This window comes from Odocoileus virginianus, unplaced genomic scaffold (assembly GCF_023699985.2).
Source record: "Odocoileus virginianus isolate 20LAN1187 ecotype Illinois unplaced genomic scaffold, Ovbor_1.2 Unplaced_Contig_20, whole genome shotgun sequence".
Classification (NCBI taxonomy): Eukaryota; Metazoa; Chordata; class Mammalia; order Artiodactyla; family Cervidae; genus Odocoileus; species Odocoileus virginianus.
Window position 1 is genome coordinate 676,969 of NW_027224337.1, and position 144,179 is coordinate 821,147.

At 39.9% G+C, this 144,179-nt stretch overlaps 8 protein-coding genes and 4 pseudogenes across 8 annotated transcripts; 4 read left to right on the forward strand and 8 right to left on the reverse strand.

Moving 5' to 3' along the window:
- Window positions 1-423: 423 nt before the first annotated feature.
- LOC110148577 (olfactory receptor 56A3) lies at window positions 424-1,365 on the forward strand. The gene has a single exon (XM_020910624.2). The coding sequence runs from the start codon at window positions 424-426 to the stop codon at window positions 1,363-1,365; it is 942 nt and encodes a 313-aa protein (XP_020766283.2).
- A 3,214-nt stretch (window positions 1,366-4,579) lies between these two features.
- On the reverse strand, window positions 4,580-7,110 carry LOC110148576 (olfactory receptor 56A4-like). Its single transcript, XM_020910623.2, has 3 exons — window positions 6,999-7,110; window positions 6,268-6,541; window positions 4,580-5,285 (listed from the first exon to the last, which is right to left on the reverse strand). The coding sequence occupies exons 2-3, from the start codon at window positions 6,514-6,516 to the stop codon at window positions 4,590-4,592; spliced, it is 945 nt and encodes a 314-aa protein (XP_020766282.2). The 5' UTR covers window positions 6,517-6,541; window positions 6,999-7,110; the 3' UTR covers window positions 4,580-4,589.
- A 6,622-nt stretch (window positions 7,111-13,732) lies between these two features.
- LOC110148579 (olfactory receptor 56A4) lies at window positions 13,733-14,674 on the reverse strand. The gene has a single exon (XM_020910626.2). It carries the CDS (start codon window positions 14,672-14,674, stop codon window positions 13,733-13,735), a length of 942 nt encoding a protein of 313 aa, XP_020766285.2.
- Window positions 14,675-20,858: 6,184 nt separating this feature from the next.
- Window positions 20,859-21,812, reverse strand: LOC110148578 (olfactory receptor 56A4). The gene has a single exon (XM_020910625.2). The coding sequence runs from the start codon at window positions 21,798-21,800 to the stop codon at window positions 20,859-20,861; it is 942 nt and encodes a 313-aa protein (XP_020766284.2). The 5' UTR covers window positions 21,801-21,812.
- An 18,306-nt stretch (window positions 21,813-40,118) lies between these two features.
- On the reverse strand, window positions 40,119-41,045 carry LOC110148585 (olfactory receptor 56A1-like; annotated as a pseudogene).
- Window positions 41,046-59,158: 18,113 nt separating this feature from the next.
- On the reverse strand, window positions 59,159-60,103 carry LOC110148586 (olfactory receptor 56A1). Its single transcript, XM_020910633.2, has one exon. The coding sequence runs from the start codon at window positions 60,101-60,103 to the stop codon at window positions 59,159-59,161; it is 945 nt and encodes a 314-aa protein (XP_020766292.2).
- A 10,623-nt stretch (window positions 60,104-70,726) lies between these two features.
- On the reverse strand, window positions 70,727-71,680 carry LOC110148587 (olfactory receptor 52L1). The gene has a single exon (XM_020910635.2). The coding sequence runs from the start codon at window positions 71,678-71,680 to the stop codon at window positions 70,727-70,729; it is 954 nt and encodes a 317-aa protein (XP_020766294.2).
- A 17,286-nt stretch (window positions 71,681-88,966) lies between these two features.
- Window positions 88,967-89,964, reverse strand: LOC110144706 (olfactory receptor 52L1-like). Its single transcript, XM_020904690.2, is given in 2 exon segments — window positions 88,967-89,920; window positions 89,923-89,964. Coding segments are annotated over 2 exon segments (996 nt in total).
- A 6,479-nt stretch (window positions 89,965-96,443) lies between these two features.
- On the reverse strand, window positions 96,444-97,397 carry LOC110144782 (olfactory receptor 52E4-like; annotated as a pseudogene).
- An 8,075-nt stretch (window positions 97,398-105,472) lies between these two features.
- LOC110144705 (synaptobrevin homolog YKT6-like) lies at window positions 105,473-106,857 on the forward strand (annotated as a pseudogene).
- Window positions 106,858-114,220: 7,363 nt separating this feature from the next.
- Window positions 114,221-116,645, forward strand: LOC110144704 (olfactory receptor 56B4-like; annotated as a pseudogene).
- A 16,811-nt stretch (window positions 116,646-133,456) lies between these two features.
- Window positions 133,457-134,422, forward strand: OR56B4 (olfactory receptor family 56 subfamily B member 4). Its single transcript, XM_020904699.2, has one exon. It carries the CDS (start codon window positions 133,457-133,459, stop codon window positions 134,420-134,422), a length of 966 nt encoding a protein of 321 aa, XP_020760358.2.
- Window positions 134,423-144,179: the final 9,757 nt, after the last annotated feature.

Here is a 144,179-nt window from a genome sequence, read left to right on the forward strand (position 1 = left end):
ACACTGGACGGTGTATGGTATGAATGTAGGAGACATTATCTGGTCAGTTGGGCAAAGAGATTCAGAGATGGAATCACTAAAGACCTCCACACTGCTAAAATCAGAGGACCTGTTCTGTAACAATCCTCAGTTGCAAGAAAACATCTTACAGCTAACTGTTCCTAACTCATTCTACTTTATAAGATGTTTTCATTGAAAAAATAAAATTATTTCATAAGTGAGGAGACACAAAAATTGCAGAAGACTGAAATGAATTTATTTCCTGTGTGCAACGTGAAAAATCCTCATTTAAAGCAAAATAATCTGCTAGAAACCGTAAGTTTGCTCCTGAACTTTTCTCCCAGCGTTAGTACAATCAGAGGCTAATTTTGATCCTAACTTTTTAGATCATAAAAGGAAGTCTGTAGAAACAAAATCCACAAGATGACATCTCACAGAAATGGCTCCACTGGGGTTTCAGACTTCCTCCTGAACTGTTTTGTCAAGTCCCCCACCTGGCAGCTCTGGCTGTCCCTGCCCCTCAGTCTCCTCTTCCTCCTGGCCATGGGGGCCAACGCCACCCTCCTGATCACCATCCGGCTGGAGGCCTCTCTGCACGAACCCATGTACTATCTGCTCAGCCTCCTCTCCCTGCTGGACATGGTGCTCTGCCTCACCGTCATCCCCAAGGTTCTGGCCATATTCTGGTTTGATCTCAGGTCCATCAGCTTTGTCGCCTGTTTCGTTCAGATGTATATCATGAATTGCTTTCTTGCCATGGAGTCCTGCACATTCATGGTTATGGCCTACGACCGCTATGTAGCCATCTGCCATCCACTGAGATACCCATCCATCATCACTAACCGATTTATAGCCAAGGTGGCCATTTTTGTCTTGGCCAGAAATGCACTTCTAACTATGTCTGTTCCCATCCTCTCTGCTCGACTCCATTATTGTGGGAGAAATGTCATTGAGAACTGCATCTGTGCCAATATGTCTGTCTCCAGACTCTCCTGTGATGATGTCACTATCAATCGTCTCCTCCAATTTGCTGGAGGCTGGACTCTGCTGGGGTCTGACCTCATCCTCATCTTCCTCTCCTACACCCTCATACTAAGGGCTGTTCTGAGATTCAAGTCAGAAGGAGCTGTTGTAAAGGCCTTAAGCACGTGTGGCTCCCACTTCATCCTGATCCTCTTCTTCAGCACCATCCTCCTGGTCTTTGTCCTCACTCACGTGGCAAAGAAGAAGGTGTCCCCTGATGTGCCCGTCTTGCTCAATGTCCTCCATCATGTCATCCCTGCAGCCCTCAACCCTATTGTCTATGGGGTGCGAACCCAGGAGATCAAGCAAGGAATCCAGAGGTTACTGAAGAAAGGATGGTAATTAGGACAACTGGATCTCTGTATTCCTAAACTAGGATGGCTAATAAATCAGTTGATGGGAAATTTGGTTGAAATCCACAGCTCACAGACTCAAGTTCAAGCAGAGAATAAATTTAATTCTGAAACAGTTTTCTTGACTTTATTCACTTTTTCAAACTTCAATGCTTCCCCCCAAAAGTCTGGCATTTCTGGGACTTTTAAATTTTTTTTTTTCAAATCTTTGCTATTGTTGTATCTAAAATGTAAGAACTCTGGAGGATGAATTCTATAGTGGAGAAATAAATCCCAATTAACATTAAACTTGCTATTTCAGTACATGTAATCTTATTTATTTTTTAAATGTATTCATTTTAATTGGAGGATAACTACAATATTGTGATAGCTGTTGCCATACATCAATATGTATCGGCCATAGGTATACACGTGTCCCCTCCACCCTGAAACCCCTCCCACATCCCTCCCCACCCACCCCTCTAGGTTGTCACAGAGCACTGGCTCTGGGTGCCTGCTTCATGTACATGTAATTTTTAATATGTAATTGTGGATATAAATATCCTTGCATGTAGCATATTATTATTACTGTTTTTGTTCTTATAGCTCAGCTGCATAATGTAATTGTGAAGAGTTCACATTACTTTAAATGTCAGTCCTGAATGATGAAAAGTAGCTGGACTCCATAAATAAATCTCTCTCACTTACCTCTAGCTAGGCCAATAAATTTCTTCTCCACCTACTCTTTATCAAGCAAAGTTGTGTCTTATTATCAGGTCCAACTCTTGAAAGGAAAGATCTCTTGCAAGAATTGTTCACATTTTGAAGAAATGGAATTTACTAGGTTTAGGAGAAGGGGTTATCACATAAAGGTTCTTCCTCAATGTCTTCACACCATTGTCTGCACTTCAAGCTTAACCTCTGAAATTCACAATGACTCAGTTTGTGATATGTATTTAGGGTACATACATATTTAGGCTCTGTTTTAGGATACTAATATATCACCATATCATAAGTTGTTCCAGTAACGACACTGAAATATACTAGGCTCATTATTAATTGAAGAAATATTTTCTAATTAACTGCTACTTTGTTACAGCCCAAGGGTACAAAGATGCACAGGACAAATTTGCCATCATAGAGGAACTCATATGCTGTTCAAATGAAATTAAAGCAATCTGGATCCTATAATGTTGAGGGAATGTTGTCTTTTACATAGAAGGAAATAGAAAGAAAGGATTAGCTTTATGCATATCAGACATGCCCAAATCCTGCGGTGACAGCCCTGAGCCTGAAGATAAGCTGTAAATGAATCCAGGAAATTGTTATTCCTAATTAGTTTTTATTGGTGAATAATAAGGATTATTAACATCAGGATAAGCAATGGTTGTTCATGTTTAAAGACAATTATAATAAAGGTAACATGTATTTTTATCTCATTTAAATCTTGCTTAACAGATTTTCATAATCTTATACATCAGTATTTGAAATTGGCTGATTTTAATTTTTTAAAAACATTTTAAAGAATGTGTAAGAGAAATAGAATGTTTTATAATCTAATATTTGGGAAAAACACAAATAGGAAATGTGATCCTTTGAACCTTAGAACAAATATCCAGGTAATGTTAAAATGAAGGCTATATTGGCAATTTTAACATTACTAATAATTAGAAAGTCTTCCCCTATACTGCTATATGTATCAAATGTATATCTTAGAGCATCAGTCCCTAACCTTTTTGGCACCAGGAATTGGTTTTGTGGAAGACAATTTTTCCATGGACTAAGGGATGGGGGATGGTTTCAGAATGCTTTAGGCACATTATATTTATCGTGCACTTTATTTCTATTATTATTATATCAGCTCCACCTCAGATCATCAGACATTAGATCCCAGAGGTTGGGGACTCCTGTCTTAGAGGACATGCCAACTGACACTGGAGATTGATCTAAGTATATATTTCAGAATGTTTCCAGGACATGACAGTGACCATACACACCAAATTTTGAGACCAGTTGTTCCTTTATCTATATATTCAGTACCTGAAATATTGTCAAATATATCAGGATCTAGGATTTGAGGATAGGGTCATGAGCAAAAGAGACTTAAATCTAAGTATATTTAAAGGGAAATTAAAGAAATGAATAAATAAATTCAGAAAATGGCAAGTGCTATAAAGAAAAAAGGTAATACAACGTGTTAGCATGATCTAAGAGAAGTATGCTACTTTGGATGTAATTATTAAGGAAGTACTCCCTGTATAGGTGGTTTTTGAATTGAGATTATGAATGTTGAAAAGTTCATCATTTGAACATAAGGAGAATACTGTTCCAGTCAGTTGGAGCAATGAGTACAGAGTACTAAACAAAGAAAAAGCAGAAGTCTAAGAAGTAGGGGAAGTCCTAGGGAGGGATACAGCCATGGGGAGGATAAGGCAGAGATGACAGGGAAGATGTGATCACAAATAGCAGAACTTCTGGTTCCAAACAAACAAAGGAAGATTGGCTATGAGAAGGTGACTATCATTGTAGGCCTGTCAGAATATACTGGAAATCTTTTCAAAGGTAGAGTCATTTGGAGGAATTTGGTATGGAAATAGAGTTCAGTGTTTAAAGCTAAACTTCTGATAGCATATGTTAAAAAAAAAAGCTCTGCCATTGATGCAATTCTGCTTTTTTATTGTTCTTGCAAAAAAACTTTGGTGTAACCCTTTATTCCTCTCAATCTTTTACAACCTCCTTATAAACTCTCAGTAAATCTTGTAACCCATAACTTCAATTTTCACTCACCACCTTAGTTCAAATCATTATCATTTCCCACCTGGATTATTGAAGTAAAGTCCTCATTGTTTTTTCCAGTCCTACCCATACTCCTCATGTTCTATTTGAAGCACTGTCCCATCCCTGCTCTGGTAATTACATGTGAAGGCATTTGGAATGAAAAGACTGAGTAGTATGTGGAAGGCACTAAATACTTATTTAATGAATAAGTAATTGAGATATCAATGGCAAGGGGTCAGAATGAAGAAAATAGTGGATACCAAAACATATTCAATGAGGGTTTCAGGAGAGGGTTACTGACAGTAAATATTGTGATAGTGGTTGAGGAAGGTTTAAATAAAAGATGAGGGTAGCAGCATGGATGTTACATGGTGTTCCTTGTGGTATTCAGTTGAAACCACACAATTCACTGACACACTCAAATTTCCATAATCTCTAATCTTTGACTCACATCTCTCAGCACTGGTACTTGAATAGTTTGATAATCCCTTGCTTGATTTCCTGGGTTCGTACTCCATAAACAATGGGGTTCAGGGCTGGTGGGATGAGATGGTGCAAGACATTGAGAAGAATGGGTACCTCTGGGGACACTTTTTTCCCTGCCTTATTTGTGAAGATGAAGACTAGCAGCAATGTATAGAAGAAAAGTATAAGAATGAGATGGGAACCACAAGTACTCAAGGCCTTGGTGGTTGCACCTCCTGACTGCAAATGCACAACAGCACTCAAGATGAAACAGTAGGATAGCAAGATAAGGACCAGATCAGAACCCAACAGGCACCAAACACTCACAAATTGGTAGAGCTTATTCAGGTAAATATCTCCACAGGAGAGCTTTGCTACAGAAATGTTGGCACAGATACAGTTTTCCACTACATTGCTGGCACAGTAATTGAGTTTCGCAGCCAGAATTGGTGTAGGCAGAGTGGCCAGCAAATTGCGAAGGATGATGAAGATGGCCGCATTGATGACAAACTGTTCCGTGATTATGGATGAGTAGCGCAGTGGGTGGCAGATGGCCACGTAGCAGTCATAAGCCATGACCAGAAAGGTGGAGGATTCCATGGGAAGGAATGTATTCATGATGAACATCTGCAGGAAGCAGCCCATAGAGGTGATGGGCTTCATGTCGAACCAGAAGATGAGCAGGACCTGCCAGAAATATTATTTTCAAAAGCGGTGCATTCACTCCCACCCTAGGGTACCTAACCCTTGGATAATCCTTTGATGACTTCAACCACTCATATCCCCAAACCACAATGTCATAATCCTAACGGGGACAGTGTCCTAATTTCAAATATCTTCTATGTGCATCCCAACTTCCAGAGCCCGATTTATACACTTTTAAACTATAGATCACACCCTTTTGCTTAAAAACATTTGTTTCTAGTCTGTCTTCTCTTGATCTCTAGAGTTCTTACCCAAACTTCATATGGACACATCAGCTCGTCTAAATGTATCACAAGGACATCAAATCCAATAAGCCCAATACTTATATTTGAACACCCTCCAACTTCACCTTATACATAAGAAACATCTTCCAATTATACCTCCTACCTCAGTATATGACATAAATATACATCTAGTTACATTTTTAAAGTTTTTTTTTAATGTTGATCAGTTTTAAAAAGCTTTATTGAACAATAAATATTGTTACAATATTGCTTCTGTTTTATGTTTTGGTTTCTTGGCCATGAGGCATGTGGGATCTTAGCTCCCCTAACAGGGATCGAACCCACACGACCAGCACTGGAAGATGAAGTCTTAAGCACTGGACTGTCAGGGAAGTTCTTTGTTATGTTTTACAAAGAAAAGTCTTGAGCCCTTGAATATAAAGGTGGAGTGATTCAGAGTCAAGGAGAATCTCCTTAGAAGTAAACAGAAAGTCAAAACTTGAAATATCACTGACTCAGACATTGAGAGACAGCTTCTCAGTTTGAAAAAATAATGTGAAACCTTAAAAATCATAGGCACTGAGAATGAGATGAGACATATCTGGAAGCTGTGATGGACCTAGTATGATACTGTTGGCAACTCATTGAAAATTTTACAGGAGTATTTACATCTGCAAAGCAAGGTAGTGTTTAGAGAAAGATGATTGAATACCCAGGAGTAAATCCAGGGAGGGTCTGACCTTAGGGATGACTGTGAGGCAGAGGATGACATCCAACACAGAAAGGATGGCAAGCAGGTAGTACATGGGCTCATGCAGAGATGCCTCCTGCCAGATGGCAAGTAATAACAGAAAGTTGGCCCCAAGAGCCAAAACTAGGAGAGGAGCCAGGACTAGAGACAGCCAGTGCTGGGTATCCTGCATTCCTGGAAAGCAGATCATCAGGAATTCGGTCACCTGGGTCCCTGTGTGGTTGAGAGATAACACCATGGCTGGCAGATAAGCCTGTAACTGACTGAAAGAAAAGAGATATGAATTCAGTTTGACTGTTACATTAGTAATCCCCTGACAGATTTATCTGCCTTCATTCTAGGCCATCAAGTTTCTCCACAGTTCTATTGACCCAAAATCTGTCTAAAATTTAAATGGATAAAATCACTCTTTGTCAAACCATTTTCCTTAGCATTCGTAACTTTATGAAGCAAGAATAACTCCCTTCACATGAGTATGTTCCAGCTCCACTCACATAGACACAGCCCCTTATAGAGCACGCTTTGTTTTGTCTCACCTCCGTGTTTCCGCATGTGTCATACCCTTCTCCTAGAATTAACTCTCTTGCCCTCAAATAAATAGCTTCTCTTTGTCCCATTCTATCTGTGCCATGAGTTACATGTCTTAGAAATTTTAGAAAAAATGTTTTTTCTTGTTACTCTTTTTACATACATACATACATAATTAATTAATTTACATACATAAATAAATGCTTCTTCTACTTCTTCTCCTTGTTCTCTGTGACCCTTAAACATCCTGAGCTCAAAGCATTAATAAAACTTTCTCATATTCCTTCACATTTCCTATTTGTCTTCCAAAAAACTCTTGTGTTCCATCTGCCAGCAGTGGAATCTTATCTCTTTATTATAGCACAAAGAAAAATTCCACATATCTGGTAACACAATAAGCACTCAATAAGTACTATTCAGATAGGAGACTGATAGACTGTTGAAAGTATCATAACACCTTGCACTCATTTAACTCATTAATACTCTCTCCACATCTTGCTCCACCATTAACTGCTGGCACTGTTGCTTAACACTCACTAAAACTTTGAACAAAACAAAATGGGTAAATATTTTAGTGCTGAGAGGAAAAAGAGAACAATAAATACAAGAAACAGCTGTGCAGTGTCTTATCTGCATGAGTCTTTGGTAAGTAACTGCTTAAAACAAACAAATCATTTATCATTTCCTGAAAAAAGAAGAAAAATTAAAGAAATGAGGTTCTAAGACAAGGGAAGAACTGAGGAATACTTAAGCATGCCCAAGAATAAAAGTTCACAGACAGAAGGGTCAGTTCCTTTTGAGTATCTTCTTAACCATCCAGGATCCTGGTGGTAAAGTGGTTGCCAGGTTGTTCTGTGCTCTCTCATGAAGCAACAGATGGATTTCAGAGCACACACACAAAAATTCTCCCTATCGAGGTTTGGAAATGTTTCTTTTTCTTGACCCTGTAGTATGGGTATCACATCAGGACTCTCTTTTATCTAGACCAGCATTTCCTCAATACTAGTGTGTGTCAGAATCACCTGGAGAGTTTGTTGACGCACAGGTTGCCTAACGCACAGAGGATAGTGTGCAGTGTTACCAACTTTGTAGGTCCGTCTGCAGGAAAGCTCTGCTCAGCTTTAAACATCAAACTGATTGTATTTTTTTTTATTAATTTATTTATTTTAATTGGAGGCTAATTACTTTACAATATTGTGGTGGTTTTTGCCATACACTGACATGAATCAGCCATGAGTGTACATGTGTCCCCCATCCTGAACCCCCTCCCACCTCCCTCCCCATCCCACCCCTCAGGCTTGTCCCAGTGCACAGATTTGAGTGCCCTGTTTCATGCATCAAACTTGGACTGGTGATATATTTCACATATGGTAATATACATGTTTCAATTCTATTCTCTCAAATCATCCCACCCTCGCCTTCTCCCACAGAGTCCAAAGATCTGTTCTATACATCTGTGTCTCTTTTGCTGTCTTGCATATAGGATCATCACTACCATCTTTCAAAATTCCATATATGTGCATTAATATACTGAACTGGTGTTTTACTTTCTGACTTATTTCACTCTGATTAATAGGCTCTAGTTTCATCCACCTCATTAGAACTGATTCAAATGAGTTCTTTTTAATAACTGAGTAATATTCCATTGTGTATATATACCACACTTGCTTATCCATTCTTCTGCCGATGGACATCTAGGGTGCTTCCATGTCTTAGCTATTGTAATCAGTGCTGTGTTGAATATTGGCATACATGTGTCTCTTTCAATTCTGGTTTCCTTGGTGAGTATGCTCAGCAGTGGGATTGATGGGTCGTATGGCAGTTCTATTTCCAGTTTTTTTAGGAATCGCCACACTGTTCTCCATAGTGGCTGTACTAGTTTGCATTCCCACCAACAGTGTAAGAGGGTTTCCTTTTCTCCACACCCTCTCCAGCATTTATTGCTTGTAGACTTTTTGATAGCAGCTATTCTAACTGGCTTGAGATGTTACCTCATTGTGGTTTTGATTTGCGTTTCTCTGATAACGAGTGATGTTGAGAAACTTTTCATGTGTTTGTTAGTCATTTGTATGTCTTCTTTGGAGAAACGTCTGTTTAGTTCTTTGGCTCATTTTTTGATTGGATTGTTTATTTTTCTGGTATTGAGTTGCTTGTATATTTTTGAGATTAATTCTTTGTCAGTTGCTTCATTTGCTATTATTTTCTCCCATTCTGAAGGCTGCCTTTTCACCTTGCTTATAGTTTCCTTCATTGTGCAAAAGTTTTTAAGTTTCATTAGGTCCCATTTGTTTATTTTTGCTTTTATTTCCACTACTCTGGGAGGTGGGTCATAGAGGATCCTGCTGTGATTTATGTCAGAGAGTGTTTTGCCTATGTTTTCCTCTAGGAGTTTTATGGTTTCTGGTCTTATGTTTAGATCTTTAATCCATTTTGAGTTTATTTTTGTGTTTGTTGCTAGAAAGTGTTCTAGTTTCAGTCTTTTACAAGTGGTTGACCAGTTTTCCCAGCACCACTTGTCAATGAGATTATCTTTTCTCCATTGTATATTCTTGCCTCCTTTATCAAAGATAAGGTGTCCATAGGTGCATGGGTTTATCTCTGGGTTTTCTATTTTGTTCCATTGATCTATATTTCTGTCTTTGTGCCAGTACCATACTGTCTTGATGACTGTAGCTTTGTAGCATAGCCTGAAGTCAGGCAGGTTGATTCCTCCAGTTCCATTCTTCTTTCTCAAGATTGCTTTGGTTATTCAAGGTTTTTTGTGTTTTCATACAAATTGTGAAATTATTTGTTCTAGTTCTGTGACAAATACTGTTGGCAGCTTGATAGGGATTGCTTTGAATCTATGGATTGCTTTGGATAATATACTCATTTTCACTATATTGTTTCTTCCAATCAATGAACATGGTATATTTCTCCATCTATTTGTGTCATCTTTTATTTCTTTCATCAGTGTTTTATAGTTTTATATATATAGGTATTTTGTTTCTTTAGGTAGATTTATCCCTAAGGACAGGAAATTAGCAAGGAAACACAAACTTTAAATGATACAACAGACCAGTTAGACCTAATTGATATCTATCTTTTTTCTTCATGGCAGTCGGCACAAATTCAGACACTTACAATATGCCTCTAATAATTCAAGAAGGTCTACTCTCTAGTCAGACTCCCAGTCCAAACTTATGTGAGCTCAGCTGACCCACACTCTAATGTGCTCATGCTCTTCTGATATTGGTGATCTTCAGGGTCTTCACATACTAACATCTGCAGCTATAATAACATTCTCTGAAGTAAACAGTAAGTAAAGTTGGGGACCAAACTCAAAGTGTCACTTATGCTTAGCTTTCCAATGTACTGTTCCCAAAAATACTTACAGAGAAAGTCTGTGCCAAATAATAGTAACAGCTTGACAATTTCAGACAATGTGTGACTCCTCCACTTGGCCTCCTACTCTGGCTTTGCCCAGATGAAGATGCTGTGTCTATAACAGTCACTGTTGTGCAGCTGGAAACATGAGGATTTGGTTTAAGAATCCTGCTTCCTTGGGTTTCTGCCTCCCTGAAGACACACACACACTTCCAGTTTAAAAAAAGAGAATTTTGCATTTAAACTCAGATGAAATGAGAAATCAGTGACCAACTTACATTTTCTCTTGAGATGTCTGAGAGTTACATAAACTGAGATATTATTGGCAATGGAAAGAAGCATCAATCAGAGACTTGGAGGATATATTTAAGAGATCCTTTAAAAAGACAAATGTCATTAAATAAGAAATGACTTCCTCTTACATATTAGCTACATTCTAGAAAAACTTTTTTTAAATGAGTACTTTATGATGATTTATTTTATTTTACTATTGAGTGAAAGTGTTAGTGGCTCAGTCATGTCTGACTCTTTGCAACCCCATGGACTGTATAGCCTGCCAGGCTCTTCTGTCCATGTAATTCTCCAGGCAAGAATACTGGAGTGGGTAGCCACGTCCTCTTCCAGGAAATCTTCCCACCCCAGAGACCTAACCCAGGTCTCCTGCATTGAAAGCATATTGTTTACCATCTGAGCCATGAGGGAAACCATTAATTTTTAGTAATTAAATTTTAGAAATATCTTTTTTAATTTATTTATTTTTTAATTGAAGAATAATTGCTTTACAGAATTTTGTTTTTTTCTGTCAAACCTCAACATGAATCAGCCATAGATATACATATATCTCCTCCCTCTTGAACCTAGAAATATCTTTGCACAGGAAAAAATATGTCACTTAAGTGAAAACAAATATATGGATATATAGAAACTTTCTATTCTCTAATTTCAAAAAATTTCACCCAAAAAATGAAACAGCAATAGCAAGGTAGGGATAAATAATTGTAGGGATGTGTAGTGAATCTGTAAGCACACATAGAAGGACATATTCTGAAAGTAATGAGCTGGGAGCAACTGGAATAGTGGTCATATAGGAGAGCACTTGAGAAGTTTTGTAACTGGGTTAGAATTAGTTTTTGGAATTGTGAAACAGAGAAGAGAGAGCAGATTAAAGCTATTGCTTTGATGGAAAACAATACCATAGAAGTAAATTATTTAATAATTTTTTTTAAGAATGACTAACTTCATCATGGGCTTCCCAGGTGGCTCAGTGGTAAAAGAACCCCCCTGCCAATTCAGGAAACACAGCAAATGTAGGTTTGATCCCTGGGTGGGAATCATCCCCTGGTGTAGGAAATGGCAACCCACTCCAGTATTCTTGCCTATAAAATTCCAGAGTTGCAATGAGTTGGACATGACTGAGCCACTGAGCACACAGCTTCATCATAGACCAGCTATACTAGAGGATATCTTCAAATGATTCATAAAATAACATATACTGCTGCTGCTGCTGCTGCTAAGTCGCTTCAGTAGTGTCTGACTCTGTGCGACCCCATAGATGGCAGCCCACCAGGCTCCCCATGTCCCTGGGATTCTCCAGGCAAGAACACTGGAGTGGGTTGCCATTTCCTTCTCCAATGCATGCATGCATGCTAAGTCACTTCAGTCGTGTCCGACTCTGTGCGACCCTATGGACAGCAGCCCACCAGGCTCTCTTGTTCACAGGATTCTCCAGGCAAGAATAGTAGAGTGCCCAAAAAGGGGTGTGGTCACAAAAAGGAGCAAACACTGACAAAATCTGAGCCTCCACTATTTTTAGGGTGATCGTGGAAGGAATTACAAAGAGTAAAATCCACTTATCTTTATTCAATTAACCCACTAATTTGTAAGTCTGAATTCTATGGGAAGACAAGGTAGCACCAGGACAGGATATAATAATTGACACAACAGGGCTGAAGGCAGAATGAGAAAGTCAATTTAACTGAATATCTAAGATAAGCAGGAGAAAATGGGACTGCACATAGTACCTGAAATATGATAGAAAAGTCAGGTAGGACAAGGTGAAGTCAGAAGTTGACAAAGTATATCTGAAAAAAGGATACTCATTTTCACTTAAAATGTGCCCATACACACACACACACACACACACACACACACAAGTCATTGCTAATTTTTTTAAAATTCATTAAAAAGAAGAAAAGAACTATGAGACATTCGTATTCCAGAGAAGTGACATTAGATAAGTAACGAGATCTGGCAGAGCTAAGGGAGACAGCCCTATTCACTCAACTATAAGAATCAAAGTTTTGGATCCAACTTCTACATCACCACAAGAGATACATCCATGTCACAAAACCAGTTTGAACTGTGTCAGGTGGAACTAAGAGATTTAACATATAGCAAAGTATTAAGCAGTTAAAGAAACTGAGAGCCATTGAAAATGATAACAATAACATTTATTTCTCTTTTTTCTTATAACTGACATACAATATTATATTAATTTTAGGTATACAACATAGTGATTTGTTATTTTTACACATTACAAAATGATCACCATGGTAAGTCTAGGTATCATCTGTCACCATGCAGAGTTATTACAATATTATTGGCTATATCTCCTACACTGTGCATTACATTTATTTTATAGATGAAACTTTTTATTTCTCAATCCCCTTTATCTATCTCACCTGTTCCTACCCTCACACACATGCCCATGTGCGCACACACACACACACACACACACACACACACTGTGCATCCCCTCTGACTATAACCAAAAATCAGGTGTTGACAAGGATGTAGAGAAAAGGGAACTCTTGCGCACTATTGGTGGGAATGTAAATTGCTGCAGCTACAATGTACAAAAGTTAACAAGTCCCTCTCAAAAAAACTAAAAATAAAACTACCATGATCCAGAAATTCCACTTCTGGGTACTTATCCAAAGAAAAGGAAGACACTAATTCAGAAAGATACATGCACCCTTATATACATTACAGCATTATTTACAATAGCCCAGATATGGAAGCAGCCTGAGTATCCATCTATACATAAATGGATAAAGAAAATGTGGTTATGTATAAAAAGCTATTATTCAGGCATTTTTTAAGAGAATAAAATTTTGCCATTTGCAACAAGTATAGACCTAGAGGACATGCTAAGTGAAAAAAGTCAGACAGAGAAGGGACAAATACTATATGATTTCACTTATACGTGAAATCTAAAAAGCAAGACCAACAAACAAAACGTATCAGAAGCAAACTCACAGAAACAGTTTTTCTTTATTTGAAAAATAATATCACTCTAGTTAAGCTCTTGTAACTATGACTTGACAAGTCCTTCTAACATAGATAAGGCTAGGGGAAGCATCCAGGTAACTTCAGAATGCAAAAGACTAAGTTTCCAGTAAGTGAAATAGAAAGTAGGAACCAAGTTACAGATATTTTCATAATCAACTCTAACACTGGAGAAAGTAAAATCCAAATTTATTCCTGCAGTTATACCTCAGGAAAATCATTGCCAGTTAGCAATTTCTGTTCTCAACGTTAGGCCTCTCGCATTTTACCTCTTATAACCTCCTGAGCAGTTTCTGGATTCCCTGCTTGATCTCCTTGGTTCTCACACCACAAACAATGGGGTTCAGAGCTGGGCGGATGAGGTGGTGCAGGATGTTGAGCAGGATGGGGACATCTGGAGGAATCCTCTCCCTGGCCAGGTTAGTGATGACCAGGACCAGCAGGACTGTGCTGAAGAAGAGGATGAGGATGAAGTGGGAACCACAGGTGCTCAGGGCCTTGGCAGCAGCTCCCTCAACCTTGATCTTTAGCACAGCTTTCAGGATCAAAGAGTAGGAGAGAATGATAAGGATGAGGTCAGAGCCCAGTAGGGTCCAGCCTGCCACAAACTGGTAAAGTCGATTGAACGTGATGTCATCACAGGAGAGTTTGGACACAGAGAGGTTAGTGCAGATGCAGTTCTTGATGATGTTCTCCGCACAGTATCTCAGTCGGGAGGAAAGTATGGGGATAGGCATAGTAAGAAGGCCATTTCGGGCCACAACGAAGATGGCAGCCCTAGCTACAAATTGATCAGTGATGATGGAGGGGTATCGTAGTGGGTGGCAGATGGCCACATAGCGGTCATAGGCCATGACCATGAATGTGCAGGACTCCATGGTCAGGAAACTATTCATGATGAACATCTGGAAGAAGCAGTCTGAGAAACTGATGGCTTTATTGTCAAACCAGAAGATGGCCAGCACCTTGGGGATGACGGTGAGGCAGAGCACCATGTCCAGCAGGGAGAGCAGGCTGAGAAGGTAGTACATGGGCTCGTGCAGAGAGGCCTCCAGCCGGATGGTGATCAGGAGGGTGGCATTGGCCCCCATGGCCAGGACGAAGAGGAGACTGAGGGGCAGGGACAGCCAGTGCTGCCAGCTCTGGTAGTTAGGGAAGCAGATGAGGAGGAACTCGGAAACTGGAGCAGTGGTGTAGTTGCTGGGTAATCCCATGTAATGTATCCTGATCACAGCTGACCCTTTGGAAAACCTGAAAGACAAGAGTAAACCCATTCCGACAACATGACTACCTATGGGAAAGTAACTTATTTTCCAAAGAACCACTGAAAAATGATAATAGTCGAGTATTTTACAAGTAGAAGCACATCACTTTTAAAATATAAATTCATTTATTCTATTAAAATTCTACAAATAGAATGACAGTAAAATGACCATATTTCTGCTTTAGCTTGAATAATTCCCATTTATACCCCTTCTCACTGTTAACAGTTTCCCAACTTTTGAATCTCAAATCTAAATTTATAGCTGAAGCTCTTAGCCACTAAAATTTCTGCCTCTATTTACAAAAACACTTACATAGGCCTTGATGCTGGATCAGCATAGGCCCCACGTGAATGCCTATTCTTGTCCTTCCAGCAAGAGAGGACAATACAGACAAAGCAGAAACCAGGCCTATGTGCCTCACCAGGAAATAACAGACTTTAGAATCATGACTATCATTTTACAGAAAACAGCACCTTAGAGAGTTCTAAAAAGAAAAATTTTGCAATAAGAATGTATGGAGAAGTCTCCTAATGCAAGCAGTTGAGAGAAGAAAAAGAAATTTGAGGCATCAATGTATGTGCATGCTAAGTACTTTCAGTTGTGTTTGACTCTTCGCGACCCCATGACTGTTTCCAGTCTCCTCTGTCCAAGGGATTCTCCAGGCAAGGATACTGGAGTGGGTTGCCATGCCCACCTCCAGGGGATTTCCACAACCCAAGGATGGACCCAGGTCTTCTGTGGCTCCTGCATTGCAGGTGGATTCTTCACTGCTGAGCCACCAGGGAAGCCCCTTAGAGTCAACAGTTTGGGTTTAAAGGTACTATTATAGGAGTGAGTGATAGCAGCACCTGCTGTATTTATCTGGCCACTCATGGATTCCCCATCATTCACAAACACAGATAAACAGATTCCCATGTGTTCCTGGCCTGGTAGACTATAACCAGTTATGAATAAATCTAAGATACTTATGAGATCACCTTATAAATGGTTGTCATACTAAAACTTAGAACATTGGTTGATGGGCCCCAGTGACATTTTGTTGTTGTTTTGCTTGTTTGTTTGGCTGTACCACACAGCACGCAGGTGTCCAGGGATGTAATTATGTAATTCTCTGTCCAGGGATGCAAGCTGCACCCCCTACAGTAAACACAGAGTCTTAACCATTGAACGGCCAGGGAAGTCCCTGTTTTTAATACTCTGAGGAATCCCAAATTCAGCCAATTTTTATCAACAATGGCAGTGGTCCTAATGAGTTTTGGACTCTCCTAGAATCAACTTTCTTCTCCTTTCTGAAAAAGTAGAAGCCTGTTCCTCCAAACTAAGAAGTAAGTGTGAATATCTGAAGGCAAATTTCAAAAAGTTGGAAGAAACAAATTTGCTCTTCTGTTTTGCCTCCTATGTTATCACTTTCCAGACCACCTATAGCAGCACTTCTAATAGAAATACAATGTGGGCCACGTGCATAATTTTAAATTTCTAGTAGCCAGCTTGAAAATTTTAAAGGAAACATGTGAGGTTAATTTTAAAAATATGTTATTTTACTCAAAATATCCAAAATATTATTGCTTTAAAATGTAATCAAGATAAAAAACTGTTAAAGAACTGTTTTACATTCTTTGTTTTTTGTATGAAATCTTTAAAATTAAGTGTGCATTTTACACTCACAGCACATCTCAAGTCTGACTGAGCACTGGCTACTGGATTGGACATCAATGTCTAGAGTTTGGGGAAAACTGAATGTTTCTCTCTCTCTCCTTTTTTTTTTTTTTTTTTTGCTTGAACTATGTGTTTGTTCTTGGTGTTGGTCACATGGCATTTACAGTTCCTGGATTATATATGGGAACTCCTTTCATTTGGTTCTATTTCTGGGTCAGCTCAAAATTGTAGTTTTTACTTTCTTTTTCAGTACACCCCATCAAGTTTCCTTTAGAGATTTCCTAGCAAAGTGATCCTTCAGCTTCACGATGGGAATACTTCCTTTAGGACAGAGATAATCCACACCTCCAGACCTCCCACCTTAGATAAAACAGACATATCAGAGACTAGGGCTTCCCAGCAACCCTCACCTCCCTGACTCAGACTAGATATCCACTTCTTCCCATCCTCCCTAAACCAGTGATGTTATTTCGTTTTTTTAGAATCAATGTCACTACTCAATAAAGAATGCCAAAATGTCCAGATATCTCAAAATCTGGTCCTTAGGAACACCATTCTTTCACATAAAATATATTTGGAAGCTGCAACTAGGTTTTGTTAACAAAGCATGGCAAAAGAGCTGAAGTTCAAAAGGTAGAATTGGAACTTTAAAACAGCTATAATTTCAGACATAAATCCAGATAAAAACTCTTTATTGTGTTCATCAGACCATACGAACTTACCTGTGGCCAGATTCCAATTACCTTAAGGAAATAAATAGATTTCTATAAACTCATCTGTTTTGTTTCCAGCTGGTTATTGTGTTCTTTTCCCTGGATCAGTGAACTTAAAATATTGACTCTGCACACAGTGTCAAGTCCTCTGGAGAGCATGAAGCTTTGAGCAATAGAAAAGCTCTTCTGTCCTAGCTAGAGAAGTAGGAAAAAGCACTGGGAGACACAGCAGGTTGAAACAGGAAGGCAAGGCAGGGGTAATCAAGGTAGCTGAGATTACTGGTACTTTCTCCTCTGGTGCTTCTAGAGCAATCTTCAGGAACAGGGGCTGAATTACAGTTGAAAATATAAACTCTTCCTCTCCAGTTGCCACAGGAGATAATGAACATATAAATTTAGTTCAAGAACATTTACTCAGATATCTCAGCTTTCCTAAATGGATAATACACAGCTTACACTAGAAACACTTTGCTCCCATTTGAAAGCTGTGATGCACCACATTTTGGGAAAGTGGTAGACTGATTATGCAGAACCAGACCTGCTTTAGTTCTGCTAGAAGAATTTCTTCTCTCTGTTTATATTGAATACTTGGAAGTTCTACATGCCTCGTCATTCTCATCTTAACGATTTTCCCAGCTACAAAGCAGACCTACCAGCTTGAGGAGACTGAACTGTGAGCTGTTGTTATTTATGACTGTTTGCTGCACCTTCTGGTCCAGCCCTCCAGAGGGTCCAGAGGCTATTTTTATCTCCATGAACTCTACTCTGTCCCTTCTTTCCCATAGCCCACAGTGGGGCTAAGACTATTTTAAACATCTCAACCTAGAGCATAGGCCCATTTCTTGTGAAGGGAAGGAGAGGAGGAGAAAAAGAAAGTGGCAAAGGAAGAATGGGGTAAAAGGAGGGGGAGAACATGGAGTGGAGTAAACACAAAAAACAAAATTCAATGTGGGAGTAATGACGAACAGGTAGAGAGTTGAACCAGGAAGACTTGTGGGGAAACTGGGGCAGTCTACATAAGGAGTATAAATGAAAAATAAATTTTCAAAAAAAAAAAACAAAAATAAATTTTCAAGACTGAGGACAGAGAGAAATTTATTTCAGATATTAAATGTACTCTTAGAAAAGTTACATTTAGATGAGGATTGAACTTTGTTGTCATTGTTCAGTCACTAAGTCATGTCTAACTCTTTGTGATCCTATGGACTGCAGCACACCAGGCTTCCCTATCTTTCACTGTCTCCCAGAGTTTGCTCAAACTCATGTCCATTGAGTTGGAATATTATCCATTAAAGAGGGTCATTTCCTTATAGTGAGTGCCTGCAAAATGGGCATGAAGTGTAATGTGCTATAAATGTATTACTTCCCCTTATTACCTACTGTGCAGTGACTTAAATGGAAGTAGGAAAGGACAAAGGAAGTATTTAGTATTAATAATAGGACAATAAGGGCGTTAAAATCTGACTCACTCACTGGGTGACTATAAGCTTCATCTGAATACATGCAGAAACAAAAAGGAAATGCCTTAGAAAGCTTCTGGGTACCAGCAAGAGGAGTGAGTGAGCTGGAGAGGATGCTGAGACACAATCTGTCTTTCCCACCTTACCTGAATTTCAGGACTATGCTTGCAACTGTGTATTTCAGATGACGGGGGATAGCTGGACAAGATACTACATCTCATACTTTGAACCTAACTCTATGTCTTCTGAAGGGAAACTTGGGTTGGATATCAGCTTCATCCCATCTGACAAAGCTAGTACTAACCATAAGTAAAGCTTGGGGGTAGAGATAACCCTTCTACACTTTATTCTTCCAACTTTGCCACCTCCTTCTGAACAGAAACGAGGATCCCAGGGGTTTCTGCTACTACCTAGTTAATGTGTTGTCAGCATGCCAGAACCAAAAATCCTCACTCAGGAAGAGTCTAAACTAGGGAGGATATTCAATTAAAGAAAGGAGAAATCATGACATACAGGATGGAGGCAGACAAAAGTGATAACAACAATAAATGATACCATCACTCTTTTCTACTGAGAACATTTCAGAAGCAAAGAATAACATCTTAACAGCTTTTCTCAGAGGAAGTACCAAGTCATAGATGGTTCTGAGAGAAGTTGCAAGAGCTATTCTTCCCTAAGAAGGAAAATTAGACTAAATTAAGGACTCCATGGGATCTGAGGAAAACATGATATATAGCATTGTGGGCTCTATTTATGTCTCAGGTTATTTTACAAGTAAACTGATATTTATACTCTTTTGTACTGCTCTGGGCAGGGCTTGCAGAGCTGGGCAGGGCTTGCAGAGCTACACTATGTAGCCATAAGTCAGTAAGATAACTTACTAAGATAGCTGCCTAGGTCTGATGAAAGCAGATTGCTTTTTCATGATTGGTGCATCAGAGCCTGTTTTGTTCCCTTGACTATACCAGATGGGAAAGTGGAGAGAATTGGGGCACCAAGTAACATTAGAAGCCAGAGAGCTTCAAAAGGTGTGAGTCCTGGAGTGGTACCATAGCCACTATCACCAGAGACTGTCTCTTGGAGTTCAAGAAGGCATGCTTGTAGGAAGCCTCATGGCATATTCAGGCTGAAATGAATATGAATATAGTATGCTCAATCCATAGTTTTAAGTGGCATTCAATATTTTGGGGCCCAGTGGTTTGAAACCTCATGTAAGTAAAATTTTCTCAAGAGAAAAACTAGTGGTAGAAATGACTGTAGGGACAGAGGAGCACTAAAATGGCACGGATATCTTCTACCCCAAGGTAAATGGCATATGTGATAATGATTTCCCTCTTATTCAGAATGCAGCAGGAAGCAGTGTGCTTAGGAAAATGGTAATAATTAACCACTCATTTAATGTCTAGATAATTTAATGTGTGTACATGCAAAGTGGGCTTCCCTGATGGCTCAGTGGTAAAGAATCCACCTGCAACGCAGGAGACACAGGTTCAATCCTGGTTTGGGAAGATCTCCTGGAGAAGGAAATGGCAACCCACTCCAGTATTCTTGCCTGGAAAATCCCATGGACAGAGGAGTCTGGCAAGCTACAGTCCATAGGGTTTCAAAGACTCAGATTTGACTTAGTGACTAAATGATGAAAATAACACACAAAATACTGAACAAAATGTTCATACTTACTCATTCTGCAAAATGATGGTTAAAAAAAAAATAAGGAGAAGTTACACAGATGGAAAATTTTATCAGGTCTGAAATGATCTGAGGAGCCGGAAGATGTCACCTCTGCCAGAGGTGCCAGAAAAGAATGTCAGAGATGCTCAGGGCTAAACACTTGACCCCGAGAACCAGAGTAATGTCTATAGTCCAGCGCAATAAACTCTTCACAATGCAGAAGTCATGTAGGGCTCTATCAGGCTGAAAGTGGAAAAAAGGAAGGCTTCTACATCCTTTGTAAATCAGGGGATAGGCAGATCTTTTTAAGGTTATCATATACATTCTGTGTCTTTAGTGGCCAAAAATTCCTAACGTAATCCTACGCCATTGACTAAGGCTTGCCATGCCTCTCATTTAAGGATTCTGCCAAGAAAAATTCCTCAAAATATCTAACAAAGAAAGGATTCCTTTGAAGCAACAGGAAACAAAGATTCATGGAGGAATGTTTTAATTCTTATCTAAAATATTAAGGCAAAGAAAAATCAGAACTCATTTCAGGATTAAACAGTGAAATTCCCTTTCCAGTATACAAATAATTCCTGACTTTTTTTTTTAACAATTCCAGGAGTTGGATCTGATTCTTTTTACCTCTTATAACCTCCTGAGCAGTTTCTGGATTCCCTGCTTGATCTCCTTGGTTCTCACACCATAAACAATGGGGTTCAGAGCTGGGGGGATGAGGTGGTGCAGGATGTTGAGCAGGATGGGGACATCTGGGGGAATCCTCTCCCTGGCCAGGTTAGTGATGACCAGGACCAGCAGGACTGTGCTGAAGAAGAGGATGAGGATGAAGTGGGAACCACAGGTGCTCAGGGCCTTGGCAGCAGCTCCCTCAGCCTTAATCCTTAGCACAGCTTTCAGGATAAAAGAGTAGGAGACAATGATAAGGATGAGGTCAGAGCCCAGTAGGGTCCAGCCTGCCACAAACTGGTAGAGTCGATTGAAGGTGATGTCATCACAGGAGAGTTTGGACACAGAGAGGTTAGTGCAGATGCAGTTCTTGATGATGTTCTCCGCACAGTATCTGAGTCTGGCAGAAAGAATTGGAACAGGGAGGAAAAAGAGGCCATTCCGGGCCACAGCGAAGATGGCAGCCCTAGCTACAAATTGATCAGTGATGATGGAGGGGTATCGTAGTGGGCGGCAGATAGCCACATAGCGGTCATAGGCCATGACCATGAATGTGCAGGACTCCATGGCAAGGAAGCAATTCATGATGAACATCTGGAGGAAGCAGGCAGAGAAGCTGATGGGCCTGAGGTCAAACCAGAAGATGGCCAGCACCTTGGGGATGACGGTGAGGCAGAGCACCATGTCCAGCAGGGAGAGCAGGCTGAGCAGGTAGTACATGGGCTCGTGCAGAGAGGCCTCCAGCCGGATGGTGATCAGGAGGGTGGCGTTGGCCCCCATGGCCAGGAGGAAGAGGAGACTGAGGGGCAGGGACAGCCAGTGCTGCCAGCTCTGGTAGTTAGGGAAGCAGATGAGGAGGAACTCGGAGACTGGGGGAGTAGAGTAGTTGCTGGGTGATATCATGTAATGTTTCCTGATCACACTGAAAATTCACAGTCCTTAAAATATAGGACAGAATATATTACCACAGGGAGTATTCATTCTAGATATGCTCTTAACCTATTCCAATGAAGTTTTCAAACCATCATCAATCATTGCTGACATTTAGCTGAACAAACTGTATGCTATATTATTCTGAATGTTTATATTCATTAACCCATATCATCCTTTTAAAAACACTTAAATATAATTAATATTGTTATTCTAACTTCGCATATAATGAAAGTGTACAGATAAAGGGGAGCAAGATAGTTTGATCAGAATTAAAGAGTTAGTATGTGAAGCCAGAACTGAGAACCAAGGAATCTGCTCTAGAGCTCTTTCACAATATCTAGCCTCAACAAGCACAGTTTAATTAAGGCTTTCCTTCCCTCAGAGTTTAGAAGGGACAGCTATACAGAGGGCTCTGTTCAGCTGACCGCATGGAAGTCTTAGAAAAGCCCAGACATTTCCATACAATGGGACAGGGACTGACTTCAGGATTCTTTATTTTCATAAGTTTAGAGGTAAGTATTCCTTGACCCCACCCAAGGAGAATATGTTCTTCCAAACTCAAAGAGGATTCCACTTCAAGGCATAATGTTTACCATTCTCTTACTGGATTATTTGCTGCTATTTCTCTTTGTGAAATTTGAAGAGTGCTTTCTTTGGCTTGATTCCTTTAGAAAAGACTGTGAATTTCCTATTCTAGTGACAGAGACAGTCAGTATTGAGGGATACCAGGTTACCAAAAGTAAAATAAAAAACCAGTTAGTGACCGAATTTTAGGCATATGAACTTCAATAGGAATTCATATACCTGGTTAGCAAAATTATCTGTGATTTCTTGTGGCCGGATCCAATGATCCCAGCATTTGGAATCTGTTCTGTAAACTCATCTGCTTTGATTCTATTTGTTTCTTGGATTGGGTACTGTCTTATCCCCTTCACTGCTAAACAGAGATTAGGGTGAATCAAGTACTAAGAAGGGTGACAACAATGGATGCAACAGCCAAAGAACAGGAAAGAGTCAGAGAATCATGGCAGGATGAAGGCAGGAGCCCAGGCGTTATATAATCAGCAGATTTGAGGTTCTTAATGATGTATACTATCTGTGTGTGTACTATCTAACAAGTCTCCTGTAGGAGGGTGAAGTGTGTGCAAGGAGGTATCAGACTCTTGCTGTCAGAGAAGAATTGGAAAAAGGACTTTCACTTTGAATGTCTCAGACTTCCCAAATGCAGATTTTTATCAAGATAACCCATATACACACACACAATTTCTACCCACTGTAGGGCTTTTAAGACAAACCAAGGGTTCTGGGATTAAAACAGCAATAGGGAAAATTATGTATCAACTCTGTCTTGTATTCTCATTTGTGATTAAAAAAATTACCCTATGTAAATAAGAGAAATAAGAAGAATAGTAAACATATCCACCTTTTCTGAAAAGGCTTCTCCTTTCCGATAATCTCAAGTTCTGAATCCTCAGAGTGGCTTGATCTATTTGAACAAATGAGAAAAGAGTCAGTACCTTCTCAGTACTCAGTCTTATTGTAAAGCATGCAAATGTATAACATGGATTAAGGAAAAACAGTTATCTTCTGAGAGCTTAATTAATAGAGGAAAATTAACCTACCAACACTTACAATACAGTATAGCTGTGGCTCTAGTAAAGATGATCTTACAAATAACTGGAAAGAGACCAAAGTACAGGTGAATGAAGCAATGTGTTATGCTTGAAAAATAGACCTTAGATGCAAATGAATTCCAATTCTGGCTTTTATGCTCATTGTACCACCCTGACAGCTACTTAAACACTTTGGTACCTAGTTTTCTCATTTATAAAATAGATGAATGATATTTAGCTTCACTGTTGTTGTGGGGACAGAAAGGATCAGTTCCTGAGATTCTTTTAGCCCAGGGATATGACAAGCTAAGAGCATCAGAATAGGAAACAAAAAGGGATAACATTCACCTGGGAAGAGGAGATAGGAGAGGAGTGTCAGGAAACAAAGTTTACAGGCATGATGGAACATACTCAGCCATTCATGGCCCACCTAGCTGTAGGCAGTCAGGTACATCCTAAGGAATCAACAGAGAATTTGATGCAGGGAATTGCCATGCTAAAGATGGGACAAAGGAGACTTGCACACAAGTCTTAGAGAGTCCTGAACAGTTCAAAGGAAAAGTGAGGAAGATTTGAACACGAGCATGTAGGTGGAGAAGAAAGGATGTATTAGAGGGGTGAGCAGGACTCTTAAATTTGATGTAAGAAAAGATGAGATGCAGGGAGACTAGAGTTAAGAACATCACCAAAAGTCACAGGAAATAAATGAAACTTTAAGTGACACAGGAAAGAAATGTCCCTTTCAGACCTCCAGTAACACTGATATATTATGGCAATATACTTTCAGCTCCATCTTCAGTTCAGGTTCAGTTCAGTTCAGTTGCTCAGTCATGTCCGACTCTTTGCGACCCCATGAATCACAGCACTCCAGGCCTCCCTGTCCATCACCAACTCCCGGAGTTTACTCAAACTCATGTCCATCGAGTTGGTGATGCCATCCAGCCATCTCATCCTCTGTCGTCCCCTTCTCCTCCTGCCCCCAATCCCTCCCAGCATCAGGGTCTTTTCCAATGAGTCAACTCTTCACATCAGGTGGCCAAAGTACTGGAGTTTCAGCTTCAGCATCAGTTCTTCCAATGAATACCCAGGACTGATCTCCTTTAGGATGGACTGGTTGGATCTCCTTGCAGTCCAAGGGACTCTCAAGAGTCTTATCCAACACCACAGTTCAAAAGCATCAATTCTTCAGCACTCAGCTTTCTTCACAGTTCAACTCTCACATCCATACATGACCACTGGAAAAACAACAGCCTTGACCAGATGGACATTTGTTGACAAAGTAATGTCTCTGCTTTTTAATATGCTATCTAGGTTGGTCATAACTTTCCTTCCAAGGAGTAAGCGTCTTTTAATTTCATGTCTTCAGTCACCATCTGCAGTGATTTCGGAGCCCCCCAAGATAAAGTCTGGCACTGCTTCCACAGTCTCCCCATCTATTGCCCATGAGGTGATGGGACCAGATGCCATGATCTTAGTTTTCTGAATGTTAAGCTTTAAGCCAACGTTTTCATTCTCCTCGTTCACTTTCATCAAGAGGCTTCTTAGTTCTTATTCACTTTCTGCCATATGGGTGGTGTCATCTGCATGTCTGAGGTTATTGATATTTCTCCTGGCAATCTTAATTCCAGCTTGTGCTTCTTCCAGCCCAGTGTTTCTCATGATGTACTCTGCATAGAAGTTAAATAAGCAGGGTGACAATACACAGCCTTGACGTACTCCTTTTCCTATTTGGAACCAGTCTGTTGTTCCATGTCCAGTTCTAACTGTTGCTTCCTGACCTGCATACAGGTTTCTCAAGAGGCAGAGTTAGGTGGTCTGGTATTCCCATCTCTTTCAGAATTTTCCACAGTTTATTGTGATCCACACAGTCAAAGGCTTTGGCATAGTCAATAAAGCAGAAATAGATGTTTTTCTGGAACTCTTGCTTTTTCGATGATCCAGCGGATATTGGCAATTTGATCTCTGGTTCCTCTGCCTTTTCTAAAACCAGCTTGAACATCTGGAAGTTCACGGTTCACGTATTGCTGAAGCCTGGCTTGGAGAATTTTGAGCATTACTTTTCTAGCGTGTGAGATGAGGGCAATTGTGCGGTAGTTTGAGCATTCTTTGGGATTGCCTTTCTTAGGGATTGGAATGAAAACTGACCTTTTCCTTATAGTCTCTTTTATATTCCTTAATAGCCAGAACCTTTTTTTTTCTCTATATATGTATCCTCCTCATTGAAAGTAAGGTCTCCTATTCTAAGAAGTGAGGACTTGTTGGCCATCTGGGGCATAGATTTGATCACCAATACTCCAATTCCATTAGTTTTTACTCACAGGCTAATATCTACAAAGGAGTGGCTGCTGTGATTCTTTGTTCCAGGTGCTAGCAAAGAAAACATGTTCTCTGACCATGATATATTGAATCTGGAAAGGTCAGATAAGTCTTAAATAACCAAAAATATAACAGAATATCCAAGCCCAGAAATGGCTGCCTAGAAAAAGGAGTGATCATCTTGGCTCACAGATGGATTTAGACTAGGTTGGAAAGAGAGATCCTGACCCAGCCAGGCACACAGCCTTGGTCTCCCAGCCATGATATGGGTGAAGGGCTTTGAGCCTAGAGTTGTTTGAAGCCCATAAACCTTGTATGGCCACATGATCTAAGTATCTTCACAGGATCTACATCTGCACTAGGCCCTATTGAAAGCATTCCATCTCCTTTTTATTCCTGGACTCACCTCCTTTCCTCATTGCCTCCTTCCTCACAATTTTCCTGGCCTCACCTTGAGACTTACCACCTCCAGAAGTTTGCGCTGCTGATGCTTCTGGTTGTTGGGGAAAGTATCTGAACTGGCCCTTACAAAGGCTCTAGAGGTTGATTTTATGGGCTCTGGCTTCACTGTGCCCCTTCCATCCCCATTGCTCACAGGGGTTGGTGCCCTTATTAGATACCTGTACCCCAAGGCCCCGTGGTCTATTTCCCAGTAGAGTATATTAATTCAGCACTGTGAACAGAGTGAGAGAGAGAGAGAGATCAAAAGCTCTTGGGGAGTCTGAATAAAGAAAAAGAAACCCCAAGAAAAGAAGTGTAAGAAAACTGAGGGATGAGAACCTTCTCAGAAAAAAATATCTATAGTCGCACCTGTGGAGAAAGGACAGAATAAATTACCCTCAGCAACTGTAACTCTGTGTAGGGAGGTGACAGAGGAACACCCCCAATGATCAAAAGAGCAGGGATCTCAGAGAAGCATGAACCACAGGCAACTGTGGGGGTCAGGAAGCACTTTCCATGTGTCCCATCTCATGTGATGGGAGGATCAGTGGTTTGGATCCAAGCAAATACCTGGGAGGGACCCTCTTTACAAGTGGACTCATGCCCAAGATTTTACCTTCATGACTATTCTTTGTCTGAACTGTCACTATGGTTGTAGGAACTGCTACTGTTAACAATACACATCTGATACAGAGCAACATTTAGCATTGCTTTCTTGGGAAAACAAGAGGAACTGCCACCAGTACAACCACCATTCCGAATTGAAAATCAGATCTAAAACTAGCCTCTCCTGTGAAGGTCTTCAAATGCCTCTTAAGATAGGGACACTTAGGCTAAATGTCGGATCTTTGGGACTTTGTGCACAGGAATTAGAGAGAGAGGAGTGCAGGTGGAGTCTGGTTCTAAGTCTCACACTCTCCTACACACAACTGCTGGAGAAGGAGATATCAGGGCAGAAAAAAAGGGGGGGGCAGAGAAAGAGGAGAGGAAGATAGAAAAAAAAGGGAAGGGAGAGAAGAAAAGAGGAAGACAGGAAACATAACAAAGCTGTTGAATGATTGTAGTTAATGTTTTTAAGTATACAATTGAATTTACAAAATCACAGTTAAAAAATTGATTTTGTCCATGCTTGTGAGAAAATGAAACTAAAATATGGCAGGTTTAAATTATCTACCTAATTCATATAGCTAGTCATAACCTAGGCCGGATAAGAAAGGTGACTTCCAAATATTAAAATTCAAGTCTCTTTAGAAAAAAGTGAGTGTCAGGAGGTTCTTTCTCAAGAGTATATGGCACATTGATCACTCCATCACTCAGTGAAGAGCAGGAAGAATGAAGCATGGTGATCACTATATTGTGTTTATTATTTGGTAAAGTACCCAATCCATTTGGCTGAGGAAAAAAGACTGGTGCAAAAGAAAATCAAAGTTTATGATTCTAAGCAAGGCAGAATTTATGTCACAGCAGGAAAAAGAAATGAAAACTTATAGTCTCAAAAATATCTTCTAGCTGATACTAGTTATCTGGATAATGAATTACAGAGCTCCTCAGACTTCTCTCAAGTAATCAATATACCTAGGAAGTCAGGGAGCCTGCACCCACCTCACCCATGAGGAAACAAGATGCATGGACCCATAAATACCCCTCTTTTGGCTCAGTCTACAGACAAATCAATACTTACTTTTACAGGAGTGATCATAGGTCTTTGGAAACTCTCAGCCTATTTTTCAAACAGAACACAGTTCTTAATTCTATTATAAACATCCAAGTAAATGCAACAAATTCAGTGACTTTGTTGAGGAAATCCATCAAGGTCTGTCTTCCCTAGATATAAACACCTCTAGTTCCCCTTCCCAATTAGGTCCCAACAAAAGTGTCTCCTGACAGACAACAAACTACATGAACTCAAAGACTGAGCAGAAAATTGTCATTTGTTTTAATTAAATGTTGAACTCCTGAGGTCACCATGGCAGAGTGACAAGGCAGGTCTCAGAAGAACATTTAGATGGTCCTGAGCTGGGGGCTGGGTCTGGAGAGGGATTCAGATCTCTGCACCACCTCCATTGAACTTCTATCCCTGGCGTGCAGCTTACCTATGCTCCACCCAGTGCCTTCTCTTCCTTCCTACTTCAGGTGATGGGGATGACAGAAAACCATGGAAGGGATCTAAATGTCCCTCTGCTGCTCTCTCTTATGTCTAAAATAAAACATGGAGAATTACTTAATAAATCATCGGGATGATGCAAACAAGAGGTAGATCAGGCTGTAGGGTAGACAGTGCCTCAGAGAGACCAGAAGAACCATAGAAATTTCCAGAGATTCTGCTACCACTTCTCACCTTTCTCACAACACAGTTGGATTTTTGCTTGGCCATCAATGTATATAAATGATAGTTCAGTTCAGTTCAGTTCAGTTGCTTAGTCATGTCCAACTCTTTGCAACCCCATGGACTGCAGCACACCAGGTTTCCCTGTCCATCACCAATTCCCAGAGCTTGCTCAAACTCATGTCCATTGAGTCAGTGATGCCATCCAACCATCTCATCCTCTGTCATTCCCTTCTCCTCCCACCTTCAATCTTTCCCAGCATCTGGGTCTTTTCAAATGAGTCAGTTCTTCGCATCAGGTGGCCAAAATATTGGAGTTTCAGCTTCAAAATCAGTCCTTCCAATGAATATTCAGGACTGATCTCCTTTAGGATAGACTGGTTGGATCTCCTTGCAGTCCAAGGGACTCTCAAGAGTCTTCTCCAACACCACAGTTCAAAAGCATCAATTCTTCTGCACTCAGCTTTCTTTATAGTTCAACTCTCACATCCATACATGACTACTGGAAAAACCATAGCTTTGACTAGATGGACCTTTGTCAACAAAGTAATGTCTTTGCTTTTTAATATGCTGTCTATGTTGGTCATAACTTTTATTCCAAGGTGCAAGCCTCTTTCAATTTCATGGCTGCAGTTACCATCTGCAGTGATTTTGGAGTCGCAAAAAATAGTCTGTCACTGTTTCCACTGTTTCCCCATCTATCTGCCAAGAAGTGACGAGACCAGATGCCATGATCTTAGTTTTCTGAATGTTGAGCTTTAGGCCAACTTTTTCACTCTCCTCTTTCACTTTCATCGAGGCTCTTTAGTTCTTCACTTTTTCTTTTGGCAGCTGCCACTGCCAAGTTATCCTGATGCTTTTGAACTGTGATGTTGGAGAAGACTCTTGAGAGTCCCTTGGACTGCAAGGAGATCAAACCAGTCAATCCTAAAGGAAATCAGTCCTGAATATTCATTGGAAGGACTGATGCTGAAGCTGAAGCTCCAATACTTTGGCCACCTGATGTGAAGAAATGACTCATTGGAAAAGACCCTGATACTGGGAAAGATTGAAGGTGGAGATGGGAACGACAGAGGATGAGATGATTGGATGACATCACCAACTGTATGAACATGAGTTTGAGTAAACTCCGCAAGTTGGTGAAAGACAGGAAAGTGTGGCATGCTACAGTCCATGGGGTTGCAAAAAGTCAGACATGACTGAGCAACTAAATTGAACTGAGTAGCAAAGATGCATAGAAACCACCACTGAGAAGAGACTAGATGATGTGGATAGTTGTCTTCTCAAGACTGATAGTCTTCAGTTCAGTTCAGTTCAGTCGCTCAATCGTGTCCGACTCTTTGCGACCCCATGAATTGCAGCACTCCAGGCCTCCCTGTCCATCACCAACTCCCGGAGTTTACTCAAACCCATGTCCATCGAGTCGGTGATGCCATCCAGCCATCTCATCCTCTGTTGTCCCCTTCTCCTCCTGCCCCCAATCCCTCCCAGCATCAGGGTCTTTTCCAATGAGTCAACTCTTCGCATGAAGTGGCCAAAGTATTGGAGTTTCAGCTTCAGCATCAGTCCTTCCAGTGAACACCCAGGACTAACCTCCTTTAGGATGGACTGGTTGGATCTCCTTGCAGTCCAAGGGACTCTCAAGAGTCTTCTCCAACACCATAGTTAAAAGGCATCAATTTTTCAGTGCTCAGTTTTCTTCAGTGGTCAACTCTCAGTCTTAGATAGACACAATTATGAAGAAAAGGAGTGTCATGGGGAAAAAGGAAATAAAGAAAAGAAAGAAAAATGTTACATTATGCCAAAGAAAATTCTTGTGTGTTTTGTGATGCTATTGGCTAAAAATGTCTGGGATGTGTGTGTTTATCTTTAATTGCTAAGTGATGTCTGACTGTTTGCAATCCCATGGACTGCAGTCTGCCAGGCTCTTCTGTCCATGGGATTTCCCAGGCATTCTTAGGAGTCAGTTGCTAATTCCTTCTCCAGGGGATCTTCCCAACTCAGGGGTCGAACCCACATCTCTGGAATTATGGATTCCTATTCCTTGCAGGGAACCCCCAGAGACATTTTCCCAACCAGAGTCAATGCTGAGGCTGAATTAGCCCTTGTAGTTCTTATATGACTACAAGATACCCCTCAGCCACAAACATCAAGAAACTTTGGGAAAACAAGGTTTATTGCTCACAAGTCCTATAGGGTAAAGAGCATACCTGAGCCACACAACAAGGTCAGGGATACAGAAGAGGGAGAGACAGAGAATGGACCTGAGGTTCTGCTTTATTGCGGTCAAGGGTGAGGTTCCCAGGTTTTCACAGTTTCTCTCTTTATTGGTGAATTTAAAACAGAAGAGAGAGAATTAAAGTACAAGAAGAGAAAAGCAGGGACAATCAGCAGATCATTTATTTACAGGACCAGAGCTTTCTAAAATTTCACAGGCTGATATCCTGGTTCTTTACCTAGTCATGTCACTGGCGATATGTTTATTTGAGATGAATATTTTAATTTTTTAATTTTTATTGGAGTATACATAGGTGATTTACAATGCTATGTTGGTTTTTGCTGTGCAGCAAAGTGAATCAGTTATATATGTGTATATATATATACATATATCCACTTTTTTTAAAGATGCTTTCCCAATATTGGTCAATACAGAGTATTGAGTAGATTTCCCTGTGCTATACAGGTCCTTTAAGTTATCTATTTTGCATATGCTGAGTTTAGTTGCTCAGTCATGTCTGACTCTTTGCGACCCCATGGACTGTAGCCCACCAGGTTCCTTGTCCATGGGATTCTCTAGGCAAGAATACTGGAGTGGGTTGCCACGTCCTCCTCCAGGGGATCTTCCCAACCCAGGTCTCCCGCATTGCAGGCAGATTCTTTACCATCTGACCACAAGGGGAGCCCATTTTACATATAGTACTGGGTATATGTCAGTCCTGATTTCAGATGTGCACAGCAGTGAATGTCAACTTATAGCAAGCAGTAGTGAGCAGTAGTTAGAAGCAAGGTCTTAGTTTCCCAGACCAGGAGTCCTCATCACTGAACCACGTGGGGCCAGCAGTTAGAGCCAGCATCCCTAGTCTTTGCCTGCCTTGTCAAGAACAAATTCAGGAGAGGAGGCAGAAGGTAAAGAGTAAAGTAAAAAGTTTATTGAAAAGTACTTGCAGAAAGGGGCACAGGCAAGCTCAGAGAGAGAGTCGCACCTTTGGGAAGTTTAAATCTTTTATAAGCGGGCAGCTTTCTGGGTCTTTTCCTCTCTCAGGCCAATCACCTTGCTTTGTCTGTCGCCCCTGTTAATCTGTTTCAGGACCCTCCCCGGGGTGCGCATGCACACCATTACCAAGATGGGTCTCAAAGTGAAGGCTTCTGGGAAGAGCAAGACTCATCATGGCCTGGAATTATTCTCTGACTTTTGACTCCAGGGAGCCTTTCTGCACATGTATAGTGTCTCCCTTGTCCCAAAAGAGGAGGAAGGGGAGATCCCTCAATCCTTTACTCGACAGAGTTTTCGCCTCTGTCCTTGCCTTGATTATTCCCTTGACAAGCTAACAGGCAACAAAGACTGGCTATGTACCCTGTTTCTGTGTTACTACCATTTTGGAGAACAAATGGGAGGCTCACTCATTGTAAATTTCTCAATTGGAGCCCACCTATCTGTTGCCTCAGGAAATGCAAATGGAGGCTGGTTGATTCTAAATGGCCAAGTTGGAGCCCTTCTATCTCCTATCTCAATCCCAATCTCCTGATTTATCCCTACCTCCGCTTTCCCCCTTGGTAATCGTATGGTTGTTCTATATTTAGTTTATAAAATAACCTCCATAATGTTCTCCATAAAGGCTATACCAATTTACATTCCCACCAACAGTGTAGAAGGGTTTCCTTTTCTCCACACCCTCTCCAGCATTGATTGTTTGTAAATTTTTGATAATGGCCATTCTGACCACTCCGAGGTAATATCTTATTTTAGTTTTATTTGAAGGAGATGAATATTTTTAAAGTGTATGCCTCAGCAATCAGAAGCCTAATGTCAGGCACTTACATTATAATCAAAAATGCTACCGGTCAGGTGCTTACACTGCAGTGTGATTCTAGCACCTGGAATTGACCTAGCACTAACATATCAAAGGGCTTCCCTGGGTAGCTCAGCTGGTAAAGAATCTACCTGCAATGCAAGAGACCCCAGTTCGATTCCTGGGTTGGGAAGTTCCCCCAGAGAAGGGATAGGCTACCCACTCCAGTATTCTTGGGCTTCCCTGGTGGTTCACTGGGTAAAGAACTTGCTCACAGTGCAGGAGACCTGAGTTCCATCCTTGGGTTGAGATCCCCTGGAGGAGGATATGGCAACCCACTCCAGTATTCTTGCCTGGAGAATCCCCATGGACAGAGGAACCTGGTAGGCTACAGTCCATGGGGTCACAAAGAGTCAGACACAACTTAGCAACCTAGCACATACATTTCCCAATATAGGCTTCCCAAGTGACTCAGTGGTAAAGAATCTGCCTGCAGTGCAGGAGATGCAGGGTTTGATCCCTGGGTCAGGAAGATCTCCTGAAGAAGGAATGGCAACCCACTCCAGTATTTTTGCCTGGGAAATCCTATGGACAGAGGAGCCTGGTGGGCTACAGTCCATGGAGTTGCAAAAGAGTCAGACATGACTTAGTGAGGAAAACGAACAACATTTAGAAAGCAACTGCCAAATATAAATGAATTTGGCTATTAGAGAAAGTTTTTGGTAAACAATTAAAATAATTGTTGACCCTAATATCTTTTGAGCAGGGAACAGGCTACAAATACAATACTTCCAAAAGAAGTCACATGCTCCAATGCCTGCTTCATTTAATGTCATTGGAGACAACCCCCCAAAAAAGAACAAGGGGAACATAGAAAACAATGGTCAGGAGATATTCTCCCAAAGAACATAACCGGTACCTAGTTAGGGATCTTCCCCAACTATCAGGAGATTAAAATGTGATGCCTGCCCCCAAAGCATTCCAGCATTACCATTGACAAGTTCCTGTGAAAAGTATCCCATGCTTCACTTTCAACTTAGAATCTTAATAGCTAGTATCCAGTTTCTGCTCCACCACTAAATATGTGATGGAAGAAAGAAGATGATGGCCTAAGAGGAACCACATCAGGACTGATGAAGATGACCACACACTCCTGGCGATCTTGGACTCTGTGCTGCCTTCAGTGACTAAATGAGAGTTTGGGTAGCCTCGCTTGGAAAGAGTCAAGTATATGTTACACGTGAGAGTCTCTCATATCATTTCTCTTAAGAAATAAATATTTAGTCACCTGGCCTCTCCTCTAGGCAGCTAGATTTATGTGAGGATTCTGGCCAACACAATGGTAAAGAAAATGATGTAAATCTCTCCCAGACTGGCCCCTAAAATATCCCACAAGATTCTGCACACTGTCTCCCTTCGTTGTGTGGCATATTCATGCTCAGTCATTCAGTCGTGTCCAACTCTTGGTGACCCCATGGACTGTAGCCCACCAGGCTCCTCTGTCCACAGGGATTCTCCAGGCAAGAATACTAGAGTGGGTTGCCATTTCCTTCTCCAGGGGATCTTCCCGACCCAGGGATCAAACCCACATCTCTTGTGTCTCCTGCTTTGGCAGGTGGATTCTTTATCACTGAGCCACCTGGGAAGCCTCACTGTGTGAAAGTCAGATGCAGAGCGATCTGTGAAAGTCTCTAAGGGCTTAGAATGCAGAATACCCAAATATGACAGAAGCATGGGTCCCTAGATGACGACATGAAGCAAAGGCCCCATGCACTGAAATCAGGATGTGGATGAAAAGTAAACATATTGCGTTAAGTTCCTGTGGTATCTTTATTGCAGTCACTAACTTTATGGGCATTTATTAATTCAATATATCATGGATTTTGATGTGTACTACCTTTGCTATCTATAATTTGGAGCATGAAAAAACTTCAGGAAACCCTACATTTATCTAAAGTAGAAAAAATATAGATCAATCCCTAGACAATATAGTAGGAAATATAGATTTAGTAGTGAATATGCCTAATTTCTCTCTCTTCACTCTTGTGCCTGTTAGTTGAATGACCATTAGTATTTTATCTTTTAACTCAGTTGTCTCTCCTGCAAATTTTCAAAAATGATAATTCATGGTATTTTGACCAAAATCTCTCTGGAAGTAGTTTACCTCTTGGTAACCATCTATGCTCATCACTATTGTGCTAATCACACATTAAGCACTCAATAATTAATTTTTGGTTGTGTAGATGAAGAAATGGAAAAAAAAGCCTGCTGGCAAACGAACCGGTCACAGGTGCAATCGCCGAAATACCTAAGAAATAAAGACTCGGAAAGATGGGGTTGAGAGGGACGGAGTCAGCTCTCGACTGAAACCGACAACCGACAACTTTATTGAGGGGTAACATACATATATATGCTAACAGGACTCACTAAATTTAGATCAAGGACATGTATACGTGCAGAATCGCAGGCATTAGTCTTCGCTCAGGAATTTTATCTCAACTCTTTAAGACTATCAGAGCAAGGGACTGGCGTCTTAGTATGATTACAATCAGTTAAAGATTATCATGATTACAATCAGTTAAAGATTATCTAAAGATTACCTAGACGTAAACCATACACAGGAGCCTGACAATCTCGTCAGGAAAATGGGTAAAAGGTCGCTACAGCAATTTCCTTGAGGGAGGTGAGAAAGGCCAACCTGCACTTTTTTGGCGGGACAGAGAGGGACCTCTTGATCTCTCTCAGGGCCAAGAAGGAGCCTGAGCAGTCAGGCCGGCTCCCCGCAACTGTTTCATATGGTCCTTAGCAAAATACACCTAATTTAGAATTTTATTTAATATTATGATACAATATACCCTTATCAATGTTGTAGTGGAAATGAAAAGAGAAGAATGAATTTTTTTCTTTCCCTTTCCTAAGACAGAAAAGATAAACAGAACAATGAGTAGACCTGAACATTCAAAGTTTCTTTTTACTTTAACTCCTTCTAACTCTGCGTGTCTGTAACTAAGTTTGCTTTTCTGCTCCCCTAACTCTGCAAGAGCTACATTTTGCACCTGATATCTCTTCCCTTTGTTGTTGCTGTTCAGTCGCTAAGTCATGTCCAACTCTTTGTGACCCTATGAACTGCAGCACACCAGGCTTCCTTGTCCTACAGTATCTCCCAGAGCTTCTCTAACCCATGTCCATCGAATCAGTGATGCCATCCAACCATCTCATCCTCTGTCACCCCTTCTCCTCCTGCCCTCAATCTTTCCCAGCATCAGAGTCTTTTCCAGTGAGTTGGCTCTTCACATCAGGTGGCCAAATTATTGGAGCTTCAGCTTCAGCATCAGTCCTTCTAGTGAATATTCAGGGTTGATTTCCTTTAGGATTGACTGGTTTGATCTCCTTGCTGTCCAAGGGACTCTCAAGAGTCTTCTCCAGCACCACAGTTTGAAAGCATCAGTTCTTCAGTGCTCAGCCTTCTTTATGGTCCAGCTCTCACATCCATACATGACTACTGGAAAAACCATAGCTTTGACTATATGGACCTTTGTCAGCAAAGTGATGTCTCTGCTTTTTAATACACTGTCTAGGTTTGTCATACTTTTTCTTCCAAGGAGCAAGCATCCTTTAATTTCCCCTTGTAGTTCTTCTGTTTTACATATCAGAAAGAAGACTGCCGAGCCACTGAACTGCCAGACTCAATTACTGGGTTACTGATGCCAGTCTATGACTATTTTTGAAACAATGCAAGAGGAAGGAGACAAGATCCTAACACCTTTGTTCCTCATCACTGACTCCTGACTGCGAGCCCTCATCTTATACAGGTCCCTAGACTTCTCATGCAGAGGGGGCACAGTTCTTGAGTCATGAGTCTACCCTGTTCCCCTCTTGGCAGACCAAGAATTAAAGCCACCTTTCTATTTCCTCCAAACTCTGTCTCCGTATTTTTTATTTGGCTTCAGTGGGCAGAGAAGCCAAGATGTAACCCAGCAACATGAATATCTGATTCATGTGATTGATATAAAAGGAATCAGATTGTAAATTATTATATCATTTTATTTTTTAATCTGTCAACCCCCTCACAGGCTTCTGAGCAGGAAGTACAGTATTTTTGTCTCAAATCTACCCTAGCCCTCCCGCTGAGTGTTGGAGATCCCAGGAATTTTTCAGAGTTGTCAGTTTCCTTTTAAGAATGAGAAGAGGTTGAGAACCAAATTCACTCCAATATTGCTATTCCTACTGAAAGCCACAGGGGGGCACTGCTGACATGTCAACAACGAAGCATTTCTTTACTTCTTGCAGTGATGCTATCCTGTTTAGACTCCCTGGCTGCCCAGTCTTGATGTCCCACAGTCCGCCTTTGAGGTCATACCTTTCACGGTTAACACCCGCATGCTCAGAGTACACCCCGAGGCACACTACAGTATCAAATGGCTATGTGCTAAGAGGCTCCCAAACTCCACTATATGATCTGTGGAAATGTAGTTTTGCTCCCTCAACAATGTCTAGGTCTTTGTTTTGAGCATTGATCACCGGCATAGACTCTCTTTCCTCCAGGTAATTTAATTCCAGGGAACTTGTTACTTTCTCTTGCCTCTGAATCTTGATTTAAATCTGCTCTGTTCCTAGAGAGCAGGGTTCAGTGGTTTCAGATCTTTCTCAAATGATTCTGTGTTCCTCATGTACATCTGACTAACCTGAATGGCCTTGACAGATCAATTTTCTCCCCGTCCCCTTGTTCTTAGTACACCCCCCTTCTAGTACAACTGGACCACAGTTAGCAAAGTGACCCTTCCCAGACCTTCTCAGATAACTGAAAAAGAAATCATATCCATCCATTTTATTTATTTTTTTCTCCCAGTTTTATTGAGATATAATTGACATGTAGCACTGTATAAGTTGAAAGCACACAACAAAGACTTGACATACATATATTGTGAAATGATTACAACAAAATTTTAGTTAACATCCAACATCTCACATAGATAGGCAAAAAAATGAAAAATAATTTTTCCTTGTGATGAGAACTTTTAGGATTTGTTTTCTAAGCAGCTTTCAAATACATCACAGAGAAGTATTAACTATAGTCATCATGTTGTACATTGCACCTCCAATACTTATTTATAACTGAGTTTGGACATTTATACCCCACCAATTTAAAACTCCTTTAGTTTATGCCACTTCATTCTATCCACTCAAGACAGCGCTCAAAGATTTCTACTAAGTACCTTTGCAATGCTATGATTACTTTATAGCTGAGTTGTGTCTGCCCTTCAAGACCAGGCTCTTTGAGTTACCCTGTTCCTCCATCCTCTTTATCTACATGTAGATTCACCCCAAAGCCTGTCTTGGTACCACTGTGTCTCATTCCTTAAACCACTTGCACTGGGCTTGACAATTCTGAGAAACTGTGGTCCTCTTAACCTTAATCATCTACAGAAGACTCTTATGAAAATTAAATATTATTATGCATAAAAACTGGAATATTGCAAGTGTTCAAAATATTTGAGCTTTTAATTTCATTAGTATTACTATAATTATCAGTACATTGGACATTGCAATTATGAGTATCATATTAGGCAGGAGGTGTTGAAGTTGGCCCTTCTGTCTTCTGAGGAACAGTAGGAGATGATGGTAGAAAAAATTATTTGGGCAACCATGAGATGGAGAGAAGTCCTATCAAAGAATTCCTTTTCAAAAAATGACAAATACTGAATCACATCTGTGACTCTGGCTTGAGAAAATGAGAGCCAGGTCTGGGGGTATTAAGAGCATTATCTTGCAGAGAAATGGATGTCATTTTTCCTTTCAGGCTGTTACTGAGTGTGGCTTTAGAAGAATCTGCCCCTGGAGCCCATATCAGCATCGGCATGCAGTTACTTTTATCCCCATAGGGTGGGGCAGTGGCTCTCCGTTCCTCTTAGCAGCTTAATACCAAATTCTTTCATAACTCTGAAAGCTGCCCCTACAGCATTACGTCACATCTCTTTACCTGTCTGCCCTGGAGGACTTGACTCTATCTCCAGCTCACTGGGTGGCATCCTATACTGCAGGGACTGGATAACTGTCCTTCATGGGGTCCTAAGTTTTCAGACTCAAACATTTGGAGCTGTGCCAGTAATTAGCTCTTGTCACTCAGAGCTACACCCTCCCATCTAAACATCTCGTGATGCTGGGGCTTAGACTCTAGGACTCTCGGCCAGCTGGATCCCTCTCAGTTTCTACCTACAGAGAGCAACAGAGAAAGACTGGAAGGTGGAGCGGTGGAGAGTGGGGTGGGATACTTGTTCCTTCCCTTTTCATTAGTATCGCTCAATAATGCCTCTTCATTTTGGCAGTGAAATATGTTTTAGCTTCCAGGATTGGTTGGTTGGTTGCTTTGGATTTTGTTTGGGTTGGAGTTTCAGAATTCCCAGAATCAAGTCAGCCTCTCTGAACTCCCTCAGAGATATCAGCAGCAGGATAGAGTCCTCCTTCAGAGGTCTCTGCCCCAGCTCTATGGGCACCTCCTCAAAGCCCTTGTGACACTAATACCAGTCCGAGGCAGCGCCCCTCCTCAGAGCTGTGAGACCCAGGTCAAGGAGCCCACCACCAACCTGCTGGCTCCTAATGACCCAACACTTCCCAAGTATAAGGTTCTTCCCTCAGGTACTATCTCTGTGTTACTTTAGCATCCTCCCCTTCTTTTTTCCTTTTTTTTGATTTTCATGTCTCCAATACTTATTTAATCAAGTGCTTACTTTAAATTCTCTAAAAGTAACCTATGAGATTTATTTTGTCCTGAATGGATCCACTTTTATCCACAAACATGACACTTTGCTCTGTCTTTTCACCTTCAACTAAAGTTCTTGAGATGAATCAATAAATAAGACCTGCCTTTCAGTTCACCGCATGTGCCGCTTAAACCCATGGGGACATGGCCAACTTACTGTCCTGATTCCCCAATTTCTTACTCCCTTGGTATCCACTCTCCTCCCACCTCAAACTGTTTCCTCATTCTCTAGACTCCCTGAGGACAGTGAGGTGGTTTAGGACATGGTAAGAGGTTAGCATTGGTTTATTATTATTATGAATGCTCTTTTCCTGTGGTCCTGCAGGGTTTTTGTCACAGGACTCTGTCTTCTCTGAGAACTCATCACTCTCAAAATAGGAGATACAGGCAGGAAATACCCATGGACACCCAGAAGGACAAAACACAGGCAAAGGAAAGTAGGGTGGGGCATTTCTGTAGAAAGACACCAGGCTCTAGAGCCTGGAATTTAATCTCTGCTCTGTCATATATCTGCTATATATATGTGTATATATTTATATAATCTGTAGCAGATTTTTTCTCTTAAAATCATATTTATTTTCTACTATGTAAAATGGAAGTGATAGTAGCTGCATGAATGTTGTGAAGATTAAATTGCTTCACTCTAACTGCCCAGGACCAAAGCAGTTGCCCAAGAAAAATGAGTTTCTTCCTCTTGCCTATTCTCTCCTGAACCAGGCAAGAACAAAGGAAGAAACCAGGATCAGGCTTTTCTCTAGTTCACGTCTGTGAAAAATCACTGAGAAGGAAGGGCAGATAGAATTCTAAATCTGTTTTACAAATTCATATCCCTCTCTGCAGCAGTTTCTGAATTCCTTGCTTTATCTCTTTAGTCCAAACCCCATATACAATAGGGTTCAAGGCAGGGGGTATGAGGTGATGAAGGACATTGAGCAGGATCAGGATGTCCATGGGGACTCTCTTTCTGGTCACATTTGTCAATACCACAACCAGAAGGATGGTGCTGAAGAAGAGAATGAGGATGAAGTGAGAGTCACACATGCTCAGAGCTTTGACTGCAGCTCCCTCAGCCTTGAACTTGAACACAGTTCTTAGGATGAAGACGTAGAAGATACGAGTGAGGATGAAATCTGAGCCCAGTAAGATCCAACCAGCCACAAACCGGTAGATTGTGTTCAGGGTGAAATTGTCACAGGAAATCCTGGACACAGACAGGTTGGCACACGTGCAGTTCTCAATGACATTTTCCCCACAATAACGAAGCCTGGCAGCAGGAATGGGAATGGGTAGAGTGAGAAGGGCATTTCGTATGACAATGTAGGCACTAGCTTGGCCACAACATGGTTAGTGAAGATGGCTGGGTACTTCAGTGGGTGGCAGATGGCCACATAGCAGTCATAGGCCATGACCAAGAATGCACAGGACTCTGTGGGGATGAACATCTGAAGGAAGCAGGCTGAGAAACTGATGGGCCTGAGGTCAAACCAGAAGATGGCCAGCACCTTGGGGATGACGGTGAGGCAGAGCACCATGTCCAGTAGGGAGAGCAGGCTGAGCAGGTAGTACATGGGCTCGTGCAGAGAGGCCTCCAGCCGGATGGTGATCAGGAGGGTGGCGTTGGCCCCCATGGCCAGGAGGAAGAGGAGACTGAGGGGCAGGGACAGCCAGAGCTGCCAGCTCTGGTGGTTAGGGAAGTAGATGAGGAAGAATTCAGACTGAAGGAGTAGAGTAGTTGCTGGGTGAGCTCATCCAGTGAATCCTGAGCTGAGAAGTCTTGTTGACTATTTGCTTGGTCAGATACAAAAGGTAATTTTGTTTAATTAGTTTCAAAAGTATAGCTCTCACTCTGTAGGTCGCTAATGATATACAGAAGAAGGAAAATTCCAGGCAATATCCTAAAGATAGAGTGGTGGGACTTGACAATTAATGCTGCTGTTGCTGCTGCTGCTGCTGCTAAGTCACTTCAGTCGTGTCCGACTCTGTGCGACCCCATAGACAGCAGCCCACCAGGCTCCTCTGTCCCTGGGATTCTCCAGGCAAGAACACTGGAGTGGGTTGCCATTTCCTTCTCCAGACAATTAATGCTACAGTCTATGAAAGAGAAAAAAAGAATCAGTGTAAACACTAAGATTTGAAAAGAGAATAATGATAGGTAGTAACCTCAAAACATTAAAAATGTGCAACAAATTAAGTCAGTGTGATACCAGTTTAAGAAAAGCAAAATGATAATAGTATAAAGGAGAAGTTGCTTTCTCCATGAAAATTTTAAGGAGCATAGGATCAACCTGTCAGCTAAGCAAAAGTCTAATAATATGAGAATATGAATGGTCATTAAATTTTATTGAAAGGGTGTCATTAGTGATCCGGACATGGGTAATTCATTGGACTGGTGGCAATAGAAACCAGAATGAAAGGAGCTGAAGATTCAGTGAGAAAGTGTAGCTAGAGAAGGCTGGCTACCTAGCTAAAAGGCTCATTTCAAGCTTGCAGGTAAAGGAAAAAGCAAGACAAGAATGAAACATATTGTAGCATGCCTATTTGGGAAAAGATCACAAATTCAGATGGAAAGTAAGATAATTGAAGTAGTTGTTTATTAGGAAAGAAACTGTTGGATTTTGAGGGGGAGGAGCCTAGATGGCGGAGGAACAGGAAGGGGAGAGCACTTTCTCCCCTACGAATTTATCGAAAGAACAATTCAACACCGAGCAAACTTCACAAAACAACTTCTGATAGCTAGCTGAGGGCATCAGGCGCCCAGAAAAGCAGCCCACTGTCTTCGAAAGGAGGTAGGACAAAATATAAAAGATAAAAACAGAGACAAAAGAGCTAGGGACAGAGACCCGTCCTGGGAAGGGAGTCTTAATAGAGGAAGTTTCCAAACACCAGGAAACCCTCGCACTGGCGGGTCTGGGGGAAGTTTTCGAATCTCAGAGGGCAACCTAACTGGGAGGAAAGAATAAATAAAACCCACAGATTACGTGCCTAAAAGCAACTCCCAGCAGAAAAGTACCCCAGACGCCCGCATCCGCCACCAGCAAGTGGGGGCGGAACGGAGAGGAGCGGGCGGCATTGCTTAGGGTAAGGACCGGGCCTGAGTGCCCTGAGGACAATCGGAGGGAGCTTTTGTGAGTTACCAACTTAAACTGTGGGACAGCAAAAGAGAGAGAGAAAATTAACCGGCCTGAACACACTGCCGGCCGTTCGCAGAACAAAGGGTCTGAGCAAGTCCAGAGGAGCTAGCCGGCTGCGGACCGGCCCAGCCCCGCCGGAGGCAGGAGGCAGGGGGGAGGGGAAAGGGGCAGGCTCGGTCCCAGAGATGGCACCCCCTACTGCACTGCAAACAGGCCTCCAGTTTCTAACCAAAGACTTCCTGAGGTTCTGGATGGTCGACATCTGCCGGGAGGGTCGCAGCTAAACAAAGGGCGGCATGCACCTGACTGGCGCTAGCTGAAACTGAGGCTGGGGCCACGGAGGGGAGAAGGCGCACTGCACCCAGGGAGAGTGCGCCCGTCAAGCTCCTGGCTGCCTGAGCTGCTCGGGCCGGGGAAGGCACAAAACGCAGGCGCAACCGAGTCCGCGCTTTTGTGGAATACCCGAAAACTGGAACTGCACGCAACGCAGGGCACGCTCCATATAGAGCAGCCGGGAGCCTGAGCAGTGTAGCTGGTGAAAACAGCGCCCCCCCTTCCTCGCAGCACAACAGAACTAGCGAACCTGAACAAGAGACCACCTCCGCCCGCCTGTGTCAGGGTGGAAATTAGACACTGAAGAGACCGGCAAACAGAAGCCAAATAAACAAAGGGAACCGCTTCAGAAGGGACCAGTGCAACAGATTAAAATCCCTGTAGGTAACACCAACTACACCGGAAGGGGCCTATAGATATCAAGAAGTGTAAGCTGGAATGAGGAGCTATCTGAAACTGAACCAAACCCACACTGACCGCAACAGCTCCAGAGAAATTCCTAGATATATTTTTACATTTTTTTTAATTAAAAATTTTTTTTTCTTTTTTTCTTTTTTATTTTTTCTCTTTTATTTTCTTTTAAAATTCCCTATTACTCCCCCATTACTCCTTAACTTTCATTTTCATAGATTTTTATGATTTTTTTAATTAGGAAAAAATTTTTTTTCTTTTTTTTTTTCTTTTTTTTTTCTTTTCTTTTTTCTTTTTCTCTTATTTTCTTTTAAAGTCCTCTATTACTCCTCTACTACTCCTTAATTTTCATTTTCATTTCACTATAACCTTGCAAAAAAAAAAAAAGAGAAGCCCTATTTTTAAACCGAACTTCATATATATTTCTAAAATTTTTTGTGTTTTTGTTTTTGTTTTTAATATTGTATTTTTAAGAGTCTAACCTCTACTCTAGATTTTTAATCTTTGTTTTTCAGTATGTGATATAAATTTTGGACATTTAAGAATCCAATATTCAGTTCCCATTTTTACTCAGGAGTGTGTTGATTACTCTCTCCCACTTTTGACTCTCCATTTTCTACCTCAGAACACCTCTATTTCCTCCTTTCCCCTTCTCTTCCCAATCCAATTTTGTGAATATTTGTGGGTATCTGGGCTACAGAGAACACTTAAGGAACAGAGTCCTGTGTAGATCTGTCTCTCTCCTCTTGAGTCCCCTTTTTCTCCTCCTGCTCATCTCTATCTCCCTCCTCCCTCTCCTCTTTTTCATGTAACTCTGTGGACCTCTCTGGATGTCCCTCACAGCGGAGAATCTTTTCACCATTAACCTAGGAGTTTTATTATCAGTGCTGTATAGTTGGAGAAGTCTTGAGACTATTGGAAGAATAAAACTGAAATCCAGAGGCAGGAGACTTAAGCCCAAAACCTGAGAACACCAGAAAACTCCTGACTACATGGAACTTTAAGTAATAAGAGACCATCCAAAAGCCTCCATACCTACACTGAAACCAACCACCACCCAAGAGCCAGTAAGTTTCAGAGCAAGACATACCACACAAATTCTCCAGCAATGCAGGAACATAGCCCTGAGCGTCAACATACAGGCTGCCCAAAGTCACACCTAACACATAGACCCATCTCAAAACTCATTACTGGGCACTCCATTGCACTCCAGAGAGAAGAAATCCAGTTCCATGCACCAGAACACCGACGCAAGCTTCCCTAACCAGGAAACCTTGACAAGCCAATCGTCCAACCCCACCCACTGGGTGAAACCTCCACAATAAAAAGGAACCACAGACCTCCAGAATACAGAAAGCCCACTCCAGACACAGCAATCTAAACAAGATGAAAAGGCAGAGAAATATCCAACAGGTAAAGGAACATGAAAAATGCCCACCAAGTCAAACAAAAGAGGAGGAGATAGGGAATCTACCTGAAAAAGAATTTAGAATAATGATAATAAAAATGATCCAAAAATCTTGAAAACAAAATGGAGTTACAGATAAATAGCCCAGAGACAAAGATTGAGAAGATGCAAGAAATGTTTAATAAACATAAGAAGAAATAAAAAGGAGTCAATTAAAAATGAATAATGCAATAAATGAGATCAAAAACACTCTGGAGGGAACCAAGAGTAGAATAACGGAGACAGAAGATAGGATAAGTGAGGTAGAAGATAAAATGGTGGAAATAAATGAAGCAGAGAGGAAAAAAGAAAAAAGAATCAAAAGAAATGAGGACAACCTCAGGGACCTCTGGGACAATGTGAAACACCCCAACATTCGAATCATAGGAGTCCCAGAAGAAGACAAAAAGAAAGGCCATGAGAAAATACTCGAGAGATAATAGCTGAAAACTTCCCTAAAGTGGGGAGGGAAATAGCCACCCAAGTCCAAGAAACCCAGAGAGTCCCAAACAGGATAAACCCAAGGCGAAATACCCCAAGACACATATTAATCAAATTAACAAAGATCAAACACAAAGAACAAATATTAAAAGCAGCAAGGGAGAAACAACAAATAACACACAAAGGGATTCCCATAAGGATAACAGCTGATCTATCAATAGAAACCCACCAGGCCAGAAGGGAATGGCAGGACATACTTAAAGTAATGAAAGACAATAACCTACAACCTAGATTACTGTACCCAGCAAGGATCTCATTCAGATATGAAGGAGAATTCAAAAGCTTTACAGACAAGCAAAAGCTGAGAGAATTCAGCACCACCAAACCAGCTCTTCAACAAATGCTAAAGGATCTTCTCTAGACAGGAAACACAGAAAGGGTGTATAAACGTGAACCCAAAACAACAAAGTAAATGGCAATGGGACCATACCTATCAATAATTACCTTAAATGTAAATGGGTTGAATGCTCCAACCAAAAGACAAAGACTGACTGAATGGATACAAAAACAAGACCCCTATATATGCTGTCTACAAGAGACCCATCTCAAAACAAGAGACACATACAGACTAAATGTGAAGGGCTGGAAAAAAATATTTCATGCAAACGGAGACCAAAAAAAAGCAGGAGTCGCAATACTCATATCAGGTAAGAAGACTTTAAAATAAAGCCTGTGAAAAGAGACAAAGAAGGACACTACATAGTGATCAAGGGATCAATCTAAGAAGAAGATATAACAATTATAAATATATATGCACCCAACATAGGAGCACCGCAATATGTAATGCAAACGCTAACGAGTATGAAAGAGGAAATTAATAGTAACACAATAATAGTGGGAGACTTTAATACCCCACTCACAACTATGGATAGATCGCCTAAACAGAAAATTAACAAGGAAACACAAACTTTAAATGACACAATGGACCAGCTAGACCTAATTGATATCTATAGGACATTTCACCCCAAAACAATCAACTTCACCTTTTTCTCAAGTGCACATGGAACCTTCTCCAGAATAGATCACATCCTGGGCCATAAATCTAGTCTTGGTAAATTCAAAAAATTGAAATCATTCCAGTCATCTTTTCTGACCACAGTGCAGTCAGATTAGATTGCAATTACAGGGAAAAAAAAAATTGTTAAAAATTCAAACATATGGAGGCTAAATAACACGCTTCTGAATAACCAACAAATCATAGAAGAAATCAAAAAAGAAATCAAAATATGCATAGAAATGAATGAAAATGAAAACACAACAACCCAAAACCTATGGGACACTGTAAAAGCAGTGCTAAGGGGAAGGTTCATAGCATTACAGGCTTACCTCAAGAAACAAGAAAAAAGTCAAATAAATAACCTAACTCTACACCTAAAGCAACTAGAGAAGGAAGAAATGAAGAACCCCAGGGTTAGTAGAAGGAAAGAAACCTTAAAAATTAGGGCAGAAATAAATGCAAAAGAAACTAAAGAGACCATAGCAAAAATCAACAAAGCTAAAAGCTGGTTTTTTGAAAAAATAAACAAAATTGACAAACCATTAGCAAGACTCATAGCAGGACTCAAAACAAAGGGAGAAGAACCAAATTAACAAATTTAGAAATAAAAATGGAGAGATCACAACGGACAACACTGAAATACAAAGGATCATAAGAGACTACTACCAGCAGCTCTATGCCAATAAAAGAGACAACTTGGAAGAAATGGACAAGTTCTTAGAGAAGTATAACTTTCCAAAACTGAACCAGGAAGAAATAGAAGATCTTAACAGACCCATCACAAGCAAGGAAATGAAAACTGTAATCAGAAATCTTCCAGCAAACAAAAGCCCAGGACCAGATGGCTTCACAGCTGAATTCTACCAAAAATTTAGAGAAGAGCTAACACCTATCTTACTCAAACTCTTCCAGAAAATTGCAGAAGAAGATAAACTTCCAAACTCATTCTATGAGGCCACCATCACCCTAATTCCAAAACCAGACAAAGATGCCACAAAAAAAGAAAACTACAGGCCAATATCACTGATGAACATAGATGCAAAAATCCTTAACAAAATTCTAGCAAACAGAATCCAAAAACATATTAAAAAGATCATACATCATGACCAAGTGGGCTTTATCCCAGGAATGCAAGGATTCTTTAATATCTGCAAATCAATCAATGTAATACACCACATTAACAAATTGAAAGATAAAAACCATATATGATTATCTCAATAGATGCAGAAAAAGCCTTTGACAAAATTCAACACCCATTTATGATTAAAACTCTCCAGAAAGCAGGAATAGAAGGAACATACCTCAACATAATAAAAGCTATGTATGACAAACCCACAGCAAGCATTACTCTCAATGGTGAAAAATTGCAAGCATTTCCCCTAAAATCAGGAACAAGACAAGGGTGCTCACTCTCACCACTACTATTCAACATAGTTTTGGAAGTTTGGCCACAGCAATCAGAGCAGAAAAAGAAGTAAAAGGAATCCAGATAGGAAAAGAAGAAGTGAAACTCTTGCTGTTTGCAGATGACATGATCCTCTACATAGAAAACCCTAAAGACTCTACCAGAAAATTACTAGAGCTAATCAACGAATATAGTAAAGTTGCAGGATATAAAATTAACACACAGAAATCCCTTGCATTCCTATACACTAACAATGAGAAAACAGACAGAGAAATTAAGGAAACAATACCATTCACCATTGCAACAAAAAGAACAAAATACTTAGGAGTATATCTACCTAAAGAAACAAAAGACCTATGCATAGAAAATTATGAAACACTGATGAAAGAAATCAAAGAGGACACAAGCCAATGGAGAAACATACCGTGTTCATGGGTTGGAAGAATCAATATTGTCAAAATGGCTCTACTACCCAAAGCAATCTATAGATTCAATACAATCCCTATTAAGCTACCAACAGTATTTTTCACAGAACTAGAACAAATAATTTCTCAATTTGTATGGAAATACAAAAAACCTCGAATAGCCAAAGCAATCTTGAGAAAGAAGAATGGAACTGGAGGAATCAATCTGCCTGACTTCAGACTCTACTACAAAGCCACAGTCATCAAGACAGTATGGTACTGGCACAAAGACAGAAATATAGATCAATGGAACAGAATAGAAAGCCCAGAGATAAATCCACGTACCTATGGACACCTTATCTTCGACAAAGGAGGCAAGGATATACAATGGAAAAAAGACAACCTCTTTAACAAGTGGTGCTGGGAAAACTGATCAACCACTTGTAAAAGAATGAAACTAGAATACTTTCTAACACCATACACAAAAATAAACTCAAAATGGATTAAAGATCTAAATGTAAGACCAGACACTATAAAACTCCTAGAGGAGAACATAGGCAAAACACTCTCCGACATAAACCACAGCAGGATCCTCTATGACCCACCTCCCAGAATATTGGAAATAAAAGCAAAAGTAAACAAATGGGACCTAATGAAACTTAAAAGCTTTTGCACAACAAAGGAAACTATAAGCAAGGTGAAAAGACAGCCCTCAGATTGGGAGAAAATAATAGCAAATGAAGCAACAGACAAATGATTAATCTCAAAAATATACAAGCAACTCCTGAAGCTCAATTCCAGAAAAATAAATGACCCAATCAAAAATTGGCCAAAGAACTAAACAGACATTTCTCCAAAGAAGACATACAGATGGCTAACAAACACATGAAAAGATGCTCAACATCACTCATCATCAGAGAAATGCAAATCAAAACCACAATGAGGTACCATTACACGCCAGTCAGGATGGCTGCTATCCAAAAGTCTACAAGCAATAAATGCTGGAGAGGGTGTGGAGAAAAGGGAACCCTCTTACACTGTTCGGGGGAATGCAAATTAGTACAGCCACTATGGAAAACAGTGTGGAGATTTCTTAAAAAACTGGAAATAGAACTGCCATATGACCCAGCAATCCCACTTCTGGGCATACACACCGAGGAAACCAGATCTGAAAGAGACACGTGCACCCCAGTGTTCATCGCAGCACTGTTTATAATAGCCAGGACATGGAAGCAACCTAGATGCCCATCAGCAGACGAATGGATAAGGAAGCTGTGGTACATATACACCATGGAATATTACTCAGCCATTACAAAGAATTCATTTAAATCAGTTCTAATGAGATGGATGAAACTGGAGCCCATTATACAGAGTGAAGTAAGCCAGAAAGATAAAGAACATTACAGTATACTAACATATATCTATGGAATTTAGAAAGATGGCAATGATAACCCTATATGCAAAACAGAAAAAGAGACTCAGATGTACAGAACAGACTTTTGGACTCTGTGGGAGAAGGCGAGGGTGGGATATTTTGAGAGAACAGCATTGAAACATGTATATTATCTATAGTGAAACAGATCACCAGCCCAGGTTGGATGCATGAGACAAGTGCTCGGGCCTGGTGCACTGGGAAGACCCAGAGGGATTGGGTAGAGAGGGAAATGGGAGGGGGGATCGGGATGGGGAATACATGTAAATCCATGGCTGATTCATGTCAATGTATGACAAAACCCACTACAATATTGTAAAGTAATTAGCCTCCAACTAATAAAAATAAATGAAAAAAAAAAGAAAGAAACTTTTTTTTACTATTATCATTTCTTTGTAATTTTTTACACATAGATTTTGTACCTCTCTGTCTCCCTCCACCCTACTCTGAAATATCTGAAGACTGACAACATGCACTTTTCATTGATACACATCAACATTCTCTAACGCCCCATAGATTCTTAACAAAAGCCTATTGAAAAATACTAGACCTTAGTGTTTTACACAGATGGAAAATTTCAAGGAAGGAGAGTGAAAGTGGAGAATTAGCCAGGGTTTCAATGCTGAAAGAACTTGGAGGAGGGGAAAGGAGAAGTTCTGATCAATACTACAAATGGTGGCTATATTTAAAATGGATAACCAACAAGGACCTACTCAACAGCACAGGGAACTTTGCTCTGTATTATGTAGCAACCTAAATGGGGAAAGAATTTGAAAAAGGATGCATGTATATGTATAATTTGGATTGGCTCAGTGTTAAAGAACCTGCCTGCAACACCAGAGACATGGGTTTGATCCCTGGGCCAGGAAGATCCCCTGGAAAAGGGAATGGCAACCCACTCCAGTTTTCTTGCATGGAAAATCCCATGGACAGAGGGGCCTGGTAGGCTACTGTCCATGAGGTTGCAAAAGAGTCAGACATGACTGAGCACAGCACACACACATAATTTGAATCACTTTGCCCAAAACTATCACATTGTTAATCAACTATACTCCAGCATAAGATAAAAAATAAATGAGAATTTTTTTAAGAAAAATGTTTTTAAAAAATACTACAAAAGGTGGTCGCTGAGGGTTTGTATGGTGGACTTCAGGGGATGGACAGAGCATGCCACAAAAGGCGTGTTGGAACCTGGAGGCTCATTCATGCCACTGTCTTGCAGGTGCTCCTCAACAGCCTGTCCCTTGGTGAGCGGTAAAACTCTAGGCTAGGTCTCTGACTTAATAAATCTTTTGCCCTTGCCCTAAAACAAACTCAAAATCACTCTATTGTTCCTGCTATGTTAGTACAAATTTTCTTGAATTTCCTTCAACTTAAAATATTACCAACTTATCCATTCAAAATCTCATCTCTCTGCACCCAGCTTTCCTGTTCTTCTTGACTTTCATCCTCCTCATATTCTGTTTTCCCATCCCTGTTTAGTGCTCTTCTTAGCACTTTGTCCTTTTCTGGCATTGTTTGATATAATATTTATACCTGTTCATGCCCCTCCTCAAAGGCTACTTGCTGATCAATTCTCCTGTTTATCTGCTTCCATTCACCACTTGTTCACCATTTCCTTGTGAAAGGGTTATTGCCCAAAACTCATCAAGTCCAAGGTACTTGCCTTCAGCCACCCAGTATTATCACTTAGACTCTTAAGCTTATTAAAGTCCAATTCAATTTCTTCACCATTTAACACTGGATAGCAGGTAGGAGGAGAGAAAATCTGGAATGGGAAAGAAGGAAAAGGAAGCAAATTTCTAGATGTTCTAATAAGTGTAAGTGTTGGTATATGGAGTAAAAACTAATTTAAGCTGGATCGACAATATTCACTGGTATGTATCAGACATCTTGTATATACCAGACATTCTTCTGAGAATATCATATCTATTCATTTATTTCATAGAAGCACAATGTCAAAAACAAAACAGAATCTTTCTCAACTCTGTTTCAATTAGCCCTCTGGAGTATCTTATCCAATTCAGGGTACTATGTATTAGGAAATTCCTTGTCAAACTGAGACAAAGTCATAGGAAGTTAAAACACAATAAAAGGCATTGACCCCTTTTGTGGGGTCAAGTAATTGTTACAAAATATAGATGTGTGAAGAGTAAAAAAGTTGGCTTAAAGCTCAACATTCAGAAAACTAAGATCATGACATCTGGTCCCATCACTTCATGGAAAATAGATGGGGAAACAATGGAAACAGTGAGAGACTTTATTTTGGGGGGCTCCAAAATCACTGCAATGGTGATTGCAACCATGAAATTAAAAGACACTTACTCCTTAGAAGGAAAGTTATGATCAACCTAGATAGCATATTAAAAAGCAGAGACATTATTTTGCCAACAAAGGTCCATCTAGTCAAGGCTATAATTTTTCCAGTAGTCATGTACGGATGTGAGAGTTGGACTATAAAGAAAGTTGAGTGCCAAAGAATTGATGCTTTTGAACTGTGGTGTTGGAGAAGATTCTTGAAAGTCCCTTGGACAGCCAGGAGATCCAACCAGTCAATCCTAAATGAGATCAGTCCTGGGTGTTCATTGGAAGGTCTGATGTTGAAGCTGAAACTCCAATACTTTGGCCACCTGATGCAAAGAGCTGACTCATTTGAAAAGACCTTGAGAAAGATTGAGGAAGAGATTGAGGGCAGGAGGAGAAGGGGATGACAGAGGATGAGATGGTTGGATGGCATCACCGACTCAATGGACATGGGTTTGGGTGAACTCTGGGAGTTGGTGATGGACAGGGAGGCCTGGCGTGCTGCAGTTCATGGGGTCACAAAGAGTCAGACACGACTGAGCGACTGAACTGAACTGAAAGAATGCAGAGAAATAAAAGGAAATCTGACAATCTAATTTAAGACATCAAGGTTGTGAATTAAATAAAGGAATAAAATCATTCAAATCACAAACAGATTTGAATCACAGCTCTGATATTTGCTGTGTGCATGACCCACACATTGAACAAACAGTACCTACATCCTGTGATCCACAAACTATATTAGATATTGTATATTGGATTGGCCAAACAGCTTGTTTGGGGTTTTTTTGTAACAGTATATGGAAACCGCAGTGAACTTTTTGGCCAACCCAATACAGTGGTAAATAAGCAAATGTGGTCCTAGCCTTCACCAAGAGTACATTCTAACTATATGGTTGTTAAAAGAAAAATGGCATCTCTAAATGTATTTATTTGAATAATTTCTAAGACACATTGCTTAGTAAAGAAGCAAGAGGCAAAAACAGTATGTAGAATGCTATGCAAAATAATTTTGCAATGCTATACCATGAATATAAATATATATATATATATATACACACACACACACTTTATTATATGTCCTTAGATGGAATCAAATTACCTCTGGAAGGATACACAACAAACCTGTAAGAGTAGGTCTTTCTGAGAAAGACAAATTTGTCAAACTTGGCAGATGGGTAAAATGGTATGTTAGAGATTACTGGCTATTTACCCAATACCTCCATTCTTCCTTAGTAACAAAAAACATTATTTTATTTGGGTACACACGCATACTACCAAAATACTATACCTCTTAGATTTCAAATGTCAGTAGATGTAATTTGGCAAAGTTTCCAAGAAAACTCTAAAGTGAACTAATTGAACTAAGGAATGAAGGTCATTTGCCCTCTCTCCTTCCACATAGAACAGGCACAGGATTGATGCCTGAATTTCTAGTAAGCACCTTAAACTATCAGTAACATTGAGGATGAACATTAGATTCTAAGCATGGTAAAGCAGAAATAGAGAAACCAGTGAAGCTCTGGTTTCAGTCCTAGATGTCCATTTCTGAGACTCTTCTACATGGAAGAAAAAGTATATTCTATTTTGTTTAGGCCATAATTATTTAGGTTTTCTATTATATGCAGTCAGAAATAAAACTGATATGGAAAATTATTTTTACTGGATACCTTTAACTTTTAAAACTTTGAACTATGTGTATATATTTTCTATTTTTTAATTAAATGAATTTGAGTGGACAAATTTTGGAAGAATAGTCAAGTAAATACACTGATGAATTAGAAAATGAGGCATTCAGTTTAGAAATCAAATCTAATTCTTTTTTTTTTTCAAATCTAATTCTTAGGATTCTCTTTTTTAACCTAGTAGACATGGACCCATTTACTATAATGGTATCACATAGTGAGATTTCTGGGTATTATTGAGCTTACATTTGAAGTTCATAATGATAAATTTAATGTAAAATCAACAAGTTTACTTAGGGGATTTTTTTCTAGAAAGCTTCAATCTTCCACAAAGGAGATAGATATTTAGTTTTAGTCAGTGTTTGGGTTATTTCAAGCAACTACAATGGAGGATTTTTTTTTTTTCATTTATTTTTATTAGTTGGAGGCTAATTACTTTACAATATTGTAGTGGGTTTTGTCATACATTGACATGAATCAGCCATGGATTTACATGTATTCCCCATCCCGATCCCCCCCTCCCACCTCCCTCTCCACCCGATTCCTCTGGGTCTTCCCAGTGCACCAGGTCCGAGCACTTGTCTCATGCATCCAGCCTGGGCTGGTGATCTGTTTCACCCTTGATAATATACATGTTTCGATGCTGTTCTCTTGAAACATCCCACCCTCGCCTTCTCCCCCAGAGTCCAAAAGTCTGTTCTATACATCTGTGTCTCTTTTTCTGTTTTGCATATAGGGTTATCATTACCATCTTTCTAAATTCCATATATATGTGTTAGTATACTGTAATGGTCTTTATCTTTCTGGCTTACTTCACTCTGTATAATGGGCTCCAGTTTCATCCATCTCATTAGAACTGATTCAAATGAATTCTTTTTAATGGCTGAGTAATATTCCATGGTGTATATGTACCACAGCTTCCTTATCCATTCGTCTGCTGATGGGCATCTAGGTTGCTTCCATGTCCTGGCTATTATAAACAGTGCTGTGATGAACATTGGGGTGCACGTGTCTCAGATCTGGTTTCCTCGGTGTGTATGCCCAGAAGTGGGATTGCTGGGTCATATCAGCCATGAAATTTTTATAAAAGACGCTTGCTCCTTGGAAAAAAAGCTATGACCAACCTAGACAGCATATTAAAAAGCAGAGGCATTACTTTGCCTACAAAGTTCCATCTAGTCAAAGCTATTGTTTTTCCAGTAGTCATGTATGGATGTGAGATTTAGAGTGTAAAGAGAGCTGAGCACCGAAGAACTGATGTTTTTGAACTGTGATGTTGAAGAAGACTCTTGCGTGTCCCTCAAATAGCAAGGAGATCAAACCAGTCAATCCTAAGGAAATCAATACTGAATATTCATTGGAAGGACTGATGGTAAAGTTGAAACTCCAATACTCTGGCCACCTAATTCGTAGAAATGACTTTTTGGAAAAGACCCTGATGCTAGGAAAGATTGAAGGCAGGAGGAGAAGGGGACGACAGAGGATGAGATGGTTGGATGGCATCACCAACTCGATGGACATGAGTTTGAGCAAGCTCTGGGAGTTGGTGATGGACAGGGAAGCCTGGCGTGCTGCAGTCCATGGAGTCACAAAGAGTCAGACACGACTGAGCAACTGAACTGAACTGAAGAGCTTATATAGCTGTATATGATATTATATATATATATATATATCATTTATATCATATCATTTATATCCGATGCTTTTACACTAGCTAGGCAAAACCATTTTATAAATCATGAGTTTGTAGTATGCTTTATTATCTAATCTAAGGTGCAACTTGAATCTTTTTTAATTGGAGGATAATTGCTTTATAATGTTGTGTTAGTCTCCACTGTACAGAAAATGAATCAGCTATGTGTATACATATTTCCCCCCCTCTTGAGCCTCCCTAACACCCCCACCATCCCACCCCCTAGGTCATCACAGAGCCCTGAACTGAGCTCCCTGTGCTATACAGCAGCTTCCCATTAGCTATCTATTTTACACATGGTAGTATATTTTTGTCAGTGATACTCTCTCAATTCATCCCATCCTCTCCTTACCCTCCTGCTGTGTCCACAAACCTATTCTTTATGTCTGCATCTCTATTTCTGCCCTGCAAAATAGGTTCCATTTTTCTAAATAGATTTCACACATATGTGTTAACATGAATGCTTTTAAAAAACGCTCTTCCATTTAGTGAGACTTTCACCTTCCGTATACATTTAAGAATAACTGTAACAAACATTCCTCTGAAAATCTTGCTGGAGTGTTTCTTGAAATTGCATTGAATTTATCAATTAATTTGGGGAGAACTGACATCTTTAAAATGTTCATATGTTCTTTTCCATATACATTGTTTTCTCTACTTTTAAGGTGTAAAAGTAAAGTGGAAGCTTCACTTAAATAACTTAGCATAATTTTAAAATTATGCCCTTAAAGATCTTATGTATTTTTTATGATGCCAATTTCTACATATTAATAAATTCCTCCTATGGTAAGTGGCATGTTTATTTCTAATATTTTTGGATAACTTTTACTGGTATAAAGAAAACTATTGAAGGACTTCCCTGGTGGTCCAGTGGTAAAGAATCCACCTTCCAATGTAGGGATGGGTTTGATTCCCTGTCAGAGAACTAAGATCCCAAATGCCTGGATCAATTAAGCCCATGCACCACAACTAGAGAAGCCCGTGCTCAGCAATGAAAACCCAGTGCAGCCAAAATTTTTTTTAAAAAAAGAAAACTACTAATTTTTTTCAAGTTTACCTTATCTTTGAACATCTTACTGAATATATAACTAATTCTAAAAATTGTTCATTGTTTTAAATTATTATACCATAAAAGAATATAAAAATCATGTTAATTTACTCATTTTTATTCTGATCCTTAAAATCCCTTTTTCTTCCCTGATGTATTTTGTGGGTTAGAACTTTGTCTTTTAGATTGAACTGTAACAATGATAAGGGCATTCAGCTGTGTTCCTTTTGGTACATTGCCCTTAGTACAAGGAGGCTGCCTTCTCCAATGTTATGCTCCCTCTCTGGGGCAACCCCCATCCAATGAATAGTTGATGAGAGAAGAAAAAGGCCTGGCACACAAACCTCAGCTTAGAAAACTCTGAAGGTGAAGGTGAAAGTTGCTCAGTCATTTCCGACTTTTTGTGATCCCCATGGACTGTAGCCCTCCAGGCTCCTCTGTCCATGGAATTCTCCAGGCAAGAATACTAGAGTGGGTTGCCATTCCCTTCTCCAGGGGATCTTCCTGACCCAGGGATCGAACCCTGGGTCTCCTGTATTGCAGGCAGACTCTTTACCATCTGAGCCACCAGGAAAGACCCAGAAAACTCTGAAAGGCCATCCCAATCTCCCTTTGGAGTGGTTATGTGAGTTCTTGCTTTGGTTTTCTCAGATATTTTTGAATAGTTTCCACACAAGAATTCATTGATCAGTACTCTGTTGAATACTTTAAGGGAACCCCTCTGTAGATTTTTGGAGTTCTCCTTCTAGGCCGTTCTCTTTTCTCCAATACTCTGCCCTGTAAATTCTTAGCTGCCTTAGGCTTCCCTGACTCCCATATCCTCAACACAGGAAGACTGTCAGGCCACATTTAAGTTTACCCTCCCTTTGACATGGTCTGGAATTCCTCCTCAGAACGCTGCAACAATCTTTCTCCAGTAAAAGGGACTTAGCTCATTTACTTCCTATCCTCCATTGTCTAAGATCAAATGCCTTCAGAATCATTGTTTCACATATTTTTGTCCAATTTTCTTGTTGTTTGAAGTGAGAGGATAAATCTTGACTTTGTTTGCCCCATATTTGCAAGCTAAAGTCGCTCTTAACATGTATAATCATACTGAACAAGCAGATGAAAACACCATTCCACTTCTGACACCTCCCTGGGTTCAGGGTTGGATTTAGGACTGCATAAGCGCTCCACCCTCCCACAGCCAGAGAAGACATATTTTACATCTGAAGACTTAGTATCTTAAGAGTACTATGCACCACAATAAAAGGGGGTATACTTCTGGGGGAACCTGAAGTTATAACGATTTGGGAGCTCTGGGAAATTTGAAGAAAATAGATTTTAGGACTGGAGGAAAGGCAGTGGCATTGCAAAAATGGGAAATCAAGTGAGATGTGACTAATCCAGGACCTTCAAGATTAAGGGTGGCACTTAGATTTATTTTTAAGTGGAAAATCTATGAAAATTTTCTTCTTTGTGTATACAGACAATAGAAAGAGTACTCAGAATTAATATGAGTGTCTCAGGAAAAAGTATGTAGCTATAAATCTTTCATTCATGGAGTCAAAGGGCTAAGTAAATACAACTGCATGACCAGGCCTCCAAGTCAGCTGTGTTTGACTCTGGGGAACCAGTCTCTGTCTTCACTCATAAGAAGATAACTTTAGGCCAATATTCCTTGAACAACCAAGGTTAGAGACAATAAAATCCACACAGAAGTTTCAGCATGAGATACATTTTTCTCTCCTTCTCACATACCCAATTGTTAATCAAGTTCTGCTCATTCTTTAAAGAAATTCCTCTGAAATACTTTCTAACCATGTTTTCATGCTTTTTGCAAAGAAATCAAGCACCTCCCCCCCAGCTCTCCAGCTTTCACCAGTTATTTTTTTAATACTCTAACACCAGAGAGTATACACCTTTTCATCCAGTATTTGTAGTTTACAATTCAAAAACAAAGATCGTATTTGTTGAAAGCAATGTACTAGTACTGACTACATTTCAAAGGCCTTTAAGAATTTTGGAATCTATTCACTAGAACCAGTGTTTGAGGACCTCTTAATAGAGTGGCCCTTGCTTTCATTCTATGGAATTTTGCAAACAAGAATTATATCTGACATTTAGGAAAGCCTATAGGATAAGCCCAAACCCTAAGCTTCCTACTACCAATGTAAATAATGACATCTCTGCCTACCAACTACAATAATATATTATGTTTGTTTTCTCATCCATTTTCACCAGATTGTGACATCCAGAAATTTAACCATATGCCATACTTACACTCTCCTCTTGAGTGCAGCTCCAGACCAGATGGTACATGGTTTTAAGTAAACAGAATGTCCCCATAAACCACCACACTCAGTTTATCCATTTCCCACATTACTGGTCTTCTCATTCCCCACTTCTACCTCCACTTGTGTCCTCAGTATCCGGCCTTTCCATAAAGAGTTTCCATAAAGCATATGAGGATTCTGTTGGGCATAAGCAGTACCATTATGAATATTACCCTTTTGTAACAGAAGCTGGAACAGTCATGATGAGATAAAGATGGTGATCTCTCTGAGCTCTCTGCCTCTGCTTAGCTCTTCCTGATTCTCAAGGGAGAGGATCTAGAGAGAATATAGTTATTAGCTGCAGGTTCACAAAAACATCCCAGAGATCATGGCCTAAAGAGCAGAACTAGAGCTTCAGTTGTATCTGAGGAAAGAATGCTGTGTCATGGAAGGCTCTGGAGTCAGAGAGACCTGCACTTGTATTGATGCTTTACCACTCACCAGATGTGACCTTTGTCAATATTTTTCCATAAATTATTGTTTTCTAATACATAAAGTGGAATAGTAATCCCTGTCCTGCAGTATTGCTATGAAGGTGAGATTATTCAAATATATAATACTTAGTTACAAAGTTAGGTACCTAAGAATATTAGTTTTACCCACTCTATGCAAATGAATTTTGCCACCAGGACAGAAACTGGGTAGGAAATGTTTACTATCAAGCATTATTCTGCTTTCTGGAATCACAAATCCTGAAATAGAAACAGAGGAAATAGTAATAGGTGTTTCCACAGAAAACCTTCTTCTGTGTGTTTAAAACCCTCTCTGCAACAACTTCTGAAACCCCTGCTTTAACTCTTTGGTTTGAAACCCATATACAATAGGGTTCAAGACAGGGGGTATGAGGTGATGAAGGACATTGAGCAGGATCAGGATGTCCATGGGGACCTTCTTTCTGGCCACATTTGTCAACACCACAACCAGAAGGATGGTGCTGAAGAAGAGAATGAGGATGAAGTGGGAGACACACGTGCTCAGAGCCTTGACAGCAGCCCCCTCAGTCTTGAGCTGGAACACAGCTCTCAAGATGAAGATGTAGGAGATGAAGATGAGGAGGAAATCTGAGCCTAGTAGAGTCCAACCAGCCACAAACTGGTAGATTCTGTTCATGGTGATATTGTCACAGGACAATCTGGACACAGACAGGTTGGCACAGATGCAGTTCTCAATGACATATTTCCCACAATAGCGGAGCCGGGCAGAGAGAATAGGAACAGGTGAAAGCAGCAACGCATTCCGAGCTATGATGAAAGCACTAGCCTTGGCCACAAATTGGTCAGAGATGATGGAGGGGTATCGTAGTGGGTGGCAGATGGCCACATAGCGGTCATAGGCCATGACCATGAATGTGCAGGACTCCATGGGCAGGAAGCTGTTCATGATGAACATCTGGAGGAAGCAGGCAGAGAAGCTGATGGGCCTGAGGTCAAACCAGAAGATGGCCAGCACCTTGGGGATGACGGTGAGACAGAGCACCATGTCCAGCAGGGAGAGCAGGCTGAGCAGGTAGTACATGGGCTCGTGCAGAGAGGCCTCCAGCCGGATGGTGATCAGGAGGGTGGCGTTGGCCCCCATGGCCAGGAGGAAGAGGAGACTGAGGGGCAGGGACAGCCAGTGCTGCCAGCTCTGGTAGTTAGGGAAGCAGATGAGGAGGAACTCGGAGACTGGAGCAGTGGTGTAGTTGCTGGGTGACGTCATGAGGTAAATCCTAAACCGAGGAGATTTTACTTGGGTTTATGTATGGTAAGGCACAGGAATTAGGTCAATAAAAAATAAAACTCTCAAAATATTCTCTAGCACTTACTCATCTAGAAAACTGATGAGATATAGAACAATCCCAAATAAAGGCAAAGTTTTCTAAAGATACATATCAATGGTGGGCAAGCTTGGCAAATTATTGCTAAAGTTAAATGGAAAAGCAATAAGACAAAGAAGCCACAAGATTTAGAAGAAAATAAGAAGAATCACTGCATTAAAACATACTGTAAAGCTACAAAAAAATTTTCCAGGTGACAGTGACCAAAGCAAATGGCTAATTATGGATCCCATAGGCCAGAAATGTTCACTAGTTTACAGATTAATCTATAATTTACAAAGATGTGAGAAAATCACATTTAACTATAGGTCTTTTCAGTGAGTATTGCTGACATAATTTATTAGATAGTAGTTAAAAGAATAAGTTTTTCCTCACTTTTTAGTCATACACCAAAGTAAATTGGAGATGGAAAAATTTATACTCTCAATTCTATGATCATGAGTACTCAGCCACTTCAGTTGTCTGACTCTTTGCGACCCTGTGGACTGTAGCCCACCAGGCTCCTCTGTCCAAGGGATTCTCCAGGCAAGAATACTGGAGTGGGTTGCCATTCCCTTCTCCAGGGGATCTTCCTGACCCAGGGATCAAACCCATGTCTCATGTCTCCTGCATTGGCAGGCAGATTCTTTACCATTAGTGCCATCTGGGAAGCATCCCCCAGTCTGTAACATACCCTTTACAAATCTATCTCAGTCTCTGATCCATCCAATTCTCTGTCCTCATTCCTTCCTTACATCATAGAGAACTATTTTAAGTTCATCTTTCTGCTACCTGGATTTCACTGAGAAGAGTGTACTTAGCATAAAGGGTAATAAAGGAGGGGATAAGAAGGAATAAGCACAGAGAAAAAAGGGATCAGATGCCTGCATATACTGTCAGGTAGAAATATAGAAACAAATTTAAGTTGATGTTGTTATACATTCAGGTGATAAGAATGATTAAAACCTAACTCTGTACTTGAAGAAGTAACACTAGTCAGAGGGAAAAAGATAATTATTCTATGCTTTGCTCTGGTTCAACCATGTTTAGAACACCATAAGCAGTTCAGTGCACCTTGATTTAAGGGACATTTTTGAAACTTTACCACCTAGAAGAAGATGTCCAGGATAAAAGGGGCTTGAGAACTCATAATGAGGGACAATTTAGGAAAGTGAACATATTTTGTGTGATGTAAACATGCCATTGACTTTTAAGAGGAGGAGAAAAACTAAGACCATTAAGGAGAAAAGTTACAGAGAAATCTATTTCTGTTGAGTGTAAATCCTGTATAATAATTAGAGGAGACTTTTTTGTTAACACTACTCTGCTGGAACATGTTGGGTGAAGGCAATAATCAGATCTCCTCACCAGCTTCCTCTCTGAAGTCATGGGCTCAGTGCCCAATGTCATATTAAACTCCAAACAATCTCCCATCCTTTCTTTTTCTAAAATCCCTTAGACTGCTTTTCTGGGCAAGCCAACTGGATTTTAGTCACATACTTGAATGAAATTCCCAGCCATAGGATCCCTGGTATTTAATGATATGGGATTGCTGAGACTATACAAGATCATTCTCTTCCAAAAGGAACCTAGAATTTCTGAATTTCATCCATCCAGTACCACCAGCCTCTCTCTTCTCTTATCAAGGGAGCCATTATTAGAATGAGAATGTCTCCCATTCTGAGTCTTTTGACGACCCAGCTGCTGCAGGTCCAACACAGACTTGCTTCCCTCCCTTAGCCCTGAAACTCACAGATGATGCAACAGATTGGCTCTCAATTAAAACGTCAATTGGCCTGCATCCAGTAACCAGATTGGAACTGCTTCCTTGGCTCTGCTGAAAAAGTGTAGAGGGTTTTATGACCTGCACTCAGTTCTTCACACTGTACTATCCCCTCCTCCAAGCCAGCTGGGAACAGTGGTAGTTTAGGATACTGGGGCCCTGCGACTGGTAATAAGCTGGATCTCCTGGGAAACTTCATCTTACCTTGTGTTAAGGTGCTACTTGGTGGTAGTTAAAAGGTGGGAAACAGGACTTGAAACTAACTTGAAGTTCAAATCTATATCTATCTGTTTGACTCCACAGATCATCCTCTTAAATATTACTTTATGCCACTTTCAGCATTCTGAAATGTTATATTGAAATGTTCCAAAATTTCTTAATGACACTATACTGTTTCCTGCTTTTTTATATTATCCTGAATTCTGTTCTGCTGTTTGTTATCTGCCTGAATTGGGGCAGCTAATTTATCCTATGTAAACTTCAGTCATTCAATATGTGTTTGTTTATTATTATCAACCATTTTTCCAGTAGCAGAATAGTCACAGGAATAAAAAGATGAATAAAGTAGTTGAGGTCTCTGCCCTCATCAAGATTCCATTACAGTACTTACATTACATTATGGTATCAGAACTCTCCCCTTGTTCATAAAATAAAACCAGTTATAATATGTACCACTCAAGACTACACATAAACTAGACCGTTACTTTCGATGAGCTTAGATCCACATTTATTTTGTTTCTCATTAATGTGTTTCACACAGTATTTGAAATGCAGTAGAATCAACATATTTTTAACCTAATTAATTAATTCAAGGTCATATATAATCTGACTTCTTCCTACCTCTTCAGTGTATTTTGAACCACTTCTCTGAGTGGGTAATTATTTCAGTGACAGACATCATTGAATATCTCTTGGGGTTTTGTGATAAAAATCAATCAGATTCATTGTGTGATTTTTATTTTTTCTTCACCAAACAGAAAAAGAAAAAGGGAAGGGAAGGGTAGAATTTCTTTGCAAAAGGAAAGACTATACCTTGAGAATTCCTAATTACAAGTCTGCACTTATGATGTTTAAGGGCTGGAATTCACATAATTTGTGTATCTTATAATCTCATAGGTAAATTATTGATTTTGTCACCTTAAAATTGTTTGTGTTGTTTATTATCCTTCTGCTCTTTAGTATGGCTGTGTAATAACTTTTTCAATCATTATATTGATCCTTTGTGCTTCTCTCTTTTTCTTTGATAAATCTTACCAAGGTTTTATTAACATTATTAATCTTTACAAAGAATCAACTTGTTCTTCTGATTTGTTGATTTTTTTCTATTGTTTCTGCTTTCACTATTATTGATTCAGGTCTTATCTACTGATTTCTTACTCCTGTTTACCTTGGGCTTAATTTATTCTTTTTTTCCTAAATTCTTAAGTTGTCAATTTAGATAATTGATATTAAATCTTCATTCTTTCCTAATATAAACATTTGAAACTATAATTTTCCCTCTAATTTCTCCATAACTTCACTCCGTAACTTTTACTATGTGTCTTTATCAATTACTTTGAAATAATTTCTAACATTCTCTCTGATGTCTTATCTGAGCCATGGATTATTTAGATGTGTTTTAATTTGCAAGTGTTTGGGATTTATCGTAACATCTTATTGTTTTCCAATTTAATTGTGTTAGTTTTTTTCTTTTGAAATTTATTGAGACATAATTTATGACCCAGCACAAAAATGTACCCTGTCCCTCACCACATTTTCCAACCTTCCTATAACATTATCAGCCTCTCCCAAAGAAAGTGAAGGACACCCGCTGCTGCCTATCAAGGAAGAACCTTATTTCCTCAACTTCCACTTTCATAGAAGAAGGCTTTTTTTGGAAATAATAAGAGTGAATACTTTTGCTCTGTCTCTCCTCTCTCCACTCCTTGTCTTTCTTTCCCATATATAGGATCGCTAATGTAACTGGACAGAGACTGTTGCGAACAGTGGATGGGGTTATTGTATCTCAAGAGTAGGAAATATGTTCCATGTTCTGTTTCACCACCTGCCTGGGGGATCTGTAAGGACAGCAGTGGCCTCTCCTTGATCATACTCAAACATCATAAACTCACTTATAGAAGAGCCTGTGACCTGCTTCCCCAAGGGAAATCCGGGAGCCACTTATTGTTTTCTTTTGCTTTTTATTAATACATTCTGCTAGGATTTCATCCTTTAATGGTAATCCTGCAAATCTCCTTGCAGATGATGAAGTATTTTACTTGGAGCCAATTTTCACATTAAATGTCCCCAGGCCCAGGGTGGAGGGCAGGGAATAAGAAAAGATCCTAATATCCAAAATTAAGGGAATGAAGTTGATGGCCTCCTCTTTGTCCTCTGCTCCCACATACATCTTCCATTCATGACTTACCAGACAGATATGCATACAAAATGTATTATTTTCAATCATGTCTGACTCTTTGCGACCCTTTGAACTGTAGCCCACCAGGCTCCTTTGTCCATGGGATTTTTTAGCAAAAATACAAGAGTAAGTTGTCATGTCCTCCTCCAGGTGATCTTCTCGACCCAGGGATCAAACTCACATCTCCTTAGTTTCCTGCATTGCAGGTGGATTCCTTACCCCTGAACCATCAACTATTGTTACTTTAATTCTTCTTTTATGCTCTGTGGCACTTCTCTACTGCTAGAAATGCATAGGGGTTAAGGAGTGATAAATTTGCACTTTTAACTTCTAATAGCACATTTGAGCTTCTTTCTCTTAAGAGGCACACTGTCTCTGTCAGGTAAGAGCATCTAATTGTAGGATGGGAGATCTGTCTTACCGGTCCTAAAAAGAAAGTCACAATAAAAGTTAGTAAAAGGAAAAACAAAGTATTCATTGAAGAGGTACCAAGTTTGTGCATCAATTGAATCTAATATTACAAATAATTATTGAAGACGTTTGTTGTGTTGAGGAGTAAGTCAGACACTTAGTATTGAGAAGTAAAGAAATATTAAACACTCTTGTCTTCTTGGAGTCAAACATAGCATGGAAGATATATACAACAAAAGAATATCACGGACTTTAACTAAAATTATAATATTCTGATTGAAGATCTTGAATTGACAACATTATTCACTTCCTCTCTTTCTCTCTCAAAGTTACCTTTCTCTTTTTGCATCTCCAGACTTATTTGTCTTTATCCAGAAATTTCTACCTTTTGACCAACTTTTCCCATTTCCCCCACCCCCATACTCCATGTCTATCAACCACCAACTCTTTCTCTGTGTCTATGAGTTCAGCTTTTAAGATTCTACATGTAAGTATTTGTCTTTCTCTGACTGACTTATTTTATTCAGCATAATGCTGTCAAGTTCCATTCATGTAGTTACAAAAGTTTGGATTTTCTTCTTTTCACAGCTAAACATTAGATATGTATAGTATATATACCACATTTTCATTATCTGTTCTTCAGTCAAGGAATGCTTAGGTTGCTTCAGGGATACTGTAAATCATGCTGCAATGAACATAGGTGTGCAGATATCTATTTAAGTCAGAGATTTCATTTCCTTTAGTTATAGCCGGAAGTGGGATTGCTGGATTATATGTGGCTCTAGTTTTAACATTTTGAGGAACCTCCATAACGCTTTCCATAGTGGCTGCACCGATTTCCATTACTAACAGTGCCCAGGGTTTCCTCTTGTCCATGTCCTCCTCAGCACTTGTTATCTCTTGTCTTCTTGATGATAGATTTCAGCAAGTATAAAGTAACACTTCATAGTGGTTTCAATTTGCATTTCCCTGATAATTAGTGATGTTGAACACCTTCTCATGTAACTGTTAGCCATTTGGATGTCTTCTTTGGGAAAATATCTATTCAATTCCTTTGCCTATTTTTAATCAGATGGTTTGTTTTTTGTTTTTGTTTTGTTTTGCTATTGAGTTGTATGAGGTCTTTATGCAATTAGATATGAACCCCTTATAAGATATACATTTTGAAAATATTTTTCCTGGTTCCATAGGTTGCCTTTTCATTTAGTTCCTGATTTCCTTTGTTTTCCTGAAGCTTTTCAATTTGATGTAGTCCTACTTATTTATTTTGGCCTTTGTTGACTTTGCTTTTGATGTCAAATCCAAAAATTATTGCCAATACTGATGTTGAGGAGTTTACTCCCTGTGTTTTCTTTTGGATTTTTATGGTTTCAGGCCTGCAGACCATTTTGAGTTGATTTTTGTGTGCTGTGTAAAATAGGGATCCAATTCCATTCTTCTGCATGTGGTTATCCAGTTTTTCCAACAACATATGTTAAAAAGACTATTCTTTTCCCATTGCTTATTCTCAGCTCCTTTGTTGTAAATTAATTGACCACAGTGCATGAGTTTGCTTCTGAGGTCTCTGTTCTGTTCTATTGATATATGGTCTGTTTTTATGACAATACCATATTGTTTTGATAACTATAGATTTGTAATATAATTTTAAATATAATGAGTAAAGAAACATAAAAATAATTCAGTAACAGTATTAGGATACAAGGAAGTATAACAGAACTGTTTCAAATACTTTCAGATATTCTGGAATTCAAAAGTCAGATTGGATTGAATTTATAGTTAAACCATAATAAAAAACCCTGCAAACCAATGTATGTATGGAGGGTAGAATTATGAGTTAGAGAAAGAGGAATTGGAGAAGCTAAAACTTGGTGTGAAGATGGGAAGTATTCTTATTAAGAGATCCAGGGAATACTCTAGGCTTAAAATAAATAGAAATGATAATAGAAATGGAAGACCAGTCTTCAGTGGATTGATGAGGAAATTATTCTCATATTGAACTGTGTAGAGCAGATGAATGTGTTTAGTATCCTGTGCGCACAAAGTAACAAGGAAACCAGCTCCCTCTATAAATAAAGAGGATACTGCTCTATCTCCAAATCCCGTCATTTCTGTGGGGCTGGATGAAGAGAATCAGGGCCAATTCAGAGACAGTGTCAGTACTCAAGGTTAGAAATAGAAAAAAAGTATGGAAAAGCAGTCCACTGATCAGCAAAATACACTATAACATCACTGGCTTCAGACATAAAGCTTCTCTACTTCAGCAAAAGAAGAAGAAACTCAGTGCACTTTTTCATTTTTCTCTTGACAGCCTAAAGGGAATTCTGCCTGTGAGCAAATGACCTATAGAGTCCTACCATCAGGGCACAGGGTCTGTGACATTCACAGCCTCTGAGGAAACTCACACCACCTACCCAAACCAGTTAATTTTCATCAATGAACAGACAAATAAGGGTAAGAATGCAAATTTTTGTGGAAAGCTAGCAAGAAAAGAAAGGTCAATGCTAAATAAGTATAAAAACGAATCCACTAGAAAAAAAAAAAAAAAAGAATCCACTAGAGCCAAAGAGTGAATACAGGGGGAAAAAATAGATATAAGTAATAATATTTTGGTATCCTTTTTAATGCATCTTTGAGATGGTAGAAAAGTAAAGGAATCTAAATCAGCAGAGAAGAAAGTTAAATGCAAAAGGAGAGGGTGGGATGATTGAGAGAATAGCATTGAAACATATACATTACCACATGTAAAATAGATAGCCAGTGGGAGTTCATGGAACATGCAGGGAACCCAAACCAGTGCTCTGTGATGGCCTGGAGGTGTGGGATGGGAAGGAGGGGGGGTTTCAAGATAGAGGAAACATATGTATACCTAATGCTGATTCATGTTGATGTATGGCAAAAACCATCACAATATTGTAAAGTAATTATCCTCTAATTTAAAAAAAAAGAAAACCAAAGCTACCATTTGACCAAATGGCCATACAATTTAACTATTTTAATATTTTAATAATATTGATAAATATTTAACATGGATGACGAAAGTAAGCAGAAAAAAAAAACACAAATAAACACTGCTAGGAATTAAGTAGGAGATACAGTACAGACACTGTGGAAAATAAAATATAAGAAGAAAATGACATAAACAGTTCTCTGATAGTAAATCTGAATGAGCACAAAATAAATGCATTTTACCCAAACAAAACCTTGCAAACATTTTCAAAGGAAATTCTAGAAGACATATGTATTCCACTGGAAAGATCTAAAACAAAAACATATATTTTTAGGTTTTAGTTAGTAGCTTCACAGAGAAGGCAATGGCAACCCATTCCAGTACTCTTGCCTGGAGAACCCCATGGACGGAGGGGCCTGGTGGGCTGCCGTCTGTGGGGTCGCACAGAGTTGGACGCGACTGCCGCAACTTAGCAGCAGCAGCAGCAGTAGCTGAAACAAAGATTCCCCAAAGTACAGTGGCTTAAATCACCTCCAAGTACGTTTCTGTCACAGGTTTAAGTCAGGTTTGGTGGCCCAGAGAGCAATAGGACACAAGCTCTAAAATAATGTTACTCTGCCTTCTTCAACACGCATTTCCAAGGAAGCTCCTTCACATCCACCTTCCTAGCATCAGAAAATGGTAAAACTGGAAGAGAGAGCAAATTACTCTTTGTATAATCTGCTCAAACTAAGTGCCTCTTACTTTGTTTCCAAATGAGTGTGATACACATTATCAAAGCAGTTACTTTCCAGTGGGTGTGATACAGCATAGCCTAGACTTCCCCTGGACAACTACCAGAGTTTTAGGTCCTAGACCTAGAACCAAGGTGATGAGAACATGTCATTCCTCCTGCAATAAGAACCCATCCCAGTCCTTCCTAACTCACCCACGTGTGCCAACCAAATTAAGGCTTCATACTCAGCTCTGTAACAGAAAACTATTTACTAGGAGTAAAATTTGCCAAAGAGAAAGAGAGAACAACTAGAAACACTAACCATTTACTCCGCCTTTTCTACCCCGACAGGAACCTCTCATCACTGGAGAATCTTACCTCTAAGTAGCAGTGACCTGATTTTTTCCAGGACTGAAAAGAATGTGCTACTTTTTAAGAATACAAAGTAATTAAGTCCAGTCTCAGGGCACCATCCAACAATCAGAGTACAATACACCAACCGTGGCAAACCTTTTGTAAGTTTTGACACAGCTCTTATTAGCAGAAGTGGATGGAAGGCTTACGAACATCACTCCATCTCCACATTTCAGAAAGACCCATTCTTTCAAGCGGCATAATTATTTATACATGTATTAATAAACCTATGTTTACTAACACCAGACACTAATACATTATATGCTTGTCAGATACTTATAATTACATATTTGCTTTGCTTTGTTAAATTAAGACATAAAACAAATTAATATATATCTAATACTTGGTTTTATTCCCTCTTTATCCTAGTCAAAATTATGGATAAGTTAAAATACAAACAGGTATTTTAAAAATAAATTCACAATACACACACACACACATACTCATATGCACATAAAGTGGGAGATATTTCCTTGGAAATAGAGATTATATCTTATTACTCTATGGACCTACTATAGTGCCTTCCCATCTTAAGTTTATTTTAAATAAATAAATAACATTCATATTGCAACAAAAGCTGTCTTCTCACACTGCTTTGAGAGGAACTCTGTTGCCACCCAGGAATGCAATAACCTAGAACTCACACCACTAATTTATAGGATTTGAAGACACTCTGAAACTAAAATCTGCCAAAAGGTAGAACTTTCCACCCTTATCCCAGATAATCTTAAAAGGTCAGTTACTAGGTGAAGGCAGAAAAGATGACATATCCAAAGCTGTCATCTTTTCTCTAATATTCAAGGTAGCAGTGACTTGATTTCTTCTAGTACTAAGAAAAAAATTGAAACTTTTTAGGGACTTTAAAATAGTTAAGTTCAATATTAGGGCAACATCTGACAAACAGAAAACAAAGCAATTGTGACAACTCTCTTGTAAGCTTTTACCCAGCTCCTGTTAGCAGAGATGGTAGGAGGTCTAATTGACATCACTAGGTATCCACATTCCAGAAACAGTTTAAGTAGCATAACTGCTTCTACATTTACTAATAAAGCTATGTTTATAAATACCAGACTCTAGTACGTGTTACAGTTATGAGACACTAATAAATACATAGCTACTTTTGCTTTGTTAAGTTAGTACTTATAAACACAAATATGTTCAATATTTCTTCCCTTTTTATCTTTAGCAAAATGATAGGTAAATTAAAACACAATAAAGTTAAAATACAAAGACCTTTTAAAAAAGAGAAACCACTACACATGTTTTTTCATTCAAAATAGAGATTATATCACGTTATTTCTAGAACCTATTATGTTACCTGCCCCATTTAAGTTTATTTTAAATAAATAGCACCTATATTGCAGTCAATGGTATTCTCTCATATTGTAGCTGTCTCAAACGCTTTAAAAAAGACTTTTACTACGTAGGTACCTGGTGATCTGAAGTTCACAGCACTTACATCTTTGATGACACTCAGAACTAAAACTAGGCAAACATTAGAACTTCCCATACCCACTCCAGATGTGTTGTACAGTCAGTCATTAGACAGAGATAAGAATAATGGCATATTCAGAGCTATCATCTATTTCTCTTATCCTCAAATCCCTCCATCACCTGATGTAGAGAAATGTTAGGATCATGAAAGAAAGAATGGGGAAAATATTTACAAGTTGAACTCTCCAGGCACATCCCAATCAGCTGTGGGGCCAAGTGTTCATGATGTTCTTTGCCACGAGACTATTACAACCAGAAGGACTTCTCACAGTAGCAGTGGACTCTATCCATATCGCCAAGACCAACCATGGGCTCCTGGCAGCATGGCTGGCAAGAACCTCTGAAGAAAATAGCTGGGATGTGTTCAGATCTGTCCTTTTATCTCAAACACTCTGAGTACTCGCTGGCGGATCTGCTGAGTCTTCACCCCATAGACCAGAGGATTGAGTGCAGGTGGCACCAGGAGGTAGAGTGTGGCCAGAAGAACATGGACGTGATGGGGCACCTGCTGGCCAAAGCGGTGAGTGAGGAAGGAGAATATTCCAGGCACATAGAAGACCAGGATGACACAAATATGAGATCCACATGTGCTAAAGGCCTTAAGTCGGGCCTCACCCCCCGGTACCTTCAGCACTGCCTGCAGGATGAGGGCATAGGAAACACCAATGGCCAGGACATCTAGGCCAACCACAAGCAGTGCCACCGCCAGCCCATAGGCTCGGTTCACCGTGCTTTCTGAGCAGGCGAGTTTTACCACGGCCATGTGTTCACAGTAGGCATGGCCTATGACGGTGGCCTGGCAGAAGACAAGTCTCCTCAACAAGATGGGGAAGGGGAGGAGGAGGAGTATCCCCCGCACCAGCACGGCCATGCCGATGCGCCCTATGACCCTGGGATGCAGGATGGTAGAATGGTGCAGAGGGTGGCAGATGGCTACATAGCGATCCAGAGCCATGGCCACAAGTACACCCGACTCCATGGAAGAGAACGCGTGGATGAAGAACATCTGGATCAGACAGACGGTGTGCCCAATCTCATGGGCGTGAACCAGGAGCACTGCAAGGGTTTTGGGTGCGGTGGAGGAAGCCAGGACCAGGTCAATGCCAGAGAGCATGGCCAGAAAGAGGTACATAGGCTGGTGCAAGGATGGGTCAGTCCAGATGGTGAGGAGGATGGTGACGTTGCCCAGGAGGGCAAGGAGGTAAAGGGCACACAGCGGGAGTGCTATCCAGTGCTGGCTTTCCTCTAAACCTGGGATGCCGATGAGGAAGAAGGATGGCTGGGTCAGCCTCCAGCTGGAATTCCGCAGGGTTGTCATCTAAATGGCTTGGAAAGGGAAGAGGCAAAAAGAAAATCATAATTTCTCCATTCCTGGTGCATTTTTTCTGTCCCCATAACTCTCTATTTCAAACTTTTGCTATGTCTGTCTCTTATCATGATGATCCTGTGCTCCTGAAACCCCCACTTAACAAGAAATACGAACTAAATAGCTATCATGTTTAACTCCTGCAGAGTTAAAACAAAAATCTTTAAACTAAGTATGTTTGTGTATGTCTGTTTGTCTTAAAAGACAGACACAGTGTAAAATTATTGTCTTTTCAGTGTTAGAGAGGATTACACACTTGTATTTATGTATTATCAGTAAGAGTCAGAAATGCTTCAGTTCTTGTGGATTATAAATCTATACATCACTTCAACTGTCTTTTTCGTAACTCAATGATAACATAAAAGATTGCCCCGAAACTGTGACCATGGCAGGTACAAAATCTGAAATGCCTGGAAGGCTCATATCTACCACCTTTTGCTTTCCTTCCAGATTCAAATCCATAAGTAAAAGAACATTTTTCATTGACACCTCCAAGAGAATCTCACAATTTTACAAAACTTCACATTTCAGTGCTGAACGTTCTACAGAATGAGAAAGTTAATTCTCTCTTAACTACTTCCCTTCTGCTACAAGTTTCAACCCCTTTTTCACGTCTTAGCTGAGGAGTCAGAGGACAGCTGAGCATTTGTGGAAGGCCACCACCCATTGCTCTGATAGGAGCAGTGTCAGCAGAACAGTGGAGGAAGATGAAGATAAACTTTAGTGGGTGAAGGAGAAGAGCAGAGACGTGCGTCTGAGCATAACCTGTCTCTTCTTTGTACTGTGTTGTTGTGAGTTTAGGGAGAAAGTTGAGAGCTATTTGTTATGCATTAATTACTAAAGTAGACAAGAAATCCCCCAATGATTTGTAGAGGAAAAGCAAAAGGGACTTTATTCCCAGGAACCTAAAAATGAAGATATATTTAGCTCTCTGGCCAGAAGGCAGAGGACAAGTAACAAAATTTGAAGTTGTCCATTCCTAATTATTCATGTAAATTTAGTCCAAGTGACCTCTCTTCTGTGAAGCCTTCCCCAAATTCTGTGAGGCAGCCTGGCACGTCTCCTTTACTTTTCTCTAAAATCACCTTCCTGGCCATGTCATTGCACTGATTACTTTGAACTGTAAAGCTCATTAGTGTGTCGGTCCTTTAAACGTGGGGACTATGCCTTGCTTATGGGCTTTCCTGGTGGCTCAGTGGTAAAGAATCTATGTGCCAATACAAGAGATGCAAGTTCGATCTCTGAGTGGGAAGATCCCCTGGAGAAGGAAATGGCAACCCACCCCAGTATCTTACCTAGAAAATCCCATGGATAGAGGATCCTCAAGGGCTATAGTCCACGAGATTTCAAAGAGTCAGACATAACTTAGCAAATAAGCATGCATGCATGCCTTGCTTATGGCAGCAGTCACAGGGCAAGACCCAGAAAGGCCAGAATTTAATTGGTGCCTGGTAATGTTTGGTGAATAAATAAATATCTATACATTTAAAACAAATAAATGAGTATATAAAGCAACCAGGAATTATGAGAACTTGACAAGACAGACCCTGAACTTAAGGGACAGGAATGATATGAGGGGAGAGGGGGGCATCTATGAGACTTGGACTGATTGAGCCTCAGTGCTCCTCACCAAGTGATATTCTGGGTACCTCATGGCAGAAGAACCACCCTGAACCTCTCTGCCATAGGAAGCTGTAGCAGAATCCTAGATATGTGTCCGAAATGAGGAACTCCTCATGGTGGTCAGTTCTACCACTGTCTCCAGTCACTACAGGCAAGAAGGCTCTTCTGTAGGCTGTGGCCTGTCCCTGCCTCTTAATCTCCTTCTTTACAGTGGTGTGGATTTTATGATTGTAGTAAGGAGAGATGCAGGGACACAGATAGAGATTAGGCGAGGACACAAAAAGTGTGGGTTTGTGGGTATGACCTACTAGGAGAGAGAAAAATAGAGATCAAACCCTCAGATGTAGAGGTCAAATGTCAAATCTGAGACACATAAATAATCAATAAAATCCCTAGAACAGGGGTATTGTTCTCTTGACCTCCAGGCTATCTTCTGAAAATACATGCTTTACAATCCCAACGTGTGTGTGTGTGTGTGTGTGTGTGTGTGTGTGTGTGTGCGTTAGTTGCTCAATCATGTCTGACTCTTTGTGACCCCACAGACTATAGCCCACCAGGCTCCTCCATCCATGGGATTCTCCAGGCAAGAATACTGTCAGTTCCAACATAGGATTGAGCAAGACTTAGCAACATGAAGAGAACTTAGAAAGAGGAGAAAATTCCCAGACTCAAGAAGGTTTCACTATGACCCTCTCTGCTCAGCTGAAGAAATCTAGTCCCAGTTCTCTCTCCATGATGAACTTCTGCCTGGCCTGGAAATATCAGTGATATAGAAGATTTTACATCCAGAAGGCCCACACAGAAATCTCTGAATCCCCAAGAGGAAACAAAACGCATCACATTGGTCTGGGCAGCTCAAGTTTTACAAGGATATGAAGCATGGTACTAGCTCTGGCAAGACTTGGTTAAATTAGGTAAATAAGACATACCTACATGCACAACATGTGCTGAGGATGCCAACCTAGGAGAATGCTAAAGGCCCCTGTGAATGGCTCAGCTGACCATGGAGATTTACTGGCATTGGGAAATATATGCAAGTTCACAGATTATCTTGCAGCATCTGTGATTTGAAGGGCAGAAGCTAAGGGGATTGAAAGAGAGTGGGTTAGTTTTGAGGAATCAGTTAGTTTGGAGGATAACATCTCTGAGACAAAGGGAAATAAGCTTAGAACTACTAAGAGGTGTGAAACGTAGTAGAAGGCTCAGAGCCATAGTAGTCAACCAAGAAATAACTCCTATTGCAAGGATTATGGGAAAGGCGGAAGTCATCTCCCAAGAGCCTTCCCCAGAGCCTTAAGCTCCAAACCTGACCTCACTTTCCACAACCGAAATGCAATGCAAAAACTTTTAGCTGGTTCTGTCATCCTCACTCTGAAAGGCAAGTCCATTCTTGTACTGCCCCAAGGTAGGGTTGGTGACTGCAAAAAAGGGCTGAGCAGGGAAAGTGTCATTACCAATCTGCAGGTCCCAGAGGACACTAAAAACATGCCTGGACAGAGCCAGAGTTAGCCTCAAGAATGACTGGAGGTACACAGAGCCATCTTCTGCCCCAGGGGTAGCTGGTTGGACAGAGAGACAGAGCAGGGAGTGGCAACTTCACCTGATCCGGGGTTCCGTTTGTCCAGTGTTGATCATCAACCCCAAACCTGTACATCCTGATGCCTCTGAGGATGGCTCATGCTCAGTGAGCTAGGAAACCCACATTGCTCTGTAAGCTCAGACTTCTCAAATTCACAGGTCAAATTCAGCCCCAACAAATTCTTCAGTGGACTCCATGGTTAAATGTGTTCATTCCTCCATCTGTTCAAAGCGTCAGGTGCTAAAAGCCCATAAGTAAGTCACACTCCCTTGCTGACTCATCCAAGACAATTTTCCTTCCTGAGTGCAGTTCTCAGCCAGTGTCTGGTTTATATACAAACACACAGACTTGACCCTCTTTGTTCCCTTTGAAACAACACTGAAAACCATCCCCCTCAAGAGCATCACATAGAATTAGCTTAGGTATCTAGGGTAACTGGATCATAGTTTAACCTCTTTCTCTTCTCCATATTACCCTGACATCCTGAGAGATATAACCAGGTATAATTTTCAAGTATGCTTCACAATAAACTTCTTGCATACAAACCTCCAAGTCTTACTCTGGAAAATCCAACCTTTGACAAATGCCACATGTTTTTGATGAATTGACTGCTTCTCTCCTAGGGGATTATGACAGGTCCACAGACATCAACTCCATTCCTACAGCAAGTATGAGATAAATATTGATCCTGAAACAGCTCCTCCGAGCAGGTTCCCAAAGAGGCAGACTAAGACCTTTGTCATCATATCTAACCAAAATCCCAACCATAACTGCGGTATTTTAGAACCCAATGCATGAATGCTAAGGTTAATCTGAAAGAATAAACACATAAAAAGAGATTCAAAATTGTAGTTTTAAGTTATATGGTCCTGTTGTGCATTAAATTTTTATAAAAATAGACTATTTAATTCAGTTTGACACTGGCACAAAAATAACTAGGAAAACATATGAAACAACATATTACCCAGATATAGAATTAATGCATGCATGTGTGTGTGTTTAGTCGCTTCAGTCATGTCCAACTCTTTGTAACCCCTATGGACTGTAGCCCGCCAGGCTCCTCTCTCCATGGGATTCTCCAGGCATAGAATTAATACATATAAAAATTATGTATATGACAAAGGAGGCATAATAATCAGTTGGGGGAAATGTAGATGCTCTTTTTTAATAATTCAAAATCAATCTCTTTACATACTTCTCATTAACATCAAAATTAATTTCATATAAATGTTATGTCACAAAACCAAAAGCTCAGCTATTTAAAATTATTAAAGGCTAAGAAGTGAATATTGGTCAAAATTTTGAGTAAAGAATAGTTTTCTGCACTTTTTACTTCAGGAGTGAAATGTTCTAAAAACTTCATGAAAGCTAAGTAGACTCTCTCCTAGTGGTAATAAATAATAATGATGATAAGAGCAATAACAATGATGAAATTTGTTTCCATATGTTTACAAAGTTCACAGACTACCATAGAGAACATTTGTAAATTCCTGGTTAACAACTTCACTGTAAGCCTGAAACATCTAAATAAAGGCTGAAAGAAAATACTATATGTTTGATTTTTAAATATAAAGTATAGCTACATCAAGTCAAAGCTATCTATGGCCTTTCCAGTAGTCATGTATGGATGTGAGAGTTGGACCATAAAGAAGGCTGAATGCCGAAGAATTGACTGCTTTCGAACTGTGGTGCTGGAGAAGACTCTTGAGAGTCCCTTGGACAGCAAGGAGATCAAACCAGTCAATCCTAAAGGAAATCAGTCCTGAATATTCATTGGAAGGATTGATGCTGAAGTTGAAGTTCCAATACTTTGGCCACCTAATAAGAAGAGCCGACTCATGGGAAAAGACTGGTGCTGGGAAAGATTGAAGGCAGAAGGAGAAGGGGGCAACAGAGGAAGAGATGGTTGGATGACATCACCAACTCAATGGATGTGAGTTTGAGCAAACTGCGGGAGATAGTGAAGGACAGGGAAGCCTGGTGTGCTGCCGTCCATAGGGTCACAGAGTTGGACAAAACTTAGCCACTGCATAACAACAACAACAAATCCAAAGTTATGATTGCAATCATTTGCTTTCAATTCCATATTCCAGACAAGAAGAAGGAAGAAAAGCCTCAAGAGACTTTTGCGTTTGATTGATTGAAATGAGTCTGATGTCCATATTTAGGTCCAAGATTCAAACGTTAAATATTTCAGTTTCACAGTCTCCATGATAGAAGAGAGTTATGGAAAAATGGGTTTGAATGGATGTTGAATAGCTTCAGTTCAGTTCGGTTCAGTAGCAAAGTCATGTTCGACTCTTTGCAGCCCCATGAACTGCAGCACACCAGGCCTCCCTGTCCATCACCAACTCCCGGAGTTTACCCAAACCCATGTCCATTGAGTCGGTGATGCCATCCAACCATCTCATCCTCTGTCATCCCCTTCTCCTCCTGCCCTCAATCTTTCCCAGCATCAGGGTCTTTTCAAATGAGTCAGCTCTTCGCATCAGGTAGCCAAAGTATTGGAGTTTCAGCTTCAACATCAGTCCTTCCAATGAACACCCAGGACTGATCTCCTTTAGGATGGACTGGTTGGATCTCCTTGCAGTCCAAGGGACTCTCAAGAGTCTTCTCCAACACCACAGTTTAAAGACATCAATTCTTCGGCACTCAGCTTTCTTTACAATTCGACTCTCACATCCATACATGACTACTGGAAAAACCATAGACTTGACTAGACAGACCTTTGTTGGCAAAGTTGAATAGCTTACTCTTAGTAAAAAAATATAATATACATCATGTACTTTTCATGCAGTGGCTTCAAAATTGATAAGACACTGGATCATGAAGTCTCAAAAACTCCAAATAGAAAATAAGCTTCAAAGTCTCTGAATCCACATGACAAACTCTTAAATCACTGTAGCTTCCTCCTTCCACTTTAAAAACTAGCCATACTGACATGATGTTCAATAGTAAATCAATCTATAATATGATACAAAACAAATGGAGAGGTGTTTATGAAGCAGAAAATATGGACATACTTCAAAAGATGAAAGACAGCTGTGATGAAATTATGGGAAAGAATGGAAGCCCAAAATGTGCACAGGAAAGGACCGCTACAAAAATAATATTTATTCAGAAATGTCTGATACTAGACAGGCAGGACTAGCCTTTTGCACATGCACTATTAGACCAAGAAGTGAGCCAAAAGTCAGACAAGAGGGGTGAGTGTTCCAGAATAGTGGTGACTGGGTCAGAAAATAGGACAGTGATCCACATGGTTATAAATAGCCATGCCCCATGAGACATGGGAAAGAAGCTCAACCATACATCAAACCCTAGCACACCCCAAGACTCCCCAACAGTTTTCATCAAATAAATACAACAGCATTCTGAGATTGCCAGCTAGAAAAAAATAATAATAACCACCCAATGACCAAGATGGCTTGGTCTAAACTTTGGACAGATTTCTTTAAGACTACAGACCCCTAGCCTTAGTTTCCTTAGAATATTTGCCTGAGAAACTTTAAGAAACTGTAAATTCTTTCTCTGCCCTTTTGCCATGTACATAAATCTTCTCCCAACCTCCTCCCAGTTTTGCAACCTAGAAATGTCTTTCTCAAAATGTGGAAACTTTCTCTTAAAATATAAACATCGAGTCTTCCCTGGTGGCTCAGTGGTAAAGAATTCATCTGCCAATGCAGGAGATATGGGTTCAATCCCTGATCCAGGAAGATCCCACATGGTGCAGAGCAACTAAGCCCAGGCGCCATGACTACTGAGCCCATTTGCTGCAACTTTTGAAGCCCAGGTGTTCTAGGGCTCGTGCTCCACACAAGAGAAGCCACTGCAACGAGAAGCCTGCACACCACAACTAAAGAGTGGCCACCACTCACTGCAGCTGGGGAAAAGCACGTGCAGCAATGAAGACGCAGAGCAGCCAATAAATAATTAAATAATTTTTAAATATATATACGCATCAAAGGAGATAGCACTCCATCTCTCAGTCTCTATTGAGAGTAGGAGCCTAATTTCCGAGAGCAGCAGTTAGCAAGCATAGATGGCCTAATCACAGACTAAAGCTTTTGCAGTCTCAAGAACGACTCAATATGTTCGACATACCATATTGATCAACCTCCCCCTAAAGCCTTTCAGTACTTTTCCACTAGCTGAAAACCATTCCTCCTGACACTTTACCCCAGTCCAACTCCACCATTTGTTTTTGTGAAATTGAGTATCAAGACATGGTCTGTGATGTCTAAACATATCTGTGCTGTGGGAATACAGTAACTCATTTGACAAGTGATGTTACAAGCCCTTAGTAACTGCACTATTGCTTAGGATCTCTTACAGACCACATCCTTATAAATAGTCCCTTCATAAGTAAACCATTCTTAAATTATCCTGAGTATATGCTCTGCTCTCTAGTGAGATTCTACCTAATTTGATGTACATTCATTAGCAAGCAGCTTCAAGGTAGTGATATGACCGATTTTAAACAATCATAGCTTTAAGAAATGAATAAGTAAAGGCAATATAAAAGATACCTCTTAGAAGATAATAGGTCAATGAAAGGCAGATCTGGGGAAATCAGGGTGAGACCGGGAAGTATTTGGAAAGACCTAGACGAAACTTTGTGAAACAGATATTTTTTGGCAGTTATTGAAATTATGGAAAACTGTTGACAGTGGGAAAAAAGGATACAGTCAGTTTTGCTGTATCACTTGGTTTGAACATACAAAGGTGTTCCAAAACCAGTGATATATTAGAAAACATTTTGAGGATAGTTGAATTTCATACCTTCCTTTGTGTAATTTGAACACAGAAAACTGCATCAAGTTGAAAATGACCCTCCATAAGAATATACAAAACACACAAATGCACATATCCCTTACAGCTACAAGGTACCTTACTTAGTTCACTTCACAAATTTCCATCTAATTTCAAATAAAGTTTCTTTTACACTTCAAAATAATTCACAAGCTGCAACATTTCTGTCAATGTCCACAAGCATGCTTCCTGCATTTTTCAAAGTAGAGCATTGTATTCAGTGCAGTATTTTTTAACCATTTAATGTGAAAAACTCTGCTACTGTATATTGTTTTCTATCTTTTTTATCCTACTCATTCCATTTTTCCATACATCCTATGGCTTTTCACATGGGATTTTGCATAACATAGTGAATTTTGAGAATTCATGTGTTATGTGATAAGAGAACCAACTATACTTGATAGAGTGAGTGGGGAGAACACCAAGCCTGAGAGAATGGAGAACACAGCTTCTTCCAGCAGTTCACCTGGCAGAGCTGTCCATCTGGGGCAGCTGTCCCTGGAGCCAGGCTTGAATAGGACTGTTCTGGGAGTGACCAAGTGTTGGAGGATGAAAGGAGCAAAAAGTGCCCACTGAACTGAGATGGTATCTTGAAACCAAAAACCAAGGCAGGCAGCTCCATACCCAATGGATCAGTTTATTATAGGGTAACTTACAGGATGGGTTTAGGCAGATGACAATCCAGAAGCATTTGTAGCTGCAAATGACAGCCCAGGGTTCACTGGGACAATGTTATAGTTAACCTAGGGTCGGGAATAGGTGCTTAGAAATAGGAAGTGTATGCCTAAGTCAAGATTTATAGTCTACATAAGAACTCCTTCAATCATCATATTGACCTTTTGTGTCTCTCTCTTTTTCTTTGATAATCTTACCAGGACCTCATCAATATTATTAATCTTTCCAAAGTACCAATTTTGCTCTTTTGTTGAATTGTTAAATTTTTTCTATTGTTTCTGCTTCGAATTTTATTCATTCTGCTATTATCTTTAATAATTCCTTAATCTTATTTACCTTGTCTAAATTTACACTTCTTTTCTAACTTTTTAAGTTGTCACCTTAGATAATTGATATTAAATCTTCATACTTTCCTAATAAAAAAATTTTAAGTGCAATTTTCCCTCTACTTTAGCTATATTCCACAACTTTTACTATATGCCATTATAAATTAGTTTGAAAGATTTTCTAATATTCTCTATGATTTCTTATTTGAATCACAGATTATTTAGAGGTATTTTGCTTAATTTCTGGTTGTTTGGACCTTATCATGACATATACTGTTATTGTTTTCAGTTTAAATATATATTGGGTTTTTTCTTTGAAATTTATTAAGACATAATTTATGACCCAGCACAAAAATGTACCCCGCTCACTCCACATTTTCCAACCTTCCTTTACCATTATCAAGTGAAAGTCGCTCAGTCATGTCTGACTCTGTGACCCCAAGGACTGTAGTCCATGGCAAGAATACTGGAGTGGGTAGCCATTCCCTTCTCCAGGGGATCTTCCCAACCCAGGGATCAAACCCAGGTCTCCTGCATTGTGGGCAGATTCTTCACCATCTGAGCCACGAAGGAAGCCCAAGAATTCTGGAGTGGGTAGCCTATCAATTCTCCAGTAGATCTCCCTGACCCAAGAATTGAACCAACGTTTCCTGCATTGCAGGGGGATTCTTTACCAGATGAGCTACTAGGGAAGCCCTTGTAACATTTTCAACCTCTCCCAAAGAAAGGAAAAGTTGCCCTCTGCTACCTACTAAGGAAGAACCTTATCCTCCACTTTTCTCTCTTGCTTGCTTTTCCATATGGGAAGAAAGGTCACTAACTGGACAGAGACTGTTGGAGTAATGGGTGGGGTTGTTGAGGCTGAGAGTAGGTAGCATGTTCCAACCTGTCTATTTCACTGACAGCCTGGAGGATCTATAAGGACAGCAATGGACTCTCTTTTGCTTCATATTCAAATTTCATAAATTCACTTGCATACATACCCATGATTTGCTTCCCAGAGAAAACTTGGGAGCCAGCCATTATCTTTTTGTAGTTTACATTTTTCTAAATCTTCATCTATTTATGGGGATCCTACAGATGGTTCAGTGGTAAAGCATCCTCCTGCTAATACAGGAGATGCAGGTTTGATCCCTGGGTTGGGAAGATCCCCTAGAGAAGGAAATGGCAACCCACTCCAGTATCCTTGCCTGGAAAATCCCATGAACAGAGGAGCCTGGCAGGGCTACAGTTCATGGGGTCACAAAAGAGTCAGACAAGACTCAGAATCTAAGCAAGAACAACAAAGATATTTGTACTTGGAGCCAAATTTTCACATCAAGTATCCCCCCAGATTGGGGAAGGAAGTAAGCAGCCATCCTAAGATCTAGAATTACGGGCATGAAATCGATGGCCCCCTCTGTGTTCTCTGGTTCCACATATATCAGTCATGACTTACTGGAGAGCTATGCATATGGAAGTTATTAAGCTCTATTATTACTTTCAGTCAGTTCAGTCATTCAGTCACGTCCGACTCTTTGCAACCCCATGGACTGCAGCACGCCAGGCTTCCCTGTCCATCACCAACTCCTAGAGCTTGCTCAAACTCATGTCCATTGAGTCGGTGATGCCATCCAACCATCTCGTCCTCTATCGTCCACCTCTCCTCCTGCCTTCAATCTTTCCCAACATCAGGGTCTTTTCCAGTGAGTTAGTTCTTTGCATCAGGTGGCCATCAGGAGCTTCAGCTTCAGCATCAGTCCTTCCAACGAATATTCAGGGTTGATTATCTTGCTGGATTGATCTCCTCACTGTTCAAGTGACTCTCAAGAGTTTTCTCCAACACCACAGTTCAAAAGTATCAATTCTTTGGCCCTCAGCTTTCTTTACAGTCCAACTCTCACATCCACACATTACTTTGGCCCCTCTTTAACTCCTTGTGAGTGATCACTACTACCAAGAATACAGAGAGGATTAAGAGTAGAGAACCTGCGCTTCTAATCTCCAGCAGTACTCCTGAGCTTTTTTTCTCGCAAAGAGGCACTCTGTTTCTACCAAGTTGAGGAACATCTAATTCTAGAATGAGATATCTATATTCCTAATCCTACACTAAAACCACACCAAAAATTACTAACAGAATAAAAGAAACACTCTCTGCAGAGGTACCAAGTTTGTGCATTCATCCTGTATCACAATTACTGAAGATGTTTCTTGCATTGGAGATTAATTTAGACACTTAGCTTTGAAAGCCACAGTCATCAAGACAGTATGGTACTGGCACAAAGACAGAAATATAGATCAATGGAACAGAATAGAAGGCCCAGAGATAAACCCACGAACCTATGGTCACCTTATCTTCGACAAAGGAGGCAAGGATATACAATGGAAAAAAGACAACCTCTTTAACAAGTGGTGCTGGGAAAACTGGTCAACCACCTGTAAAAGAATGAAACTAGAACACTTTCTAACACCATACACAAAAATAAACTCAAAATGGATTAAAGATCTAAATGTAAGACCAGAAACTATAAAACTCCTAGAGGAGAACATAGGCAAAACACTCTCCGACATAAATCACAGCAGGATCCTCTATGATCTACATCCCAGAATTTTAGAAACAAAAGCAAAAATAAACAAATGGGACCTAATGAAACTTAAAAGCTTTTGCACAACAAAGGAAACTATAAGCAAGGTGAAAAGACAGCCCTCAGATTGGGAGAAAATAATAGCAAATGAAACAAAAGACAAAGGATTAATCTCAAAAATATACAAGCAACTCCTCCAGCTCAACTCCAGAAAAATAAATGACCCAATCAAAAAATGGGCCAAAGAACTAAACAGACATTTCTCCAAGGAAGACATACAGATGGCACAAAATACACACATGAAAAGATGCTCAACATCACTCATTATCAGAGAAATGCAAATCAAAACCACAATGAGGTACCATAACACGCCAGTCAGGATGGCTGCTATCCAAAAGTCTACAAGCAATAAATGCTGGAGAGGGTGTGGAGAAAAGGGAACCCTCTTACACTGTTGGTGGGAATGCAAATTAGTACAGCCACTATGGAAAACAGTGTGGAGATTTCTTAAAAAGCTGGAAATAGAACTGCCATATGACCCAGCAATACCACTTCTAGGCATACACACTGAGGAGACCAGATCTGAAAGAGACACATGCACCCCAATGTTCATCGCAGCACTGTTTATAATAGCCAGGACATGGAAGCAACCCAGATGCCCATCAGCAGACGAATGTATAAGGAAGCTGTGGTACATATACACCATGGAATATTACTCAGCCGTTAAAAAGAATTCATTTGAATCAGTTCTAACGAGATGGATGAAACTGGAGCCCATTATACAGAGTGAAGTAAGCCAGAAAGATAAAGACCATTACAGTATACTAACACATATATATGGAATTTAGAAAGATGGTAATGATAACCCTATATGCAAAACAGAAAAAGAGACTCAGATGTATAGAAGAGACTTTTGGACTCTGTGGGAGAAGGCGAGGGTGGGATGTTTCAAGAGAACAGCATCGAAACATGTATATTTAGGGTGAAACAGATCACCAGCCCAGGTTGGATGCATGAGACAAGTGCTTGGGCCTGGTGCACTGGGAAGACCCAGAGGGATGGGGTGGAGAGGGAGGTGGGAAGGGGGGATCGGGATGGGGAAAACATGTAAATCCATGGCTAATTCATTTCAGTGTATGACAAAAGCCACTGCAATGTTGTAAAGTAATTAGCCTCCAACTAATAAAAATAAAGGAAAAAAAAAAGAGAAGTAAATGAAACATAAAAGACTCCTATCTACCGAAGCTTATGACTTAAAATGGAAGATGTATACAAAACTACTAATACCACAAAATCAAATCTAAAATGTAATAATTCTGATTCAGGATACTGGATTGAAAATATTATGTACTTTCTCTCTCTCCCAAAAGTCTCATTTAATAGACAAATAATTATGAAAATAACCATAACAGTTCTATGATACAGGAACATGTAAAAGGATTGGTTCAAATATTTTCTGATTTTTCAGTATCCATAAATTAAATTGGATTGGAAATATATAAAAAAATGAAAAAATCTGCAAACCAATGTAAATGTGGATGGCAGAATTATGAGTTAGGGAAAGAGTAATTAGAGAAGTTAAAGCTTGACTTAGAGATAGGAAATGTTTTTATTAAGAGATCTAGGGAATACTCCAAGCTTAGAATAATAGAAATGAAAACAGAAAAGAAAAATCATTCAGTGAACTGATGAAGAAATTATTCTTGTAGTGCCAGAGATGCATCAGTTTACTATCCTGTGCACACAAAGTGACAAGGAAACCAGCTCCCTCTATAAATGAAGGAGATGTTGCTGCTTCTCCAAACCCTGTCATTGCTGTGGGGGCAGACAGAGAGAATCAGTTAATTCTGAGGTAGTGTCAGTTCTCAAGGTTAGAAATAGCTAAAAATCGTGGAAAAGCAGCTTCACAGATCAGCAAAATACACTGTAGTATCTCTGACTCCAGGCATAAAAGCTTCTCTATTTCAGCAAAGCTGAAAGAAGCAACAGTTAGAACTGAATATGGAACAATGGACTGGTTAAAAAATTGGGAAAGGAGTATGCCAAGGGTATATATTGTCACCCTGTTTATTTAACTTATATGCAGAGTACATCATGTGAAATGCTAGGCTGGATGAAACATAAACTGGAACCAAGATTTCCGGGAGAAATATCAATAACCACAGACATGCAAATGACACCGCCCTTATGGCAGAAAGTGAAGAGGAACTAAACAGCCTCTTGATGAGAGTAAAAGAGGAGAGTGAAAAAGCTGGCTTAAAACTCAGCATTTGAAAAACTAAGCTCATGGCATCCAAGTTCCATTACTTCATGCAAATAAGTGGGGAAACAATGGAAACAGTGACAGATTTTATTTTCTTGGGCTCCAAAATCACTGCAGATGGTGACTTCAGCCATGAAATTAAAAGATGCTTGCTCCTTGGAAGAAAAGCTATGACAAACCTAGATAGCATATTAAAAAGCAGAGACATTACTTTGCCAACAAAGGTTCATATAGTCAAAGCTATGATTTTTCTAGTAGTCATGTATGGATGTGAGAGCTGGACCATAAAGAAGGCTGAGTGCTGAAGAACTGATGCTTTTGAACTGTGGTGCTGGAGAAGACTCTTGAGAGTCCCTTGGACAGCAAGGAGATCAAACCAGTCAATCCTAAAGGAAATCAGTCCTGAATATTCATTGGAAGGACTGATGCTGAAGCTGAAGCTCCAATACTTTGGCCACCTGATGTGAAGAGCCAACTCATTGGAAAAGACCCTGATGTTGGGAAAAATTGAAGGCAGGAGGAGAAGGGGATGACAGAGGATGAGATGGTTGAATGGCATCACCAACTTAATGGACATGAGTTTGTGCAAGTTCTGAGAAATGGTGAAGGACAGGGAAGGCTGGTGTGCTGCCGTCATGGGGTCACAAAGGGTTGGACATAACTGAGCAACTGAACAACAACAAATATCAGCAAAAGAAGGGGAAACTCAGTACATCTTTTCATTTTCCTCCTGACAGTCTACAGGGAATTCTACCTGTGGGCAAGTCGCTGGTTAGTGACTTATAGAGTCCCACCATCAGGGCACAGGGGCTGTGACATTCACAGCCTCTGGGGAATGAAATAGGGGATATACTACAGACACAGTAGAAAATTAGATAATAAAATAATTTAAATAATTTTCTCATACTGTATTTGGATGTGAGTAAAATAAATAGACCTTCAGACAAGAACCGCAAATTTTTCAAAAGGAAATTTTAAAAAACATCCTCAAGCAGAGAAATACACATCTACTAGAAAGATCTGAGATGAAAACTATATGCTGCTTAAGGTATAGGTTAGTATGTTGTAACAAAGATTCCCCCCAAAATACAGTGCCTTAAACCAGTTTCAAGTTCATTTCTGTCACAGGTTTAAGTCAGGTTTGGTGGCCCAGGAAGAATCAGGACACAGACTTCTCTACAATGTTGCCCTGCCATCTTCAACACACATTTCCATCTTTTGATCCAAGGAAGCTGCTTCACATCCACATTCCAAGCACTGGAAAGTAGTATAAATGGAAGGAGAAAGCAAATTACTCCTTTTGTAATCCACTCAAACTAAGTACTTCTAATGGCAAAGTAGTTGTTTCCCAGTGTGTGTGACACAGCATAGACAGTCTTCCCCAAGACAACTGCAGTTTCAGTTTCAGTTCAGTCGCTCAGCCATGTCCAGCTCTTTGTGACCCCATGGACTGCAGCACACCAGGCCTCCCTGTCCATCACCAACTCCTGGAGTTTACTCAAACTCATGTTCATTGAGTCGGTGATGCCATCCAACCATCTCATCCTCTGTTGTCCCCTTCTCCTCCCACCTTCAATCTTTCCCAGCATCAGGGTCTTTTCAAAAAGTGAGCTCTTCACATCAGGTGGCCAAATTATTGGAGTTTCAGCTTCAACATCAGTCCTTCCAATGAACACCCAGGACTGATCTCCTTTAGGATGGACTGGTTGGATCTCCTTGCAGTCCAAGGGACTCTCAAGAGTCTTCTCCAACACCACAGTTCAAAAGCATCAATTCCTACAATATTGTAAAGTAATTAGCCTCCAACTAATAAAAAATAAATGAAAAAAAAAAAAAGCATCAATTCTTCAGTGCTCAGCTTTCTTTATAGTCCAACTCTCACATCCACACATGACTACTGGAAAAACCATAGCCTTGACTAGATGGACCTTTGTTGGCAAAGTAATGTCTCTGCTTTTTAATATGCTGTCTAGGTTGGTCATAACTTTTCTTCCAAGGAGCAAGCATCTTTTTATTTCATGGCTGAAGTCACCATCTGTAGTGATTTTGGAGCCCGAAAAAAGCCCAGGACAACTTACCATAGTTTAAGTCCCATACCTAGAACATTGATGAGAATATATACTCCCTCCTGCAATAAGAACTCAGACAAATCCTCCCTTACTCACCCACATGTACTAACCAAATTAAAGACTTCATACTCAGCTCTATAATAGAAAACTACTTATTAGGAGTAAAATTTACAAAGAAAGGAGAAATTAGAAACACTAATCATTTACTCTACCACTTCTACCATCATGGAATCTCAAGATAGGATACTCTGATTGATCACTTGAGCATCTTACTTCTAGGTACCAGTGACTTGATTTCTTCCACGACTAAAAAACATTGTAGCTTTTCTAGGGACTCAAAATAGTTAAGATCAATATTAAGGCAACATCCTACAAACAGGCAACAAATCAACTAGGACAATTCTCTTGTAAATTTTTACCCAGTTCCTGTTAGCAGAGATGGAGGGAGGCCTCATTGAAATCACTCCATATCCACATTTCAGAAAAAGTAACTCAGTTTAAGTGGCATAACTGCTTCTAAATTTACTAACAAACCTATGCTTATCAACATCATATTCTAGCATATGTTATAGTCTTGAGATACAAATAATTACATGGTTACTTTTGCTTGGTTAAACTGATACTTATAAAATACATAAATTGAATACTTCATCTTATTCCTTCTTTATCCAAAGAAAAATACAGGTAAATTAAAATGCAATAAAGTTTAAATACAACAGATCTTTTAAAAAAGAAAACCACCATTCACATGTGTTTCTTCGCTAAATTCAAGGATATCACATTATTCCCTATTACAGTATCTGCTCCACATAAGTTTGTTAATAACACCTATATTTCAGTAAAAGGTATTTTCTCACATTGTGACTGTCTCAAATGATTTGAGAAAGGTTCTTACTACACAGGAGCCTAGTGACCTGAAGCTCACAGCACTTACAAGTTTTGATGACACTCAAAACTAAAACCAGGCAAACGTTGGGACTTCCCATACACGCTCTCGGAGATGTTGCACAGTCAGTCAATAGATAGAAAAAAAATGGCATATCCAGAGCCATCATCCTTTTCTCCTAACCCCAGACCCCACCATCACCAGGAATAGAGATGTTTGGATTCTGAAATAAAGGATGGAGGAAATATTCACAATTAGGCTCTCTAGGTACATCCCAGTCAGCTGTGGAGCCAAGTTGTTCATGATATTCTTTGCCATGAGACTATTATGACCAGAAAGATTTCTCACAATAACAAGGGACTCTATCCATATGGCAAAGACCAAACATGGGCTCCTGGCAGTATATGACAGGGACCTCTGAAGAAAATGATTGGGATGTGTTCAGATCTGTCCTTTTATGTCAAACACCCTGAGTACTCGCTGGCGGATCTGCTGAGTCTTCACCCCATAGACCAGAGGATTGAGTGCAGGTGGCACCAGGAGGTAGAGTGTGGCCAGAAGAACATGGACGTGATGGGGCACCTGCTGGCCAAAGCGGTGAGTGAGGAAAGAAAACATTCCAGGCACATAGAAGACCAGGATGACACAAATATGAGATCCACATGTGCTAAAGGCCTTAAGTCGGGCCTCACCCCCTGGTACCTTCAGCACTGCCTGCAGGATGAGGGCATAGGAAACACCAATGGCCAGGACATCTAGGCCAACCACAAGCAGTGCCACCGCCAGCCCATAGGCTCGGTTCACCATGCTTTCTGAGCAGGCGAGTTTTACCACGGCCATGTGTTCACAGTAGGCATGGCCTATGACGGTGGCCTGGCAGAAGACAAGTCTCCTCAACAAGATGGGGAAGGGGAGGAGGAGGAGTATCCCCCGCACCAGCACGGCCACGCCGATGCGCCCTATGACCCTGGGATGCAGGATGGTAGAATGGTGCAGAGGGTGGCAGATGGCTACATAGCGATCCAGAGCCATGGCCACAAGTACACCCGACTCCATGGAAGAGAACGCGTGGATGAAGAACATCTGGATCAGACAGACGGTGTGCCCAATCTCATGGGCGTGAACCAGGAGCACTGCAAGGGTTTTGGGTGCGGTGGAGGAAGCCAGGACCAGGTCAATGCCAGAGAGCATGGCCAGAAAGAGGTACATAGGCTGGTGCAAGGATGGGTCAGTCCAGATGGTGAGGAGGATGGTGACGTTGCCCAGGAGGGCAAGGAGGTAAAGGACACACAGCGGGAGTGCTATCCAGTGCTGGCTTTCCTCTAAACCTGGGATGCCGATGAGGAAGAAGGATGGCTGGATCAGCCTCCAGCTGGAATTCCGCAGGGTTGTCATCTAAATGGCTTGGAAAGGGAAGAAGCAAAAAAAACCAAAATCATGATTTCTTCATTCTTTATGGATTATCACGTTGTCCAGATCTGGCTACCATCTTCATGAGATGAAGAAAGAAGTTTAAACTGTAACACAAGGGAATAAAATCAGATACTAGGACGAAAATCTCTTTTTCTTCTGATAATTTAGCAAAGGCAAGATGTCCACATATCTTTTTTGTTTGTTTGTTTGTTTGTTTGTTTTTTCTTCCATTTATTTTCATTAGTTGGAGGCCAACCACTTTACATCATTACAGTAGTTTTTGTCATACATTGAAATCTTAATTAAGAGAGACTAGTTTCTTTTAGGGATAAGGGTAAGCATAGACTGCTTTTAGAAATATGTTGAAACTGAAACATTCAATTACTTCTAGTTTGCAAGTGTCTACACAGAATAATTCTTTTTTTGCCCCTTGGCATTGATCAACACTATAAATCAGTCTGCTACTTTTTAAATTAGTATTCCTCAGATTCCATGACTTAGTACTCTACCAGTGTTTTTCCTGTATCCCCAGTCCACCGCTTTCTCCATCTACCTATTAGTTATATGTTACTGATTCCAAGGGTTCACTACTTCCTCTCTTCCATATTCTGTACTTTATCCCTGATTGAGCTCACATGAGTTTAAGTATTTATATACTTTAATTTATACACTTCCAACCAGCTTTTTTAAGTCAAATATCTTTCTGAAACACAAATCCACTTTTCCATTTGCTTCCTAAATATCTATACCACATGCTCAACATATTCAAGACTGAATTAACTTACCTATTCTTCCTAAATCGGCTCTACTTCACTTTTGCCACATTTTTTGTGAATTACTTCACTGTCAACCTATCCAACCCAATATATGAACTTGAAATTACCCTTGCTTATTATGTCTCTCTTGCCTGCAAAGTCCCATGGACAGAAGAGCCTGGTGGGCTAAAGAAAGATTCTGACAGTACTCAGTGAGAGCAACTGAGCATGCACAAATCAGTCTGTCATCCTGTTTACATATTCACAGTGTCTGTTGACTGGATTTTTAACCCTTCTTATACCCACTTCTTTTTCTCAACTCCCAATGTCAATGTTTAGGTCATAATCCCTACTCCTCCAAACTGTATTGTTTCCTTAAATCTCTCTGCGTTTATCACTTATCCTTTCAATCCACTCTCTATTCTCAAGCCAAAGTGTGCTCAAATGCATCTAAAATGCAGATGTCATGTCACTCCTATAGTTAAATTTTTTTAGTTCATTTAATCTGTGAAATAAAACCTACATTTATGACTGGTATACAAGGTTTTTGAAGTCTATCTTTTTGTATCACTTTGACTTGTACTTAAAATATTCCCACATGTATAGCTTACTTTAACCATTTTTGTGTTTTTGGAATTATATGAGCATACCATCTTATTTTACATGGGCCTTTTTATGTATTCTTTCTCCTCCTCTTTATCTGAATTGTTGTTTCTTCAAACTTCAGAGTCCACTGTCTTCTGCCTCTTAAAAAGGATTCACTGATTATGTTTGAACCACTGATTGAGTTATGAGCATTTTATTTTATTATCCTTCTTTTTTCATCCACAGTTTTCTGTTTTATCTATATCATAGAGATTCTTTCAGTGTCTTAATGATTTATATCAAGTCAAGGACCATGTCTCATTGAAATTTATAATTATCAGCTAGCTGGCAGAGACTTTATTATGTAACAGGCTAACACAAGCTGTGCAGGAAGACAGATTAAAATTTTAATTCTGCACCTTTCACATTTTATAAATGAAATCTTGGTATGATACTTAAACTCTCTGTCTATAATGCCTCATCTGATGGTAAAGAAAATATTAAGTGTTACAAGTGTTTAGAAATATTAATTAAATTATGTATATTGGTTATACTATAAATTATACACAAACTCATAGCTGGTTCTATAATCTTACCCTCAAAGGCAAAGCCTTTTATGATACTTCTCCAAAGCAGTCCTGGTGACCGTGAACAAGGTACTGAGAAGGGAAGATGTTATTACCAATGGGCAGGTCCCAGAGGCCACCCAAACCCATCTGAATAGAACCAAAAGTAACCTCCCAATTGGTTAGAGGCACATGGAGCTAAATCTGCTGTCCCAAGGACAGCTGATTATGTAAGCAAGGAGTGGTACCTACCCCTGACCAGATGGCTAATGTTGGTCCAGTGTTGGGCATCACTCCTAAGCCTGTACATCCTGATTACTATGATAAGAAATCTCATGTTCAAGAAGCTAAGAAACCCCACATTGCTGTGTAAGCTCAGACTTCTCATATTCACAGGTCAAACTCAGACTCAATAAATACTTTAGTGGATTTTGTACTTCAGTATGTTCTATCCTCCATCTATTGTGAATGTTGCATGCTAAAAGTTATCATAATTGAGCCATTCCTTTGGACAAAGAGCTGATTCACACAAAATTGCTTCTCTTTCCTGAGTGTAGATCTTGCTCAGTGACTGGTCTATGTACAAATACAACATTCTGACATATTTTCCCTTATATGAAACAACAGTGAAGTACCATCCCATCTCAAGAGCATCCCTATGGAACCAACATCAGCATCTGGGATAGCTGGATCACAGTTTAACTTCTTTCTCTGCTTTATCCTGCTTCCTTCACTCTTGACAGGTGTTATTTCCAAGTATACTTCAAAATAAGCCACCTACACACAAATCTCTGCACTAGGTTTATTCTAGAGGACCTAACCTAAAATAAATGCCACCTGTCTCAGGTGAATTGAGCACTCTGCTTCTCTTTGGGGAATTGTGGCAAGCATACAAACATCAACTTCAATACTATAGCAAGTATAGGATAAATACACATCTCAGACAACTCATCCCAGGAAGTTTCCAAAGAGGTAGCTAAGATCTTCTTTATCATATCTTTCCATCACCAGGTAAACTCTTCCCTTGGTCCCATCTCAGATAAAGCAGCTACCAGTCCACCCCAGGGACCATGTTCTCCTTTGGAATAAAGTTTCAAGTGCAGTCTTTTCATTCTTCCAGTCTACAAACATTTCACTTATAGCTAGCAGGAAGCCTCAGTTATTCATTTATTCAATAGATATTAAATATCTACCAAATCTAAGTACTCTAATAGATGTTGGACAAAAAAAAACAGCCACCAACAGCTGATGTGACAAAATGGTCCTTGTGATCACAGATCATGGAATGATACTTTTAGATACATGATCATAGGAATAACTAATAGAAGTTATAAGTATTATAAGTCAAACCTAAAGTGTTTTATGAGAACATTCTCAGCCTGGAGAGTTCAGGGAAGCCATACTAAATTCAAGTTCACGACCAAAAGAATGGGTTAAAAGTGATGAGAGGGGTGAGGGTAAGCTGAGGATACAAAATCCCTGAGGCAGGAGAGAAGGGAGCTTGGTATTGTCAAAGACCTGAAGAAATCATAACATTGGGGAATGTAGTTCTTAGGAACTTAGCCTGGCCTGTAAGTAAGACTGCAACATGCACTTATTAGGTCATTTTAAAGGGCAGCAGAAAGTTATGAAGATTTTAAGCAGAAGGTTGAAACACAATCAGAATCTCATTATTAAGTATCATACTAGGAGTATAGATAGGAAGGAATGAAGCATAGATGATGGGACATCTGTTGGAAACAAGTATAGCAATCTTTAATGAGGTTCAAGTCTAAGTATTCTCCATGGGAATCGGTAAATGAGATAGGATCTTTGGGAATAAAGAAATGAAGAAGAAAACCTAGAGTGTTCAATGGGTCATTCACCCTGAAGTCTCCCTCCAGGACTATGGGTAGCTAAATAATAAAGAAGATATTGATTAAGTCATCATTTGATGAAAGAAGAGATATTAGTAATGGGAAGAGGTAGAGGATGATATGCGTGAATGACACGAACCTCAAAATTACCAGTCTGTGCTTGTTTGTTTGGTAGTCGTTTTTTTAAAAAAAAGAAAGAATGAACTGAACACTGCATTTGGGAACAAGAGCAGTAAACTCACTTCCAAATCAGAGGTAAAAGAGGTGTGAGAAAATGGATGTTCCCCACTCAGTAGGAAGTGTAAGATTTTAATTAGAAAAATATGAGAACTATGAGAGTACCAGCTTCATACACATTTAGTAGACATTAAATGACAGAGTTTATGTATAATACAGTTCTATTCTCTAAGCTTCAGGGTACCACAGAATAAGAGAAAAACAACAAGAGCTGCTCATATTACCAAGGTTTTACACTAACGGCAATACAAAGAGGGAGCAGCCACAGGGCTGGAGAGGGAGATACCTTAGGTGGATGGAGGTTTGAGTGATAACTACCATCAATAGAGAGCTTTGGTCTCTGATGGAGCTTTGATGGAGCAGCTTTGGCTGCTCCCTCTCTTCTGCCGATCTTTCTTCCACTCCCATCAGTGGAGCAGGGATAAGAGAAAGGTGGTCCTCCTCTTTTTGCCCTTTCTTTGAAAAGCTTTCTTCTTACTAATAATATTGAAGATTAATATTTAACAGAGAAAAATATGGGATCATACAGTGTGGCATAGAACAGAAGCCACTTCAGAGAAGGATTGAGGCAGACTCCCCATAGGGACCATAAATTTAATCCTGGTCCACTTATCCACCCAACAATTCAGACTCATAGTCTCTAAACTGTGGTCATTTATAGCATCAATTTAAACCCAGTCTAACCCATGTCCCATCTCTGCCCATGGCCTCCCATTGAGAATTAATGCTCTATAGCTTAGAACCAATCTTTACCATAGCACTATCACAGTTTATCATAATTTCTATATTTTCAAGTTCATTTCATCATCACACTGACAGCCTGGTAAATACTCAGGGTGAGGAAGAAAATAATGAAGAAAAGGAGAGCAAATAAAGAAAAAAAGAAAGACAAATGCTAGTTTTCTCTTTGTTCCTTGCTTCTGCACAGCAGAGAGTCTGTGTTATAAACATGTCCTCTAATATGTTTGCAGAGTATCCAAAATACCACCAGTTGAACTTGTAACACCTGAAAAGACTAAGTTAACGTGGCCTTAGTCATGACAATGGTAGTGAAGACAGTACTATAAATAGTAGTTGCAATGGCGATGACATTTTTGTGACAATTTATTTAATTTCTCCAATAAAAATGTATTGAGTACCTACTGTTACACTTATGAAAATTTATGTGTTCATTTATGGAAAAACACAATGTGATTGATGAGGAAATATGCTAGTGATGACACAGTCCATGAAAAGAATGAGATGTATTTATTGAACAAACATTTATTGAGAGCCTATTATGTGTCAGGTACTATGATAAGGATACAACACATCTAACTCACAGTTTACTAGAGATGGGGGACAGAAATCATTCATTCAATCTGTATATATAGAAAGAAACTGTGATGGATAATGAAAGAAATACACACAAAGCTCTGGGTTCAAAAAACAGGTGACCTTATCTAGTTCAGAAAAGTCTTCCTCAAGAAGGTGAGGTTTGAATTGAAATTCAAGATGAGTAGAAATGGCAAGGAAAAGGACAGGATGATGCATTTCCATTAGGAAGAGCCCAGACAATACATAAATGGAGGAAGTTGGACTCTTGAAGAACTAAAGAAGGAAACATGTTATTACAAATACATAATACTCAGCCAACACTACATATATTGCAAGAGTGTGTAAATACCTAAGAGCATACAATAAACATTACAGTGAGTACCAATGGTAGAAACTGGAAGACAATGAGCAAGAGTGTTAGAAATGAAGATAGAAAATAATCAAACCAAGCAAGAATTAGAACAATAATTATTATGTGCAATAAATTTTAATTCAGGTCTTTGTACCAGAGACTAAAAATGAGGAAATAAAGAATTATCATTAACTTGAGAAGTTAAAAATACATAATACTATAAGAGCCACGGAGGGTCATCCATCTCAAAAACAGGCTAGAAAAATACAAAGAATAAAGATTTCAAACATTATTGGCAATTTTGGAGTCAGATGGAACATGAATATTTTACAGAGTTTCTCTCATCATCTTAAGACTTAAAGTCGCTCCAGAATTTGCCACCCCAGCTTCTGTGATGCCAAGGTTTTTCTGATAGAGGGAGACACTGCTTCCACAGACAGGCTACGTGTCAGCATCATGGTGGTGGGAGGTGGCCCATGTTCTCATATGAGCTGCTGAGTCACTTGATCCAGATCTACTAAAGTCTAGTTATTTTTTAATTACCTGATGCATCTATTTGGTCAAGACAAGTAAATAACAAACTTTTAAGGGGAAAGGTATCCAAAAAATTACTTGCTGATTGATCAACTGATACACCACCAGCCCTTCTCCATTTTCATCCAAATATCTAAACGCCATAGGTCTCAGAAGAGATCTCCCAACTTCTAAACACTCAGGATAACTTCATTTGCTTTCTCTTCTTTGTCCCCACCAGGTAAGTGGAATGGTCTTATGGGGCTCCCATCCCACAGGGGAGGGTCACTTTGGCCCCCAAGATCCAACTAATGAGAAATACACTCAGGTGGGATCAATCTGGTTGAGACTTAGAATTTTACACAGGCACTCCCGGATCTTCTTGGTCTTGACTCCATAGACAATGGGGTCCAGTGCAGGGGGAAACAGCAAGTAGAGATTGGCAAGGATGACTTTGGCAGCAGAGGCTGTGGGTTGGCCAAAGCGCTGCATGATTACAGAAAGAAAGCCTGGTCCATAGAAAAAGAGAATGACACAGACGTGAGTTGTACATGTGCTGCCTGCTTTAGCACGTGCCTCAGATGAAGGCAAATGAATCATGGTCCTAACAATCTGCCCATAAGAGTAGGCAATAAAGGCCACATCCCCAGCACCAAGAAAGATCGCCACAGCAAAGGCATAGAGGTTATCCACGGTGGTGACCCCACAGGCCAGTTTCACCACCGCCATATGCTCACAGTAGGTGTAGGCAATTGTGTGGGAGCCACAGTAGGGCAGCCGATAGGCCAGGCTTGGAAAGGAGATGGTCAAACCCACACCTCAAAGCACCACCAGGCCTCCAATCTGGGCAACAACTACTGGGGTGAGAATGGTTGCATAACGTAGTGGGTTACAGATGGCCACAAAGCGGTCCAGGGCCATGGCCACCAGCACTCCTGATTCCATGGCAGAGAATGCATGGATAAAGAACATCTGGAAAAGACAGGAATAGGAGCTGATGGCTGTAGCACCAAACCAGAAAATGGCCAGCATCTTGGGCAGAGTGGAGAGAGAGAGAACCAGGTCAACAAAGGAGAGCATGGCAAGAAATAAAAACATGGGCTGGTGAAGACTGTGTTCTGTCTGGATGAGAAAAAGCAGGACACCATTCCCAGTCACTGCCAGGAAGAACATGAAGCAAAAGGGAAGTGAGATCCAAATATGGACAGCAGTCAGTCCTGGGATGCCAGCCAAGAAGAAAGTGTGTGGGAAGAGATGAGAATTATTGAAAGAAGTCATGGTGGTCATCTCACTTAGAAGTGTGAAGTGCCCCTGCAAAGAAAAGCAAGCAGGTTAAATTCAATGAGATTAGAAGCTCAGGATATGTGGTCTCACTAACTCCACCATCACCATCAGTCTTCCCCCATTATTCTAAGAAAATAGTCAAAAGTAATTTTCAATTTAGTCAATATTTCTGCAAGATCTTTAAACACAGAAGAGGCAAGTCAGCTTGGTCCAGTGGGAAATGCATTGTACAAAAAAAAGCAGAAACCAGTTTCCAGAATTACACTTCCTACTGTATCTGTGACCTGCAGCAATTCACATAATTTAAGCAAATCACAGATTCAAGTAGATGCCCAGGAACTGTTGTAACTGAAACTCCTTCCCATCATTCTCTTATTCCCAAATTCTGAATGCTGGTGATTGATCTAATCAGCATAGACCTCATGTAAGTCTTATACAACCAACCTTCATCTGAAACTGCCCCAAATCCTAACATGTGGAAAATTCCTTGATTTGGAGACATTCTGCTTCTCCAAACTCCACTGACTTCCGGGTTACAGAACAAATGGTCCCTGATGATTCCAACACTGCTTAAGTTCTTCCTTGGATTATTCCCCAATCATTTCACAAATGCATATCTTGCTTCTTTCCCCAAAATCATAACAGAGATCTGATTTTATCACCTCTTGTATCTCCCTCTCCTTCAAGGTGGTATTGTACAGGGGTAGACACAAAGTTCAGAGTTGTGGTGATCTGGAATAAACAGAAACTTTTTTAATAATAATCATATGAAAATCAAAAACTCTATATCACAGCTATACTGCTGAGAACAGGAAATAAAATGATCAGATATACCTTCCAGTTCAGTTTTTCATGGAATCACATAAAGTGTACAGAATTACACATATCCCCAGCATGTACTATGCTCAAATCATCATTTTGTAGGTAAGAAAACTAAGGTCTAGTAATAAGCAAAAAACCCAGAGTCCCAGAGTTATTAGTGGCAGAATCAGACAAGATCTCATATCCACTGATCTACAAGCTAGGAGGTTATCATCTTGTCTTCGAGTGAACAGTGACTGCTGTGGAGCAGAGGAAGAACACCCAGGACACTGTGGACAGGAGTGGGTAGTACAGAAACCAAATAGCATGGCAGATGAAGAACGACTTAGGGACTATGTGTCTCTCCAGCATCCCCCAACATCTCCAGTACCACAATCCTCTCATGTCAAGGAAAAACACAAGGACATGCCGAGACCTGGGCCCAGGGTCTGAGGGGGTTTTGGAGCATAAGAGTGATTCACATTCCAGGCACAGACATTACAGCTGGTTTCATCTCATACTTTCAATGGCAGCAAGAAGGAGTCTCTAAACATGAGGGAAAGGAGCAGAAGTTAGCCCAGGAGCATAGCTCAGAAAAGAAGGAACATAAATGCATTAACATACAATATTTGTTTTTCTCTTTCTGACTTACTCCACTCTGTATAACAGACTCTAGTTCTATTCACATCTCTACAGATGACCCAATTTCATTCCTTTTTATGCCTGAGTGATATTACATTGTATACATATAACAGATTCACTTCATCGTACAGCAGATATTAACACTACATTGTAAAGCAATTATACTTCAATTTTAAAAAAAAATTAAAAAAGAAGGAACAGTGCAGATTTAAAATGACCAAGAACATTTTGCTTTTCTCTCCAAGAGAAATTACATGACTGTTGCCCATACCTTAAAGCATAGCTGCTAAGGAGACTATGTGATAACAGCAGAAGGCATAAGGGCTTGGAAGATAAGGAGATTAAAGTGGGCCTGTGGTTCTGGTGTCTTGGAATAAACTCTGGATCGGAAGTCAAGATCCTGGTTCTAGGTACTTTTTCTGCCGTTTGTTTTCTGTGTGACTTTAAGCAAAGCATTTAACCATTTTCAAGCCTTAGTGTCCTCACATGTGAAAGGAATATACTAAAACCTACCTCACAGGATCATTATGAGAATCCAGTGACATACAATATGTGAAAATTCCTTATCAAATGCTAAAAATAGTAATTTTATTGTCAGTGAATTATAAGAAATAAATGATGCATTAGGAGTTATCTGATTAAGAACAACAGAAACTTTAGTGATTTGACAAAAAATGATAGGTTCCAAAAAAAAAAGGGTAGATTCATCCCATGGGTGGATGTTGTTTAGTAGTAACCCTGGAGCCACCTAGTCAAAAACACTATATCCTCCCAGATAATGCTCCTTTTCTCCCTCCCAACACACATTGTTTCCCTCAAGCATCCACAGAATGTGGTGCTGTGAGGGAAGGGGTGTTGGAAGGTGTCAAGAAATGTGGCTTTGATCACCTGAGCACCTGCTTCAGATTATCCAAAATGCTGCCCAACCTTAAGCCTCAGCCCACTTTGTGGAATGAAACAGTGTCTTCAGGACTGTGTAGGAAATAATTACATCTAATGGCCCAACAATCCCCTCAGGACCCAGCAAATGTCCCTCATTATAAACCTCATGCCTCAAGGGAAAGTCTAACCCAGTAAACTCAACTCCTTTATTTCCATCAGGGAAGTAGTAAAATGAGATTAAGAATCCTGGGGCTAGAGGATTCCTGGAGGCAGATTTAGGGGCCTCCATAAATATTTCCCTAAGGCTCACCCTGCAGGCTTCAAGGAGAAGCTGACTTATAAATAACTTACTGTTGAGCCAGAACCAACAGGATATTTGCCTGCTATGGAGGAAGTAATTCTCACACACCCAATTCCCCCTCCCGTTGTATATGACACAATGCGAAAGTGTTAGTCACTCAGTCATGCCCAACTCTTTGCGACCCCATGGACTATAACCTGCCAGGCTCCTCTGTCCATGGATTTTCCAGGAAAGAATACTGGAGTGGGTAGCCATTCCCTTCTCCAAGGGATCTTCCTAACCCAGGGATCAAACCTGGGTCTCTCACATTGCTGGCAGATTCTTTACCACGTAAGCCACCAGAGAAGCCCATATACAACACAAAAGGTCTAGATAGATCTCTGATGATGCCAATCATCAGTATTGGTGATATTTCCCCTTTTCCCTACTGATACCAATGCAATGCGTTTTTACCCCCAGCCTATCAGATTATCCAGATCTGGGAAGGTTGGGGGCAAAATTAAGTTGTAGATGTAGCCTATATGAATCTCTCTTCTTTGGGCCTACCCTTAAATATTACTCACCAAAGAGCTGCACTGACCTACAGAGGGATGAGAGACGTTAAGCTACCAGTCAGGTCCCAAGAACAGGGTATTTAATGGGTACCTTTTCAGGCACTGCCTATAGGGATCCAAAGTGAAACTCCCACCATCCAGATACCAATTAGTACTCTGCTCCCTCTTCAAACAAAGGTCTAACAAGGTCTCTTCTTATTACAGAGTCCTCAGGGAACAGCCCCAATGGGGAATGTTTTGAACATCATACTCCAGGGTGCCATGTCAAGAGAGGGCTAAGGGCCTACAACCAGAAGAAAGGAGAGATGTCCTGTGATGGGAAATGGGACCACCTAATTTGATGGCCAAGGAACCTGATTTAGGGAAGGTAAGAGGAGGGCAGGAAGATGGGTGGGGGGAACAACACCAGGACCAGCTACAATATTACCTATATGACCCCATGACACAGGTGGAACCATGAGAGGAAGAATGAATTAATAAGAGACAGACTTTATAAGAAGAGAGAGTCTAGCCATGGAATAAGGCTGGAGAAAGTGCCAAATGTCTCCTGTACTAGATTTCAAAATGGTAGACACAAGGGCAGGCCAAGTCCTGTAGGTATTGCCATCCATATCTTATCTCACCTTAGTGAGATTACCTTCAGCTCTGTCTCTTCTTAAACAATTTCTCTACACCTGACTCAACTCAGTCACTAAAATCACTCCTTTAAGTGGTGCCAGATTAATCTATGAGAGAATATTCAAGTGAATAGAGGATCTGGACATTGCATTAGATTGAGAAGGATTGGAAAAATTGAGTATGTACATAAAAGGACATGTGTGGTGGTATGCATGACTCTTCATGGATTCTTCAAATCCAATAAGAAGAAAGCTATTTGTTTTTTGAAGGAAAAAAAAGTCTTTTTTTTTTTTTTTAAGCCAAAGGAAAAATAAGAACAAATACATGAAAACTTGTAGTTTGGGACTTGGGCAGACTTGTATGTCTTCAGAAAGATAACCCCTAATTAGAAAGATAGAGGTTAACACAAGTTATATTAAAAGAAAATAGCACAATTTGATTGGAAATGGTCATTACCTAGACCAGTTCATCCATTTAGGAAAGCCGTGTTCTAAGGGTATTAATCCACTTCCAGAGGGAAGAAGACAAGTTAGGTGTCATTGTAGAACCAAAATTATGAACACTAATGTGAAGCACTCAACTTTCTAACACTGAAGCCAAGCTTGGTAACAATGAGCTTAGGACAGATCATTCTATCTTAGAGGATGCTAGGATATCTCTGAAACTTCAGGATATTGGTATTATAAGGTAGAAAACATCAGGTCAGAACCTCATTGGAGGCGGAATGAGTAGGCAGGAGCAATACAAAGGTCAATCTGAGTGGAACTGAAGGGGAGGATGAGTAACTGAAGCAAGAACTTAAGACTCAGAAAATAGAGAAGTTGGGAGTTCCCTGACAGTCCAGTGGTTAGGACTTCATGCTTTCACTGCCAAGGGTACAGGTTCAACCCCTGGTCAGCGAACTAAAAGCCTCCAAGCCATATGCACTTTGCCCCCCCTAAAAAGAAAACTATTAAAATTAAAACATTAGAAAAATAAATAAATAAAATTAAAACATTAGATTAATGTAAACATGGACCATATAACTGAAATCCTCAAATCCTCACCTAAATCCAGAAACTGGATAAAACATCAAGAGATCAGGACAAGACCAAAGCTCCAAGAACATTCAAGAGGATTTGGATCAATAATCTAGATCAATACAAGTATTTCTTGAGTTCCGCTTAAGGGTTGAGAAAGAAAGAAAGAAATATGGATTTTTAGAGTCAGGTGAAAGATACACATCAAGCTAAAGCAAAGCATCACCAAAGGCAAGCAGAGGTACAAGCAGAGATTTCTGTGACCACACCTTGGAGAGATGGAAACACCTTGGAGAGACAGAAACTAATTATGCCTGTGGGAATCAAGGAAGGCGGTACTAATGAGACAATATTAAGAGGAAAGTTGAAAAGTGAGAATAGAATATTTCAGGATCAGACATTAACATTAAAGACACCAAAACTACTAAAGTATGGAATTCTTGATGAATAGCCAAGAACTGAAAATTGAAGGATTAGTGGAGAGGAATGAGATTTAAGAGGGAGGTTGGATCCAGGCAGCAACAGGTCTTAAGTGCTCTTCTGAATAACACTACATGTTAAATAAGAGGTCAAGGAAGACAAGACAATGAAGAAGGAAGTTGTTTAAGCAGGGCAATGATGATAATAGATTAGTGACTTTGTAGATTTCTTGCATATATTCTGGGCATTAGAAAAAAGACACGACATCAGAATGAGTAAGAATTAGTGAAATCCTAAGAAGAAATCTGTGGCAATGGAGTAAAAAGGAGGAAATTGGATCAAGTCTTTACTGATAAATACTGTCAATTAAGAAATAGACAATAATCTCATGCAAACTTTTAGAAAATAGGGGAGGAGGGAACATGTTCCAACTCATTTTATGAGGTCAGTATTAACTGATAACAAAAGCAAAGACTTACAAAATAAGGAAATCCAAACCAATAACCCTCATGAACAGAGATATGAAAATCCATTACAAATGACTAGCAAATCAAACTCAACAATACATAAAAATGCTGACGAGTAGATGGGGCTTGATGATGTTGTGAAAGTGCTGCACTCAATATGCCAGAAAATTTGGAAAACTCAGCAGTGGCCACAGGACTGGAAAAGGTCAGTTTTCATTTCAATCCCAAAGAAAGGCAATGCCAAAGAATGTTCAAACTACTGCACAATTGCACTCATCTCACACGCTAGTAATGCTCAAAATTCTCCAAGCCAGGCTTCAATAGTATGTAAACTGTGAAATTCCAGATGTTCAAGCTAGTTTTAGAAAAAGCAGAGGAACCAGAAATCAAATTGCCAACATCCACTGGATCATCAAAAAAACAAGAGAGTTCCAGAAAAACATCTACTTCTGTTTTATTGACTATGCCAAAGGCTTTGACTGTGTGGATCACCACAAACTGGAAAATTCTTAAAGAGATGGGAATACCAGACCACCTGACCTGCCTCTTGAGAAATCTGCATGCAGGTCAGGAAGCAACAGTTAGAACTGGACATGGAACAACAGACTGGTTCCAAACAGGGAAAGGAGTATGTCAAGGCTGTATACTGTCACCCTGCTTATTTAACTTATATGCAGAGTACATCATGAGAAACACTGGGCTGGATGAAGCACAAGCTGGAATCAAGATTGCCGGGAGAAATATCAATAACCTAAGATATGCAGATGATACCATGCATATGGCAGAAAGCAAAGAAGAATTTATGAAAGTGAAAGAAGAGAGTGAAAAAGTTGGCTTAAAGCTCAACATTCAGAAAACTAAGATCATGGCATCTGGTCCCATCACTTCATGACAAATAGATGGGGAAACAGTGACAGACTTTATTTTTTGGGCTCCAAAATCACTGCATATGGTGACTGCAGCCATGAAATTAAAAGACATTTGCTCCTTGGGAGAAAAGCTATGACCAACCTAGACAGCATATTAAAAAGTAAGGACATTACTTTGCCAAAGGTCCGTCTAGTCAAAGCTATGGTTTGTCCAGTAGTCTTGTATGGATATGAGAGTTGGACTATAAAGAAAGCTGAGCACCAAAGAATTGATGCTTTTGAACTGTGGTGTTGGAGAAGACTCTTGAGTCCCTTGGACTGCAAGAAGATCCAACCAGTCCATCCTAAAGGAAATCAGTCCTGAATATTCATTGGAAGGACTGATGCTGAAGCTGAAGCTCCAATACTTTGGCCACCTGATGCAAAGAACTGACTCATTGGAAAAGACCCTGATGCTGGGAAAGATTGAAGGCAGGAGGAGAAGGGGACGACAGAGGATGAGATGGTTGGATGGCATCACTGACTCAATGGACATGAGTTTGAGTAAACTCCAGGAGTTGGTGATGGACAGGGAGGCCTGGTGTGCTGCAGTCCATGGGGTCGCAAAGTGTCGGACACGACTGAGCAACTGAAATGAACTGAACTGAACTGAGATGGGGCTTACCCAAGGATGAAAGATAGTTTAACATTCAAAAAAGTTGATTTAATTATCAAATTAACAAAATAAATGATGAAAAACATATAAAATAAAATCTTAGCATTTGTGGGGAAAAAAGTAAAATGATTATCACTTGAATACAACATGACGGTAAACAGAAAAACCTAAGATCTGTACTATTAAGTGAATTTAGCAGGGTCATTTGATAAAGTCAATACAAAATAGATTTTCTGCACTCTACACAGTATTAATAGCTATGAAAAACTGGAAAATTAGGTTCATAAAATTATTATGTATGATGACATCAAAATATATAATATACTCAGGAATAAATCTGATAGACTATATCTGAGTCTCTGCACTGAAAATTAGAAAAACATAGCTTGGAGAAATTATAGATTTAAGTTAATGAAGAGAAATGCTATGTTCATTTTTGGAGAACTCAATATGACTAAGGTGTCTAGTCTCCCAAATTGATCTGTACATGTGATGCAATTTCACTGAAAATCCCAGAAGGTTTTTTGTTTGTAAAAATTGGACAACTTATTCTCAAACTTATCAGAAAGGCAAAGACCCAACAGAACAAAAATAATTTTGGAATCAATTCAGAAATTATCAAAGTTGGAAGACTTCTTTCAAGACATTGTAAATGTAAATCTACATTATCAAGACATTGATAAAGTCTTGTATATCTGCAATAAATTATAATTCTACAATTTACATTGTAATATCTACAGTGTAATATTAACATAAGGGATAGTTTAATAGCTCAATGGAACAAAAAAGAGAGTTCAGAATACACACACATATAAATAATCAGTTGCCTTTTTTTACTAACATGTCAAGGTACTGTGATGGGAAAGTAATAAACTTTCCAATCAGGGGTATTGAAATAACTGGATATTCATATAAAAAACATAAACTTCCTCCATGAAGACCAAGTAGAAACTGAAGATACAGGCCATCCCAGATAAGTGGCAGGTATAATAAGCAGGGAAATTTACTTAGGAGGCTTGTCTTGGGCACCCACAAGATGAGTAAATCTCCACACCACCAGCCAGAATCTTAAGAGTTTATAGAGAGATCTTAAGTGGGTTCGCTCAGAGAGTCTCAACAACAGTCTCTCTAAGCTGCATCCTTGAAAATGGCTCTGGCTATGGTAATGGTGGGTGGAACACCCATTCCAAGGACAGGAAGGTAGTGAGGATCCTCTGATTGCCCAGGTCTAGCTCAGGAATCAATCAGCAGTCACATCCTCTGGACCAGGTAATCCAAAAATCTTAACACAATATAAAAGCTAAAATTGTGACTTTTCTAGGAAAAAATAGGACAACCTTATGTTAGGCAAAAATTTCTTCAATAGGACACAAAGGATGTGTGTTTTATTTTAAACTACAGTTTAATGGCTTTATTTTGCAATTTTATAGTTTTATTTTAAACTATCAAATAAAAATTGATATATTAGAATTTACCAAAATTTTAAAGTCTGCTCATCAGAAGACACCATTAAGAAAGAAAAGGCAGAAGGAAGCAGGTGGCCGACCTGCCGGCCCCTCGAGGGGCAGCACAGTGCTGCTCCCTATGAGCCCAGGCCACTGCCAGGCGGGTGGCCGACCCGGGGGCGCGGCGCCAGGAAGCCGTACAGCCTGAACGTCCCGTGCAACGGCGAGTCCAAGGCAGTGCTGCTCAAAGCCGCATACGATGTGTCCTCCTTCAGTTTATTCCAAGGTCCAGCGTTTAGGAATTCACGGCCTTTGCAAGCCAACTGATTGTGGAGTACTCTGCAAAAGAAAGCCAAGCTTCTGTCAAACAAGAATATCTGTGCCATGTCTTCGTGGGAAATGAGAGTCTTGCAGAAGTGGTCATTGCTGACTGAGCATCCATCCTGGGGGTCTTTTACCTTGATAGAGAAGGTACTAGACGAATTCTCCAAGCAGGTCCACATGATAGACTGGCCAGTTGGATCCCCCGATACCATCCGGTACAAATACACAAGCCTGGACAGTCACCTCAGTAGACCCCAGAACCCCCGAGAAGCTGACTCCATAACTAAAGTGCAGGCTGAGATGAACTAGACCAAGATCATCCAACACCATCGAGTCTTTATTAGAGTGAGGCGGGAAGTTCGATGACCTGGTGTCCAAATCCGAAGTGCTGGGAATACAGTCGAAAGTTTTCTATAAAATGGCCAGGAAATAAAACTCGTGCTGTGCAATCATGTGACGGCGGCTGGCAGAGACCCCTGCGCTGGCTCATCACCGCCATTCACATCAGCACCACACCTCCATCCCCCACCCAGGAAGCAGAGCCGCTTCGCAACGCCCGAGGGGGACAGACGCAACTTCCGCCTTGCAGCTCCTGAGAGGAACTGAAGGGTGGAAGGCACCTGGGGGTGGGGAACATTCAAATTCACATGCCTCGTTATTTTTGAAAAGATAATTTGAGGCTCCTAAAAGTGTGTTTTGGGGCCAAATGGAACCATAAAGTTCAGTGACTCTGCCAAATAAATAAATAAAAATAAAAGGTAAGTTGCAGACTTGGTGAATATATTTGCACTGCATGGGTCTGAGAAAGGATTTGAATCCAGATTATGTAAAGAAATTATACAGAGAAATAATAAGACAACTCAAAAACAGTAAAAATATTTGAACACTTCTCAAAGGAAGATTCATGGATAGCCAACAAGTTCAGAAACATATTAAAAGATGTTCAATATCATTAGTCATTGAAGAAATGCAAATTAAAACCACAATAACTTACAATGATAGACATATTAGGATGGCTAAAATTAACACTGACCATACCACCTACTGGAGAAGGAAATGGCAACCCACTCCAGTACTCCTGCCTGGAAAATTCCATGGATGGAGGAGCCTGGTAGGCTACAGTCCATGGGGTCGCAAAGAGTCGGACACGACTGAGCGACTTCACTTTCTTTCTTTCTATAGTTCCTTTTGGAGAAGGAAATGGCAACCCACTCCAGTGTTCTTGCCTGGAGAATCCCATGGACAGAGGGGCCTGGTGGGCTACAGTCTATGGGGTTGCAAAGAGTCGGACACGACTAAGCAACTAACACACACACACACACACCCCAAGTGCTGATGAGGATGCAAAGCAACTGGAACTCTCAAATTGCTGGTAACAGTGTAGAATGGTAGAACCACTTTGGAAAACAATTTGGTAGATGAACTTTAATAAAATTAAACATATGTTTACCACATAACCCAGAAAATCCATGCCTGAATTTTTTTTAATGTTTTTTGGGATAAAATTGAACTTGCGCAAACTCCAGGAGATAGTGAGGGACAGGGAAGCCTGGAGTGGGGTCCATGGGGTTCATGAAGAGTTGGACATAACTTGGCAACTGAACAACATAAGTGATTTCCAACTTGTCTAATTTCAGGTGTACTGCAGAGTGAATCTGTTATATATACATATATATCCACTTATTTTTAGATTCTAATGTTCCATATAGGACATTACAGAGTATTGAATAGAGTTCCCTGTGCTACACCATAGGTCCTTATTAGTTATTCATTTTATACAGTAGTTTGCTAGTGTCAATCCCAATCTTTCAATTTATCCCCCCCAACCCCTCCCAGGTAACCATAAGTTTATTTTTACATTTGTAACTCTGTTTCTGTTTTGTAGATAAATTCATTTGTAGCCTTTTTTTAGAGTCCACATAGAAGTAATTCATATGACATTTGTCTTTCTCTGACTTACTTCACTCAGTATGACAATTTCTAAGTCCATCCATGTCATTGCACATGGTGTTATTTTGTTCTCTTTATGACTGAGTAATATTCCATTGTATATATGCACCACATCTTCTTTATCCATTCATCTGTTGATGGACATTTAAGTTGCTTCCATGTCTTGGCTTTTGTAAATAGTGCTGCAGTGAACATTGGAGTGTCCATGCCTAAATATTTACTAAAGAGAAATGAAAAATTTTAGGTAAAAAAAAAAATCCAGTTTTATTAATCATTTCCTTTACTTTTAGTCCTCTTTTATGAGCTATTTAAGAAATGTTCATTTACCTCAAGGTTATGAATATATTCTTCTATGCTATCATTTAGAGCTTTTACTGTTTTTAACCTTTCACATTTATTCTCAAAATTACTTTTATGTGGCTAGGGATCAAGGTTCACTTTTGCCTGTGGGCAGCCTATAGACCTTGTACCTTTTAAAAAAAGACTGTGCTTTCCTACACTGCTTTGCTTTGTGTTCACATACATGTAGCTTTATCTTTCAGCTCTCTCTTCTTTTTAATAATCTTTTTTTCTTTTTCCTGTACTACACTGTGTCAATTATTATAGCCTTATAATATATACTGCTTCTATAGCTTAAATTCATCAATCTGATTCTTCCTCTTTAGGTATTTTTATTAACAAATATGTGGGAAAGTATCAATTTGTAAGATTAGGTTGAGTGCCATATTAAAATATCCATGGAAATTCTTGTCTCTGGCTTTCCAGTGCCATATATATCCACTGGTCATATCCACTGGTGTCAACAACCTCTCATATTCTTGTGTCATTTGGAGAAAGAGGTTATTCTATCCCCTCTAGAGCTCTGAGTCAGTTGACTGAGGCCCTCTCACACCTGCATCACAGTCTACTTCTCCGTTTACCCAATCTTTCCTTCTCCCTGCTTTTCCATGGGTTCTGATACCTAATAAACTTCTTGCACCCTCAACTGTTTCATTGTCTATTTCCCATGAATCAAACCTGAGACCCTTTGCAGTCCACCTGAAACTATCACAACATTGCTAATTGGCTACACACCAGTACAAAATAAAAAGTTTTTAAAATTTGATACATTTTGGTTTAGTAGGAAAATAGGAGAATATAAATCTCAAGTAGATTTAAAAGAATATGAGAGGTAAGGAACTGGGAGCTACATTGAGAGAAATGCTTTAGGAATTTGTAGGAAAGGAAAGAGAGGAAGCAAATTTAGGACAAGGGTGTGGGGTGGGAGAAAGTTGAGATCAGGAGGTATAATAGTCAAAGTCCTAACAGGAAACAGATGACACATGCAAAAGGAAAGATTGAAGAGAGTATAATGAAAGGAACGGTCAAAATACATGGGAAGAGTTAAAAACAATAATAATAAAGCAGGGGTGGCAAAATACACCAGGGCTGGTAACATCAAAGACATTACTCTCCCTAGGCTGGACAGCAATGGAGAGCTCACTACTGACAGAGTCATCAAGGGAATCACCTCATGGGAGCAGTGGCCTTGGGAGAGGCCCCGGGCACTACAGAACAGTTAGTGGACTTGTAAGGGGCAACTCAGAGGGATAAACCCCTCAACTTGTCCTTCTTCTGCCTCTGATCAACTGCCAGTTCTTCCTATTAGCTAAACCTAACAACATCCAGAGGCAATAGACTTTAGCCTCTCGGTACAGAGCAAGTGGATCTGGGGGTGGGGGAGTCAGATAGAATGTATCTAGGAGAGTAAGTATAAATATGCTCTTATATGGGAGAGATAACCCATGAGAAAAGACATGGTAAAACATAAAACAGAGAGAATACATCTGCTGGAAAATAGTCCCAATGGAAAATAGTCCCTATGGAGGATGAAGAAAATTGTGTCTGGGGGGAGGGGCCGGCCTTGGTGAAGTCATACAGATAGAAAAACACCTCTTTCTAAACCTTCATCAGCAGAGATGAGCACTAATAGTGCTTCCCAAGGGACTGAGGCCTGAGTACTTCTCTTCCCTGAGATGAGCTGGATATGCTCCTGAGACTGTTGAAGGTCTTTCCGGGCTACAGTGAGAAAACATCAAGTTTTGATGCACACAGGAAAAAAGATTAGCGAGAGCTTCTTGGAGGACCAAGGGAGTAACATAAAGGGTCCAGGGCACCTCCAAGTTCCAATCTATGCAACAACCCAGGTGCCAGCGGAGAGGAAAGGATGTACTCTTTGCAGCAAAAGCAAGAGTGTAGCCAAGAGAACAGAAGCCATTAAGAAACCTGAACAGCAAAGAATTGCTTCTTTCGAACTGAGGTGCTGGAGAAGACTCTTGAGAGTGCCTTGAACAGCAAGGAGATCAAACCAATCAATCCTAAAGGAAATCAACCCTGAATATTCATCAGGACTGATGCTGAAGCTGAAGCACCAATACTTTGGCCACCTGATTCAAAGAGCTGACTCACTGGGATGGTTGGATGGCATCACTGACTCCATGGACATGGGTTTGAGCAATATCTGAGAGATAGTAAAGGACAGGGAAGCCTGCGGTGCTGCAGTCCATGGGGTCACAAAGGGTTGAACATGATAAGCAACTGAACAACAGCAACAGGAGGCAGTTTCACATGCAGAGGATCTCTCCAAGACCTCCTAGCAGGGAGTGACCAGGAGGCCGAGGTGAGAGGAGGAGGCTGATTTCCTGCCATGTGTGCTAGCTCTGTTCTGGTTGCCCAGCCTCTTTCTTCCTCCTCTCTCGATGTTCTCACTTTGTTTCCTTAGTTTGATCATTGCCATTCTGGCCCTCTTTTCTCTCAAGATCTGTATAAAGACAAAGGCCTGAGGTCTGAAAAACAAGTGAGAGAAGTGTACATATTAGAAAGAATAGAAACCCCTCCTGGAGGAAAGAGTCCCAGAATTGCTGCCTCTTGGAGCATAACACGGGGAGGCATGTAGTAAATGCTGAAAGGATGGTGAAAGCAGGACAGCATTCTGTTTAAATTACAGATACAAGAGCCTGAACAGAGAGAGTGATTTAATTCACTCATTTCTGATTTTAAAAAAACAAATCAAAAATTAGACATAAAATCGCCAAAAGAGTTAAAACTGTTTATCCAAAAAGGATTCAAATATCAATAATCTCATATGCAGATGATACCACTCTTATGTCAGAAAGTCAAGAACTAAATAAAGAGCCTCTTGATGAAAGTGAAAGAGGAGAGTGAAAAAGTTGGCTTAAAACTCACTATTCAAAAAACTAAGATCATAGCAGCTGGTCTTATCAATTCATGTCAAATAGATGGGAAAACAATGGAAACAGAGACAAATTTTATTTTCTTGGGCTCCAAAATCACTGCAGATGGTGACTGCAGCCATGAAATTAAAAGACATTTGCTCCTTGGAAGAAAAGTTATGACCAACCTAGACAGCATATTAAAAAGCAGAGACATTACTTTGCCGACAAAGGTCCATCTAGTCAAAGCTATGGTTTTTCCAGTAGTCATGTATAGATGTGAGAGTTGGACCATAAAGAAAGCTGAGTACCAAAGAACTGATGCTTTTGAACTGTGGTGTTAGAGAAGACTCTTGAGAGTCCCTTGGACTGCAAGAAGATCAAACCAGTCAATCCTAAAGGAAATCAGTCCTGAGTATTCATTGGAAGGACTGATGCTGAAGCTGAAACTCCAATACTTTGGCCATCTGATGCAAAGGACTGACTCAGTGGAGAAGACTCTGATGCTGGAGAAAGATTGAAGGTGGGAGGAGGAGGGGACGACATAGGATGAGATGATTGGAGGGTATAACTGACTCAATGGACATGAGTTTGAGCAAGCTCAAACTTGCTTGTTGGTGATGTGCAGGGAAGCCTGGTGTGCTGCAGTCCATGGGGTCGCAAAGAGTCGGACATGACTGAGTGAGTGAACTGAACTGAACTGACTCACCAGCACCACACTTAGGAGAGCTCCATTGGCATTCTATTTAAAGTCCAGATCTAGACAAGGATGTTCACCATCAGTGTTTCTTTATATTGTTTAGAAAATTATAAACATTTTTAAAAGATGCAAAATATAAATAAGAGCTTACATTAAATAAAGTTATCCCAGTGAAATTTTAGCAATGCATCTTCCTGCAAAAAAAAAAAAAAAAATACCAAGGAGAATGTCCCAAATAATTAGTAGCTTTGGAAAGCAGTAGTGTAAAATAGTTATGTTTTGTGAAATGTTTTAGAAAGCAATAATGATCTGAAGGTTTTTAAAATAATAATAGCTAATTTGGAAAGATAAAGAGATAAAAGAGAAATATAAGGTAAAAAATTCTAAAACTACTTACGACACTTATGACAGAAATTCCCATTAAATTTCTGAATGGAAAGAATCAATGGGATAAAGAAAATCAGTTCTTCCATATTGCTTTGTATGTTTCAATATAATACAACCAGTCTTTTTTTAATTGAAAAAAATTGTCCAAAATTATTAGTAAAACCCTTCTCCATCATGTGGTAAATATACTAATTCAATTAGTACTGGCATTAAAAACAGGAAACTGACTGGTCAGGCAATGATCCTTGAATATGTTTGAATTTAATATTTGACAAAAAAAAGCACACTGCAAAGTAATGGAAAGGTTTATTTACTGAATAGGGCGACAACAATGATTTAGCTATCTGTTATTGTTCAGTCACTCAGTCGTGGCTGACTCTTTGTGACAGGCTTCCCTGTCTTTCACCATCTCCCAGAGCTTGCTCAAACTCATGTCTATTGAGTCAGTGATGCCATCTAACCATCTCATCCTCTGTTGTCCTCTTCTCCTCCTGCCTTCAATCTTTCCCAGCATCAGGGTCTTTTCTAATGAGTCAGCTCTTCACATCAGGTGGCCAAAGTATTAGAGCTTCAGCTTCAGCATCAGTCCTTCCAATGAATATTCAGGACTGATTTCCTTTATGGTCCAAAAGGAAACTTTTGGAAACTCAACTTTCTTTCTGGTCCAAATCTTGCATTCATATATGACTACTGGAAAAACCATAGCTTTGACTAGATGGACCTCTGTCAGCAAAGTAATGTCTCTGCTTTTTAATATGCTGTCTAGGTTGGTCATAACTTTTCTCCCAAGGAGCAAGCATCTTTTAATTTCATGGCTGCAGTTACCATCTGCAGTGATTTTGGAACCCCCAAAAAAAAAGTCTGTCACTGTTTCTACTGTTTCCCCATCTATTTGCCATGAAGTGATGGGACCAGATGCCATGATCTTAGTTTTCTGAATGTTGAGGTTTTAAGCCAACTTTTTCACTCTCCTCTTTCACTTTCATCAAGAGGCTCTTTAGTTCTTCTTTGCTTTCTGCCATAAGGGTGGTGTCATCTGCATATCTGAAGTTATTGATATTTCTCCCAGCAATCTTGATTCCAGCTTGTGCTTCATCCAGCCCAGTGTTTCTCATGATGTACTCTGCATCGTGATGCAGATGAGTTGTACATAAAGCCATATACATAAAGGATGGGCTGTACATAAAGCCAAAATAGAAAATTACTTAAGTATGGAAATGGGGGAAAAAGATCTTTTAAAATGTCAAAGTTAAAAAGTAGTCAAAGTTCAAAAAACAATGATGAGAAAGGTAAACCAAAATTACAATATCAATTTTTACTTATTCTATTAATCAAGATTTTTAAATTGAAAATTTTAATTATGGCATGGATGTGATGAAATAGACACTCATAAACAAATTATGGATGTGTAAAGTATTACTGTGTATCTATGAAGCAACATTTCAGTGTCTGTCAAAAATATAAAAGCCCATATTGTCACAAAGGGGTAGAAAAACCTCTTTGAAAGACAGTTTAGCAATTATCAATTGAAATCATTTTCTTGGTCCATTTCACCCAGTAATGTGGAAATTATGGGTAAACTTACATATATGTTTAAATATATATGAACAGTACTTTTATTGGATCATGTTTTACCATAGAAAATACTGGGAAAAAATTGCATGCCTTTCAAAAGTTCTCATTAAGATATCGGACATTTATGTGGTACAAAATCATTCAACTTACCAATGAGGCATATCTATAACATGATATGGAGTGGTCTCTGAGACAAGTTAAAAAATAAAAGAAGAGGAAACAATAAGAAGAGAATGATTAGTATGCTAACATTTGTTTTTGTCTTTTATGGGAAAATATATACAAAAACTATAGATGCAAAAACTATCTCTAGAAAGATTCCCCCAAAACTGGTATTACTGGCTGCCTCTGGTGAAAGAGAAGGGATTTGGGAGGCCCAAACACAGGAGTCTTACTTTCCATTGTTTTACTTTTTAATGTTATTTGATTTTTTTCCCATCCGCATGTATAACACTAAGAATATCAGAATACTATTAAAAGTAAAATTTTAACATGGCTATGCCCTTTCCCAGGTAGCTCAGTAGTAAAGAATCTGCCTGCCAATGCAGGAGCCACAGGAGACTTGGGTTCAATCCCTGGATTGGGAAGATCTCCTGGAGGAGGAAATGGCAACCCACTCCAGTATTCTTGCCTGGAGAAACCCATGGACAGAGGAGCCTGGAGGGCTACAGTCCATGGTGTTGCAAAGAGTCAAACATGACTGAGGGACTGAGCATGATATGCCCTTTGCACAGATCACCTTTGTATCATTTTTGAAATTCTACTCAAAGGAAATAATCTGAAAAGTAAAATACTGCTAAGTAATATATGAAAGAGCCAAATATAGAAATACAGAAATTGATATTTCACATGGCTTTTAATGATACTTAAAAATCATGGTTCATTTATTCATCCATGCAGTAAATTTTTACTGCCTATTTTATGTCTTAGAGCATACTACTAGGAGACAAAGGCAAGATACAAAATTATTTTATAGGATATAAATTGCTTAAATATAAAGCAAAAAAATGGGAGTAAAAATATTAATATTTATTATTTGTTAGATAACAGATAATTGGTTATTGTTGATATATTTGGACATGTAGACATAGAAGTAGTGATGACAAATAGGTATTCAAACATTTCTGCTTGGAATTAACTTGGGCTTTCCTTATTGCTCCTCTGTGGAATATTTCTCAGAGCCAAAAGAAAGTTGGGGGTCATTCATGAATAAAAGAAATTGTGTCATTGGTGGCAGTCTCTAATCAGGACCCTCAGCTGAACTTTCAAATGCAACCTCTTTCTTATTTCTGTTTTATGGACAGCCACCAAGAATAGCATCACTGACTCAATGGACCTGAGCTTGAGCAAGCTCCAGGAGATGGTGAAGGACAGGGAAACACGTGCTGCAGTTCATGGGTTCACAAAGAGTCAGACATGACTGAGTGACTGAACAATAACCAAGAATAGGGCACCTATCCCATAGATACTTCTACCAGTGTTACTGACAGTTCCAGCCTCCAGATTTCCCAGTTCATCTTGATGGGGCTCCCAGGCATTCGTGATTGGCAGCACTGGCTCTTCCTGCCCCTGGCTATGCTCCACTTTTTAGTCTTTGGTACCAATCTCATCATGATCACCATCCAACATGAGCTCTCGCTGCATGAGCCCATGTACTTTTTCCGGGCATATTGACAGCTGTGGACATTAGCCTGGCTACCAGCATCATGCCTAAGATTTTGTCTGTCTTCTGGTTTGATGCCAAGGCCATTCACCTCCTAAGTGTTTTGCTCAGATCTGTGCCATCCACTGCTTTGTTTGCATGGAATCTACCATCTTCCTCTGCATGGCAGTGGACAAATACACACCATCTCTCACCCCCTTCAATACCTCTCCATCGTCACTAAAGGTTTTTTGGTCAAAGTCACAGGGTTCATAGCGCTCAGGAAGAGCCTGTTGACCATCCCAGTGCCTATACTAGCTGTCCAGAGACATTACTATTCCAGGAATGAAACTGACCACTGCCTATGCTCTCACTTGGGGGTTGCCAACCTGGCTTGTGATGACATCATTGTGAACAAATTTTACCAACTGATCTTAGCATGGATCCTGACAGGGAGTGACATGGCTCTGGTTTTTTCTTCCTGTGCTTTAATCCTTGATTCTGTGCTGAGACTGATATCACCAGAAGTATTGTCACAAGCTCTGAGCACCTGCAACTCCCACATCATCCTCATCTTCTTCCTCTACACAGGTGTCATTGTGCTATCTGACACACACCTTGCAGATAAAAAAGCTTCCTATTATCCCTGTACTCCTCAATGTGCTACACAACATCATCCCTCTGCACTCAAGCCCGTGATCTATGCAGTTAGAATGCATGGGCTCAGACTGAGCATCCAGAGGCTGCTTGGACTGCCTGAAGACAAGTCGACCAATTAACTCCAGTTTTACTTCATTTTATTTTTTTAATTTTATTTTATTTTTGTCACACTGGGTCTTTGTTGCTTCACACGTGCTTTCTCTACTTGGTGTGAGAGGAGGTTATTCTTCATTGCCCTGCACAGGCTTCTCGTTGCCATGGCTTCTGCTGTTGTGAAGCGCCAGCTCGAGGTGCATGGGCTTCAGGAGTTGTGGCACACAGGCTCATTAGTTGTGGCTTGTGGGCACTAGAGCTTGAGCTTAGAAGTTGTGGCATAGGGGCTTAGTTGTTCCTCAGCCTGTGGAATCTTCTCAGATCAGGGATTGAACCCACGTCCCCTACATTGGCAGGTAGATTCATATCCACTGCACTACCAAGAAGCCCAACTCCAGTTTTACAAGGCTATTAAGGTGTTAGGTAAGGACAGAAGTTTTAGCTCTCAATAGACCTGGGTTGTAATCTGCCTTTATCTCTTACTAGAAAAAAAAAAAATGGGCAATAAAATCATGAACACTGTCAGTCTCACTGATCAAAATATACATAGGAAATTACAATAAAATTTCCTGTTAATATAACATAAGAATAGAAAAATGTAAGGTCCCTGACAACTGATGCCACCCTGAGATTGATACTCTTTTTCAACTTATTTTTAGTTGTAGGGTAATTGCTTTACAACATGGATCAGCCAGAAGTATACGTATGTCCCTTCTTTCTTGAGCCTCCCTCCCTGACCCCACCCCATCTCACCGCTGTAAGTTGTCACAGAGCACCGGGTTGAGCACCGTGTGTTGTACAACTCTGCACCAGCTATCTGTTTCACCTGCGGGAAAGTATATGTTTCAGTGCTACTCTCCCAGTTCGTCCCTCTCCTCCTTCCCCTGCTATGTCCACATGTCTGTCCTCTGTGTCTACGTGAGACCGATACTCTTACACAGTGACTAAGACTGTAAATTGACCCAAGTGTCCCCAAAAGAAATTTGACAAAATGTATCAAATGTTCAAATTTGTTTATTCATAATTCTATTTTGAGAAAAATAGCCAGAAGAAAAAGCTTAAATGTAAGCAAAAATTTATTCATGAGTTCATTGTAATGCTACTGTTAATAGAAAATGGAGTCCTTAAAAACATTCATATAAATTTACTTGAACTGCTAGATATTTGTGTTTTTCCTATGCAATTTTCATAACAAGAAAAAGTTTTAAATATATGTTTATTAAGAAGGGACAGAGAAAAGTTTTGTACCAGAAAACCTCAATAGCATCTATAATAAGTATTATTTTTAATTAATGTATAATAAGTGCTGAGTACTTCTTATAGACCAAAAAACTGAGACATACATATTAGATATTACAGTTATATATACATATATATCATCTGATTTAATACAACAACCCTGTGAGGCTGGTACAATATTATTCTCAATTTACAACTAAGGAAACTGGGGCACTGGGGGTGGAGGGAAAGTGAAAGTGAAAGTGAAATCACTCAGTAGTGTCCGACTCTGCAACCCTATGGACTGTAGCCTACCAGGCTCCTCTGTCCATGGGATTTTCCAGGCAAGAGTACTGGAGTGGGTTGCCATTTTCTTCTCCAGGGGATCTTCCCAACCCAGGGATCGAACCCAGGTCTCCCACATTGTAGGCAGACGCTTTACCATCTGAGCCACCAGGGAAGTTCTCATGGACCGGGGGGGGGGGGGTGGGGGATAGAGGGGGTGTGGATTATAGAACTTGCCTCTGCCGATAGTTTTCAAGTGTGAGAGCTGGGATTCAAGAGATCGGAAGTTTGATTGCATAATCTTCGCACTGTTCTCCCTCTTAGTCTTGCTGTGTTCCAGAATTTCTGCATGATTTTGAGCAACTTATGAAACCACACTATGCTTCAGTTCTTCAATTTAAAAGTCATAATAATCAGAAGTTTTACCTCTTAATAGACCTGGGTTGTAATCTGCCTTTGTCTCTTAACAGGAAAAAAATGTTAGAAATCACAGCATGCTGTGACAATCAGACAATCAAGACATAATAAAGAAAACATGCTTTGAGACATGATATATTCATGGGGGAAAAATGATCTAATTGTGTAGCAAAATTTTCTTCCTAGGAAAAGAAGACAATTGCCCCAGAAATGCCTTAGAAAAATAGTTCCAAATAACCAGTTATTTAAATCTAATTTTTTTTTTGAACATCTAACAAAAACACACACTTTTGCATTCAAGAACTCTGATCCTTGATCATTTTGTATGTTCTCTGAGTTTAGTACAGAGCTCTGTACAAGATGTGTGTGTTTATTCAATCACTCAGTTGTGTCCAACTCTTTGTGACCCCATGGACCATAGCCATCAGGCTCCTCGTCCAAGAGATTTTCCCAGCAAGAATATTACAGTAGGTTGCACTTTATCCATGATGCAGTGATTCAGAGAAGCATAACACAGCCTGCTGAATCATTTGTATCAAAGAAAATACCCTAGACCACGGTCTGGGGAAGACCTCAGGAAGTATGCATGTGAGTCCACCTTGGAAAACAACTTCTTGGAAGACAACACTCAGACTGAAACAACATCGGAAACCATGAGCTCACCCCACCAGGGAAGTAGCTGCTGGGCAGCACAGCAGACCTGCAGGCAGTCAGCCCACCATGTGAGACAGGCCAGCCTAAGAGTTATGCCTAGAAACCTACTCAAGAACAAAGGCTACAAGTTTCCTCCAAAAGGAGCTCCTGCTTCACTCTTGTTGGACAGTGGCCACTGATTCTGATCGAAAACAATTCTACGCAGTGTGAGTCTATGTATGGCAGCCCATATTGCAGATCATTGCCAACAACTGCTGCGGTGATGTGTCTCTCAATTCTTTTCAAAAATACATGAACATCCAACATGCAACCTAGAGTCTCAGCAAAATTTCTGACATGACAGAAAGATCAGAGCAGTTAATTATGCTCTCTGTTTAATCTTCATGAACTATTCCTCTTTGTCATATATATTACATTTACCCATTTGTTTTGCTTTATATGAATTTAATACTGTCACACTATTTTATTTTTAATTGCCTATTTATCTTTTCTCACACATTTATTTTCATATCCAGTTGATATTTTAATTTGGGCCTGTCTTTTCAAAACAGCATTCAGTTCAGTTCAGTTCAGTCACTCAGTCGTGTCTGACTCTTTGCGACCCCATGAACCACAGCATGCCAGGCCTCCCTGTCCATCACCAACTCCCAGAGTCCACCCAAACCCATGTCCATTGAGTCGGTGATGCCATCCAACAAACTTGTCCTGTGTCATCCCCTTCTCCTCCTGCCCTCAATCTTTCCCAACATCAGGGTCTTCTCCAATGAGTCAGTTCTTTGCATCAGGTGGCCAAAGTATTGGAGTTTCAGCTTCAACATCAGTCCTTCCAATGAACACCCAGGACTGATTTCCTTTAGGATGGGCTGGTTGGATCTCCCTGCAGTCCAAGGGACTCTCAAGAGTCTTCTCCAGCATCACAGTTCAAAAGTGTCGGTTCTTCGGCACTCAGCTTCCTTTATAGTCGAACTCTCTGCATCTTTATTATTTAACCTAATCTGAGAGACTTACCACTTAAGTAGGGAGATTCAACCTAGCCACATTTATCATAATTCCATATTTGTGGCTGCCTTTGTCATCATTTATTTTCATTATGTTTTCTTGTTTGTTTTTTTTTACTTCTGACTTTTCCTGAATTGATCCATTTCATGAGTGAAAATCTCTCAGTCATGTCCAACTCTGGCAACCCCATGGACTCTACAATCCATGGAATTCTCCTGGTCAGAATACTGGAGAAGATAGCCTTTCCATTCTCCAGGGGATCTTCCAGACCCAGGGATTGAACACAGGTCTCCCACATTGCAGGCAGATTCTTTACCAGCTGAGCCACAAGGGAAGCCCAAGAATACTGGAGTGGGTAGCCTATCCCTTCTGCAGCAGATCTTCCCGACCCAGGAATCAAACTGGGGTCTCCTGCATTGCAGGCAGATTCTTTATCAACTGAGCTATCAGGAAAGATCTCCCTATATATCCATTTCTTTGACTTAGGAGTTTTACGAGATATATCTGCTTGACTGGTTATTATATTCATAACTTTAGGGACACTTTCAACTTTATATTTCTGTATTATTCCAAATCATACAGTAGTGATTCAGTATTTTGTCCTTATAATACTAAGCTCAAGATAAGAACGTAAAGCATTTTTCTGTTCCTTTTATTCCCTATCAAGCTTCTCACTGAGTATGGCATATTACAAAGATGACTGCAACATTTCCATCCCTCAGACTCTATTGCAATGTAACCAGGAAATTCCCCATTGAGAAGTTGAATCTAATTACTGCCCACCACCTTGAATCTGAGCTGGCCTTAGTGATTCACTTACAGCTAATAGACTGTGACAGAAGTCCAGGCCAGGAAAACACATCCAACATCCACTTGTGCCTGTGTAATGTTTGGTCCCTGGATGCTCCCACTAAAAATCCCACCATCATACAAAAAGAAGTCTAAACCACATGACGAGGCCGTGGGTAGGTGTTCCAGTCAGCAACCTCAGCTGAACCCAGCTTTGAAATTGTATCAGTCCAGGAACCAAGCCTGTAAGTGATTCCAACCCTGGGAATTTGATCACTCCCAGCTATTTGAGGCTCCTGAGCTGAGCTTTCAGATACATGGAGTAGAAAGAAAATCTCTCCACTGCACTCTTCTTGAATTATTGACCCACAGAATCTGTGAGAGTGATAAAATAGGTATTGTTTTACACTCTGTGCTTGTACAAAGCATAGATAACTAGAATACTGAATTTTGCTGAAATCATTTGGAATTTAGTCTCAAGTCATTGTCGATGATTAATGTAAAACATATCTCTTCTATATCAAAAGTATTTTAGAGCTTTTAGTAAAGCTCACAATTACATTAAGAAAATCTATTTTTGTTTCACTGTGAAGCTTTACCAAATTCACTGTTTATAACTTTTTGTATACATTTCCCCAATGTATCATTCTCTGTCCAATAAAGAGAGGGAAGCCATATAACCTGAACAGGAAATATTAAATAAAAAGAATTATCAACTATAACAAGGAATTGGAAAATCAAGGGATTGCCTAGTAAGTAGAGAGAACTCTAAAGATTGTATAAAGAGCAGATATAGGAGCAGCCACTGCCACTAGAGGCGAGATGGGTTCTCTGAAGGAGGAGCTCCACTGGGCTGAGATCCAGGCCTTGTTGGAGAGGGTACACTGAATGGGAAAGTTGCTGTGGCGTTGTGCAAGCAGAACTTGCTAGAAATCCAACTTGCAGGGTGCCAGAGAAAACTGTTCACAAGAAGGTATATTACCAGGGGCATTCTGCTACAAAACCATAACAGGGAGCTTCTAGGAGGGGCTGCTGACCACCACGTGCTGCATAAGCTGCACTGGGGAAGTTGATTAGGCTCAGCAAAGCCTGCAGGCACTTAATCATAAAAAGATGCCTGAATCTCAGTAGGGGAGCTCTGTGGCATTTTAACTAACCTAGGCTCCATCTCTCCCTCTGTGACCCGGTGACAATCCTGAAAAGAGCAGCCTGTGTTCCCTCTGTGGGCTCGTGGTCCTGGAAGGAGTAGAGCAGACCTTATTCTCAAGGAATTGTTGTCAGTTTTTAACCCATCTGGTGGCTCCTGTAAAGACAGAAACAAAGAGCTTATCTTTATTTCACGTAACTCAGAACTCTCCCCAGATAAAGTAGAGGTTATAAAGATATAGTAGAAGTTATAAAGATATAGTAGAGGTTACTTGAGGGCATTTGGCAAAAAAATATTTAAACACAATTGTGTTAGGCTCTGTGATTTGGAAAGGAATGACAGTCAAAGCAAACAATGGACACACCAAATGCTTGGGAGGAAAGGCTGAGGAGTGAGATGTCTTGGCAAATAAAAGCTCTGAAAAGCTCCCATGTATCCTGAGGAGCTAGAAAACCATAAGCATGCCCAGGCCTAGGGGTATAATTGGAAAGACCAAGATAAAAAGACAGAAGACTCAAATGACTAATATTAAGTATGAATATGGGAACATTACTACCAAGCTCACAAAAAGGAAAAGGATTATAAGAGAATAAAAAATTGCATGCCAGCAAATTTGATAACCTACATTAAAGGGAAAAATTTCTAGAAACATACAAACTACCAAAATTGGCTCAACAAGATATCTAAAATATAAACAGACTTATAACAAGTAAAAATGTTGATTCAGGAATCAAAAAGCTTCCAACAAGAAAAGCCCAACCCCAGACGGCTTCACTGATTAACTGTCTCAAATGTTTAAATAAGAATTAACACAGAGCCTTCCTAACTGATTCCAAAAAATAGAAGATAATAGAATACTTTGTGGGCTTCCCAGGCAGCGCTAGTGGTCAAGAACTCACCTGCCAATGCAGGAGATGTAAGAGACTAAGGTTCAATCCCTGGGTTGAGAAGATTCCCTAGAGGAAGTCATGGCAATCCACTCCAGTATTCTTTCCTGGAGAATCCCATGGACAGATGAACCTGGTGGGCTACAGTCCATGGGGTCGCAAAGAGTCAGACATGACTGAAATGACTTAGCATAGCACAGCACACACAGAATACTTCTAAACTCATTCTATGAGACCAGAATTACCATCATCATACTTTTAAATTCCCTAAGACTTCTCCCATATGCCTCTTCTCAATATTTATTCACACATTTGACAAACATTTATCAAACATCCACTAAGTGCTGGGAACTAATCTAAGCGCTGGGTTTAGAGCAGTGAACAAAAATGGCAAAAAGTGTACTCTTGGGGAGCTTACATTTTAGTATGAGAAAAAGAAAAAAAAAAAACAAATGATTTACAATATGCATGTCATGAGATGCTATGTGCCATGGAGATATGCAAGCAGAGAATTATATAGAGCTGGAGTTGCTAATTTAGATAGAATGACCAGAGAATATATCTCTCATTAAAGAGCATTTTATCTGAATACAAACTCAATATCACTCTTTTATTCCAATTTAATTAACACTAAAAGTACAAGATGGTGCAGTAGAAGGATGTGCACTCATCTTCTCCTGCAAGAACTCCAAAATTACAACTCACTGCTGAACAACCATCGACAGGAGAATGTTGGATCCCACCAAAAAAAGATACCCCACATCCAAGGGCAAAGGAGAAGCCCCAGCAAGATGGTAGGAGGGGCAAAATTGCATTTAGAATCAAACCCCATACCTGCCAGAGATGCTCAGAGGGCTCAAACAAAACCTTGTGTGCACCAGGAGACCCCACAGAGACTGAGCCAGACCTGCCTTTGAGTGTTTGAGTGTCTCCTGCAGAGGTATGGGTCAGCAGTGGCCTGCCGCAGGGGCAGGGGCTCTGGGTGCAGCAGACCTGGGTATGGCATAAGCCCTCTTGGAGGAGGTTGCCATTAACCCCACCATAGAGCCACCAGAACTTACACAGGACTGGGGAAACAGACTCTTGGAGGGCACAAACAAAACCTTGTGTGCACCAGGACCCAGGAGAAAGGAGCAGTGACCCCACAAGAGACTGACCCAGACTTGCCCGTGAGTGTCCAGGAGTCTCTGGTGGAGGCGTGGGTCAGTGGTGGCCTGCTGCAGGGTTGGGGGCACTGAGTGTAGCAGTGCATGCACAGGACCTTTTGAAGGAGGTCAACATTATCTTCAATACCTCCACCATAATTTGGTCTCAGGTGAAACAACAGGGAGGGAACCCAGCCCTGCCCATCAACAGAAAATTGGATTAAAGATTTAATCCCAGTCTGATGGGCCACATGACCCCACCCATCAGAACAAGATCCAATTTCCCCTTCAGTCAGTCTCTGCCATATGAAAGCTTCCATAAGCCTCCTATCCTTATTCATCAGAGGGCAGACAGAATGAAAACCACAATCACAGAAAACTAATCAAACTGATCATATGGACCACAGCCTTGTCTAACTCAATGAAACTATGAGCCATGCCCATGTAGGGCCACCCAAGATGGACAGGTCATGGTGGAGAGTTCTGACAAAATGTGGCCCACTGGAAAAGGGAATGGCAAACCACTTCAGTATTCTTGCCTTGGGAATCTTATGAACAGTATGAAAAGGCCAAAATGTAGGACACTGAAAGATGAACTCCCCAGGTCAGTAGGTGCCCAATATGCTACTGGAGAACAGTGGAGAAATAACTCCATAAAGAATGAAGAGACAGAGCCAAAGCAAAAACAACACCCAGTTGTGGATGCAAACTGGTGTTGGAAGTTAAGTCTGACTAAAGAACAATATTGCATAAGAACTTGGAATGTTAGGTCCATGAATTAAGGCAAATTGGAAGTGGTCAAACAGGAGATGGCAAGAGTGAACATCGACATTTTAGGAATCAGCGAACTAAAATGGACTGGAATGGGTGAATTTAACTCAGATGACCACTATATCTACTACTGTGGGCAAGAATCCCTTAGAAGAAATGGAGTAGCCCTCATAGTCAACAAGAGTCTGAAATGCAGTACTTGGATGCAATCTCAAAAACAACAGAATGATCTCTGTTCATTTCCAAGGCAAACCATTCAATATCACAGTAATCCAAGTCTATGCTCCAACAGTAATGCTGAAGAAGCTGAACTTAAAAGGTTCTATGAAAACCTATAAGACCTTCTAGAACGAACACCCACCAAAGATGTCCTTTTCATTATAGGGGACTGGAATGCAAAAGTAGGAAGTCAAGAAACACCTGGAGTAACAGGGAAATTTGGCCTTGGAGTACAAAATGAAGCAGGGCAAAAGCTAATAGAGTTTTGCCAAGAGAACGCACTGGTCATGGCAAACACCCTCTTCCAACAGCACAAAAGAAGACTCTACACATGGACATCACCATATGGTCAATACCAAAATCAGATTGATTACACTCATTGCAGCTGAAGATGGAGAAGCTTCATACAGTCAGCAAAAAACAATACTGGGAGCTGACTGTGGCTCAGATCATGAACTCCTTATTGCCAAATTCAGACTTAAATTGAAGAAAGTAGGGAAAACCACTAGACCATTCAGGTATGACCTAAATCAAATCCCTTACAATTATACAGTGGAAATGACAAATAGATTCAAGGGATTAGATCTGATAGACTGAAGAACCATGGATGGAGGTTCATGACGTTGTACAGGAGGCAGGGATCAAGATCATCCCCCCAAAAAAGAAAGGCAAAATGGTTACCTGAGGAGGCCTTACAAATAGATGAGAAAATAAGAAGCTAAAGGAAAAGGATAAAAGGAAAAAATATACCCATTTGAATGCAGAATTCCAAAGAATAGCAAGGAGAGATAAGAAAGCCTTCCTCAGTGATCAATGCAAAGAAATAGAGGAAAACAATAGAATGGGAAAGACTAGAGATCTCTTCAAGAAAATTAGAGATACCAAGGGAATACTTCATGTAAAGATGGGCACATTAAAGGACAGAAATGGTATGGACCTAACAGAAACAGAAGATATTAATAAGAGGTGGCAAGAATACACAGAAAAACTATACAGAAAAGAACTTCATGACCCAGATAATCACGATGGTGTGATCACTCACCTGGAGCCAGACATCCTGAAATGTGAAGTCAAGTGGGCCTTAGGAAGCATCACTATGAACAAAGCTAGTGGAGGTGATGGAATTCCAGTTGAGCTATTTCAAATCCTAAAAGATGATGCTGTGAAAGTGCCAGCAAATTTGGAAAACTCAGCAGTGGCCACAGGATTGGAAAAGGTCAGTTTTCATTCCAATCCCAAAGAAAGGCAATGGCAAAAAAATGTTCAAATGATCACACAATTGCACTCTTCTCACACGCTGGCAAAATAATGCTCAAAATCCTTCAAGTCAGGCTTCAACAGTACATGAACTGGGAACTTCCAGATGTACAAGCTGGATTTAGAAAAGGCAGAGAAACAGAGATCAAATTGCCAAACCCGTTGAATTATCAAAAAAGCAAGAGAATTCCAGGAAACATCTACTTCTGCTTTATTGACTATGCTAAAGCCTTTGACAATGTCGGTCATGACAAACTGTGGAAAATTCTTAAAGAGATGGGGAACACCAGATGACCTTACCTGAATAATCTGTATGAAGAACAAGAGACAACAGTTAGAACTGGACATGGAACAACAGACTGGTTCCAAATCAGGAAAGGAGTGTGTCAAGGCTGTATATTGTCACCCTGTTTATTTAACTTATATGCAGAGTACATCATGCAAAATGCCAGACTGGATAAAGCACAAACTGGAATAAAGTTTGCCAGAAGAAATATCAATAACCTCAGATACTCAGATGACACAATACTTATGGCAGAAAGTGAAGAAGAGCTAAAGAGTCTCTTGATGAAAGTGAAAGAGAAGAGTGAAAAAGTTGGCTTAAAACTCAACATTCAGAAAACTAAGATCATGACATCTGGTCCCATCACTTCATGGCAAATAGATGGGAAACATTGGAAACAGGGAGAGCCTTTATTTTCAGGGGATCCAAAATCACTGCAGATGGTGATTGCAGTCATGAAATTAAAAGATGCTTGCTCCTTGGAAGAGAAGCTATGACAAACCTAGATAGCATATTTAAAAGCAGAGACATTACTTTGCCAACAAAGGTCCATCTAGTCAAAGCTATGGTTTTTCCAATAGTCATGTATGGATGTGAGAGTTGGACCATAAAGAAAGCTGAGTGTTGAAGAATTGATGCTTTTGAACTATGGTGTTGGAGAAGACTCTTGAGAGTCCCTTGGATTGCAAGGAGATCAAACCAGTCCATCCTAAAGGAAATCAGTCCTGAATATTCATTGGAAGGACTGATGCTGTGGCTGAAACTCCAATACTTTGGCCACCTGATGCAAAGAACTGACTCATTTGAAAATACCTTGATGCTAGGAAAGACTGAAGGTGGGAGGAAAGGGGGATAACAGAGGATGAGATGGTTGGATGGCATCACCCACTCGATGGAGAGAAGTTTGAGTAAACTCTGGGAGTTGCTGACAGACAGGGAAGCCTGGCACGATATGGTGCAGTCCATGGTGTCGCAGAAAGTCCAACATGGCTAAGCGACTGAACTGAACTGAACTGAAATGTACAGTGTCTCGAAGGACAGAAAAGGCAAGTGGACCCAATGGGAGGAACTGATCAATTCAGAAAAATAAAGAAGTTTCAGGTAAAATTAAGTTCTAAAAATTATGCCATATTTTTGGCAATTGAGGTCATTAATAAGAGGAATTTCTATGTGGTGTTGAAAAATTAAATTGCAGTGAGATGAGATGCATATAGGATGTGAGGATAAGGCAATGACACAAAGGGGTTACTCATGTTTGTGAAGCAGGAGATGGGGGGATCTGTGGAAAGTGCATGGAGTAAAGATACATTTTGAGATGGGGAGACTTCAAAACTTTCTTTAATGAAGAGCACTATTCATCACACAAGGGTGAACTAATCCCTCAGGATCCTGAGCTAAAAATTTGCCCATCTGGTGGACTGCCCTGGGACTAGAGTTGAAACTACTCCAAGACATTAAGTGGCTAACCCCTAAGAGCACTTGGGTTCTATTTCTACCATAATGTAAAAAAAAAAAAAAAAAGATCTTGGAGGATGCTTAAAATACAGTAGGGAGAGCCTAGAAAGCAGCACACCAGGATTAGACATCTCAGGGATCAAATTTATACAAAAACTCCAACTCTGGGCATGGCCGGTGAGGACAGGACTCTGTTCTGAATAACAAAAGGTCAAACACAAGCAACTGAAGTAAGAAGAGCAGGAGCATCTACAGAAGGCATTGCAGCCTGAGAAGCTCTTCAGAGCTCCTTCTGAAATAGTGAGCAAACCAATGAATGTATGACCTGCATTCTGGGTAAGGGGATGGATGCATCCTGTGTTCTCATAATTCTGTCCTGATCATCTCTGATTTTGATTATATAACTTATCTTTGGCCTCCATAGTTAGCTCTTCTTGGTTGATTTTTCACCTTTATTCCTTCCTTTCCTCAGGATCTCCACATTTTTAGGAACCAAGGTCCATAATTTAGGAAATAGGAGAGAAATGACACTGAGTTCTAAAGTTGTCAGTGAATAAATGATAAACAGAGGGGTCTAAAATAAAAATTCTCTATTCAAGATTTTCAGAACAAAAAATAACTTCAAAGAAAAGACTACTTTATTACATGCAATAAAAAGAAAGACATAACTTTTACAGTCACATTAAGCTGAATTCTTATTAAGTTCAGTTCAGTCGCTCAGTCATGTCTGACTCTTTGTGACCCCATGAATCGCAGGATGCCAGGCCTCCCTGTCCATCACCAACTCCCGGAATTTACTCAAACTCATGTCCATCGAGTCGGTGATGCCATCCAGCCATCTTATCCTCTCTCGTCCCCTTCTCCTCCTGCCCCCAATCCCTCCCAGCATCAAGGTCTTTTCCAATGAGTCAACTTCACAGGAGGTGGCCAAAGTACTGGAGTTTCAGCTTCAGCATCAGTCCTTCCAATGAACACCCAGGACTGATCTCCTTTAGGATGGACTGGTTGGATCTCTTTGCAATTCAAGAGACTCTCAAGAGTCTTCTCCAACACCACAGTTCAAAAGCATCAATTCTTCTGTGCTCAGCTTTCTTTATAGTCCAACTCTCACATCCATACATGACCACTGGAAAAACCATAGCCTTGACTAGATGGACCTTTGTTGGCAAAGTAATGTCTCTGCTTTTTAATATGCTATCTAGGTTGGTCATAACTTTCCTTCCAAGGAATAAGCATCTTTTAATTTCATGGCTGCAATCACCATCTGCAGTGATTTTGGAGCCCCAAAAAATAAAGTCAGCCACTGTTTCCACTGTTTCCCCATCTATTTCCCATGAAGTGATGAGACCAGATGCCATGATCTTAGTTTTCTGAATGTTGAGCTTTAAGCCAACATTTTCACTCTCCTCTTTCACTTTCATCAAGGGGCTCTTTAGTTCCTCTTCATTCTGCCATAAGGGTAGTGTCATCTGCATATCTGAGGTCAGGAGGGGCAGTCATGAGGAGATACCCCTTGTCCAAGGTAAGGAGCAGCGGCTGCGCTTTGCTGGAGCAGCTGTGAAGAGATACCCCACATCCAAGGTAAGAGAAACCCAAGTAAGATGGTAGGTGTTGCAAGAGGGCATCAGAGGGCAGACAGACTGAAACCATAATCACAGAAAACTAGCCAATCTGATCACACGGACCACAGCCTTGTCTAACTCAGTGAAACTAAGCCATGCCGTGTGGGGCCACCCAAGACGGACGGGTCATGGTGGAGAGGTCTGACAGAATGTGGTCCACTGGAGAAGGGAATGGCAAACCACTTCAGTATTCTTGCCTTGAGAACCCCATGAACAGTATAAATTCCTATTAAAATCTGACCAAAAAACTTGAAGAAATTTGCCATCATACTTATTTTACATTAATAATCATTTTTCAACCATTTCTTTGAGATATGAACAAAAATTAAGATAAATTAATATCCATAAAAAGAGAAAATAACAATGTATGCAAGCAACTTTTTGCTTTACCTAGAACATCAGAAAAAGACTATCAGTGTTCAGAATTTACAACAGTTAAGAAAAATGGCTAATACACAAGATAAAAATAAAACAAATGCAACATATAATAAATCCAAAATATACTTTATCTGCAATCATTAATTGGTGGATGTAATACAGACACTCATAAAATGTTTTAATAATGGCACAAGTTTAGCACAATGGATGGATGAAAAAGGAAATTAAAGAGAACAATATAATTACACTGAAAAAAATAAATTCAATGAATTTCTGTTGGTCATAAATAAACATTAGAATACATAATACAAAAAAATCATTTCATTTAAAACATCCCAAAATATTATTTGTCATAATAAGAACAGTGCAGAAGAACAAAACAAACAAAAAAAAAGCTTTTTTTGATTGGGTCTGAGATGGGTTCATTTTTATTCAGTTCTTCTTTGTGGACAATTGTGAAAGAGTGAAGAACCGGTGACTCATTGACAAGGATTCCAGACAAGATATCTAAGGCCATCAGGCCATTGTCCTTCCTTTGACCACCTTAATTAGCTTATCTTTCACACTGTTGTTTCTCAGAGTGTACATCAGTGGGTTCAGCATGGGTGTTACTGTCCCATACAACACTGTAATGATATTATTCTCATCTTAGGAAGATTGAGAGCGTGGGCACATATACATTAAGATTTAACAAATGCAGAGAAAAATCATACTTATGAAGAGAAAACTTGATAGCATAAGGCCATGAACTTTTTGTCAAAATTAACCTACAAATTTAACATAATTCCAACTAAAACTAATATTTTAGAACTCAACATGGGAATTGTAAGGTTAATCTGGAAAATAAACACCTGAAAAAGATTTTGAAATTAAAGAGAGAATTAATAAGAAAATATAGTTCTACTGTATATTAAATATATTATAAAACTAAAACTTTTAAATCAGTTTTATACTGGCACAAAATTAACCATAAAAAATAGAAATAGTTGATTGCCCAGGTAAAATTCATGCATATAAAAGCTTATTATGTGACACACAAGGCATAATATTCACTTGAAGACAAATGTAGAAAACATTTCTAATAATTATTAGAAACTGACTTATTTAAATGCTTCTCATTAACAGTAAAATTAACTCCATGTACATAAGTTAAGACACAGAACCAGAAGGTCAACCATTAAAAGATGGAAAGTCATAACAGGTGAATTGGTCAAAATTTTGAGTAAAGAATAATTTCTTGTAATTGTTTCCTGTTTGTAAAATGGAATGCTTTGAGAATTTTATGAGAGCTACATGGACCCTTCCCCCAGAATAATGCAAATACAGACAAAATTTTTTTATATGAATTTGGGAAATTTACAGTTTCTGATAGATACCTTCCATAAATTTTTGGTAAAAGAGTTCTAATTAAACTGAAAACACATAGAAAAAAAAAGAAAATAATATAAGTATCAAAGTAAAATATGTACATATACATGTAAAGCCAAACAACAGCTAGGGGAAATGTTATTAAAAAAACATGAAAATTTTTAGTGGCCATTGGTAATTTATAAAATTTATAAATTTTTAAGACTTAAAATGCTTTTAGAGTTCTCAATTAGTTAAGAAATTTATATGTACTATATTAAGAAAAAGCACAGAATAAAGGATTCTACTTATGTGAAATTTCCTCTGTATACAAAGATTGCAAAGAAAAATGCTGAAAATTAAATGTTAAATGTTAAACATCATTACCTTTGTTGAGATTATGATTTATAGTTCCTTGCATTTAAAGTTATTTTTTAGCTTTTTTGTTTTCATAAAGTGAAACTATATTATTTTTCTTCATCAATTTCATGGGCAATATACATTTATTATAATCTATAAATGGCATGGTCACTCATTCTTCACATAGATGGTGAAGGATAGAGCCATGATCTTACACTTAATGCCATCAAATGAAGCAAAGACAGAGATGTAGAAAGGAAATATTGACACCTAAATATTTGACAAGCTAAGGTAGTATTCACAGATAAAGGTAGCAAAAAGAATCTAAGATATTAATGGATTCCAAAGCTTAATGCCCATGTACAGTTTTTGGTGCAAACACCTGAGTATATTATACAACAATTCAAGAATGAACAAAATCAAGAATGTCAGAACAAGGAAGATCAAGTATTACAGGACCAATAGTAAGACATGAAGTTACTTAAATAAAAAAGTCTAAATGTGTGTAGTAAATGCCTTCCATACTTCCAACCAATGCCACACAAAAATCTGGAAGTAGATGGAAGTTTTTTGGTAATTTTCTCTCTTTATATATTTTATTAATAAAATTGATGATTTAAAAATATTCCTTTAACAGACTCACAGATATAGAAAACAGACTAGTGGTTACCAGTGGTGGAGTGGGGGGCCACTGTAGGGATTTGGGGAAGTGAGAGGTACAAACCACTGTGTGTAAGATAGGCTCAAGGATGTATTGTACAACATGGGGAATATAGTCAATATTTTGTAATAACTGTAAATGGAAAGTAACCTTTTTAAATTGTATTAAAAATGAAATTTTAAATTAATAAAATTGTTTAAAATAAAAATATTGCTTTAAGTATATCTTTAACATTACTTTCATAATCAAAACAGGAACAAATGGTATTCCTAAAGGGTATTGAACTTTTGGATATGATTTGATGAAAAGGATGCTGAAATTAAATGCAAAAGGTTAAAATTTTGCTGAAGCTTTATCACTTATTAGCATTTTCAATATATTATTCTTATCTAGACTAATCATTTAAGTGCTGTATCCTCTATGCATGTGTGAATAGCAACAGCTGTTTGATGAAGTTTAAATGAGATGGATTTTGTCAGAAACAATTTGTCAGCTTCAGGTGCTGTTTAGAGAAAAGCAAGGTTCTCATTGTAGCTTATTCTCTTTCTTAAGATCTCCAAGAATAGGGAAAACACTTCTGCCCTTAAACTTTACCTCCTGAAAGTTTGGATTCTTTACATATGCATATGTGTTCTGCTTTGTGTTCATAACCCCCACATATTAAAAATAACTACTCAAAATTTCAAGAAAACAAAGCCATAAATCTTCACTTTTATTCTGCTAAAAGCTTTATCTTAGAATCTGTTTTGGCTCTTCCATTGTTCTTATCTGAACTTTTTCCAAGGGCCTCAAGCAAGTTGAGGACATGCTATGCTAAAAAGAACTGAGTTGGTGAATCTTATATCCTTCTACACAAATTTTGACCCTCAACTGGGCTAACCGCAACCTATTCTTGTTTTCCCTTAATTCACAGATAAATGTTGAGAAGAAGACATCCCATGACATGGATACTACCCTAACTATAACCAATGGCTCAAGGTTTCAAGTGTCTGAATTTGTTCTAATGGGGTTTCCAGGCATTCACAGCTGGCAACACTGGCTCTCCCTGCCCCTGGCTCTACTCTACCTCTTAGCTCTTGGTGCCAATCTCCTCATCCTGATCACCATCCATCATGAGTCTACCTTACACCAGCCCATGTATTACTTCCTTGGTATCTTGGCTGTAGTGGACATTGGCCTGGCTACTACCATCATGCCCAAAATCCTGGCCATTCTCTGGTTTAATGCCAAGACCATCAGTCTCTCTGAGTGCTTTACTCAGATGTATGCCATCAACACTTTCATGAGCATGGAGTCAGGCATCTTCCTCTGCATGGCTGTGGATAGGTATGTAGCCATTTGCTATCCCCTTCAATACCCTTCCATAGTCACTGAGACTTTTGTGGTCAAAGTCACACTGTCTATGATGCTCAGGAATGGCCTACTGGTCATCCCAGTGCCTGTACTTGCTGCCCAGAGACACTATTGCTCCAGGAATGAGATTGACCACTGCCTATGCTCTAACTTGGGGGTCACCAGTCTGGCCTGTGATGACATCACTATTAATAGATTTTACCATTTGGCTTTGGCTTGGTTTATGGTTGGGAGTGACATGGGTCTGGTCTTTGCTTCCTACATGTTGATTATTCACTCAGTGCTGAGGTTGAACTCTGCTGAAGCAACATCTAAGGCCCTGAGTACCTGCAGCTCTCATCTCACCCTCATTCTCTTTTTCTACACCGCTATTATTGTAGTATCTGTCACCCATCTGGCAGGAAGAAGGTTTCCCATCATCCCCGTTCTTCTCAATGTGCTGCATAGTGTCATCCCCCCAGCCCTTAACCCTATGGTATATGCCCTTAGGACCCAGGAGTTGAGAGTGGGCTTCCAAAGGTTGTTTGGTCTGGGTGAGAATACGTCTAGGAAGTGAGCCAGCTTTAAATAGCCAAAAGTTATCATCGGTATTGAAAGCTCACAGGCTTTGGAGCCTAGTCATTCTGGGACAAAATTTTAATATCACAATTACAAGGATCATCAATTCAAATTAATTCACCTATTTTGCATAGTACATACTATGTGCAAGGCACTGTTCTAGACATTTCACAAATATTAACTCATTTAATTCCCAGAACAACCCTGTGAAGCAAGACCCATTGTTATTTACACATTTTGCAGATGAGGCAAGAAAGTTGAGAAACTTTCCTAAGGTAAATAGGAAGGAAGTTGTAGAGTGAGGTTGGAACCCAAGCAAAACTTAGGCCATGAATATTCAAGGAATTGAATCATCTTCCTTTGACAGAGTTAAATAGAAAGCCTTTATTGTATCTATGGACAAGGCTTATCTATGAACCATCTGCTTTCACCTGTTTTTTTTTAACAGTGATCCCATACACCCAGAGCAGAAGTATTGCATCTGATAAAAAGCAGTGTACTAATGCATGGGTCAAACTACCTGTTTCTCTTTCCATATGGTGCTTGGACTAAGTCCCTGAGATCCTTTAACATTTGGGGGAGGGAAAAATAAATCCCAAAAGTACTGGAATTTCTTCTAATCTTACCACCCAAGAGATTGGATTTCCAATTCTACCAATAGGTTGATAAGGATGATTTAAACAAAGCCTCCCAGGTAGAATAAGGGTATAGAGAGAATGGAAAACTAACAAATTAGTAAAAACTATGTGGCTAAGATCTGAGTGTCAAAGAAAACTCAGATTTCTTTTCTGTTCCAACACATAAAAAGAACTTAGAAGTTGCCACTCCCATCCTTATATCAAGATGAACCTGAACAAACTCAAAATCAACTGTTTTTCTGGACCCATCAGAGAACTGAAATCACAAAGCTAACCAACAACCTGGAATCAGAGTAATATCCCCAACTCCAGGTAAGATATGTCTCTAATAAAGTCTTTTCCCCTGGAGAGGAGGCCTCTAACATGGAGCATGCTCTGGGCTTATTTCACAACCCATTCTTGGATCTTTACTATAAGAACCTGCTAGAAATGCTGGATTTAAAGTGTGGAGCCTCCCTAAGACTATGGCTCCAAGTGTTTCTCATTTTCATACTAGTCCACACACATCCTCCAGGATTTGTCTAAATTACCTTTGAAGTCTTCCTTACCCGCTTATGGCTCCAGTAACTTCTGCTTTTATTATCCAGATTCTCTGTATTCTCTGTCTTTACCTGTCCCCCCAGATTTGGGGGTAGAAGTTACCCTGCAATGTCAATTCTCTGATGAGTCCAAGAAAAATCACTGAATTTCCTTTTTTTAGCTTTTTCTTATTGTTGTTGTTGTTGTAAGGATAGGAGTGACGATAAAAAGCTCTTTACAGGTCAGAAGTTCTAGTATTGGATTATAACTAAAGTACAAAATAAATATCCATGACTCCATTCTGATATAAACAAATGACCCAATAAATAAATATGTAAGGGAGAATAGACAAATCTCTTAAGCAGAAAAATTCTAAATAATATGTGTAAATACACCACCTTCAAGTAGGTGAAGCATAATTCCTTATTTCTTAAGTGCATAGTGATATCTTCCCAGAAGTCTGCCTTGGTTGCAAGTAGAAAAAGGAAAATACAATAAAAACATGTATTTGAATGCCTAAATTTTATAGATTTGCATGCCCTCTTCTTCAATATGCTGTCAGTTAGCCGAATATTAGCAATTTCTTGAATCAAACTGCCCTTCCCCAACTGCAGATTCCCTGCAGATATAGGACCTTTAAAACCAGGGCTACCACATGACTGAGAGCCATAGAGACACATGGTCTAGAGACTAGGAGAGAGAAAAGGACTGAGCGCTATTCAACATTTTTTTTCATTAACTGCTCAGATTAAGACACTCCTACTTAAAAGTGTCTTCCAACTCTGGAGAGTGAGTGAAGAGTGAACAGACGTGTTATGGCAAAGCACATGGCACAGAACATCAGGAAGGAGAGAGATGTGCCTCCTTAACTTTAGGTAACAAACTATTAGGATTGTGTCTGGCTGTATATGAGACAATAGTGGCCAACCATTGGAGTTTATTTTTCTCATCACACACACAAACACACCACAGTCAGGCAGTTCAGAATTACTAAAGCAGCACTATTGTACCATGCTGGGAAAGATTGAAGGCGAAAAGAGAAGGGGCGGCAGAGGAAGAGATAGTGAGATAGCATCACCAACTCAATGGACATGAATTTGAGCAACCTTCAAGAGATAGTGAGGGACAGATGAGCCTGGAGTGCTGCAGTCTGTGAAGTTGCAAAGGGTCAGATATGACTTAGCGACTGAACAACAGTGACATGAAGGAATCAGGCTCTTTCGACTTTCTGCTCTGTCATTCTAAACTATAGATACCTTACTCCACATTCATCCTCACATTCCAGACAAGAAGGAAGTTATTTAAAACTTCGACAGACTTTCACTCATACCTGGTTGGCCGGAAATAAGTCTGTTGTTCAGATCCGATTGCAAGAAAGACTCAAAAGTTAAGTCTTTTACATTCCCAGCCTCTGTGATGGTGGAATGTTATCGAAAGTTGGTTTTGAATACATTCTGAATGAACTAACTTCTGAAAACAGAAAATACACATCATATTCTTTCCATGCAATATTTTCAGAAATATATAACATAATGTACCATGAAGAAGGTCTCAACGATTCCAGAGTAAATAAGTTCCAAAGATCTCTCAATCCACGACAAATTCAGCATTCATGGCAGCCTCCTCCTTTCACGCTAAAACCTAGCAATACTGACAAGATAGTCAATAGTAAGTCAATCTATGTAACACAATGCAAAACAAATGCAGAGCCACTTTAAAAAGAGAAAACATCTTATGTCTCCAAAAGAAGAAAGACATCTATAACAGAATTATCAGAAAGAATGGAAACCTAAAAGGTGCATGGAAAAGGACTGCTACAAACATAATAGTGATTCAGATTCAGAAATGTCTGATGCTATAAGAGCAGGGTAGGCATTAGAAAATCAACTTGCTGATTAATGGGTAGCAGCGTGGGAGCAGGTAGGCAGGAGAGCATTTTGCACATACATTGTTAGACCAAGAAGTGAGCCAAAAGTCAGGCAAGAGGGGTAAGAGTTCAGAATAGGGGTGACTAGGTCAGAAAATAGGACAGCGACCCAAATGGATGCAAATATTCATGCCCCATGAGACATGGAAAAGAAGCTTAACCATAAATCTACCCCTGGCACACCCCACACCTCCCCAGCAACAGGTTGCATCAAACAAATACAGCAGCATTCTGAGATTTCCAACTAGAAAGAGAAACAATTAGCCAATGACCAAAATGGCTTGGTCTAAACTTTAGACAGATTTCTTTCCTGTTAGCATCTAGCCTCCCTATTCTTAGGACAGTTGCTTGAGAAAACTTGTAAATTTTTTCTCTGCCCTTTTACCATATAAATAAGTCTTCTCCCAATCATCTCTCAGTTTTACAACCTAGAAATGTCTTTCTCAAGACCTGGGAACTTTCTCCTGAAATATAAACATCGAAGGAGATAGCACCCTATCTCTCAGCCTCTATGGAGCCTGACTTCTAAGAACAGCAATTAGCAAGCACAGATGGCCTAATCACAGACAAAAACCTTTGCAATCTCAGGAATAACTCCATATGCATGACAAACCCTATTGATCAACCTCTCCCTAAAGTCCTCCACTACTTTCCCACTAGCTCAGCCCAGGGCTGAAACCCATTTTTCCTGACACTTGCTGCTGCTACTGCTGCTAAGTCGCTTCAGTCATGCCCGACTGTGCAACCCCACAGACGGCAGCCCACCAGGCTCCTCCATCCCTGGGATTCTCCAGGCAAGAACACTGGAGTGGGTTGCCATTTCCTTCTTCCAATGCACAGAAGTGAAAGTGAAAGTGAAGTCGCTCAGTCATGTCCGACTCTTAGCCACCCCACGGATTGCAGCCTACCTGGCTCCTCCATCCACGGAATTTTCCAGGCAAAAGAGTACTGGAGTGGGGTGCCATTGCCTTCTCCCTCCTGACACCTACCCCAGCCCAATTTCACTTTTTGTTTTAGTAGAACTGAGCATCTAGACCTGGTCTGTGTTGTCTCCCCCACTGCTGGCAATAGTATCAAATAAAATCAACTTCCATTTGCACATCCTGTTCAGTGCAATGTTTCTTTACTACCAAATACAAGATTTTTGAGGAAAATCAACATGAAAAAGTGACATAAATGTTAACAAACATAACTCACACCAGAAAAGATAGAATAAATTCAACAAAATCAACCCAAAAAAAGAAACTCCTCTAGAGGTAACCTTCTCTATGCCAACTCTCTACTTCAGGAATCCAGTCACTCCACCCTTCACAGCTAGAGGTGGTTGTTATTTATGAGCCCTAGATAACTACATTTAGGATCCAGGCTCTCTTACTGACCACATCCTAATAAATGGTCCCTTTGTAAGCAATCTGACAAATAGTACAAAATTTTTGAGCCTCCCTGATAGTTCAGTTAGTAAAGAACCTACCTGCGATGCAGGAGAGCCCAGATAGATTCCTGGGTGGGAAGATCCACTGCAGAAGGGATAGGTTACCCACTCCGGTATTCTTGGGTTTCCCTGTGGCTCAGCTGGTAAAGAATCTGCCTGCAATGTGGGAGACCTGGGTCTGATCCCTGCATTGGGAAGATCCTCTGGAGAAGGGAAAGGCTACCCACTCCAGTATCCTGGCCTGGAGAATTCCATGGACTATATAGTCCATGGGATCGCAAAGAGTCAGACATGATTGAGTGACTTTCACTTTCACTTGTAGGTAATTTGAGAAATAGTAAAGTTTTGGCAAGAATGTGGAGAAAAGGGGATACCTATGTCCTGTTGGCGGAAATGAAAATTGGTGCAGCCATTATGGAAAACAGTATGGAGTTTCCTCAGAAAATTAAAAATAGAACAAATGTATCACCCAACAAGTCCACTCTTAGTATTTATACAAAAAAAATAAAAATACTAATTTGAAAACACACCCGTACCCCCATGTTCACTGCAGCTTAGAAGATAATAGGCAGATCCTGAGGATAGAGGAATGAGACTGGAAAGTACCATGGAAAGACCTAGGGATAAATATGTGGAACAGAGCTTTTTTAAGTTGACAATCATTCACTGAGGTGCATGATATGGGAGAGAGGAAGTCTGTTGACAGAGGAGAAAGTGATACATACACTCAGTTCTGCTGTGTCACTTGGTTTGAACACACAAATATGTCACAAAACCAGTGATATGTTTTGAAACAATTTGAGCATAACTGAATTTCACATTCAGTGGTACTCTTTATATTTTTTTCTCTCTCTTTTTTTTAACGTGTCATTGACAAAGTTTTTGCGTACTGTGCTCCTAACTCCATTCTTCCATAAATCCTATGGATTTCATGTGGGATTTGCATAGCATGGTGATTTTTAAGATCTCATAATGTAACATGTGTCACATTATAACAAAACTGACTTTACTTACTAGAATGAGTGGGGAGAAGGGAGAACACATCTTTTTTTTTTTCAGCCATGCAGGACCTTAGGATCAAACCTGTGCCCCTTGAAGTGGAAGCTCAGAGCCCTAACTTCTGGACAGCCAGGAAATTCCTAAGAACACAGCTTATACTTACAATTCAACCTGGCAGAACTGTTCATCTGTCTTGGCAGAACTGCCCCCCAAGACTAGGTTTGAAAGGGATGGTTCACAGATGACCAAGATAAACCCCCAAAGTCACCAAGGGTCCCTCCTGCTGGAGTGAGACAATGACCTGCCTCAAGCAGGGAGCCAGGGAGGGTCGGAGCAAGATCAGGTCATTTCACAGCTGTGATGTAGCCCCAAGCCCCAGGAGTGGTAGGGAGGGGGACAGATTTGCTCGGAGCCACAAACGGCTAAGCAGATGCAGCCGCAGCCATGGCAGGGAAGCAGCCCTGACGACGCACCAACCTGATGACAGCTTCACGGTGCCTCACGGCGCCTCTGCAGTAGTTAGTAAGCCAGCCAATACCAAGACACCGGGAGGGGAGTCAGGGGAGGCAGCCCACCCTGCTAGGATTCTGGCCCGGACTATACTCTGGCTCACTATCCCTGGATTTCTCACCCTGCCTGTCTTGATCTTCCATTAGTCTCTTCACTTGTGCAAGGGTTAATAGTTGTATCTGGAACAAGGCCAAGGAGATGAGGCCGAGCTCTAACAGTCCTTGTTGAATGGTGAGGCGATCCAGCCAGAGGACTATGCAAAGAAAAACTTCTCAGCTATCACAGGGTCAGGCACAACTGGGGAGCCTGTGCACAGTGATAAATCCTAAGACCTGATGCAGCCAAATAGATAAATGTTTTTTTAAGTAATATAAATGAAAATAAATACAAGAGGTAGTTCCCGCCTAAGTAGAACTAAACATATTGTTTTCAATGAGAGGAATTTATATTTAAAAGTCGCACATATGGAATAGAACTGAAATGCCCATCAGTTGATGAATGGATAAACAAAACAAGGCATAGCCATATATTGATATATTATTCAACAACAAAATAATGAAGTACTGACACTATGTTACATGCTACAACACTGATGAACCTTAAAAACATTATGCTAATTAAAAGAGCCAGACATAAAACGTCATATATTGTATAATTCCATATATATGAAATGTGCATAATAAACAAAGCCATAGAGACAGAAAGTAGACAAGTGTTTGTTGGTGGCTGGGATGCTGAGGGAATGATGAAAATTGCTAATGGATAACAGATTCCTTTTTGTGAAGACAAAAGTGTTCTGGAATTAGATAGTGGGTGATAGTTGCACAACTGTGAATATACTAAAAACTATTGAACTGTATGCTTTAAAAGGGTAAATTATAGTACGTGAATTAAGCAAATTTTTTTTAATGTTGCCAAATGCTTGTCTAACAGTGAAAGCATCAGATTTTCATTCAGCATAGTAAAAAAATGCAAGAATGTAACAAATTCTTCTGTGGCTTGACAAAGGCTGACCTCCCTCACTATATATGGAGCCAATTTGTATTGAAAACACAAAGCTTTCTGGAAGAAATTAATGAGATCACCTGCCCCAAAATCTCTTCATTTTGTAGTTTAATATAATATTACCTTCCCTGATGAGTGGATGAAGATGATCTCAACAGTCTATACCTATCTGCATCTTTTTGTCATGAATTTTTTTAATTGAAGTACAGTTGATTTACAATATTATATTTGTTTCAAGCGTTTTGCCACACAGATGAAAAACAGATGACAAATGGACGGGGCTAGTTCCCATGCTTCCCATGGTTTCATATCCTTCAGTTCAGTTCAGTTCAGTCACTCAGTCATGTCTGACTCTTTGTGACCCCATGAATCGCAGCACACCAGGCCTCCCTGTCCATCACCAACTCCCGGAGTTTACCCAAACTCATGTCCATTGAGTCAGTGATGCCATCCAACCATCTCATCCTCTGTCATCCCCTTCTCCTCCTGCCCTCAATCTTTCCCAGCATCAGGGTCTTTTCAAATGAGTCAGCTCTTCGCATCAGGTGGCCAAAGTATTGGAGTTTCAGCTTCAACATCAGTCCTTCCAATGAACACCCAGGACTGATCTCCTTTAGGATGGACTGGTTGGATCTCTCTTGCAGTCCAAGGGACTCTCAAGAGTCTTCTCCAACACCACAGTTCAAAAGCATCAATTCTTCTGTGCTCAGCTTTCTTTATAGTCCAACTCTCACATCCATACATGACTACTGGAAAAACCATAGCCTTGACTAGACTTCATATCCTTACCCTTCTTAGTTTGTTAGTCTTTCTTCAATCTGGTAAGATAGTAAGCTCCAATTTTACTTACAACCTGTGTTCTATTTTGGTTAACTGCAACACAAAACACAGAACAGTGTCTTTGCAATTTATCTAACCTCCTTTTTTCTCTCATTTGTACACTGGGAACAACCCTATTACCATATGTAACTAGGATGTTGATGAAATTGAAAGAGAATAGAAGAAATTTTACATTGAATGTACATCCTTCCAGCCTTCTCTGTCCATGAGATTTTCCAGGCAAGAGTACTGGAGTATATAGCCATTCCTTCTCCAAGGGATCTTCCCCACCCAGGGATCGAACCTGGGTCTCCTGAATTATAGGCAGATTCTTTACCAACTGAGTTACCAGGGAAACACGTACAGTCCATAAAGGAGTAATTTTTAAATTTTTGCAATAAAATTCAAAGCTTGGACAAATAATTCCAAATGCCTTTGGTAGGGGATGCGGGGGAGGGGGTGGTCTAAATGAATTTTTACCATTTTTCTCTCTCCACTGAACCTGCGTAAAAGTCAGTGTGTCTAGCACAGACTCTGAACCCCAGTGCAGCCTAACAAATTCTATGTGAATGACTCATAGGACAATAAATTTAGGGTCTCTCTCTCTCTCTCTCTCTCTCTATATATATATATATATATATATATATATATATATATATATATAATTCTGGACTATGTACTGAGGACAGACTTCATGAGGCTTGTGGATGAATTCACACATGGGTATCATCAGCTCCTTGGAAGACAGATTCTCCAGTGCTGTGGAACAGTGGTAGGAACCATTAGGTGACCACTCAGAATATGTAGTTTAATGTAGAGCAGGACATAAAAGCAGAAAACCTCAAGTAATCAGCCCTTAAGCCAGGATGGGTGGACTTGAGAGCTGTGTTTAAAGATAGCTGTGTGAAGAGAAGTTGCATTCTTTTCCAACAAGTCATGCTGACTCTTCCACCAATGATCAGCAATTTCAGACTCCTAAGTGTAGGAGCAGAAGAGAACTAATCACTGAAGAGGCTTCCAGGTTAACCCAACTGCTTTCATGTATCCATCTGGAGGGGGCAAAGAATAATTGTAATAGTCTATAGAGTACTTGGCAGCTTAAGAATTGCCCCAAACACAATCTCATTTAATCTTCATTAAATCCTGTTAGTTAAATATGCTTTTCATTATTCAAAAATTATGAAAATTGGTGACTGTATTAGTAAGCATACAACTTCAAATTTTTAGTTATTTGACACAATAAAACATTACTTGCCATTCACACAGAAAAGGAAAAACTGATAATATTGTAGGTTGAATGACTACTGATGGCTTTCCTCCAAGTGTTTTTTCCCAGGCTTGTTGAGAAATAACTGACATATAACATGTGTAAGTTTATGCACATGTATAAACTTACATGACTTTATGTAAGTCAACATGCACAATATGTTGACTTGATACTCTCATATATTTCAAAATGATCACTATAGTATCGCTAACACCTCTACCCCAACATATGATTATCATTTTTTTGTGTGTGGTAAGAATATTTAAGATCTACTCTGTAAGCAATTCTCAAGTGTATTATACAGCATTATTAGCTATAGTTATCATATTGTACATTAGATCCCCAGAACTTAATTGTCTTAAAGACTGGAAGTTTGTACACGTCAACCAACATTTTCCCATTTCTCCCACTTCCCAGACACTGGTAATCACAATTCCATTGTTTCTGTGAGTTTGGTTTTTTTAGATTCCACATGTAAGCTTTCTAGTACATGTCTTTGTGTCTAATTTATTTCACTCTAATGCTTCATATTTCATATTTATTCATATTTATTCATTCTGCTGTCAATGGACATTTAGATTGTTTCCATATCTTGGCTATGGTAAGTGGTGCTGCAATGAACATGAGGCTGCATGTATC

What these genes read in the sequence shown, in the direction of transcription:
- LOC110148577 (XM_020910624.2), top strand. Translation starts at nt 424, where the DNA reads ATGACATCTCACAGAAATGGCTCCACTGGGGTTTCAGACTTCCTCCTG.
- LOC110148576 (XM_020910623.2), bottom strand. Translation starts at nt 6,516, where the DNA reads ATGGTGTTATCTCTCAACCACACAGGGACCCAGGTGACCGAATTCCTG. An exon ending in GCCTCACAGTCATCCCTAAG is followed by an intron (nt 5,286 to 6,267) that starts GTCAGACCCTCC and finishes TATTTCTGGCAG; the next exon opens with GTCCTGCTCATCTTCTGGTT.
- LOC110148579 (XM_020910626.2), bottom strand. Translation starts at nt 14,674, where the DNA reads ATGGGATTACCCAGCAACTACACCACTGCTCCAGTTTCCGAGTTCCTC.
- LOC110148578 (XM_020910625.2), bottom strand. Translation starts at nt 21,800, where the DNA reads ATGATATCACCCAGCAACTACTCTACTCCCCCAGTCTCCGAGTTCCTC.
- LOC110148586 (XM_020910633.2), bottom strand. Translation starts at nt 60,103, where the DNA reads ATGACGTCACCCAGCAACTACACCACTGCTCCAGTCTCCGAGTTCCTC.
- LOC110148587 (XM_020910635.2), bottom strand. Translation starts at nt 71,680, where the DNA reads ATGACAACCCTGCGGAATTCCAGCTGGAGGCTGACCCAGCCATCCTTC.
- OR56B4 (XM_020904699.2), top strand. Translation starts at nt 133,457, where the DNA reads ATGGATACTACCCTAACTATAACCAATGGCTCAAGGTTTCAAGTGTCT.